This window comes from Phalacrocorax aristotelis, chromosome 10 (genome assembly GCF_949628215.1).
Source record: "Phalacrocorax aristotelis chromosome 10, bGulAri2.1, whole genome shotgun sequence".
Lineage (NCBI taxonomy): Eukaryota > Metazoa > Chordata > Aves > Suliformes > Phalacrocoracidae > Phalacrocorax > Phalacrocorax aristotelis.
Genome location: NC_134285.1, coordinates 25,543,482 through 25,686,547, shown reverse-complemented (window position 1 = coordinate 25,686,547; position 143,066 = coordinate 25,543,482). Strand labels below are relative to the sequence as shown.

The 143,066-nt window shown below is 45.1% G+C and overlaps 3 protein-coding genes across 4 annotated transcripts; 2 read left to right on the top strand and 1 right to left on the bottom strand.

Moving 5' to 3' along the window:
- The first annotated feature begins 15,729 nt into the window (after nt 1–15,729).
- LOC142062868 (glucagon receptor-like) lies at nt 15,730–20,745 on the top strand. Its single transcript, XM_075106003.1, has 13 exons — nt 15,730–15,977; nt 16,243–16,339; nt 16,675–16,782; nt 17,061–17,182; nt 17,287–17,393; nt 17,508–17,664; nt 18,134–18,293; nt 18,493–18,553; nt 18,743–18,812; nt 19,260–19,348; nt 19,564–19,702; nt 20,004–20,045; nt 20,193–20,745. Exons 1-13 carry the CDS (start codon nt 15,852–15,854, stop codon nt 20,262–20,264), a joined length of 1,350 nt encoding a protein of 449 aa, XP_074962104.1. The 5' UTR covers nt 15,730–15,851; the 3' UTR covers nt 20,265–20,745.
- Nucleotides 20,746–22,057: 1,312 nt separating this feature from the next.
- Nucleotides 22,058–41,173, bottom strand: ANKS3 (ankyrin repeat and sterile alpha motif domain containing 3). Of its 2 annotated transcripts, XM_075106002.1 has the most exons (18): nt 41,135–41,173; nt 37,592–37,690; nt 37,270–37,445; nt 36,725–36,923; nt 36,396–36,517; nt 35,597–35,678; nt 34,773–34,908; nt 34,305–34,463; nt 33,015–33,140; nt 31,916–32,031; nt 30,891–31,058; nt 30,234–30,358; nt 29,825–29,966; nt 29,089–29,261; nt 27,748–27,863; nt 26,793–26,876; nt 26,185–26,279; nt 22,058–25,945 (listed from the first exon to the last, which is right to left on the bottom strand). In XM_075106002.1, exons 3-17 carry the CDS (start codon nt 37,437–37,439, stop codon nt 26,197–26,199), a joined length of 2,001 nt encoding a protein of 666 aa, XP_074962103.1. In that variant the 5' UTR covers nt 37,440–37,445; nt 37,592–37,690; nt 41,135–41,173; the 3' UTR covers nt 22,058–25,945; nt 26,185–26,196. The 2 variants fall into 2 exon arrangements, 1 of the variants encoding a protein (XP_074962103.1); XR_012662573.1 differs by lacking the exons at nt 22,058–25,945; nt 26,185–26,279; nt 26,793–26,876 and adding an exon at nt 27,955–28,110 and having other exon boundaries at nt 27,754–27,863; nt 41,135–41,156.
- Nucleotides 41,174–41,423: 250 nt separating this feature from the next.
- DNAAF8 (dynein axonemal assembly factor 8) lies at nt 41,424–141,486 on the top strand. The gene is given in 37 exon segments (XM_075106210.1): nt 41,424–41,607; nt 43,275–43,434; nt 46,118–46,231; nt 47,057–47,551; nt 50,824–50,920; nt 51,336–51,477; nt 52,481–52,627; nt 53,425–53,490; nt 55,697–55,862; nt 55,865–56,067; nt 56,578–56,737; nt 73,084–73,133; nt 73,135–73,273; nt 75,886–75,998; nt 76,000–76,039; nt 80,663–80,857; nt 89,945–90,061; nt 92,312–92,456; nt 94,598–94,913; nt 97,691–97,797; nt 101,042–101,196; nt 102,571–102,718; nt 105,469–105,600; nt 107,009–107,203; nt 108,411–108,485; nt 108,488–108,744; nt 110,340–110,358; nt 112,623–112,685; nt 116,118–116,171; nt 118,292–118,461; nt 123,741–123,939; nt 127,554–127,648; nt 129,172–129,292; nt 131,852–132,069; nt 133,661–133,746; nt 137,746–137,827; nt 140,935–141,486. Coding segments are annotated over 36 exon segments (5,106 nt in total). The 5' UTR covers nt 41,424–41,607; nt 43,275–43,287; the 3' UTR covers nt 141,013–141,486.
- The last annotated feature ends 1,580 nt before the right edge of the window (nt 141,487–143,066 follow it).

The following is a 143,066-nucleotide window of genomic DNA, read 5'->3' as shown; positions in this document are numbered from 1 at the left end:
GTGCAAATAAACTGCTGTTCTTCCCCCTGTCCCACCACCTGGTTTCTTGTGTGTTAGGAGAACAGCTAAATTTTATTTTGCCCTTAAAGATGCAGAATCACCCAATTTTAACAAGACCACACAATGGGGCAGATAACCAGGCTTTTTGAGACTGGGCTTTGTCCTCAAGCCAGTGTCACAGGTACGATGCTGCCCATCTCTCCTGGGTCGGCTGCACACTGGTTCCTGTTGGGATACTTGAACAGCCCATACCCCATTTTACTCAAAATCGTACCCTGGTATCTGTCTAGAAATCCACATGTCTAAAACAAAAAGAGCTTTTTCTACCTAAAACAAGCTTCTGGCAGTCTGAGCGCAGGCCCCCCAGCAGCACTGCCCTGGGGGCCAGGGAAAGCTGTGCAGGAGGGAGGTCTGGACAGCAGACAGGAGCTCCCAGCATGGTCAAACCTCCCTCCAGCAGCACCTGAGTCCCCTAGACTGTAGCTTTTGGCAGGGCTGGGACATAATGTGCTATTGAAAACATGATCAAGTAAGAAAGCAAGTAATTTTTACTTTGATTTCCCTAATGTTTTTTAAATCAGGAATAAAAATATATGATCAGGCATTCTTCAGATTCCTCAAGCAGAAACAAAACACTCATCTGTGACCTCCCTGTTGGGAAAAAGAGGTAAAAAGGCCTCAAGCTGCTTCTGCATCCCAGGAGACCCTCACGTGAAGTCGCTGTACACTTCAATATACTCCAAGTCACTTTTCACACACTGTGGAAAAAAAAAAAAAAAAAGAATGAGTCTGTGGTTCTCTTGGTGGTGAAAGAAAATAAAACCTGTTTCTGCTGGGTTGTCTTCCAAGCTACCTGCTAGGTAAATGCTGCAGAAGGGTATTAGCTTTACAGAAAGACCCTTTACAGCTTGAGAGACTGGGAAGGGAATCTGCCAGAGTAATTTGCTCGGAGAGGGGCTGGTACAAAATAAAGGCAGGGTAGGAAATGATGGGGCTTTCATTTGGCTGGTATATGGGAGTGTCATACAGACACTTCATGAGTAGTTTTTTGCATCCACTTTCTGCTTTTACTTGCAAATTGGGCATCAATTTTCACTCCTCTAATCAGACCTTCCCCCTTTACCAAACTGGGGCAGATTAATTTTTACCTAAAGGATGTTTTCAACCCTGGGCTGCAACATTTTCTGCCCCTATCCACATGATCAGAGGTTTCTGTTTGCTGCTGAGGGCTGGCTCAGCTTGCAAACTCCTTGGTGTTAGCGTGGAAGAGTTTCATGTGCAGCCTTCTTCCTTCCCTCTTTATTTAGCATTGACCCTCAACTCAGCTCTTTGTGCAGAGGAATCCAGGTAAATCTAGAGCCTCTGTGTCTGGGGAAGGAAAATATCCAGGAATGTCATGTTCCCTGTAATTAAATTGCAGAGCAGCTCTCTCCCTGTTAATGTGCTGGCATTAGAGGAGACCTCTGAGAGCAGAGTGCAGTGCTCAGGATAAGCAGCAGCCCATGTATTGAGTAGAAGGGGTAATAAATCAACAGCCTCTGTTTGATCACTCAGCAGATAAGCAAGAGAAGCTACTTAGGATGAAAAAACATCCCCAAGCAAGTAGATTTCCAGATCTATCTCAGACTTTATCTGACAGGTCAGGAGAAGAGAGACTGGGTTCTCATTTATATGCAGTAAAAAACATGATTATATTTCCACTTCCCATTAGCTCCCCACAAAGCAGAGTGACATTTGGCCTGCACTAAGTGCTTGTTTCCCAGAATCTGACTAATTTCAGGATGTCCAATTTAAGATGGCATGGCACAGCTTGATTTATATACAACATGAAGCTTCCTATGTCCGTGGCAGGTGAAAGTCCACATCATCTTGGCTACAAGGCAAAGGGATAAAAAAAAAAAAAATCATAGTTTTCTCATGGAAAGTTTTGGTATGTTTTTTCTGTAACACCAACCTTTTGGCTCTTGACCTACATGGAGGAAAGGGTACAGAGAACAACCAGCCAAGGTGACAAGGAGAAAGAGTCAAAGTAGGCTTGGAAGGACACTATCACCCGTTACCCAATTTGCCCTTTTAGAGGAGCATCACCAAGATAAATGCTGCTTTCACAGCCGAGGAGTAGAAGCCCTGCACAGCACAAGGGTGAAGCAAGCCCCACCGGACAAGGCCCCCTTCTCCAGGCTCTGGTCTTGGGACAGCTGCATTATCTAACTAATTGCAGTCATCATTTGGGCACCACCATCAAAGCTAAGGACACAAGAGGAAATGAGAGCTCTTCCAGGATTATCCCAAGTACTTCTTACCTGTGGAGGTGCCACCTTTGCCCAGTTTTTGCCACAAACATGGCTTTCCATCCTCCCCTGTTGATATCAGGGGCAACAGCTGGTGGGATCATGGAGGTCTGTGCCCTCAGCACCCACCATGCAGCCTCGGGTGGCCTTGGGGACCACCGCAGCTGGGGAAGCCACATGATGGTGAGCCCAGTAGAAGCTCAACCAGCAAGAAGGCAGCAGGAGCCCTGCCGACAGCCACAGTGGGAGGGGCTGGAGTCCTGTCCTCTGAAAAAGAAAGAGCCCAAAGGGAAACACATAAACAATATTAGCATTTAAACAGCAAGTAGCTGCTTCAGCGCACAACTTTTTATGCTGCCAGGAGAAGAAAGAGCTTGCTTAAAAACCTTTTGGATTTATCAGACTGCAATGAAAGTCCTGAAGTGCTGGGAGTTGGGTTTGTCTTCTGTTCCTAGCTCTGCTTTGGTGTTAAACCAGTGTGAGCTGAAACAGCCTCTCCCAGCTCAAGTGTTATTTGACAGCAGGAGTTCGGGTCTTGGATATATGGACCTTGGGGCCAAGCCCAGTCTGGCAATTTTATATCCCTGTGCTGGCAGAAACCTGTGATCTCAGCAGCCGAATTAAGTGATGCTCTGTTAAACGGTGGGGGCAGCTGGTTTATGTTCAATACATCTAAAAATAGGTTTGTGACAAGGAAGCATTTGGAGTGGAAGTGATGGAGGGGCTTCAGGCAGGGGATGGGGTGCAGCTGGGATGGTGCAAGAGGAAGCAGGAGTTCACTGGGGTGGCAGACCTTGCAACACAAGTAACTTCATTACTGGCAAACAGGTGGGTGACAGTGCCCGGGGAGGGGCTGGCACTGCCGAGTCCTCCCATGGGACCCTGGCTCTCTGCTCTCAGCAAAGCCAAAGGGATCCCAGCACCCAGCCTCATCGCACAGCAGAAACCCCAGCCAGACCAAGCCAGGCACAATCACAAGATGAGCAACAGAAAGGACATGCCTCATCTGGAAATGACCCTTTTCTTGTAACTACCTTCTTCTATTGCAAAATACACTCAACTGTGAAATTGAGCCTAGAGGAAGCTATTCCTCCTAGATGAATTCAGCATTGCTCCCAGCAGCTGTCCACGCTGCAGCTGTGTCACCTGCCTCTGTCTGGAGAGTACAGAAGGTACAGGGAGACCTTATAACCTCTCTGCCATTGAAGCAGAAGCTATTGCACTACAGATATTATGGGATTTGGGAAATTATTATCCCCCCTCAGTTAGGTAACGAGGATCTCTGGCTCCCTAGGCAAGAGATAGATTGTTTTCTCTGCAGGCTGGGTGCTTTCATCAGCCGTTAAGCTGTTGGAAGATCTCTACTCACATCAGAAAAAACCTCAAGATAAGGGTGTCAGTGCCTCTTTATGAGCAGAGGTGATATGTACACCAAGAAATCTCTCTTTACTGGAGCTCCAGGAAATACATCACATTGCCAGTGAACTCAGGACTCAGCTTCAGGTTTCATTAACTGAAAGAGAAGTGAATACCCCTCAAAACCTAGTCCAAAGCCTATTGAATCACAAGAGGATGGCCTCCATGGGGGTGGGAAAGCTGCAGGGCAGGAGTCTGGGGTGATGCCTGCCTGCACCTCATCAGTAAATGGGTTTGCCAATACCCCATCACTACAAGTGGGTGCTCCGCTGCGTGCAGTGCCCTCCAAGCGAGTTGTGCAAGCCCCTGGTGCTGGTGATGCTGAGCAGAAAGGAGCCCAGCCAGTATCACAGAGCTAAAAAAATCTTCTCTCTTCTACTGTGGGGAAGTAAAGCATCTTAAAGACAGAAATTGCCATGGCAGAAGGTGTGGAATCCATACTACTGCTCTGGGAGAGCTTTCCTGCAACAGCAGAAATGGGAGTGAGTGGGGAAGGAGAAATAACAGGGGGACTCCACTTCTTATACTGATTATTTGGCCCTTCTATCATCAGAGGGAAAGTCACACACAGGCAGCCCTGGATAACACATGAAAATCCAAGCAGCTGTTTTCAGTCCAGTTTATGGCATCTCTTGATACCTTTAGATACACACATTTTTGTGAAGATTTTGTACGTACACAGAAATCCTATGTCAGAAAGAGCCCAGAACAACAGTGTGTACCAAGCTTCCCAAGTTTTTCACGTTCGAGCCTCAAAGGAGAGGTGCATTTGAGCAGAGGATCTGCCTCCCTGCAAACAGCAAGAGTAGAGAAGCACAGCAAACAGCAGCCACTCCACTAACCCCAGGGTGCAGCCCAGCCTCAGATCTGCCCACTCCACCAGCTAACTGGGAAGCTCATTCAGTAACACGTGCAAGGAACTGCTAAGATGACAGCAGGTCACTTTCTTACTTCATTTTGCCCAAAATGAGAAGGGGCTAGCTTTCCCAGCAAGCTCAAGTTAAACAGCCAAGCATGCTGCGATACAGCACTGTGCCTGGCAGGTTGCAGCCTCAGAAGCTTAGGGACTTTGGTCAGCGTGCTGGAGGAGATGCATCCTGACATCTCAACCAGTAGCTGGGATTCCAGGGTCCATCAGTTCCAGCCCAAGCAGCCTGTCCCCTGACACAACACAGCTTCTACAAGCTCAGTGCCTCTGTTTCCCCAGCTGTAAGCTATCTTACATATGACAAGTGGGGTTGGCAGCCTTGCCTTATGTTTTTAAAGCCCCTCCAGATCTGCTGGCAAGAATGAAATGCAGCACATGACTCACACCCTGCCAGTCCAAGTGACTTGAACCCTTGTCTGAGTGTAAGAGTCATGCAGATTACAGTCCAGACTAAAAATACATTTTCTTCCATCATGCTGTACCATTAGGTGGCAAAGACCCAATGCCTGGGACAGCTGGAAGGCTGGGAAGGACCCAGAACACGTTGCAAGACAAGGCAGCTTCTTAAGCCACTAGCTATTTGTCCCTGTTTTGCAAAATAGGATGTCAAAGCTACAGAAAACACCTCTGGCCTCAACACAGCTAAGGGCCCACACCACTTCTGGGGTATGCACAGGTTACCCTGCTGCAGCAGCCCACAAAGCATACCCACCTTTTCTCCTCTGCTTGCACAGGGGAGGTTCAGAGATGTCCCCAGGCTAGGGGGAGCCAAGCAGCAGCAGCCCACATGCCTTCACAGGCAGGACTGAGCAAGCCACTTACTCCTCAGGGCATCAACAAATGTGCATTCTGGCAAGCAACAAAGGAGATCTCCCAGGCTACCCAGCTTCCCCATGAACATTTTGGAGAACAACCTACCTCCGAACTCCTGCCCTGATTTGGCAAAGCATTACCTTACCCCAGCAAAGCACATAAGTAGTCAGGGGCAGGGTATGCTGAAGATGCCCTTAAGAGATTACACCTGGGGTTAGGCCAGACCCTACCCAGTTTAATGACATTTAGCATCGGTTTCACCTGGAGTTGGTCAGTAGGGATGGAGGTTGAAGACATAGGTCATTGCTGTGCCCGGGACCAGTGGTGGCTGTAGGGGACAGTCCCTGGTAGAACCACTGCTGCGAGGAGTACAGCTTTGTCCTCCTCCACATCCATAATCCCCAATCTGTCACAGGTACCAGGTAGCCACTGGTCTGCAAAACACATCACAGGCACTGGCTTGTCCATGGCTGAGGGGCTCCCGGGCAACACCTGGGAGGTGGGGTGGGATAGAGCCATGTCCACGTGTCCCCAGGTGTGCCTGGCTCTGATGTCTGATGGGGAAAGGTTTCTCACCAGGGCTGGCAGCTGCCCTGAATTAGTATCTCTCCCTGCTGGAAAATGCCAGAAATTGTCAGTTTTCAACCCAGCTGGGTGAAAAAGTGTAAAAACATCATTTGGGAGTATACAAAAATGTAAGTGCTAAGATGATTGGCAGAAAAACACACAGACACAGTATTTGTAGAGTGCTTTGCATGCACTTCTCCAAGTGGTCTGCCAGTAGATTACTGGTATGATCAGCTTACTCTACAGTAGAGGCAGGTATTCCTGCGGTGAGCACCGCTGCCCCGCAGTGCAGGTATCCAGCATTACCAGCTGCCTTTATAAGGGCTGGACCTGGTCTTTATAAACAGGAACTGGATAAGAAATCAGAAAAATCTGGATGATGATTTAAGCACAAGTCTGTGGAGAGACCTGAAAGCAATCCAAGCTGCCAGTCAGAGGAGATGATCTGGGAGACGTGGGATCAGAGGGAGGCTAGCCACCACTGTTTCTACTTCATCCACATGTCTCAGCTACTCTGAAACACATTTTCATGCACTGGCTGAAGAATTTGCATTTGATTTAAAATTGGATTTTTAAAATCGGGAGAAAACTTCTGGGCTTGCCTTCCCTGCATTTCAGCGGGACAAAAATGAAACCTGGGGAGAGCTGACCCAAAGCCAAGTTGTTTCTGATGTTTCAGAAACTTTGCTGGTGCTGCAGCTCTTTGCAATTTGTCTGTGAAGGCATGTGAAGACTCCTGAGAGGGGCATGGCATTGGGGAGCCTGCTGTTTTGCAGACCATGGAGACCCAGAAAATCCAGGTCTCCAGGGAAAGGTTTTCAGAGGTCAGGCCCAGCCATTGATGGAAGAAGCATCTTTGGTGCAGAACATCCGTACAGGAGCATCACTACCCCTGCTGCTCTCCCCCAGCCAGGCTGAGGCCATCCAGCCATAGCTCGCAGCCAAAGGGGAGGACAAGCGGTGGGGTGCAGGGATGCCTTGGCTCACGCCTAGCGTTAGAAGGTGAGCAAAAGAGGCGGACAGGATATGCTGGCAGGGGTGACAGTCCTGCTCCAAACCCACCTGTAGCTGCCCCGCTGGGGGCAGAGCAGGGTTTAGCTGGTGGCACACAGCCACAGCAGCCCCAGCAAACCCCACCTGCAGTGGCCACCATTTAATCTTTTATTCCTGGCACTGCCAGCCTGGAAACCTGTTTGTGTCCTCTCTTTTCTGGCAAGCAGCTGTTCTCTGTCCACAGGCCACATGGGGGGAGACCATACCTGTGCCCTGAGGATGGCAAAAATGCTGCCCTTTGCTCAAAGCAGGGGGCAAAGGGAATTTTTTTTTCCAAAGGGATATTTCCAAAGTCACCTTCAGGGCCATGTTTCAACTCTGGAAAGTCATCTGCATTTCTACCCCCAGGGCTGTGAATGCAGCTGAGCACAGAGCAAAGCACAGCTCCTTCCCCAGCCCCATCTCCTTGTACATCACACTCACGCGGAAGGTGTCAAACACCATTATCTCCATGCCTGTGGGTGAAAAGGGGATGCTGCTTCCCCTGGACGTGGTTACACCGCCAATCTGGCCAGAAAGAGAAGAGAGGCAAGTGAGATATCAGGAGTAATTTTGCTTAAATATGTGGTAATAGAAGAAGTTGCAACCAGGTTTCTACTAGTCAGGAAGGAAATAAAAAAGCCTCTTATCTGCTCCTTGAATTTCTGATGCTGGGGGTATAGCGACCCTGACATGGAATATGGATGCTGTACTGCCTGCCAAACCTTTACATATGGAGGAGGGCAAGCCATGCCCTTCAGCAGAGGACGGGTGCAAAAAGTCCAGCTCCAGGGCAGGATGTGAATATAGATGATTTTCAGAGAAGTTCTTGATCTTATCATTTAAGCTTTCCTGCTTCAATAAGGTGAGAAACACAGCGGAAACTAAAGGGACTTGGTCAGCTTTGAATACAGACCCAGCAACCTGCATGCCCAGGGGCTCTCTAGAAAGATGGCATCTGCTGAGGGTTTCTCTGGGTAAGTGCCAAATTCAACAGTGCCTTTGTGAGCTGGGAACAGTCATTTGTCATTAGCATGTGACATCACTGTGCTGAAACACTGGCTTGGAAGTGACCTTTGCTGTGAAACAGTGTGGATGGTGTGGGATCCCTGGCCAAGGGGGTAGAAATTGGATGGAAACATTGTGCAAAGCCCCGAGCTCAGAGCTCCAGGTCCCATATGACCCCTGCAAGGTGCTGGATTGGGGCACCTTCCAAGGCATCTCTTAGGATGTCACTTGCAAATTTCTTCCTTCTCTATTCAAAAGAGCATCTCTCCCTGTCCCTCCAAAGTCCTTTGTCCCCCAGTACCTCTTCAAACCAGCATTTATCAAGAATAAATGTCCAAGCAGCTGATTCTCTACAAAATCCCCTAACCAGTCATAAATGTGTGGGATGGCAGCGGTGGTTGAGTGATTTCTGCCTATGGACAGGTTGACATATTATCAATCTCTTTATAATCACATTGTAACAAAGACTGTAACCATCAGGCAAATGCTCAAGCATATAATATAGTATTAAGTATTATATTTCTCATGGTCTTTGCAGGAATAAGACCCAAAGCAGCAAACCTCCTGGAGGGGAGGTGTGATGGTCCAGCCCCACAGTGATGCCCTCACTGGCTGGTGCGACTCAATGTCTCCCAGAAGGTGATTAGGCTGTTGCTCTGTCAGAGAGGTCAGACCTACCACAAACCACTGCCCCGCAGAAAGATGAAGCACTCTGTGGCTGGGCAAAGCTCAGGGTCATTTCTCTCCTGCATCAGAGAGGTTCAAGCAAGAAACAGCTTTTGCTTGGGTGCAAGGAACAGCTTCTGAAAAGAGCAAACCCCAGGGCAAGTGGCTCCATGCTCACGTGGGTCTGCTTCTGCATCTCATCAGGCCGCACTTTTGCAGCTATCTTTAATAGCACCATTTGCTGATATTAAAAATACTTTGCTTTTTAGTATATACAAAAGCCTTTGGTGCTCCTGAACTTACAGCAGGCTCCCAAGTCCAGCAGCAAGAGGTGTGGAATTGATGAGCTGCAATGAGTAATGTCCCTCCTCACGTGGGTTCGTGGGCATTCACAGGCTGATGAATTTCTCTACCTGGTAACGGTCTGGCAGGCTTCTCTGAGAAGTTCACTGAATAATTGCAAGTCAGGATCTGTTGATTAGCATTTCTGTTCTGCGAATTACTTTGGTAGGGGAAGAAAAACAGCATGATTAGCAATGGCTACAATAATACACACGTATGAATTTCCCCATCAATAACAGCTAGGTAAAATGAAACCTGCTTTCAGGATGTGTTTCAGCTGGTAAGCCTGGTAATGGGCCTTGGAGAAAGGGACATAGCCCTGTGAGGGTGTCTGGTTCAGCATCTAGCCTGTGGTGACATTGATGGAGGATGCCAGAGGATGCATCTCTTCCTAAGCACCCCTGCAGCTCTCAGGTTCCCCAAGAGGCACCAACACCTTCAATGTATGAGACCATTCAGGGCAATTTTCCCATCTCTAACAGCAAACGCTACCTATAACATATATATTTGTCAACCGTGTCTCCTCAGTGACAGCCATGCAGCACAACCAGCATCCCAAAACCCGCCCCAGCAGGGCAGCAGCTGTTGGAGAGTGGGTTGTTGGTGGTCTCATAGGGTCTTACCCATTGCATAAAGAATCAGGAAGGTGTTTCAAGCAGCTGTGTCTCTCACAGAGCTGCTGGGGCCTAGCCGAGCGTGAGGTACTAGAATTGCCATCACGTGCTGATGGGCTGTCAGGATCACTGCCAAGAGGATGATGCTGATGCACGTGGTCTGACTGCAAAACTGTTGATGGGAAATGCCCACGAATCCTCCCCAGATGCAGGGCAGCAGTGAGGGCTTGTCCCTGCGCAGGGATGGGGGGGACACAGCTGTCCTGAGGGTGGGCAGCTCAGCCCTTGGAGATGGAGCATGAGGCTGCAGCACCACATCCATCCCAGCAATGCTTGGACCTAGATGCTGTCCCAGCCACCTTCCCCATGCCTATGATTGGCTCTGCAGCACCCCACAGTCAGGATCCAGCCCTGGCTGAGCCACAAGCGCTGCAGTCGCTATGGAGACCCTGCCTGAGATGCATCAATATGGAGAGGAACAGCTTGTTCCTCATGTCCCTATTCAAAGGACCAGCAAGCAAATCCGCTGCAGATGGTCCCTCTGCCCCAGCATGGTCCCTGCTGACCCTGCAGAGCCCGAAGGGACAGGTGGGACTGTGCCAGGAAGTTTGTGGCCCCCCTCTGGGGAGTTGCAGCTCTGGCTCACACACCTGCATGCTGGACCCCTGGCTGTCCCCCAGATTCTGCATTGCTGTGGGGTGAACCCAGCCCATGGTCCTGCTGGCATTAGATGGGTTGACGCAGGGACACAGGAAGGTCTACAGGGCAGCACGGCAAAGCCGTAGGGTGCCCAGGTCTGGGGAGGGGGTCATGGCTGGAAGCATCATCTGTAGGTGCTCCAGGATCACGTTATGGCTGGTGGGGCAGGTTGTGACCCTAGGAGAGCTGGCACCAGCTCTAGCCCTGTGGCAGGGTGACATATGGGAACAGCAGAGGAGCCCCTCACACAGTTTGCCCCCTAAGACAACAGCCCTTCAGGAGACCTTGTACAGGAGCTTTCTGACCCGCTAAGCATCCTCCTTGCTCCACATCCATTTGCAGCAGAGGACGAGGCCAGCGCACGGCAGCCGAGATGCTGCCTCCCCACTTTCCCCATCCACACTAAAGCTGCCACGTGGCAATGTCAGCCCATAGAGAGAGGGACAAAGCCAGGACACGGCGAGCCATAGCCCAGCGAGTGATGCCCAAACGATGCCTGATGCCTGCCTGGGGGGAGCAGGTAGGACAAGAGGTGGAGGAGAAAGAAGAGAATCTGTTCTTTACCTGGAGTGACAAGGAGCCGGAGGAAGAGGAGCCAGGCTGCAAGCAGCAGCAAGGTGGCAGCTACCTGAGGCAGTATGAGCTGGAGGAGACCATCTGGAGCTCAGTCTGCAAAATGACCCACCAAGCTCTGGTGAGTCATGCTTGGCTGCCTACTGTAATAGGGCACTGTAATCACAGTGAAAAAGCAAAGTTTAAGTGCCACCATCTGCAAGGGGCAGCCCCAGACAGCAGTACAGGTGGGATCTGGCAGGGCTTGGGTCTGCATCCCTCTTCATTTCCACAGGTGCTGTGGGAGATTCAAAACCTTCAGGCAAAGTCCTGAAGTGGCCATTTGGGAATTAAATGCTTATGCAGAAAGCTCTGTCACCCTGAAAAAAAGTTAACTGTCTACCAAGGAGGAAAGCCACAAAATCTCCAGAAAAACTGCTTCAGCAGCATGGCTGGGGTGACATCTCCTTGTCCCCATCCTCTGCTGCTCAGCCATCATAAAGGGTACTGTGTGTTGCCAACCATTCTCCGTGTTAATAGTTGTTACATCTTCTTCAAGCAAGGCTGTTACAGGGGTAGCACATCTCTGTCCACCTCAGCTAAAGCTGCCTGCAGGCACACATGCTTATTTTCATCACGCTTTATGGCTTACAGGTGTCCTTGGTGGCCAGCAAGGGCACTGGGCTGTGCCCCGTCCCATGCGCTTGGTGATGCTTGTGCAGAGAAACCCTATGGGAAACACTCTTCTTTCAGGTTATCTGCTGTCCAGAGGCTTTACAGATTTTGATCATGGTCCATCTTCCATCTCCATCCTTGATGGTTGTCAAGACCAGACTGTGTAAAGCCCTGAGACAGGTCTGACCTCAGAGCTGACCTGCTGTCACCAGGGCTGGACTAGAGACCTCCCAAGGTCCTTTCTACTGGGATTAAGCTACGATCCCATCGTCTCCACCTCCAGCAGTGTTGCTCTGTCCTAATCTCAGTGGCATCACTCTTGTGTGAGACCAGCTGCCTCCTGCTACTGTTTCCCCACCTTACACTGAGGCTTGGGCCAGCCAGGCCTTCCCACAGCCCCTGTCCTTCAGACAGACCTTGCCAACTGTCCATCTTCAGTGCCACACACACGCATCCTTCTGCAATCTCTGGCAGCATGTCCTCATCCCCAGTACCTGGCTTGGGCTCCTGTCCCCTCTGCCCACCAACCTGTGTTTCCTCAAGCCCCTGAGCAGGGACCCAGATGCATGGGTCCACCCAGAAACATCCTGCAAAGGGTTCATACAGGTGCCCAGGGCTTTTCATTAGGAGTTACCAGTTCTGGAGCATTAATCAGCCCAGCTCTCTCAGCAGGACCTGACGGCCGTGTCCGAGGACTGTGCTACCTTCTCCCCAGGTGTTTCCATAACCTGCCAGGGTCACACCAGCCTTGGGTCACACCACCCTCGTGCTGGGACTTGCCAGGTTGTGCCTCCCCTTATAGGAACCATATCAATAGGTACTGATGGAAACATTGCCACCCTTGGCATCTCTCTGGCACCCACCCCTGTCTCCAAAGCGCTCCCTCCCAGACTGATTTCGCACCCCCGTCACTGCTGTCCCAGGCTCCTGGTGAGTTTTGGTGGGAGGAGGTTGCCTCCTGCCTGGGTACGAATGGACAGAGCCCCCGGGAAGATGGTAGCTGGGGCAGATGGCCCTGACAGAGGGGGAACACGAGGGTCTGCACCTACACAGCCTGACAGTTCATCACTCACAGCTCCTTGACCTCCCCCAGCATGAGCCATGCTCACCCTTGGAGGACACTAGAGGGGTCCCCAGCACCCCAGGGGCTCCCCAGCACCCTGGGCCACTGGGGAGCCTGACTGGGGTCCAGTAAGCACAGCAGCATCCCCCACAGAACAGCTCTGCTAGCCTGGGCACAGGACAGGTGAGGGCTCGGCCAGGGCTGTCACCCTGGGGGTAGCAGGACAGGTTTGGGCTGTGTCACAGCTAAGCTGAGGCCATGGCCACTGCACAGCTGGGGACACCAGCAAGCTCCTGGAGGAGAGCTGCCTCCAGCACTGATGCATTACATGCTTCCTCATGCAGAGGCTGCTCAAATCCTGCCAGTAAAACCCATTTATTCTCCCAGTGCCTTTAGAAATGACGAAGAGGCTAATTCCCTGCCTGCACTTACCGGGCAGCTGCCTGGTGCCCATTCCTTGCCCTGCTGCCAGCAATGGGGTTACTCTGCTGTGCAGCGGCAGGTGGGTGGCTGAGCTGCAGCTCCCGACATGGCTGTGCTGGAGTGGGGCAGCTGGTGTTGAGCCTGACAGCAGGTTTGCAGGGGAGATGTGGCCTGTTGCAGTGTGGCATCGCCCCAGCACCTGCCCAGATGGGGTGCAGAAACCCACACTTCCCTGGTGCGCTCAGGAGAGCCCTCATGGGCTCAGGGCTGCTGCCCGGCTCAGCTTCCCAAGCGGAAAGAGCTGCAAGGGTGGAAGGACCCACTTCCCATGCACGGTCCTCAGACTGCTGTGATGCTCAGAGGGGTGCAAGGGGCCATCTCACCTGCAAACACCGTCCCCCAGCTTACCTCCCCTTCCCTAATGGGGCTTTGGGACCCTGCAGATGGACCCACGCCTTGCCCAGGGAGCCCCCAGCATCAGGGAGCGTCAGAGCCAGCACATCTGGCCAAATCCCACCCAGGCTCCACTCCTTAAATCTCAAGTGCATTAATTTCAGCTTTCCATCTATATGCTGTAGACTCACAAAAACGCTATAACTTGCTTATAAGCAAACGCACAGGATGGAGAAGCCCCAGAAAGAGCTTGGTGTCAGCTTGTGCTGAGAAAGGCACCCGAGGGCTCAGCGTCCCCTCCCCCAAAACAGTGAAACGTTACCATGGGCTGCTCTGCTAACGGGTTATTTTTCACTTGGAATAACCGGACACTGCTCGCTTTGCTAGAGCAACAGATGCAACTCCTCATCCATCTGACTCACTGTATGTGCTCTGAGCCCACTGGAACAGTGTTGGTGTAAACATCCCATTTTTGCACAATAAATGCATTTCCTGATGTGTCCGGCCAACAGCAGCTTTAGGGCATAAATAGGATGTCCTGCTGTGGGGCAGGCCCAGCACCGGCCTCCCAGCACGCGGACGCTCCGGGCACTTTTGGCAGCTGCAGTGGAGGGAAGCATGGCCAGGCTAGAGGGGAGGTGAGTCTGGAGGGGCTCCACTGCTGGTCTTTGGAGGGTCCCTAGGGGCTTTCAGGGAGGGCTCAGCTGTCCTTTAAATCTCCTCCACCTGCCCCATTGATAGGAAAACCACCTTCACCAGGCTGGACGTGAGCCCTGCCCTAGCTGGTGGTGGGGGGTCAGCACAGACCCACTCCCTCCCCAGTGCAAGGACATAGGGCCACCAGGCTTGTCCCATGGCTTGTCTGTGCCCTTGTGGTTTCCCCACTGTTGGGGCCAGATGATGGGACCTGTGCCACGGGCTGTGTCTCTCTGCTGGTCCAGCATCATCCCCAGGGGAGGACGGCCCCCAGCAGCCCACCCTGCCCATGCAGGGTTCTGCACAGCAAGGGGCTGCCACCATGCCAGCACCCCACAGCACCCAGCCCAGGGGACAGCCACTGGGATGCCAAACCTGGAAGGTGAAGGACTCCCATGGCTTTGCCTGGGGCTGTGTTGAGGCGGGGGCCTCTGGGGAAGAGCGAGGGGGTCTGGACCCATGTTCCCCTCCCGGTGACCCACAGTTTGAGGGCTGGACCCTCATTCCTGTCCCTGTGTGACCCAACCAGGGACCTCCAGCAGGGCTGGACCTGGACCCTCTTCTCCATCCTTGCATGATGCAACGGGGGGGTCTCCGCGGGGGCCGTGCCGGAGCTCCGTGGGGGCGGTGCCGCCCCCCCCAAATCCACCCCCCCCAAACCCTCCCCGTCGGGGCACGCCGCTGGCGGGAGGCGGCAGCGCTGCAGACGCCGTTTGTTCGCCGCCGCGTTCACGTTGTGGAGCCGGGGCTGCCGGTATCGCCGGGGCTGCCGGTATCGCCGGGGCTGCCGGTATCGCCGGGGCTGCGGAGCCGCCGCCGCGCAGGGTAAGCAGGCGGAGGGAGGCGGCAGCACAGCCCGGGCGGAGCGGGACCCCGCCGGGGACGCCGGAGCGGGGACAGGGACCGGGGAGCATCCGTGCTGGCCGGGAAGCACGGATGGGCACAGCCCGAGGGGGTCCGTTCTGGAAGGTGAGCCCCGGGAGGGGCCCGGGCTGCTTCTCCCTCCGGAGCCCCCCAGCTGGGGCTGTGCGGGGCGGGGGACCGCGGAGGTGGTCTCTGCGAGCAGGAGTGGGGCCGGGAGGTGATGGAGTGCAGCTGGTTTGGGGGGTCCCGTCCTGGCTGGCAGGCAGAGGGGCGGGGAGAGGCACGGCGGGTCCCAGGGCCCGCCCGGAGAGATCTCCTCGGCTTCCTCTGGTGTTGTCCCTGCAGCCCTGGCCCCTTCCCGGGGGTTAGTGGCAACAGGCCACCCGTGGGGTGCGGGCCACACACCGGGGTGAGCAGAGGTGACACGAGGGCTGTCACATCGCTTACCAGGATGGCTTTTGCTCCCTTCCAACTTCAGCATCACGGCCCCCTCGCTTGCCAGCTGTCCCGGGGGCTGGCAGCAGTGGAGTGGAAGCTGGCAAGGCTCAGCTAAGAGGTGTGATCCGATTATGCCCCTGCTCCCGGCTGCTCTGCCTGGTGCTCCCTGAGGCTTTGGCTCCAGTAGGGAAGTGACCTGGGGCTGTGGCAGCCCAGGACGTGCCTGAGGCTAGCACTCACACCCCAGTTCTCCTCTGCGGCCTCAGGGAGCACATCTCCTTGCCTGTACCAGAGTGGGCAGCTGGCAGAGCCGTACCCTCCTCACTTCTCCACCTTTCGCCCAGGATCCAGGTCCCCAGCACAGCCTGGAGATGTACCCTGGCACTGGGAGCACTGGCTGCAGGCCGGCAAGGACAGCTATGAGGGACGTGCTCGGGTCTGGGTACCAGCGGAGCCTCATCCATCTTGCCTGGATGTGCCTGTTTGCCATCATCCCGGTAAGAGGCAAGCTGGAGCCAGCTCATGGGGCAGAGGGGTTGGCACTATTGAGCTTTGGCCCATTGCCAATGGGCTCAGTTCTGGCTTCGTTGCATGTTCCTGCCTGTCTCGAGGAAGCTGGCACACAGCAGTTCATCAGGGGGATGCAGGCAGCCGGTGTGGGGAGACACCGGGTGCCGTGGTGGGGTGGGCAGGCCAGCACGGGCTCCATGCCCTGGTGTGCAGTGGTCAGCCGGAGGCTCTGACCCAGTTCTGGGCTTGCAGCATTGTGGGGCCAAGGTGCTGGAGAAGACCTTTGAGGAGTGGATGCGGTACCGTGATGAGTGCTTGAGGAAGATGGCAAGTGAGCCCTACCCGGCAGGTACCTGCCTATGCCCTGGCTTGGGGTCAGGCGTGGGGACACACAGAGCCAGGTGACAGCTAGGGCTGGGGCTGGTTCTATCCCTCCTCCAGCATCCTCTATGCTGGTCACTTCAGGAGGGATGAGCCGGGGGCTGAGGGGTGTCTCTGCATCTCAGGTGGGATGCCCAGGGCTGGGATGCCCTAGGGGCTGAGGCTGGCGTGGGGCAGGGCCCCGTTCAGGGTGATGCCAGCCCCCATGGAGGTGCTGGCAGCAGGCTGGGATGGCGGAGGTGGATGCGGCTGTGCTGTCAGCATCTGACCATTGGCTTTTCCCTGACTTGCTGCCGTTGGAAGGGCTTTTCTGCAACCGGACATTCGACATGTATGCCTGCTGGCCCGATGGGAGCCCCGGCACTGCCGTCAATGTCTCCTGCCCTTTCTACCTGCCCTGGTTTGAGAAAGGTGACAATGAGCCTCTGCCACCCCAGAGCTGGAAGCCAGGGCTAAGCATGCTGGGGCGGGGAGGGGGGGTAGAGGCTCTCAGGGTTTCCCACTGCTAGGGGGAGAGGGACCCATGAGCAGACCATGGGGTAAGGGGATACAGGAGCTGAGCTAGCCTGTGCCCTGCTCATGCCTGCCCTGGAAAAGGGTCTTTGGGGCTGAGCAGAATCTGACCCGTTGTCCCAGGAGGAGGGTTTGGGAGAGCCTGAGTGGAACATGACCATGCTTCATGTCCGCAGTGAAACATGGGCTGGTGAGCCGCAGGTGTGGCACTGACGGGCAGTGGGTGACGGTGAACGGCAGCCAGCCCTGGCGGGACTACTCGCAGTGCGAGGAGGAGATGGAGTCTGCCATCGAGGAGGTGGGAAGCCCTGGCCGGCTGCTGGGCAGGGACAGGCAGGGGCACCCTAGCTGTGCAGGCGGGTGCTGCTCGCCCAGGCTCACCGGCATGGTGCTTGCCTGCAGGAGGGTGCCCGCCAGCTGATGGTGAGCTTCAAAGTGCTCTACACTGTGGGGTACTCGCTGTCGCTCCTGACCCTTGTCTCTGCCCTGCTTGTCCTCACTGTCTTCAGGTAGGAGAGCCAGGGGGCCACAGTCCTGCCCCTTGTCCTTGCCAGGTGGTGATGGCTGAGCTGAGGGGTGCCCCTGCCACCTGCCTGGCCCCCTGACACACTCTCTCTTGTCAGGAAGCTCCGCTGCACCAGGAACTACATCCATGCCAACCTCTTTGCCTCCTTTGGGCTGCGGGCGACCTCAGTGATGGTGAAGGATGCGCTGCTGGAAAAGCGCTGGGGCATGGAGGTGGTGCAGGTGGCCGACTGGGAGGCTCTGCTGAGCCACGAGGCAAGTGCTGCTGTGCCCCCAGGGGAACCCTGTTCGATGTTGGGCTGGAATCGGGGTGGGGACCCTCACTTTGCGGAGGGGTGTGCAGCCGGGTGCTGGTGCCCACACAGGCCCAGGCACCCAGTGGGTGAGTTCTTGGGGTGTCCATGTGCCTGGTAGGCAAGCTCTTGGGGTGCTTGTGCTGCCCATACACACAGTGGGTGAGCTCTTATGGACCTGATGGATGAGGTCTCGGAGTGCCTATGCTGCCCGTGTACCCTCTGGGCAAGCCATGAGGGTGCCCGTGCCCCTGTGGGTGAGCTCTTAGGATGCCTGTGCAGCACTGTGCATCCAGTGGGTGAGCTCTTAGGGTGCTGGTGCATCCAGTGGACAAGCTATTGGGGTGCCTGTACAACGCCTGGGTGAGCTCTCAGGGTGCCTGTGCCCCTGTGTGCGCACTGCTGGCCCCAAAGCAGGTCTCCTCTCACAGGCGGCGCTGGGCTGCCGGGCTGCACAAGTGCTGATGCAGTACTGCATCCTGGCCAACCACTACTGGTTCCTGGTGGAAGCTGTCTACCTCTACAAGCTGCTGATCGGGGCCGTCTTCTCCGAGAAGAATTACTACAGGCTCTACCTCTACCTGGGCTGGGGTAGGGGCCACCCGGGCACGCGGTGGGGCCAGGATTGGTGCCTGGTGTCAGTGAGTGCCATGGCCCAAATCGGCCCCGGGAGGGTGTGGGCTGGGGGCTCTGCTGACCCTGGGCATCCCCACAGTGTCTCCTGCCCTGGAGCTGGTTTTTCAGCTCAGGCGGGTGCTTGGTTTTACAGGGTTTGCTGTGTGACTTGCAGGGACCCCCGTGGTGTTCGTCGTGCCCTGGATAGCCGCCAAGTACCTGAAGGAGAATGTGGAGTGAGTGGGGAAGGATGGGGGGTCCTGTTGGCATGCTCAGCCCAAGGCTGGGGTTTGGGCTCAGCTGGGGAGTGGGACAGAGACTGCTGTGGGTCAGTGACCCACCTCGCTGGGGCTGGCACACTTGTGGCCTCATTCTGCAGCCCTGGCATGGTGTGATAGTGCTGCTCTCCGTGTCTCCCTGGGCAGGTGCTGGGGACTGAATGAGAACATGGCTTACTGGTGGATCATCCGCATCCCCATCCTGCTCGCCTCCCTGGTAGGGGGGCACCTGCCAGCCCCACACCTCTTTGGGGAACAGCAGCTGGGACCCTGGCTCCTGGCCGTGGGGGAGGGGGGGGCAGTGGCAGAATGCAGGAGGGAGGGGTTGGCCTCCAAGACATCATGCTAAATGCACATGGGGTTTTGTTTTTGCACCAGCTTGCTAGTCCCCAGTCTCTGGGCGTCCATGTGGGGTGGGCTCTGCTGAGCCCCAGAGAAGGGGGCTGCAGGTGGCTCCTGCTGCTTCCTAGCTGGGATTTTGGGATGGCAGGAGGGGAGGAAGGGCAGCCCTGAGGACCCAGAGCTGCTGGGCTGCACCAGCCTTGGCAGTACACGGGGGTGTCATCTCCTGCAGCCTCTAAGGGTGTGTATCATGGCCACGGTGGGCTGCAAGGGGTGGGGGTGCTGGCCTATGTGTGCCCCTACACTATGTCCCTGCTGCCAGATAAACCTGCTGATCTTCATGAGGATCCTCAAGGTGATCCTGGCCAAGCTCCGTGCCAACCAGAAGGGCTACGCAGACTACAAGCTGCGGTGAGTCGGGAGGGAGCGGGGACTGGTTGTGGGTCCGCCCTGGTCCTGGGATTACATCACCTCCATCTCCCCATCCACCTCCACCATCCCACTCCTCCATCCTGCACATACTTAAATGATCGCCCTGAATTTAACTAAGAGCTCGTCCTTGCCTGCATCTGTGCTCCAGCCCTTCAGTACTCACTGCCGGAGGGGGTCCCCTTATACTCTTTCAGGCTGGCCAAAGCCACGCTTACCCTCATCCCCCTCTTTGGGATCCACGAGGTTGTCTTCATCTTTGCCACGGATGAGCAAACCACAGGCATCCTGCGCTACGTCAAGGTGTTCTTCACCCTCTTCCTCAACTCCTTCCAGGTGAGGTGGGAGTGTGACATGTCTTTGCTCTGCCTTGGGCACACCGTGGAGCAAGAATTAGGGGGGCCCTTTTCCAGCTTGCTCTCCCCATGGTGCCTCAGCCTGCGGCTGGGCTCAGAGAGGGGATGCTGGCTTTCCCACCCCCAGCCCTGTTGTTTAGTGGTGCCTCCTGTGTTCTCTGAGGCAGTGGTGGCAGGGGGACCTCGGCCCCAGAAGTGCCCAGAAATGGCCTGGGGGGGGCTAAACCCAGCCTCGGGAGAGGGGGTGCACACTGGGGCTCACTCCCCTGCTCTCCCTCTAGGGCTTCCTGGTGGCTGTGCTGTACTGCTTCGCCAATAAGGAGGTATGTACCTGCTGCAGCTTCTTCTGCCCTGTGCTGGGGCTCAACCCTGTCTTGGCTGGTGGCTTTGCCATCTTGCCCCTTGCCCGCTCAGTCTGTGAGGAGGGCATGGCCAGGGAAAAACCTCTACTCTCTGCCCTGCCATGGCAGGTGAAGTCAGAGATGAAGAAGAAGTGGCAGCTCTGGAAGCTCGACCATCCGGCGCTCTGCTGTGCCCAGTGATGCAGCAACCAGCGCCGCAGAGCCAGAGAGGCATTGCTGGCCATGACAGGCACGGGGGCCCGGCTGGAGGGCAGGGGGGCATGGGGAAGCTAAGCTGTGACAGCACCCACCCGGGACGGCCGGGCTGGGACCAGTGTCTCAGCTGTGCCGCACCTGAGAGCACTGGAGCTGCTGGAGGGGACGTGGCCCCGCTGCGCTCTGAGGGGGAGACATGCACCCTTGGCTCTTACCAGACATTGCTGCTCCCTCAGAAGAGCCTCACCTCGCTTGGGCTTGGTGAACTGCTTGGGGAGATGCACCTGCTGCTTTCTCTCGCTGCCTGAACACCATCAGCTACCTCGGTTGGCATCCACCAGATATGCTCCTGGGAAACCCCCTTCCCATCCACACCAGCCTGGGCATCTGCAGGAGGTGGTCATTGTGGCTGGAGAGGGAGCCTGGCCACCACCAGCAGCAGCGGGCAAGCAGCAGGGACTGGGAGATGCTGCTCAGCCGGGTGCTGCTGCACAGATCTGCTGCCCCGCTGCCCAGATGAACAAGCACCTCCTGCTGCAGCCTGGGCCATGCCAGCACCGCTCCGATCCAGGGCATCGCTTTCATGCTCTCCTTTCCCTAAGCAAGGACCATTTCACAAACACCCTGTGAGCTCTGAGCTATCCATCCCAGGGTCATCCTGAAAAGCAACTTTTCATAGTGAGGTGCTGCTTCTGCACCTTCTCACCACCCTCATCACTGATACAGAATATGGCATCAGCACCTGCCGCCCTCCTCGCTGCCCTCCAGCTGCACAAAACACCAGCTTTCCTCCTCGTTGAGCTCCTCCTGCCGCAGGTCCCCCCAAAGCCCTCCTTCGCAGTGAGCAGAGCCGAGGCAGCAGGCATGCATGTAGCTTCTCTTAGCGCTTGAGCACTTGACTGTTGTATTTACCCTATGCGCTAAGGGCAGTAATGCTTCTCCTTTGGTGGTGGGGTGGAAAAAAAGTCACAGGGGAGGGTGAAGGACTTCAGAGCACCAGCCAGCCTACAGCTGAGCTGGGAGCTGAGGCCAACCTCTCACAGCCCAGGCCCAGAGTACAGCCCAGCCACCTCCCCCTTCGCAGCACGGAGAGCTGTGAAACCCCAGGCAGGAAGCACCCTCAGCCCAGGAAGCATTTTGCTGACAAGAAGCTGGGCATTTCTGAGCTTCTATTGCACAGCTAGGGTTCAAGATGTTTGCTTTCCAGTAGGGCGCCAAAGCAGCAGCTGCCTACCCTGGCCAGGCAGCCTGGTGAACCCTGAGCCCAGGAGCATCTACACCTCTGCAAGAGAAGCATCTGCAGTATGTGGTTCAAGCAGTGCTGTTTATGCATGGCTGTGTGCGTCTGGCTTGCTGCTCCCACGCTGGGACTGGTCCTGGTGCTCTCCAGTAAGAGCAGAGAGCAACAGCAGGTGCCACCACCACATGGGCCCTCTTGCTCTTCCCTTCAGTAGGACAGACACACTGCTGAGTCTGTTGTTCCTACAGCACAATGCTTTATGTTGCAGAAAAGGCCACTCCAGGAGGGAGAAAGCCACTTTTACTCTCCCCTACATGCAAGTGGACACAGGTGGTTCTCCATTTCCAGCCCCCTTCACTTACAGGCTTGGGGAGAGCCTTTTGCAGATGCAGCGCCTCAAGGAGGGCTGCCTTGAGTACAGAAAGGAAAGAGGCTGCACCAGGCTCAGCAACAGTTGGGTTCAAGGCTGGAGAGTCATGCAGGAGTTTTCCTGAATCAATGTAAGCCCTGAGACACCATTTTGCACATTAACACTCTCTTCAGATGTAAATAAACATTTATTTTTCAGCAATGAGAGCATACTGTCTCTGTCTGCTCTGAGGGAGGGAAACGGCTTTCAGGCTGCATATGTGAGGGTACTAATTTGCACATGAGGACAGACACTGCTGCTTAGGGGGGGTATTAAACAGGTACCCAGAGGCCCTGGCTCAGATAGCACTGTGTTTTCCCTCCCTAGGATTACATTACAGGTTACACAAAGAAGAAAGCAGCAAAATAACACACTTATCACAATCATGCTAAAGAGAAACAGTGACCCAAATCACAGACCAGCCCTGGTACCAGCAGAGCAGTTGCACACAGGCACAGGGAGCAGGTAGCTGGTCCTGGACAGGAGTTGGATTGCTGTCTGCAGTCCCCTCTGCTCTTTGCTGGGTGCTGCGCGTTCCAGCAGCCTAGCACCCATGGGTACGCTTGGGGGACTGCTGTGGGAGCTGATACCAAAACTGGATGAGGCCACACTCCCTCCAGAGGGAAAAGCTGGCTCTATTCTCAAGGTCCAGGCTAGTCTCACCTGTGCTTCACAGCATGAAAGGGGAGCTCTTACCTGTTCTCTCCTGTCAGTTTCAAAACTGGGTGTAGAGACAGAAAGTCCTAGGCACACACTGGCCCACTGCTGCTGGAGGACACAGGACTGAGATGGCAGGGACCCAAGAGTGACTGCTCCACTCCCACCAGTGCAAACCCCAACTCAGCTTCATTTATGTTGAGATACAGAGACCTTTAGTTTTGACCAGAAAGATTTTTATGTTGCCCTATTTAACACATTTTGTGATGGCTGCTGAATGCAATCCTCTTGACTGCCTGTCTTTGGTGACAGGTGAGAGGTTGGCTGAAGGTTTAGAAGAGTGCAGTCATATCAACAGCTCAGTTTCAGTCCAGAGCTGGGCACAAGATCAGTACCTTGTCCTGAGAGGAAAATACCAGCACAACTCAGTAAAGCCTAATCTCATTTCTGAATTAGTGCAGAGACAGTTTTTGTTATGCAACAGGCACTCCCCAGCTGGGAAGGAGAGCGCTGAGGCCTCAGAGAATACACTTTGTTATCTATGCATGCTCTTCCTCTGCAGCTCCAGCACTGCCTGATCACCTGAATTCCCCCATCACGTACCCAGCTAGTGCTGCAAGGGTGTCACCTCCAACAGGAGCCTAGCAGGGCTGTGAAGCTGTGGATAAGGCAGGCCTAGGTCCCTCAGCATGCAACCACCTGGGAAAGGAAGCTGGAAAGCAGTCTATGTATTCCTGATTGTCCTGAAATAAATCAGTGAGGTTGTTCATGATTCTACAACTCCAGCTCCCTCCAGAGAAACCCACACACCAGAAGCAGGTTTTCAGTTTTTATTATTTTATCCAAGTCAGCAAATACTGTTTTACTGGGACAGCACCAGACTCCCTGCACAACCATACTTTCAGCAATGAATGCTGTTAAATGGAGGACTTTATAGAATAGTGTTTCCCTGAGGAGGCAATCCCTTTAACACCCCCCCCCCTTGGTGGCCTACTTGGGCTACTCTAGCACCCCTTCAAGCCTTTATATCTGGGCTCTTTCAGGGGGGCTCTCCTTTTCCTTCACATATACCCTGCTCCATCTCTCACCTACCCCTTTTCCCAGGACCCCAAGCATTACAACCTATTGTACATACCATCTTATCCCCCCCCAAACCCGCTTTGTTCCACCCTACAACCTAGCAAAGCCAGTCCCAACTCTGTGTAGTCTCTCCTTCCAGCCACCTGCTTTCCTGCACAGCCTACCCAGCTCTGAAGGCATTGCAGAGCCAGGGCTTCCCTTGCTCTCCAGATGCTCCCAGACCCTTTCACTTGGGTTTCAGGGGTTTTTGGGGTTGTATTTTCATGGCTTGTTTTGTTTTCTTCTATGAAAACTTTTCCCTTGTCCCCACAGACATCGTGCCTTAAACTGAAGTCTGGGCTTCTCAGGGACACAGCACTGACAACCCTGTGGCAGTGCAGCCAGACACCACCAAGGCTAGGGATAGGGCAATGCAACCTGCCTTGGTACTCCCCCACTGTCCTCCAGCAACAGGGAAATGAAGGACAAAGCCCAGAGTACTCTTCCTCAATACTCTGAGTTTTCAGGGATCCTACTTTAGAACTGTCTCCACCTCATCAAAATAACTCTTCAGGGTAAGATCCCCTGCCAACTTGTCCCACTGCCAGCTGCGCAGCTAGCACCAGATGCCCACATCCATGCACCCGTATCATTTGCTAAAGATGACAAAAATAGTGTACCATGTTAGGTTTAAGAGTTAAACATGAGTAGAAAGCAGTACCCCACAGCTGAGCATGCTGCCAAGCACAAACTGCCAGCAGGGTGGGCCATACCTGCCTCAGCACCCCAGGACTGTCCCCCAGCAGCACAGATACACCATTTCAGTGGGACAGTCAAGCTCGATGTTACCTTTGCCAAATGCAGACTAGCTTTCAAGCCTGCCTAAATGGTCCCAGGCAGCTGATCAGGAGTGACTAGCTCAAAGGACTAAGCCAGAATGGATTTTTGTATTTTTGGCATCTGTGACCAAGGTCCAAAAAAATTAAGAAACACGCAGTTTCTCTCCCTTCCGAGCAAAGAGAATAACACTTTTCCAGACTCATCAAGGCCATCACTCACAGACTTCAGGCTTTGTTTTTTGGGGTTTTGTTTTTTTTTTTCCACCCCACAGGTCTCAGCCATACACAGCAACAGAGTCACTGGAAACCATTCTACATCAACGTAACTGTCAGAGCCCTTGAGGCTGCTCACCCAGCTCCAAGAGATGGAGTGGTGTCCCTGGGGAGGCACCTTCTTCCTGCACCATTTGTCTGCCCTTTGAAAACACCCACACTGCCAGCACAAGAATGCCTTGGCAGAACTGTTTCCAAACACTAAAGCCTGGAAAACAGAGGCAGGCAGCGGTTGAGGACAAAAAAGCTCTGCACCACAGCTACGTCTAGGATGTGATTTAATTTACCCATCTTCCACATAGGACAGGTCTATCCCTCAGTTCTTGTTCTGCCTGCCTTGGCACTCTGCTCCTTGCCAGAGGCAGAAGAAACTGAACAGTCTCAAGCTCTTCCTCCTCTCTTCCAGGGGAAGATCTGCCTTGCAACCATTGTCAGTGTTGGGATCTTGGCACTGACAAACCAGAGACAGTCTCTGCCATAAAGCATTTACCACAAATACAAGTTCCTTGGGACTGAATAACATGATCACAAACAACCCAAGGGGGGCAAGGATCTGAACCGAACCAGGGTGGGCTGGTTGGAGAGAGAAGACTTGAAGCACAGATTTGGGATGGCAGTAGGGCAGACACTCCTCCTAGAGGTTAGGGCTGTATGAGTTTAGCTGCAGCTCAATAAGCCAAACATTACAAACTCTACCCACTTCACCCATCCACAACAAACCTGCCTTCCTTATCGGCTCAGAAAGGTTTTCTGGGTCAGCTCCTGAGCAGGCATAGAAGGGACCAGGGCAAGTATCAGAGGCCTTGGGGAGGACAGGATAATTGTTTGCTGTGGGTAACTGTCAACTTTCTAACACCACACCAGCCTGAATGACAAGGGCTGCAGGAAGCGTGAGGCACATAAGCCTTTTGGGCTGGGTGCTTCTCCTCTTAACCTAACCTTTTGGTATGAACAGCAATGATCCTGGAAACCCAGGCAACAGTCAGACCCAAAGAGCTGCTGGGTTATTGTCTTCTGCTGTCCCTCATTCTCCCAGGCACGTTCTCTGATGGCTGACACCTCCTTCCACGCATCCACCAGCTGCTGTGGCACTCTCAGCAGAGCTGCAGTGCTACTGGCATGGCCCTCGCGCTCATTCTCCCAGGCACACTCAGCTTCCGGGTGGAACAGTCACCCGACGTCAGTATTCCTACAGCCACCAAGAAAAAGAGGACAGTCACCCTCTCAGTGGGAGCGAGGGACAAGGGGACTAAGGATTTTCTAAAGTTAAAACCAACCAGAGAGCACATAAGGATTAGTTAGTGTAGAGCCTGAGAGCGCAGGCTGAGTGAGCACGGGGCACAGCAGCAGATGGCTGCTACTTGCTGTGAAGAATGATGCCTCCCCCAGTGCCGCAACCCTCCGTGACTGTCATTAGTTCCAACTCACCCTCCTGCTTTGTTATGGCTCTAGCCAGCTCTGCCCGCTCTGACCCGGGGCTTGGAGCCTTTGGAGGTTTTGAGTCACAGTCTGCAGAGCTTTTCCTGATGAAAAACCAAAAGTAAAAAAAAAAAAATCAGTGTTAGCAATAGACCAGCAAGCAGTAGAGACCAGGCTGAAGTCTGCATTCAGCCACTGTTTTCCTGCCTCTGTGCTGCCTTCTCCCCTGCAGCTTCCAGTGCCCTGAAGGCAGGGGAGTCTCTGCTCTCTGACTGCCTGTTGCTGAGATAAGCTCCTGTCATTCTGAGAATGGGACACAGGCTTTGGGAACCACTTCACAAGCAGCTCTGACTACTAAGCAGGATAGATGTGGGGGGGCCCATACCCCCTTCTCTCAGCCTGGACCTATCAGCAGAGGATGAGGCAGAGCCCAAGATCTGCAGTGATATTAAGTGCAAGAAAACGCCAGCACCAACTTCAGAGCCTGGAGACTTCCCCAAATGAGAGGGGCATTGCTAGGTCCCTCCGACCTACCACTGCCAAATCAAACTGCCCAGCCATACCTCCCCTCCAGCACAACAGTCACTTCATGTGGCCAGAGTCCTCCCCCACCGTACCCATTTCTCCCACGCACTCCTCTAGGACAGCTGACAGCTCAGGCAAGCTCAGAGACTTCAAGGAAGGTGGCCATCCTTCCAGTACTGCAAAGAAAGAGGAACCACATATTTAATCAATCTGCACGCTCTATGTGACACAGCAGAGACAAGGGTTTGGTGTTGCTGTGAAGCATCCACACCCAAAGCAGCTCCAGTTAGGGGTTCTGAGTCACATGAGAAGAGAACTGTGACAAACTGAGGTGTTCTCTGGCAATTCTACCACTTGGGATTTTTTTTAATACTGGCTGGGTCATATATTAAGAGAATCTCACAAACATTAAGTGTAGTTGATTTCTGTCCACAGGATGTCTACTTGTCTCACTTTTAAAACACAAGCAGCAAAGGGCACATCTCTGGAAGCATGTCACAGGCAGTAGGTTCACTTGTTAACTCCTCAGGATAAGGAGCTGGTGGGCCAAGCCTGCCCAGCCAAATACAGCAGTTTGCCCCACAGACCAAAATGGCACAATCCCCCAGACTGGGTTAGGGAACCAACCATGGCTTCTGATTCAGACCTTGCTCTGTGTATGGTGTGGTCATGGACCCAAGGTGTCCACATGCTGCAGCAGAAGGCGAAGCTACAGCCCACAAAGCGGTGCTGCCACTGGGTCCCTGCACTACAGCTTTGCATTTTTAGCTGCAAGCACCTGCCAGACCCCCAAAACTTTCCATTTGCTAAGAATCAAAAGTTGCTGAGAAACTCTGCTGCAGTCCAAACACCTCAAGCTTTGAATGCTTTCCCTGAGCAAGAATTTTTACATTAAATTTAAGGGTTTGGCTGTTGATCTGTTTCCAAATCACTTCTAACTTCATCTTTTCAGCAATGAAAGACAAGCACACGGCTTGCTCTGGGGTGTCCTGCTGTTTACCCACCCCTTCCAACCACATTTGTGTAGTTTGATAAGCTCTTCCTCACCTGGACGCTCACCAGGCCGCTGGCTCTCACTGGTTCCCAGCTGCACCTTTGTGTCCAGCACTCTGCTGACTGCCAACTGTTGGTTTAGCCGGGAGGACAGCTCTGCCTGACAGGATCTGCCAAACAAGGACAAAGCCTATCAGAAGTGCACAGGGACACTTATTGGAACAACATGCCGGTCTGTGCAGTCCTACATCCTGCAAGTACCTGCTTGGGGTGCCGAGGGACCGCATCTAACGCCCTGGGTTACAAACTGCTCCTTGTTCCTTCCCAGGAAGAGGAAGACGTGCCCCAGACAAAGCTCAGGGCGCTCTCCACTGTGCCCCATCTCCACAGCAATCTCTGCCCCTGTCCACAGAGGAGCTGCGGGGGGAGAAGAGAAGGAGGGGGCGGGGTGAGCAGGAGAAAGCCCAAGCTGGGGGCTGCGCCTAGTTTATGTGAGAATCAAGCCTGATTCAAGGTTTCTAATGGGCAAATGAAGCTACCTCAGGACAGGCATCATGTTAAAGGAAGAGGTACGCAAAGTTCTCTGGCTAACACCATCACACCATCAGTTCAAACAGTGTATACTCAGAGCATGGCAGTGTCCTTCTACCAGACAGCCTCCGCTCCTCAGTCAGGGGAAGAAGATGAGCTAGAAGTATTGCTCTGCCCTCCTTCTGGAAGCCAATCACAGTTCACCTAGGCTAGGAACTATAGCAGTAGGATTAATGCCACCTCCAAGGACATGTCTGCTCTCAGTGGACAGAACAGGGCCCACAGCAGGAGTCCAACTGGGGCAGGGAAAAAAGCGCCACAAAGGCAAAAGATGTATTAGGAGGTGGAGGAAGACAGAACTCAAAGGCAGTGGTGTGAATGAACAGGGCAGATTTTTCTGTTAGGTGTCAGAGTTGCAGGAAAAGTACTCTTCATTAGTCAGGGCAAGTCATTGCAAGTCCTTTGCTATGGTTTGCAAGTTAGAAACTCTTTCCTCCATTCACCTCATCACCAAGTTAACCCTGGTCATTGGGTCTCATATGAGCACAAGCAAAGCAAAGCACTTAGGCTTTTGGTTCCAAAGCACCTGAGTGCCTTCACCTTCTAGTTGAAACAGGAGCACTCAGCATCTCTGAAAAGTCAGGCCATTATAGCTCATGCATTTGATTAAGGCATCATATGTGCTCATGTGGCTGTGGCTTTGCACTGGAGAAAGTCAGGCAGGATCCAAAATGGGTTCAGATACCTGGTGAGCTCTCCTGCCCTGAGCATCACCAGTAAGACTGCCACTATGACCTCTGATCTCTGTATGGCCCAAATTCTGTTTCCCAGCAGCCTCAGTGCCATTTTCTGGGAGTAACTTACTTGATCTGATCCAGTAGGACTCCAGCATCCTTGGTGATGGCCTGCGCCTCTCTGAGCTGGCACTGGATAGCATTCCAGGTCTCATCCCGCTCCATTAAACAACTCTCAGCCACTGCACGCAGCTTCTGTTCCTGGCACACCTGGCCCTTCATCACCTCCACCTCTTCACACCTCTACAGCAGAGCAGAACAGAAGATTAGGCTGACAGTTCTATAGCTCACTCTCACTCCGACACATCCCTTGAGTCTCTGCTATTTTAATAGCTTAGGCAGCCAGAGGGTTCCTGCAAAAGCACAGTGGTAAAGGAAGCTGGATAAGGCTTGTACACTGAATACAGTTTCTCTCCCCACCAAGACAAGCCCCACAGCTGCAATTCCTCCATTTGCAAAGATACTCAGTAGGGCAAATTTCCCAAATCTACAGAAGTCTGTTCACCAACGGCTGCACATCACCACCATAAAAACACCACTACTGAAACAGTAGTTATTCAGTTCTTCCCGCTTGCCTTTTTAGTTCTCAGGTGGATGGGAAACAGACAAAAAGGCTTCATAAGCACAGCAGAGATGAGGAGTAGATAAATTGCACTTATAGTGTTACCCGATCTACTTGACATCAATTGTCCACTGGAAGTTATCTTTTCCTTCACCCCAGGCCGTTAGAGGTACAACAAAAATATGCTACTAATCACTTATTGCAATGTGGTAAAGCATTGAGCAGCTCATGGCAGACTTCTTACCTTGTGCAGCTGAATGGCCAGCTCCTGCATCTCAGCCTCCAGCCGATCTGCGTAAGCCAGCTCCAGGGCATCACTGGGCGGCCAAGCGTTGCTGTGCCACCGGGCAATGGCAGAAGTCATCTTCCTCTTGGGTCCGAACAGACTGGTGGGAGAATGGCAAACTGTCAGGGACCAAACACCGCACCATCTGTCCCTAGACCCAACAGGATGCCGTGAGGGCCTCTGCAGTCTCCTGGTTTCTCCAAGGCACCTCCAAAACCAGGAGCCTGTTGCAGCCAAGAACTAAGGGATATCAAAGTTGTGTGGGAGACAGCCAGATCAGAAAAGAACTCGCTAGCTAAACTTTCCTGACCAGCTTGTGTTCATGGTTTGTAATGGAAAAGACAAGAACTACATTACAGACACTCACGTGATGCCTATTTCCTTCAGATCACTCTCTGTGAGGGTCAGGAAGATCCGGAGGTCGACATCTTGCTCCTCAAACACTTGCAGATACTTCAGGCACCCAATCTGCTCAAGGAATGTTGCCAGGTCCTGCAGCCCACCCAAAAGAAGCTTATTTATAGCCTCACAAGCAAAAGCATTGCCATGCCTCTTCATCATAAACATCTGCTTGCTCATGTTGCTGTTATGCATCCCTGGGTTCGAGCAGCAATCATGACTTCGCCTGTTAACTGCCCTTCTCCATAGTCACAAAACACAATAGGACTGGCCCATCTGCTGCAGCAACTGCCTCTTGTAACAAATGCAGAGAAGACAGACACACCAACATCTACCCTAGCCCCCACCACAGACGTGTTTAGTAGCACACCCACAGCCCTGAGGGTCTAGAATACCCCTCCAACAACAGCAACACCTAAGCAGACAGTTCTTTGTACAAGAAACTGCTGTTTCACAAGCATAAAAGTTTGGGCAGAGGTTTGGAATTAAAGGTGTGTTGGTGACAGCTTCCCTTTCATCTGAGAAGGCCAAGAAAGTAGCTTAGGCAGCACTGGAAAAGCCTCCCAAGCTTGACACAGTGACATGATCTGCATTACTTCAGAGACAACTTTCTGTGCATAGTTACCTGGGGCCCTGTATAGACAGGGGGCTCAGGAAGGGTTAGGTGCTGACTAGAGCCCCCAGCTTTCCCTGGGCAGTGGGTCCACTGGCTATCACTGTTGCTGTAGCGATTCTTGATCTTAAAGCTCTTGGCTTGTTTCCGACTAGGGGGACTGTTTCCATGGTCAGAATCCTGAAGAAGAAAGAACCCACAAAATGTAAAGGTCAAGGATGAATATGCAAAGCTGCCAGGGGCACTACAGCTACCAAGTGCAGGCTCCAAGTCCCAAGCTCTAAATCCAGGTAGTGACTAACAGCCAAAGACTAACAAAGCTCTTACTAGGAAGGGCTGAGTCCAGTCACTCCCAAGACGGCATCTTGGTACCATGGAATGGTATCAGGTTCTTGCAACCCCAGCTTAGGGAGCAACATGCCAGAGCAAAGAGCTATGCTGAATCCTCCCTGAACCAATACAATGCACTGAGATTCCACCTGTGAGAAGCTCCTCAAGGTAGAGGACTTTGCTCATGTTCAGCTACATCCCCCTTCTGTACATAAGCCCCACAGCTATGTCTTGAACCATGCAAGCTGTGACTTGAACCATTGAGTAACCTCCAACCCCTTCCCCTTTATGTACTTCAGAAATGCCAATGCAGCGCTGCTGTACCTCTAAGTCTTACCATACTGGCTGCTATCTCACCAAGCTTGAGGACTGACCCAGCTCTAGCAATTCAGATGCTTTCTTGACCACCACCTAGCTAGAAGTCTGCAAAGAGTTCAGAAGCTGGAGAGAACTTAAAAATTACAGACTAGTCATGAACAACCTGTTCTAGAGTGAATGTGCTCTGACAGTTGGCTACTAGCTGGAGATCAAACAAGCCAATCCATAATCTTCAAATACGGAAATTGTTTTTCCTGTCCCTGTAATATTACATGTCTTCACCCAGCCTGGTACTACAGCCTCCTGTGGAGGTAGAGTCATAGCAGGCTGTGGAAGGGTGACAGTCTTGGCCAAGCTGAAGGCAAAGAAAGAAAAATTGAAAACATCACCTCATTGCTTTCCAAGGAACCTTCACTGCTGACCCCCAGGGCTTTGGTCAGGCATTCACTGCTGCTGCTGCTGCTCCTGACAGTTGCTAAGTTGTTGGTGAGGGAAATGTTATCCTCTGGAAAGGAATACGAAAAAAGTTTGCAGTTCAACTTCCTTACACTCACTGCTGTTTCTCCTACACAATTACCAGCAAAACCTGCTGGAGGTGTAAAGGAAGGCAAAAAACAGAACAAGGTTTCATATGCAGCACTCATGACACAAGACAATTCCAAGACAGAAATATCATATGTCTGATCCCAGGTATTAATCCTTCTCCAAGTCTGTTTAGTACCACAGAGAGCAGGAAGGCTGGGTGTGCATATTTCTGTGAGGGTCTGGCTTACAGGGTCAAAAAGCAGGTTATTACCACCAAGCCTGCACTCCCATTAGTAAAGTTCAGGAAAGGCCTTTCCTTGAGTCCAGAGCCAATGCAGAGCCACATTATCCTTTATTATTTTAGGAACTGCCCATAGATCCTTCCCTTGTGCTTCTTCACACAATGTTAAGGTTGGAAAGGACTTCAGGTGGTCATCTTGTCCAACCCCTGCTCAAGGAGGGTCACCTACAGCAAGTTGCCCAGGACCATGTCCAGAAGCATCTCCAAGGCTGGAGATTCTACAACCTCTGACACCCTACCCCATCGTGCAGTCACCCTCACAGATTAAAACACAAACAAAAAACCCACCACAACACACAAAACACCCCACAACAAAAACAATCCAAAACCAAATAAAAAAACCAAACCAACAAAACAAAACACATTTCTACATTCAGAGGGAACCTCCTGTCTTTCCTTTTGTGCCTATTGTCTCTGGACACCACTGAAAACGGCCTTACTCCATCTTTACACCCTCCCTTCACATTATTTGTACAAATTGATAAGGTCCCCACTGAGTTTTCTCTTCTGTAGGCTAACCATCCCAGCTCGCTCAGCCTTTCCCCATAAGTGATACTTCAATCCTCAACATCTTAGTGGGAAAGGAACATGCAAGCCAAGGGGTTGGTCTCACATCCAGGTGTGCACTGCAAGCGGGACTATTTTCTGAGACAGTGACTTACCCCTGCTGCTGCTGCTTTCCACATCCTGCTCATTAATTGGAGAAGTAACATCCCGGTTCCGGATATCATCTGTTTCACAGCTGCCATCATCATTGAAGGTAACATAGCCTTGAGGAGGGACCTGCTCTGTGTGCAAGAGGAAGAGAGAACCAATAAAGGTTAGGATGCAAGTTACCAGGGAGGCTTCAGCAGGAAAAGCAACCCCTCATGGATCTGAAAATAATCAAAAGAGTCTGTCATCTTAACTAGCAGGTTCCATTCTAAAAAAAACAAACACAGAAAAACCTGAGAAATGCCTATGTTTACAGCCTTCCCCACACAAACACACATCAGCTGTACTTGATTTAGGTGGTTGCATTGAAAAAAAGTCAGAGGAAACAGCCTCATAGCAGAGGTGCACCTTAAATAGCAGCTTTCAGCATTTCCTCTCCTCTTTATACTCAAATTATCACAGGGGAAAAACACATGGTTAAAAGAGCAAGGTGCCAGCTATGTCCCATCCCCAGCCAAGCACACACTGTGAAGCCAACCCCTGTGCATCTGTGTTAGAACACTAGTAGCTTCCGAAACAACAGTGGGATGCTATCATTTCAATACATCCACTGCCTGTGGGATAATATGTATCTGTATTAAGAGAATAAACCAAACTTTGAACACGCTTTTAAGTACATATTCTTGGCTATTCTAGACAGCTATGTAATCAGCCTGAGAATTACCTATGGCAACAAAACTGATACTACCACATACAGGGGTTGACATGTGAACTGGGATAATCTTTCTGTTGGCCTATTGCAAGGGTTTTATAGTCTCATTTTAGTCTGTATCTCATTTTAATAATAATTTCATAATAATCTCATTTTATCTGTATTTCAAGCACCAGGGAAGACAAAACTGACAGGTGAAGCAGTGAGTTCACTTTCATGATCAATAATTTCTTGGCCTGGGTGACCACTTCCTCTGTCATCAGCTTGATAAGGGTTCTCAAACTTTTGAGGCTACCTCAAAAAGGGAAGTTGAACTGTTCTCAAGAGTCAGGGGAACAGTAATTGAGGTGAGAACAGTGTTTGTTCCACAGAACTGTGCCACTCATCAACATCCGGCCCCGACAAGAGTTCAAGGGGTTTTCTTTTTAAACTATCGGGTAGATAGGTTTGTACGATGGTGTTTGCTCTGTTTCTGTACAAGCCACACATGAATCCCAAATCAAAAGAAAGAAGTTGGCTTAGAAATAGCTGCAAAGCATTTGAGAGACCTCAAAGGTCTCGCAATTAGGCTTCTAACTATTCTCACCATAGCGAGACTGCTTCTTTCCCCCGATTCCAACCGCTGTTATCTTCGCCAAAGCCTGAGGCCCATCATGAATGCTGGGACCCTTGGTCCTACGAACAGGTCGCTGTCTCTGAGGAGCAGAAGACGATTCATCCGAGGAACTCAGCTCTTCATATTTTCCTGTAGTTCAAACAAAGACTGTTAGCAGCATAGTAATTCACTTACCTACTATATTTGCTACTGGTCCTATAATTGCAATGGAAAATAAAAAGGAAATGTTTCACCCTCCCTCTTAAAAATTTAACTAGGTCAGAATAGGGCCAGAAGACAAAAAATTGTTGGATCCATGCCTCTTCCATCCTCAGAAGTGCTGGAATTTCCAGGACAGACCAGCTAGCACTACCCCATACACATAGTAACATACTTCCAAATATCAAGCACCTCTCTTCAGGTTCTGTCTTAAAATGAGCAAGCTAAGATGTCCGATACCTGGACCCCTGCAGAAGACCTTGGGCACTGGGGCTGCATGCAAATCTATCAGCCCCACAATCTTTGTATGTCCATACTTCATGGCCAGTGTCCGTGCTGTGGCTCCAGTGTTATCTCTGACATCCATCTTCACTCCCTATAGAAAAAAACACCGTGTTTAAAATGTACATAGCAGATGGCACTATATACAAAAATTCAAGGGAGCCAAAGGATTTCCTTAGCTCCTCCAAGCCCATCAGAAATACAGGCTCACCTCTGGCAGACAGTTCAATCTCCACAAATACCTTATTGCCTTTCTAGTTATCCACAGTCTCTTCAGTCCCTTAATGGCAAGTAGCCTAGGTATATGCCTCTTGTGCATTGCCACAGGGAACTAGTTTGTTTTATCTGAAAAATGTTTTGCATTGCTGCCTCCTTCTGGAAATGAGCTGGACCAGTTAAATAGGATATTAAGACCAGATTGTTTAACATCAAAAGACATGCATGCTCACAAGCTTTGGGAGGTAGAAGATGCCCACTTCCACAAGCACACAAGCCTGGAAACAATATGGAGATTACTGCATTCTCTCTTTTTGAATTCAGTCATTATTCATTTAAATCCAGGCAGTTAGACATCACTCTTATTTGTGCAAAGCCAGTGTAAAATCATAGTACTAGCCTTCAGAAAGCAGACATTTTGAGAACAGTCCTGGAAGTCTGGGACTTCAGACGTGATTGTCATCAAGAATCAAACATAACACTAAAATCTGGTGTCAAACCTGTGGTTATTCTAAGGGCTGGGACCACAGGTTCTCAGCTTTAGAGAGAACTGTCTAGACACTTACATGATTGAGAAGGTACTGAACGATTATCTCATGGCCAGAAGCAGCTGCTTCCATCAGAGGAGTATATCCATACACAGGCTCCCTAGAGAGAAAAAACATGCACACACAGACTAGAATAATCAAAGCTGAAATACACTGCAGTCTTTGTCATACCCTAATAGGGCATCTCTAGCCTCTACCTTCAGCTGATCACAAACTGTACCATGTATCAGCTGTTCTGCTGCACTCTGGTCTATCTCACTGAATCACCACTGGAGTTTCACTAAGTGTTACTCTCTTGGTTGCTCAGCACCAGATTACTCTTCCAGCTGCAGATCTGCCTTCAGTTGCAAAGTCAGTTTTACAGGAGCTAACAAAGTAAGAACCTCTTATTGACCTCAGCCAATTCAATATGCATAAATGTACAGGCAGTTCAAGGCACAGGAATGCACGGCACACTTCAAAAAACCAAACTGAACTCCAAGTACAAAGAAAATTCGATAAAAAGACTTGCAAAGTGCACCTGAGGTCAGAAGGCATCACATCTGGTTGCCTTTAGAGCTTATCTCATAATTAAGCAAGTAGCAAATCTAATTTCTCTTGATCTTAGTTAAACAAACAGTGACAACACGGGCAGACTTCGCTGTTCCGTGTCACTTGTCCTTGTATTAGCTGACAGAGTGTGCCATACTTCCTAAGGCACAGGAGGAAAGACAAAAGCAGGCATCTTTTCCCAGTCTGTGTTCACAAGCCAACTGCTGCTTCCATATCTGAAATAAGAGATACCTTTTGAGAAATGAAATGACAGATTCCTCCTTACTTGCAGTTGGCATTTGCCCCATTGTCCAGTAAGAACTTGACCATCTGCTGATGTCCAGCGCTGGTGCAGTGAAATAAGGCAGTCCAACCATGAATGTCCTTCATCTCCAGCTCTGCGCCTTGCTTCAAGAGAACAGAGAATGTTCTTTACTGCACCCCCTCTGGTGCATCTCTTAGCCACTGCCCCTCTGCGCTGTGATACCAAGAGAGTTTAAATCCCTGTCAGGAAGCTGAACTCACAACAGAATATAAATTGCACACTTTGGTTGCAACTAGTTGAGAATTTAAACCATGTAGTATGACATTACCTATTTATTAAGGGATACACACCTGTAGAAGAAAGTAAGCAACGCTTTCATTTCCACAGCTGGAGGCCAGCATGAGTGGTGTCTGCCCTTCTGGTGTTGGGATATTCACATTCACTCCTGCTTCCAGCAGCAGGTGCACAATGGTGTCATGACCAATGTAGGAGGCATACATCAGTGGAGTCCAGCCACCACAATTCCTCTTATTTAAATCCAGATCTCCACTAAATAACAGAGAAAAGAATTCAGCTGAACTACTGTCCTGGAGCTGTAGATCACAGTAGGTTCCTAAAGCCTCTTGCTGCCATCACTGTATTGAAAGAAGGCTAAAAAAAATCTTGCACTGAAGCCTGCTGGTAGGAATTCCCACGCTCAAGAACAGCTTCCACCAAATCACTAATGAGATATTTTTAATCATCACACTTTTCCCTTGAAACTTAAGAACACTTTGGGAGTTCCAGTGATGTGCCCCCCCATCACAATGTTAGGCTGACCTGTATAGCAGCCAGTGAAAAAACATAACTGGCAGCAAGTAACTGTGGACCTGTGCCCTCCCCAGCACCTCCTTACCGCTGAATACACTCCTGCACCACTTCATACTGGCCGACGGAGGAGGCCGTGTGCAAGTCCAGGGGAACATCCAGCTCTTCCCGACAGATCATCTGACCCACTCCATGCCACATGGAAAGACTGCGGCTCAGCAGCTCCGACTCACTGGCTTCATCACTCAGCTCCGACATCCCACTCTGAGTAACCAAAGCAAAGCAGAACTTCTAGCTGCTGATCTCCATTTTCTATAGAAAATGGCATCACCCATCGTTGCTACCACTCCAAGGTACCATGGGCTTGGAAGCCGAGGTCACCTCAGAGGTGTAGCATTTCAAATTCCTACCTCTGCTTTGACACCTCCTTAGCCTGAAGCAATATGACTTGCTGAGAAGTTTTTGCTGGAAGTTCTTTCCTGCTGCAGTGGACTCTGGGGTTGAATACACTGGAAAAATAAAAACCAATAATGCTAAAAAAACATATTTCAAAACTCATTTTAAGACTTCAGAAGCACTGGCTTTATTTCCTCCCCTTCCAATCAAAATATGCCTAAAGCAGCTTTGGCTACCCTCCTCAAAAGAAGACTAAACACCTATTTAAGTGCTGATGGCATGCCTAGTGTTATAAAAAAGGATGTACTTCTTGGTCTGCACAGTTTATAATTCAGGGAAAGAATTAAGAATTCATGTGTCAGATGTTCCTGGTCTTTCTCCATCTGTCTTATATTACAGGATGGCCCTGCTTAAATTAAGACACAGTCATTAATAATGGCAACTGGCCACTGCTCTCAAAAGTAGTTAATACCAGCTGAATGGGGTGCACACTTCATTATGTCATCAGGTTGTAAGTAGATTGTTTCTACTGTTTATTGTTTTAGCACTTCAGAAGCAGCCCAGTCCTCTCCCTGTGAATCTTGGAAATTGCTGAAACACCTTGAGCAGCAGTGCACCTGCCCATTCGTTATCTGAACATGTCCACCATCCTGCAGACAGTAACTTAATTACAAAGCTAGTACAGTTTCATGACCTTCTGCAAGGTTTATTTCCCCATCCCTAGCCTTGGGGAACAATTGCATATTAATAATTTTTAACCACTCACAGGAGAGTGTTCTTGTCTGGCACTTCATAAAAAGCTGTTCCACATAGCTGCATCTATCATCTGAAGGTCTTCAGCTGCAGTTTCAGGCTACATTCAAGTCAATACAATGAGAAGTTCTTTCCCCTCCCTGTAGTCTCATTGCCCACCACACAGCACTTCTGGTGTTTCCCTGGTCCCGCTACACATTATGTTGGGCAGCTAAGCCAACATAAGGTATTCTTTTTTTCCCCCTGATAATTTCTTGCCAGTTTAATTCCTCAGACCAATTCATTCTGGGTTCCTGAGGTCCCTTCCAACCTGTGATTCTGTGAAATGCCAAATTTGGCATTGGTGAAGAATAGAAGAGAGCAGGAACATGCTTCTCATCAGCAGTTGCTCTTTAGATCGACTCAGCTGTAACACTTCAAAACCATGCTTCTATTTTCTAAAAAACTGGGAGCCTTTGACCTGCAAGCACCAGCCCCTTTTCTTGTAACATAAGCAAGATGCCTTTAATTACTACCTCTTCCCTCCCCATCTGGATCCTTTCACCCACACCTCACTTTTTTCCACTACTCCTTCTTCAGTTTGCTAAGACTACAAAAGCACCATCCATTCTACCTAGTCAGCATGTGCTGGTAATAATTCCTTTAAGATATCTGTAAAAGCACCTGTTTTACCTAACAGCAGCAATTTGTATTACAGTGCCAACCCAGCGGCCTCAGGCAAGAGTATGCAGGGGAGAACATAAATGAAAGGCCTGAACCCCTCACAATCAAAATACAAGGAGATATAAGTGGATTTAAGCGGATCAGAACGGGGAAAAGCAGGAGTGTTTCTCACTACAACAGACTAAAGCTGCCCCTCGAAGGCAAAAAAGCCTCATTCCTACCAATGGCACTGTGCTCTAACTGCCTACATCTTTGCCTTTTTTTCCTTTAACTCTGAGATTTCACCGCAGCCTGAACTGGAGCATGATGTCAACAGTGCAAGCACCTGAGAAAATACAGAGGACAGCTGAACAGAATCTACAGGAGAACAATAAAAATAATCAAAACCCTAAGGACTGAAATGAAAAGACTGGGTGACATGAAACCCAGTCTAAAGAGGAGATGCCCGGAGGGAACATGCAATAACAGCCTTCAAATACATAAGTGGTTGCTGCAGAGAGGATGACAGAAATAATCTGTTCCTTGTGGCCATGGTGAATATGACAGGACGTAACAGGCTTAATTTGTAGCATGGAAGATTTTGATTAAAGACCACAAAAAAATCCTTGCAAAAGTGAAAACAAGAGTACTGCAATGGATTACCAGCAGATACACAGTTGCTAAGAGTAAGCTAGACAACGACATCCTGAATATTTACAGGCTGTTCTCTTGCTTTGGGGAAGAGCAATTAAGTTAACATTTATTAGAGACCTTCCTCGGCCCCATGAGGCTGTTATTAATTATATTTACTACATCAACACCTAGCCGTTTATCTGAATCAGAACTCTACAGTGCTGAGACTCAGAGGAGGTAGCAATCACCATGTTGTTCTGGATTCAGAGAGTTTGCTGTCTGAGCAGATAAGAAAACCAGAAGGGAGAAAAAAAATATACCATAAAAACTTAGTATGAAAACTACAGCAGAAAGCAGCTTAGCGTACCACTTTGGAGAATGAGCCTACAAACAAGTGACAGTAGATGAAAGAGTGGCGGAAGAGCCACACTAAAATAAATGGGAGGTGATTTGAGAAGCAACTGAAGCAACCGGTCCCTAACAAGAACAAATACAACACTATTCATGAATCACCACTCATCAGGCACCATTAAGCTGCACTGGCTCTGCAACATTCACTCTCTTACATCCTCTTCCACAAGCATCGGAATCATCCACATGGGTCTTTCTGTCCCAAAGGACACAAGACACCCAGGACAAAAAGTGTGGAGGTTATTGGAGTTTCCAACTGAGCCATCAAACCAATAACATGCCTCTCTTCTGGTCCTGACTTAAGTCTACCTCCACTAAATTCAGCAACAACCTACTGGAGGAAATAAGAAGCCTTGTTACATCTTTGTATAGGTACAAATAATTGTTACTAGCTCAGTCACAACAACAAGTGCTCCCAGTGCCAGAACATCTCATCTTTGCACTACTACTGCCTGCTGACTGAGCAGAGATGGGCACACATGTTACAGCTGTAGGAACTAATAGCACTGCATGGGAGGAAGTATTCCTGCAGCACGAGCTCCAGTTGAGGACCCACAATACCTAGGCTCAATCCTACATATGCCTGTTGAAAAGACACCGAGCTCTTCTCTGTAGTAAGAGGCTGATGCTCTCAGGCATGTTATAGCACCTATTACACTCCCCAAAAGGCAAAACATTAACAGAGCCAGATAAGAGACATAAAAGCATTTCAACAGCCACACTGGTGAGCACCTTTCCCAGGACAGGGCCTATGCGAGACAAGGTACAGCACTCAAAGGCCAGGCAACACTGCAACCGGGGCTCGGTGCCGGGCAGGCTCCGGTCACGCAACAATGCACCTGTATATAAGCGAGGCTGGTTGTAGCTGCTAACCCGGTAACTACAGGGCTGTGCGCAGGAGTCTCACAACCAAACGTGTTCCAGGCGCGTTATTCCAGCACCTCACCTCAGTTTGCCTGAGGGCATTCTAGGAACTCGGTCTCAAAAGCGCGGCGGGGCAGGCCGGGGCCTGCCCCGCCGCGGTGCTGGTAGAGCCCAGCCAACGGATTGGAACCGCTCCGACCGCGGAACCCACCAGGACCAACGACCAAGCCGCCATAAGCCCCGCCACCCCTCACCTGCACCGCCGGTGAACTCCGCTACCGGGAACCGCCCCGCCCGCGCAAGAGATGCCGGGAACCCTCCGGTCGAGTCTCCGGACTACAAGTCCCAAAAGGCTTCGCGGCAAAAGCCCGCCCCCCCCAGGGCGTCGGGCCAATATAAAGTGTCTCTGTGAGGAGGTTGGGGAGAAGGTAAGCCAATGGGATTCGGGTTCTGGCGGGAGGGCGGGCCGTGGCAGCAGGCGGGGCGGACCCGAGCCAGTGGCTGAGGTACGGGGTGGGGGTGGAAAATAAAGGCGCACCAGAAGTGATGAGGGCGGAGTGAAGATTGCGGGGGTTTTTGAGTTGCGTTGTTGCTGACTGGCTCCTCCTGGGTTTTTTTTCCTCACTTATGAGTCACGTCGGTCGCTTTACCCCGGTGTCAGGACCCCAGACCGGAGCTGATGCGTGGGAAGGAAGGGGGACATACACACACACTCGGAGGCGCCCGGGTGGGTGCCGTGAGTGACGGGAAGAGGGCACCGGGGCGGCGGGGGACGGCGGGCCGGGAGCGTGGGCCGCTGCTGGCCCCGTTGCCATGGCGACGGGAGGTGTTAGGGTACCTGCGCATGCGCCGCCCGGGCTACCATTTTGGTGTCTCTCAAGGGAGTTCCCTCGGCGGGTCCCGTCGGGGTGTTTCTCTCCACTGCGGGTCCCGAAGCCTGTCGGTGTGGTGTGACAAGTGCTGAGGGCAGGGGTTAGCTCATCCCCGGTCTGCGGCGGGCTCTGTGCCCCTGAACACCACCCCGAAATGAAGGTGTGTTTGTCTCCTTGGCTTCTCCATGCTCAGCGAGGCTCCCGCAATGGATGTGACGGGGCCTGTCAGTTCTAGTGACATGGAGAAGCTCAGGATTTTGCGTCTCAAGCTCTCCAGAAAGTGCCTGTTGTGTTACAACTGCCTAATGGGACTGCACTTTGTTTTAAACATAGATTACTGCTTGCACCCAGAGAGGATGCTGGATTAGACGACTGATAAGTCAGCTCCAGTAGAACATCCTTAACCTTGGGAAACTGACCTTCTCTCAAGTTTGCAGAGGGAGCCACAGTAGGCAGTTTGTTTCTATCTCCATGGGACTCCTCTTGTCCTTAGCAACCCCTACTTACTGGACTCCAGCCTTGGGATTTCCCTCCACTTTACGTGAATCAGATTCAGGGGTTGTCTCGCAGGAATAAAGCTGCCACTGTATGGATATGGCATATGAAGTATTTGCAAAGGTGCTTTGCAAGCTCTAAACTTCTCAGGGCATGAGATGTGTTTCGCTTTGCACCTAGAGGAGTGTTGTCAGTCCATGCCAATGCAAGCAATAGTGACCGTGTAATCATATAAACAGTTATTTCAGTCCTGGACAACATACAGTCATAAACCTCTTAACCTTTCTTGCCAAACAGAAATTATTTACTCGCATGGCTTCCTGTGGAATCAAACGTGAAATCGTAGCATCAAATTTAAAAGGCAAAGGTTTTCTGGGGGGTTAATTATCTAACTTGTCAGTAAGGCAGTAGTTCCTACTGTGTTGTCTCAACTCCTCATGCACATAAAGAAAAACATGAAGAAAGATTACGCTTTATAAACACTTTGAGAGGTCAAAATCCAAAAGCCTGCCTACTCTCAACTATTTTTACACAAATCTAGTGAAGAAAAAGGAAACATAAATAATTTTATCTATCGTTTGAGCAGTGAGGAGGGGAATGTGAGACAAATAAGAACAAGGAGAAAAGACCAGCTGAGAGCAGAGGTGTCAGCCTTGCCTTCACTGCATAGCTTCCCTCTCCCTGCAGGCAGTGAGAACATGTTTTTCTGAGAACACAGTTACAAGTCAGTCCAGCTAAGAATTCCAAAAATGCTTCATAAATGAGGGGCTAGAATGCCCCTCTTGTGGCCCCAATTATGGGTGTGTATGGTGAGTATGGCAGGAAGCTCTCAACCCTCTGAACTCAGGTGGGAAGGAATGACTCCAAAAATGCAGATTTTATTGTTCACTGCTGACAGTGAAAACCCTGGGAGTGCTGAGAATTATGCTGACCCTGAATGTGTAAGCTTTGTTCTTGCTTTGTACTGATGTTATCCTTTGTGTTCTTTCGTGAGGTGTACTTAAGCTTGCCTTTCCTTTGATTGAAGGGAAGCTGTTCAAATGGCCTCAGAAGGGCAAAGTGAGGATACAGAGCATCCATCTGAGCCTCCTGCAGCTCCTGTTCAGAGTAACAGAACATTTCAATGGGCAGCCATACTTGCTGCAGTGAAAGATCAGCTCCCATCTCTGGACTCTGACACCTCCACAGTAAGAATTGGAACCTGCCTTTCTTTCTCACTGTGTTTTAGAAAAATCTCTCAAAAGCAAAAGAAGGTCACCTTAGCCAGGCATTTCTGAGTAGTTAGGATGGTATCCTTGATGGGCTGCTTTTTCTGACTATGATAACACTGTGCATTAATCCACAGCCTTCTGGATTCTCTCAAATTGTCAGAGTGTAATTGCCATCTCCTCTCGCTGTATTCTTTGGAACCTGAAAATGGAACTGATTTTTCCAGATTATAAGTATGCCTAGGTTGGGAAGGGGAGGGTAGCAGGCACCTTGCAGAATAAGCCTTGGTTTGTTCAGTCAAAAATACAGTATGAATGAAGCATACTGCCAACTTAAAATGAAATTATAAGGTTTTATGCTTGAGAGTGTTATGCCAGATAGTAGGCTTGTTAGTCTGTTTTTCTGTGTATGAGGATCACAGGAAAGTCATATTCCTGAGGGCTTTGTTGTCCACTGGAAAAAAACATTTGGCAGATATTTAAATCCCTGCCTGTAATTCTCTGCAAGCCATGTTGCCTTTCTGTGCTCCAATTCTACCTGCAAAGAAGCATAATGCCACTAACCTTTTAATATGAAGCATAAGATTGATAGATACTGTGCAGCATTCTTCACCATTGCAGGTTTTTTACATGTTAGTATCTGGGACAGGCTGCCTCTTGGCTGCTGAAGATCTCTGTTCATGAGACAGCAACAATCTGGTGGAAATAATAAAAGCGCCCACCTCTCTAGTCTAAGATGCTACCTTTGGCATTAACTTTTCCAAGGTGATAATGTGTCTTAGGACTCAATTATTAGTGGCCTTTTGTCCAAATGAGAATATTTTGTTACTTTTCAAACATATATAAACTTGAAAAATGATTTTTGAACACTTGAAGGATATATTTTGTTCTAGCTTAGTGTGGGCCTTAATGATTCAAAGGGAGTCTTGTGAGTAGTGAAGGAGCCAGAGATGCCTCCGTGGGGTATTTATTACTTATTATTAATAAATCATCAGAAGCAGTGTGATCTAGTGTTGATACAGATTCCGTGACTTGTTTTCTGCACCTGGCTCTATCACTAACATTTTGTACAAGTTATAGTACCTTACTGTTTCTCAGTTCCCCTCTTATCTACATTCTGTTTCAGTTACTTAAAACAACCACTGCATTTTAAAATGTGTCCATATAATATAGATTAAGGCCCAACGCGTAGAAGTTATTTTTAGGCATTCTTGTATAAGTGTACAATAAGGTTAAGACAAGAGAGGTAGCTTTGTACTTTGGTGCCAAATACCATTCTATAACTCTAAATCATATTGAATTTTTTTTTACTTTATAAACAATCTCCAAATTCTCTGTTTCTATTACATGTGGAAAATATTTCCTGCTGAAGGAACTGAGGCAATCTATTTGGCACTTACATGCTACCCTTAATTTGCATTCAAAACATCTGATTGTATAATCCCTCTCCTGCTTAATGTGGAACCGTAGCCTGCTGAGCATGCAGTTTCAGTGCTGCACCTTTGTCCAAACAGTTTCCACTTGTGTGAAGATACATTTATGCATTTGAGACCTATAACCTCAGCGGGCTGTGCTCCTGCATTCGAAAAGGGCACTGGCAAATGTGGTTTTTTGCCCTGAAGTACTTTCATTACCCTCATATGCAAGTTATTAAGAGGAAAGAAGTTCTGTTGCAGTTTGCTTCATGTTAAGAAAAGTTAATTACACCAGACAGAGAGAATTCTCTGAAGTGTGAGTTACTGAAGAAGTACACTTACAAAACAAAGGGACAAGTAAGAAATCTGTGACCTGACTGCTGAGGAGGTGCTTAATCTCACTTTGGGGTCTATGCATAAGGATTCATCTCAAATGCGTATCTTATGTTCAGAAAAGAGATTTTCAAAAATATTTACATTCTGTCCAACCAAATCCAGCTACTGCTTTGCATTCTGTATAGTGAATGTCAGGGTCCTGATTGCAATAATAACCCTTCATGGCCCTGCCCAGCCCTAGCTGGAGCTCCCACCCACATGTCCAGCAGCTCTATTTAAGCTCAGCTCTGGGCCTTTGCTCATTGTCTGAGCTACGTTGGAGTACTGGTTGCTAGATATAGTCCTGCTTGTAAATTGACTTTCAGGCTTGGTGTCTGACCTTCCTCAACACCACAATATTGTCTTGCAATCTGGATTCTTGACTCAACCTGGTCACTACCTCTGGTCTATCCTGCTTACTCCTCTTAGGTACTGGGAACTGGGTTCTGGCTGGTGAGGCCCTGGCCTTCCCAGTTATGTGCTTCCCTTCCCCACTACCCTCCCCTTCAGAAGCAGCCCTGCTTTTGCTGTTCCGTGATGGTGAATGGGGTGGTACAACCCCTTGGGAGTTAGAGAACTTGCCCGCTCTTGTCATCGCCTTTCTCAGAGGGATATTTGTCATCAACCTCCAGGGTAATTCAGTGTTTCACATGGTTTTTACAATTGTAGCTTGCTCGAATGTTAGGCCACTGTAAGACAGCCGAGGCTGCTGAGCATTGGGCTGTCAGACTGTCTAGTGAAGATGTGACTGCAGAGAAAATTCTTGTCTCCCAACTTCAGGCAAGTGGTGACAACATAGGATCTGTCACTGCAAAACAGATATTTAGGTGAGTATTAGAGTCTTTAATTTAATTTCCTGTTTCTGTTTGCAGTCTGATTGTGAGAGTGATGGGGAACTTTTCATCTTCCAGCGGACACAGCCAAACTTAATTCCCGATCTGTCAGAAGAACTGATGGAGTTTTCCCTGGAAGACTTGAGCATGCAGGTGGTTGAGTGTTGTGCGCAGGCTGTGCTACTGTAACTCCACGCTTCTGGTTGTCTTCAGTGGGGGTAGCTGCTGGTATTGGACCTGTTTGACTGAATTGTGTGATAGAAGAGCATAGTCCCCAGTACTTTCTCTCACTAGAGACTAGATCTTTCTTTCTCTTTACACAGCGACCCTTTAAAGTTTTCTCTGTTCTTGAGATTTTAGATTTTAGATTTTTTTTTGGTCCTATCTCCTCAGAGTTTTTATTATTGTCCTGTTACTGTTATTTTTTTTTCACGTGCACTAACAGTAACACTGTGTAGTGACTCCTAGATTTTTCAGGTTTGAAATAGTTTCAGCCACCATTTGATATATCTAGAAAATGTAGAATTTATGAGGACAGTGGGTCCTAAGTAAGGAGGACAAGTATGAGGTTTATCCCTTGAACAGCTTTTCTGAGACAAAATGGTTACATTGTGTCTGCAGTGATGAAGACTAGCCATCATAGGAAGCTGGCAGAGAAGCCAGCTGACCCTATTGTTTCATCACGGGAAGACTAACTTACTGTGCTGCTTTTCCATTTGTTTATCTTGGTGTAAGAAATGTCATATGATGAGCAGATGTAAGAAAATTTCATTTGCAGGATGTTTAATACTTCCTGAAGTTAGACTTTGAAAAGTAAACAGTCTTACTGTTTTCCATGATGGATATGGTGTGTGCTGTTACCAGATGGTGTCTGAGTTGGAGCTGCGATCTGCCAATCACTTTGTTTTGCTTTACTGTCAGCTTCCAAAGCTTGGGGAGATGTGACTTTCTGCATGTCTGTATTTTTATTACCTGTAGCAAACCCAGGAAACTCAAAGATGCCCCTGGGAGATCTGGAATGAAGATCTGGAAAGTTTTGGTGTTCAGAAAAAACCAGATGGTGCCCAAGTCATTGCAAAAGAAGCTGTACAAATGATTAAAGATGATACTCCCAACCTTGCCAGCCATACTGAAGACATTCCAAGCCAAAAGGGAGCTGTTCTTGAAGAGTCCCTTGGAGATTCCACAGATCACCTTGAAGAGAAAGAACTGGGCAGGATGCAGGCCAGGGAAAGAGGGAACTCCTGGCTTCATACAGCATTTTATGTGGAAGAGCTGAACAGTCAAAAAGAGAGAAGCAAGCTGATAGAGACAAAGATACTCTCCAAAATAATTCTGGAGCTGCCACCAGGCCACCCAGAGCTACATATCAAGCCTCCCTCACATGGTGCTAGCAACAGTCTAGAAAAAATTTCTGGGGAAGAAACCTCCTCAGATTATAATCTTCAAGAACTAACCCATTTCTCATTGCAGGTAAGTGGCCCAAATGAATGGTTTTGGAGAGTGCTGCTTGTGGGGCAGAGGGCACAGTGCATTGCTTGCAGAATGCTACTAAAATAAAGAACTGAAATGCCAAATTCTGCACATGCCACAGCCGCCTTTGTTGCTTTCGTGTTGTCCTGAATTTGGGTTTTGTTGGGTCATGAGTTCTATGAGCTACCAACAAGCTGTCATTGTCCCACAGAGTTGTCATTAAAAGCCTGTAATAGCAGCAAAAGCCATGGGTCAGCAGCATGCGTCATGGTCTCATTCAGGAAAGCCAGCCACAACATCTGTCCCTGGGAAGACAGGGAACTCTCCTGGTCCCTGGCTGACTTTGCATTAAACCCATAAGCTTTCCAGCCTTCCAGCATCTTGTCTTTCCTGTAGCACTGTGGTGAGGAGAGAAGGTGGTTAGGGATTGTTCCTGAAATCTGGAATCTCTTCCAGCCAAGGCAGGTGCTTAGGTCTGTGGGATGACAAACTCATGTGCTTAGCTGGTATGTGGCCCCAGTGTGGCGAGGTGGTTCTCTTCAGTACGCAAGTTATAGATCTTTGTTTCCTGTATTGATTTTTAAGCCTATTAGGACTTAATCAGCACAGAACATGAGCCTGATATTTCTGTTCAAAGCCTTCTGTAGAGCACAGATGTTTCCTTTCCCCTTTCATCTACACTCACAAAAATAAACTTTTTCATGTTAGAGCAGTTCTAGTGTAGGCAAAGAAGGCAGGTGCTTGCCTGGGTTTTTTGTCTTCTTTTTTTTTGTTTGTTTGTGATTTTGTTTTGTTTTGTTTTTAAATTGCGCTGCATCATTTAATGGTACCATTATTGGAAGGGATCTTTTTCAAGTGGTTCTAGGTTTAATTCCCATCTCACCTCGTATAAGTCGTTGCCCTATTAATTCAGGAGGCACGGTTTTAATTTCAGAACATGCTTGATATCACTGACTTCAGTGAACTGAAGTCAGATGCTTTTGGGTGAGTACCGAGACAAGGCTCGGTGTATTCTCACTTTCATAAAGTGAGGGCCAAGTTGTATCCTATGTGTGCAGGGTGTACAGGCTGAGATTTGAGAGCTGATTGTTAGTTCCCAGCTCAGCAAAGGACCTCAGTTTATGTCAAGTAAAGTTATTAAAACTAATATACAGTTTCTTGACTCTAATCATATCAGTTAATTTGAATATTTTTTTTCTTAAAATATACTTAAGTCTCTTTCTGTGTTAGAAATGGAATTGTGCAAATCTTTGTTCCTCTTTCTTCTGGACCCTGAATGGAACCTTACAATAGTGCTGTTCCATTTAAGGGTTAGGAGGATAAAGCCTTAATATAGCAGGTTAGATGGTAGTTTGATCTTTTTATTATAATGGTTTGTATTCAAATGCTATTACTGGAAAAGAAGCTTAGACCCAACTGCATCATAATTAAAGCCAATGCATATGTTGTCTTTGCCTTCAGGATGTCTGATAAAACAGCACCTGCACTGATCTGTGACGTGGTTCTCACTGCAGTAAGCTCAGTTGTCAGTCATTCTTCAGTCTTCCAGGCCAATACATCTCAATGACCTTATTGAACAAATATTAGCTTTGTGTTGGTGTGAGAGACTTCAGCTTGTGACTCTCATCAGGCTTTTACCTTTCATCAACTGCAGCTTGTAATATTAGGATAGATCTAATCATGGTTCAGGTATGTGTGAAGATTTTTTGCTCTGGAAAGAGTGAGAATCTTCTCTGAAATGGGAGGGGCAGATGCCAGAGGTTTTTACAAGGTGAAACGGCATGTTTTGGCAGCTGCTTCTGCTTTTCTAAAGCTCTTGAGTGGCCATATGCAATGCATGTTAGTTGTAATTCTGACATAATTGTCATAATTGACGGTCACATTTTTAAAAAAAATCATGAGCACTTCTAAGTTCTGGTGATGATATTTCAGATGGATGTGGATATTTTTAATTAAAACTTTCAAATAATATTCAGAGGGGAAAACAATCAGTGTTTTAAATGCATGTGAACCCTTGTCATTGCAGACGGGTTCTTATATGTAAGTTAGCAGTGTGCAGTGCGAGCGTACCCTCAGCCAGTGTGTGTGATTCATAGCAACAAAATTGATGATCCTATCTTCAGTGTGGGATAAGTGGTTGAGCGATTGCAGCTGATGCTGACTATACCTAGAGGAATGGGAATATGCCCTAGTCAGAAGTTGGAGGTGGAAGGGTGGGAAGATGCTGCAGGCCTTATCTCAAAGAACTGAAAATCCAAAAGTCCTTCTCATTTTAATGACAGTAAGAAATTCCCAGCATTATTCAGGATCAGAATATTTATGCTTGGTCTTGTATCAGGCTGTCTTTTAATCTGTTTTACTGTCTCCAGTGGTTTTCTGTAGCCTATATCAAAAGGGTTCATGTTTCTCAGAAGAAGCCTCAGCAGAAGTAGATGAAGAGCTGGATACATGCACTGTCTGAAGATATAGTAAACGCATTCCTTTCATTACAGCACTTCCTTGTGGAACTGCTTAAAGCAAGCTGGCAGTGTAGTTAGGGGCATCATCTTTCGGAGGCGGTGAAAGGATGAGGAAAGGTACTTGGAGGGATGGACAGAGAGGAATAAAATGTGTGGAGGTCTCATACTGTTAGTGGGTGGGAGGGATGAAGGGGAATAGTTGCTGGTGGAAAGACTCCACTATGTGAATGCGTGTGGAAGACCAAGCGATGTGGAGGACATCACATGAGTTAGGTCCCAGCTTATGGAGAGAAGGGTCAGGTGGATATTTAAGATGGGCTTATGTTTCTCCTTTAAGGAGCTGTCCATTCAGTCCATTCTAGAACCATCTTCTAGACTTCGCATTTTTTTTTAAAGTGGGGAAGAAGAAGGTACTCTGCCTTTGTTATATGTGAATGAACATCAGTTAATCCTTTGCTGGTTTCTCTTGGTAATTATACTGCACTTGCCTATGCTAGATGTGCAAAGCCTTGGCAATGACATGAGGCAAACAGTGCTCAAACCATAAATACCCTTTTGTTAGTCATGCCAATTGCTGAGGCCCATGTTGAAGCAGCTGTGTCCAGAGTGACGTGCTGCTGGTTCATCTACTGGCAAGTGGCAGTGACATAGTACTGGAGATAAGTGAGGTGAACTTCCATGCCATTTGTGTATTTATATGTGCCAGAAGAATCGGATGGACTTGCTACCAAGAATGTGAGTCAAAGGGGCTTTTATTTTGTAGCAGTCTCCTGGGAGTGAATTTTCCATCACAGTTCAACTGTTTTCTTTCAGAATATTGAGAAATGTGATCTAGACGAGATTCTTGAGGAGCTGGAGCAGCAGAAAGATAACACTCATGCAGAAGTTGCTTTTTCCTCGGCAGATCATGGTAACACTGCTAAATTAATATCAACTTTGCTGAAAGTGTATAAAAATAAATAAAACTCAAGTTCCCATGTTTAAGGCATTCCCTGCAGCATCATCTTGAATGTTGAAATCATAGTGGGTTTTTTAATGCCTCTGCAAAACATATTTTTAATTAATTAGCTTCCCTCAAGATTTCATCTTGCTTTTGTAGCTTGAAGCCAGTGCTCTGTGGCCTGTCATGGCCTGAGAGTGAATCAGACATGATAGATGAAGGTTTGAAGTCAGTTTGTCAGAGCCAGATGACAATAGTATCTTTAACATTCCCCTTCTGACAGACTGTAGAGAAAGGGACAACGTGAAAATGGGGAGAGGGTATATTGGGGTGATCCCGTGGCAGTAGACGACAGCTGGTGATTCTTTTTGTTGCTCTTCCATAGAGACCTTCAGGGGTAGGTCTGAAAATCAGCTCATGGAAAAGCTAGAAGAGCTGTGTGCCAGGCAGTCCAGGACAGTATCTCCACACTGCAGATGGCCATCAGCCAAGCTCTTCTCCTTTCAAGAACAGCAAGAGAATAAGAAGTAGGTCCTTTTCTGTCATATACACTAGGTAATCATGACTGCCACTAGTGATACCTGGAAACTCGTGGTGTTCTATAGGTGCTTGTCTCTGTAGCCTCTGCAGAAAGCTGATAATGTAGTTGGAGTATGCTACAGAGATATTAAAGGGAAAAAACTAAGACTCTGTCATTCACATACATTTGATGATAGACAGTCAGTATCCTGCCACTCTAGCATTCTCCATCAACCACCACCTTTGTCTAGACCTTACCAAACACGTGGGACAAATGGGAAAGGCAGGAAAACAAGGCTAAGCAAATTATCATGGCCACATTTTTTTGTCATCTAGGGTACCAGTTTCTCTTACTGGTACCTCAATTTAGCTAAAGTATACAGGATTTTTTTTTTTTTTGTAGGTATCAGTGGTGTAGTGTAGGTGTCAGTGATGCTGTAGGCATCAGTGCATCTCGGAGGGTTCTGTGTGAAGGAAGTGGATTTCCAGACTGTTCAGAGGGAACAACAATGGTGGCAGCACAGAGGAAACAGTAATGAAACGAGCCTGTAAAGGGGAAGGTGCAATGAGGATGCATTTCCAGAGCAGGGAGAGTCATGAAGATGATTTACACTTTGTATGCTCTGAAGGATAAACTAGAATTGCCAAAGGAGGCAGAGAGGAAAAAGGGACCTGCTTTTACTAATTGACACAGGGGTCTTAAAACTTTTAAGATCTTTCTGTACCATAACTGCCTACCTTTGTTCTACAGAACAATTTGATGTGGTCAGTTTTGAAGAACTAAATATCCCTCATCATGCTGTCTGTGATTGATATTCCTCAGGGGAAAGCTGAATCTTTGAGTTCAGCTTTGTAAGGTGGTGGATAGTAGGCAGAAGCAGAGTTTGAATCTGTACAGTAGCCAAGCACAAAGCTCCTTTCACAATCCAATTTTGATCATAATCCACACCCTGCAGGCTTCTTGTCTGAATAAGGCGGAGGACACGCTGAAACAGTGTTTTCTATCCTTAGGGATGTTGCCATCCTATCATCTTCACGAAGTTCTCTAAGGATGGACGTGATGAGATTACAGTGCCTGCCAGAGCCTGTAACTGCGTACATAGACTTAAGAGATGCTAAACCACAGAAGTCAGTAACATCCCCTGATGAGAAACAAAGGTAACTTCTGGCTTTATTGTTAGTGAGAAGTAGGTAACGAAAAGTAGGAAACTGAAGCCTTCTCTTCACATACTTGTGAAATATAACTTTAAAAGCATTCTCTTTTTCCACACCTCTGTGACATTAGTAGGAAGACACAGCCCCTATCTGAGCACATATTCTCAGGAGAGAATAACTTTGTCTCAGAAAAAGTAAATGTGTAGGGATACAGCCAGCACTGAAAGGACATGCAAATCATCCAGGGAAATAACATTTAGAAAGTTTCCATCTATAAAGGAGTAGGCAGTGGCTGCAAAGCAATGCTTGCAGCTGTGTGAGTTGGGCTAGCATTCTGACAGCACTATGTACGAAATGGACATCCTTGACTACATTCCTGGCAAGAAACTGTAGGTGCCAATTTCTGGCTCCTGTGTGATAAAGAGGGCCTTATATAGTCAGTTATGGGAGGTCAAATTCTTAATGTGCAACAGATTCCAGCAAACGTGTCCTTTCCCTAAGAGCTAATCGTGTCTGAGGTAGCTGTTTGCTGCCTTCTCAGGATGTATATTTGCTGCAGCAAGGGGTTGAAGAAAACAGTCACCAGAAGAAACCTTGTAGTTAATAAACAGCTAACAGTTAATAAGCTGGTTTGGTTTGGGGATTTTTTTTTCTAGTGAAATAGTGTGAAGAACTATCCATAACACCTGGAAGTATCTCTCCCTTTTTCATAATGGTTCTAAATTTACATTCTAGAAAAGATGAAAAGCCAACACCCAGTTGCAACAGAGTTCACTAATATGCTCTAATTTCTGTCATAGTGCAAGTGACAGCTCCGATGAAGAAGAGGAGAAAATGACAACTAAGATCCAAGCAGAAGGGAGAATGTAAGAATCTTTACTAGGACCCTAGTTCAAATGATATGATGTTCATTTTTTCTGAAACTAAAATAATTTTCCTAACAGTGATTAGAGTGAGAGCTCAGATACTGAAATTTCTCCATTCCTGGTCTGCATAGCAAAAAAAGCCCGGTAATAAAAGTGCTTCAGTGTGGCCCCAGGAGATCACTCTTCTGCTGCATGATGAAGATACCAAAGCTAGAAAATAGTTGTTGATCCTTGAGGCAGTATAGCACCTTGCTCCTGTACAGCTGCATGGCAGGAAACCTGACTCTTTCTCCAGACATGTTTGAATGACATGAGAACTGTATTTTAAATGACTTAGAAGCAAATTTTGAAAATGTTGTAGGGAGTTGACTCAGACAAACCTTTATTTTTAGAGATAATTAAATAGGCTAGAAAAAATGTTGATTTAAAGAGAATATTGAATACATTTTGTGGGCAGGGATGCTCTCAATTCTCCGGGGGGGGGGGGGGGCGGGGCGGGGCCAGGGGAGGGGTAGGGAGAAAGAGGGGAAAGGGGAGAGAGTGCGATGGATGGAATCCTAACCTGTAAATTCTTTGTTATGCACAGATGCCAGCCTTTTCCTGTTGCTAAACTCAGGGCTTGATTCATACCCATAGGTTGTTAGACATTCATTTAATGTGAAGCAGATATATCAAGCTTTAAATGTCTTAGTGCATTTATGCTCTGGATTACATTTAGAAGTCTGATGCATGTAAATTAACATTACAGCAGTGCAGAGGACAAGCAGAACATTTGCACTGTTGTGCCAGCCAATTACTGGTTTTTTTTAATGGTTTGAAAGAATAAATGATTCAACAGGGAACGGGGCCTCAACACTCAATGTAATTTAGGCCATCTAATCCAAAGCCAGCTTAAACCAGGGACAAGATGATGCTTGGGGAACTGTCGCTGGCACTGATGCAAATGCAGAAGTTGCATCAGTGTAAATCTGGAGTGATGGAGAGCAAAGCTTAGCTAATTGGATTTTGATTTGTTTTAATGTTGCTAAAGAACGTACACAAATGAAATGCCTGGCAAACATTATTCAGTTCTGTTTCTAAATAAGAAAGTATCACAGTCTCAGCAGGGCAAGATTCTGGTCTCATTCACGAAGGGTCAATGCCACTCTTACCTGGATGAAATTATTAAACAGGGCTACATATTATATAGTACAATATACTTACATATTAGGGCCTTGAAGGGCTAGTTGTCTTGATCTCCAGGCACTTAACCTAGAAAATATGCTGTTGGTTTATCCCTGGAGTGCTCAGGTAGTTGGTGCCGTCTTTAGCACTATACCATAAGGCTGCTCTCCAATATGTGGTGCTCTCCTAAAATTACCAGTACTTAGGCATGCTCCTTAGTAGTCCAGCCATCAGTGTTAATTGTCGATGTGATGGTTCTGGATATGATGGCGGGAGATGTGAGATCCTTAAGAAGAAAGAATCCCAAAGTATAGGTTTAGTTCAGATAGGTACAGCAGTACAATGCTGTGTGCTCATACACACCACCTAACCACATCATTAATATCCAACTCAAACAGTCTTGTTACTCAGTCCATGTACTTTTCAGCTGCCACTAGAAAAAGGTACGTTATTTGCTCATAATCACCACATAAGCTGCAAATTGATGGTAGTCTTCCTGTAGCAGGTGACTTGGGAGACTCATAAATAAAGAGAACTGCAAGACAAAATAACCATGTCTGCCCATTATGTCATGGTAGGACATTTCACAACAGAATGCTATCATGATATTGTGGTTGCTGACAGTTTAGCAATCTTATTAACCTGCAGGAGACATGCCTGAGATTAAGCCAAACACTCTAAAAATCATTAGAACTTTTCTTCTGTATGTATTTGAATCCCAACCCCTGTAGACCAAAGGGGACAAAAATCTGTAGACTCTAATTTCCATACAACATTACACTTGTTCTGGGCTCTTCTAGTAGGTCCGTGTTGTGCCTGAAGTGCAGAAGAGTAAATTGCCAGTAAGACTGGTTTCATGTTCTGTCACTGTAGTGTTTTATGTGTTGCCTGTGTGCTGGTGCTGCTGTTACCAATAGATATTATTTGTGTAGATGCCCAGTCCTTGTTTTGAGCTGTTGTTCGTATGAAAAGTTCCTCAGAGTTTGAATTTATTGATATAATGCTCTATCTTGATTACATCAGGCTTTTATTTTCTTTGCAGGAGGAATTGCTCAGGGAAAAGCCTGCTACTGCAGCAACTCCATAGAGCCCGGAAAGAAGCCTCAGAGCTTCTTCATAAAACGTCTACCCCAGCTGAAAAACTTGAAGGCATAAAACAGGATCCAGAAAGTCTGGAAGAGATAGGCTCCTCTGAAATAAGTCAAACCCCCAAGATTTTAAAGTGAGGCAAGAGACAAATAAGGTGATTCCCAGGAAACTGATGAGATTGAAACCAGAGAAAAGAAATACCCCCTTGTCAAGCTGTGGGGGCAATGGGGCTGACATAGAAAAAGAAAACAGCATGGAAGTTGAGAAGGTTCAACATTCAGGAAATGCTCCAGAGCCTCCTCTAATTACTACTGAATTTCCAAGGTATCACACACACACACACACACACACACACACAATTGAACTTAATATTTGCCACGGAAATTGCAGATGAAGTCTTCTGCAGACATCAAAATATAGGAAGATGGAAGGCCTTGGTTCAGGGGGAAACTTGTCACTGTATTATAGTGGATAAGAAAGGAGATGGAGTTAGGATGAGAATTTCAGTGTGGAGATGGGAGTGAAGCATCACAAGCATGCCTCTGCTTAATGGGCTCTGGTCTCCAAATAGATTGTCACCACTTATCAGAGGTTTGAGGTATGCTCCTCCTCTTTGTCTTTTTTTGAGAGTGATGATTTCATCCAATGACAACTTCTTGTGTCCCCCCACAAACACCATAAGTGCTTTCTAAATCTATTTTAGCCTTCCATTTCATGATTCACCCTCAAGAGTGTGGTATAAATATAAGAAAAAAGAAATGCAAACAGATGAACAAGGGTGCTTTTTCTCCCAAGGGAAAAGCTTAAGCAAGGTAGAATCTGTATATTTTTCAGGACAGAAGAAAGTAAAAGAGAGCTATCCCAAAAGGAAGAACAGATGAAAGAGAGATGCAGGAGACACAGATTCCAGGAGCACCTGGAGAGATTGCAACCTCAGCAGTCAGGAACTGGAAAGCAGCCCATGGCAGAGAAAACCCCCGTTTTGTTCCACATGGTTAGTAGTTTAGTGTGGGACTGTCCCTTTCAGAATGGCTTCATTGTCAAATGAATATGTGATCCTAGAAGCAAAAAGTAATTTTCATTGCATTATTTAAAATCTGTTTGTTATGGACCACCATTTCCTGATGAGATGAGCAGTCCTACAGCTCTTGTCTCATGCTAGTAATAGTTGTCTCACCTTTCCTGTATGGGGAGTGCTCCCCTTACAGCTGCTCACCAGGCTTGATGTGTCAGGGTATGGCAGGAGATCTGGCTTGCTGAAGTCAGTGGGGTCAGTGTCATTTAATTCACAGGAGCCAGACTTTCACACATGAGTTTTCATAACTTTTTATAAGAAGTGAAATACTTTTACTGTCATACTTCTAAACCAAAGTCTATGCTGAGTCCTGTCTGGTTGTCTGCCCCTAGCAGCTTTATATTTCAGTTTTGTGGAGAGGTTTGAGACCTGTGGTTTTAGTAATAGGTTTTGCTTTTGGCTGATGTCCTGATTAAGGGAGTATGAAATTATCCTGATTTTTCCCAGAGCCTAAAATATGACTCAGAGGACAGGGCTATTTTTCCTCCTGAGATTTGTATGTGTAGTCTTAATTCATCCTTGTACTGATTTCACTGAACACAAGGCCAGTTGAGAAGGTAAGAGGAGGTGACAAACTCCTGAATTCGTCCATGGGTCCACCATCATGATTTATTTGTGCTAACAGCAATAACAAAGCTCTCCTGTCAGTACAAAAGTTGAAAGACTTTGCAGCCCTAACTTGGGGGATCACAGAATCACAGAATGGTAGGGGTTGGAAGGGACCTCTGGAGATCATCTTGTCCAACCCCCCTGCTTGAGCAGGCACACGTAGAGCAAGGGGGCACAGGACCACGTCCAGGTGGGTTTTGAATGTTTGCAGAGAAGGAGACTCCACAACGTCTCTGGGCAGCCTGTTCCACTGCTCTGTCACCCTCACAGTAAAGAAGTTTCCTTCCATGTTCAGATGGAACTTCCTGTGTTGCAGCTTGCACCTATTGCCCCTTGTCCTGTTGTTGGGCATTACTGAAAAGGGTCTGGTCCCATCACCTTGACACCTGCCCTTCAGATATTTATAAGCATTGACAACATCCCCCCTCAGTCTTTTCTTCTCCAGGCTGAACAAACCCAAGTTTTTCAGCCTTTCCTCATAAGAAGCTCCAGTCCCCTGATCATCTTTGCAGCTCTCTGCTGGACATGCTCCAGTAGTTCCCTGTCCTCTTGAACTGGGGAGCCCAGAACTGGATGCGGTACTCCAGATGTGGCCACACTAGGGCAGAGTAGAGGGGGATGATAACACCCCTTGACCTGCTGAGCACACTCCTATTTATGCACGCAGGATACCATTGGCCTTCTTGGCCACAAGGGCACAGTGCTGGCTCAGGGTCAACCTGCTGTCCACCAGCACTCCCAGATCCTTCTCAGCATGTGGATGGACTGTTAGGATTGGATGGACTATAGGATGGACTATTCCGATTTGTTTGTTCTGTAAGCAACTGACTAGTGTATTTCTGCAGATTGAAAGCTCATTTTTTAAAACACTGGATTAATCACTGATGAGAAGTAAAGGACAAACAAACTGTCAGCTGAGTTTCCCTCTGCCAGCCTGCTCTGGCAAGGGCAGTGCACTGCACAAAGCTCTGTTTTGAAGGCTGCAAAGATTGTGACTCCAGTCTTCAGACTTGCTCCTTTCTTGGTCTGCTGGGAGACCAAATTCCACCAAACCACCAAATTCCAGTTAGCCCTTTTTAAGATGCAGGCAGGCACTTGCTTGTCAGAAGTATACTTGAGCCTAGCTACACCAAGTGATTGCTGAATTATTCTGTATCTTGGCCATTTCCCATATTTGCTGTACTGAAGCCAATAAAATGAAGATAATGGCTTGGTAACATGGTTTCTCTCGAGTATGGTTCAGGGTATATGTAGACTGTAGTCTTGCTGTAACTGAATCACAGTGTAAATATGCCCATAATAGTTTTGATTATATTACGGCCAGCTAGTCGTGGCAGCATGGACACTGGCATAAGCTAAGCAGCCCAGGATTTACGCAGCTTCTGGTGCCCGTAGAAACAGCTAACTGGTACCTAAACTAACTGACAACCTGCCTGAGGGAAACCTGCCCGAACTTACAAGGCACTGTTGGTAGAAACAAAATCAGCACAACCTGTAATAACTGTGTTCTGTGGGCAGCTTTGCTTTTAGTTCTTCTTCAGAAATATTAATTATTAAAATAAAGAATGAAAAATATATCAGCATCATCTATCAAATACAACAGTCATTTATAAGATTACTTGAAATTCATCTTGACAACAGCATTTTTTCTTTGAATTAGAACAGGTTTTTCTTTTCTTTCTTTTTTCCTTTGCTGCACATAGGAAGACAGAAAAACTTGAATGTTTTGACATTTAAAACTAAAGAAGCTGTAATTTGGCAGCTGCATCTCTCAGTGAAAATATCTAATATCTATATATAAGCATGTATATTCAAAGAACAAGCCACAGTGTTTGACAGAGTAGCACACTTTCAAATTTATTTTTTTTAAGTCCTTTGTTTTGGCACTGATAGATGTTCAGATCTGGAACACTTGTCATAGTTTCCAGAATTCTTCTGACCGTTTGTAATGTACATAAATAATTGAATTGAATAATAATCAGATGGAAAGTTTAGAAACTCTGCAATTACTGTAACTGAGGTGCTGGGAAAGAAATGCAAAGGAAATTTAAAAAGCTGCATTAGGGTTACATTAGAGCTCTCGTCTAAAATTTAAAAGCAGTGAAATTCAGATTTAATGCTGTTGTCTGCTTTTTCTTAACCTAGTTCAGTCACACTCTGTACTCAGATTCACTCTGTGGGAAGCACTAATATAAATGAGAATCAGGTTTGGGAAGAACACTTTCAAAACAGGCAGGTAACTTAGGAGACTAAGTACTAACTTTCCAAGGTATTTCAGCATCTAAAGAAGGGGCTGATAGCCAGTGGTATTTTCAAGACATGCAAGTACCAAGTTTCCCTCGAAATCAATGGGTTCATTCTAAGAATTCTGCCCGTCAAATCTGTGTCTTTTGGTGTCTGAACACTTGCAATCTGGCCCACCTCTTATTTTTAAAAATGTATGGAAGAACCTGATTTTTTTTTTTTTTTTTTGCTGCTCCCCTCCACCACCCAAACTTTCAGTGAAACTTAAGACTGGCAGGAGTTGATTTCATCTGAAAATGGGCCCCTTAACCACATTTTAACCTTTGGATCTAATTCAGAACCAATTCAAGTTCTGCTGAAAGCCAGCGGATATGATCCATGCTATAAGGTCAGGTTGAATTAATAGTTTAACACGCTTAGGGTTTGTTTCAGTATTCAAGCAGAGTAAGTGTTACTGACAAGGGAGACAGAGAAGGAATGCTGTGCAGTATGTAAAACTGTTACGTGGAGGATGTAAAACAAAATGGGTTTGATCTTTCATTTCATTCATCTTGCATATTATGATAGAGGAACTTAGTACTAATGATGATTCCCGTATTGCCTTCCCATTAGGTGGGATCCAGAGAATAGTTGTTACTTTTACCAGGCTCATATCTGAGTTTTATGTGGGGGAGCAGCATAAGCAGCTTACTCTGTAAGTGAAGACAAGCCAGGAGCTGCAGGTGCCTGCAAGGCAGGCAGGGCCAGAGACATCACCAGCAAGGACTGCAGCCCCACATACCCAAACAAGAAAAGCAGAGCAGGTCTGTTGAGGGTAACCAGTTGGCAAGTCTGTGGTAATGAGGTAGGTCTAAGATCAAGGCCAGAAGGTCAAGCCAGGGACAGGACTGGGTTCAGTGTCAGTACACAGGGTCAGCCAGCACCCCAGGGATCATCCAGGAAGCCTGTAGTGATGAAACAGGTTGAGATCAAGCCACAAAGTCAAGTTGGTTAGTTAAGGACAGAGCTCAAACAAGTGAGGTATGTGGCCAGGCAGCGGTATAGCTGCAGTGTAGCTCAGTCAAGGATCAAGGGCAAGTGTCTCAGCTTAAATGCAACTCCCAAGCAAAGGGGGAAGGGCCTGGCAGAGGCTTCACACAGTTCTTTTCACAGCAGTCTCCTCTGAAATTACACACCTGAGCTTGTGTGAGAACTGGCCTTGAACACAGGCAGCTGAACCACTGCAGAGGGTGGTGCTCATGGCCCTGACACTTTACAACTAGCTACGGAATTAATTTAACAGACAGCAAATAACATTTAGCTTTTATTAAGCTCTTTTATTATTGGGACAAAATAGGTGTTTTCAACAGGTCTTCAGCTTGCTTCCCTCTTTATTGCTTTATTGTGATATGGCAGAACAAGATAATATAGTTTGAAAGCTATTAGGAACCACCTTGTTACCAGTACCTTATAAACACTGTTTTATCTACCTTGTACAGCCAACCTGTTTGGAAAATGAATGTGTTGACTCACACTGAGGCATCTAATTTTTCTTGGCTGCACAATCAGTTTGGCTAACCTTGCATTAGTAATTATATTACCATGATCATCATCTTATTGCAGCTTAGCCTTACAGCTGGCTTACAAAACAAAAACATTCAGGCATGCAACTGAGTCATTCTAGCTTAAATATATGACGCAGATACTTTCTTTTCTGGCTTGTAAACATTGACTCCATAACCTTTCTGTCAAAATTGGTAAGTTTTTTATAGTAGTGTACTGTTGACTCAGCTTACTGATGTCAGGTAAAATTCTTGACCAAAAGATTTTCTGTTTGCATTCCCTCAAAGCCAAATTTAACAATACACTGTGGTAAAAATCTTCCTTGCTGTTTTACTGCCTTATTCTCACTTTGATATCAATTCTACAGGAAAAATCCCTGACAAAATTCCTGGGTCATACTTACCATCAAGAGTAGTGCTGAAGCATTGTGTGTTCAGTTACTGTGACAGCTACCCTGGATTAGCACAGTATGGATGAAAGTAGAGACTGATTTCCAAAACTTGTAGAAATATTTTTAGTTCAATTACTGCTCCCTTATCATTTTTTATGTAGTAGGTGCTTTGATCTGTACGGCTGTCAGTGAAATGCCTTTAATTCTTTACCTCTCTTACTAAAATAGGTGTCTGTGATTTCCCTTATTGTTGTATGGGTATTTCGATCTTTTTAAGAAAGTAGTGCTGGCATCAGTGTTGGAAATTGCCTTTTTCTTACATCTTACCTGAGCACAAAGGGCTGTTCAAGGACATTGACTGTGGGTCCCAGGACCCCAACCTAACAGTTTACCAGCTGGATCGTACTACTTGGGCACCTCACCAACTCCACTGTAGAGCTGCTTACACAAATGCACTTAGGTGATGTCCTAAGCAGTATTTAAAAATTCTCAATTTTTATTGCTGTTTGGAAAATGCATAAAGGAAAAGAACTGTAAGAAAATTAAAATCCTGTCTCAGTAGAAAGAACATACAAGGGTCTGATCCCCAGTTTTGAAGGGAATCGCTTTTGTGCTAGTTCTGTACAGAAATGCCAATTTATCTCCAACAAAGTGATGCAATATACATATTTGGAGAAGTTGAGTAAAACTGTTAAATCTTCTTTCAGTTATAATGATCTTGTGCACAGTAACTGCATTTTTCTATATCCGTATTACTCTAAAACTGATAGTGTAAGTATAAGTCATGCTGTGACCAAACATTTTCATTTACACTGAACCAAAGGAACTGCTACATTTGCAGCTGTGTGAAAGTAACTGAACCCAGCATTTAGCCCTTACTATTATTTTACTATAGTTAAAAAATTAATTGTAAAAATGGCAAAATATTTCCTACCCTACATTTTTTTCTGGCATCAGAGCTGAATTTTCCTTGTGCTTTGCTCTAGGTCTTCTCATTCTCTTGGACTGACTGCAGGGTTGTGGCCAGCAGTGATGTGCCAAACAGCCAGCAGATGGCCCCTGAATTCCTCCGTTTTTTACAGGGAGGTATTTAATGAGTTCTTGAAACAAAATTAAAATCTTCTGTACTTAATGAACCTCCTGCCTCAACTCAAGAAAGGCTTAAAAATAAACTAAGGCAATTAGAGATGTAGTTAAATTTAGCATGCAAAAACAGAAGGCAAAGATTCCTGTTTGTACCACGAGTCCAGCACACAGGATTCAGAATAGCATGGAAGTTCCCAATAAACTGTTTTTCTAGCATAGGCAACTGTTAGCTAGCACAGAGCCTGTATTTCTGGCCTCCTCTTCATCTTCCCACTTGGTACCAGTGAAAGCAAATGGGAGGGGATTTGAGGGCACAGTACTTTATGCTTAGGGTAAATCTAGCTGGTTTACGGTCTCCTTGACTGTAGTCAAGGAGTTGAGGCTGCTACTGCCTCTGCCATGGCCCAGGATGGCACAGATCTATCCTAAGGATTTGCCTTAATAGGGAAAGCAGAGAATCTAAGCCTTAAACATCTCTGTTATAAACAACTTCCTTACACAGGCAGAGTCTGTTTGCTTGCTCTCTATGGTCTCTAAAAGATATTATGGAAGTGTGTGCTTTAGAACTCTCAGGGCACAGATTAGACCAAGTCAGGAACTTTAAAGACCAACAACTCTTCTCAGAGTGATAGAATTAACCAACCATGGATGTTGCTGTACTCCTGTACAGCCCTATCCAACTGGACATTAAGTCTGGGGACATAGAATACACCAATCAGTGTATTCTTTGATCTGCATTTTAGTCCCTAGGTAATCATTAATGTGAACGAAACAATAGACAATGTGGTTCTGTCAGAAAAGGATGACAAAATGTAGTTTCGTGTAGTGGACAGAGAAAACTGGCCAGGATTGCCAGGACTGAGAGCCAAAAGGGTAAAAGGTAATTCCGGCAGGGGGAGATCGCGACCACTGACTCACGGACCACCGACCCAAGTAATACCACCTACTCAAAAGAGAACAATAGAAGAAGACAACTGAGTTTGCGCAGTAATCTACATGTGGAACGAGCAAGTTTGTACCAATCAGTAGAAAGGACAATAATGAATATGTATGAATAAGTAAATTTTTGATCTATAAATTGTATGGGAAAGGTGTGTAAGGTATGCATGTTAGGAGGAGCGATCCCCTGTGCATCCGGCACCGTGAATAAAGAATGCCTGCTCTTTAATACTAAATTAGTGTTAAAGAGTTTTTTCTGATTTTACCACGTTTTTCAGTAACAGTTCTGCTCACACAACCACAGCAGTTAAAAAATGACGTACAGTAATCCTGCTGTGGTAACCTGTTGTCTGCTTCAGTAAGTTTCTCAGACAAATTGCTGTCTGTATGCTCAGAACCAGGAAATTCACCTTCTGTACTGAATGCAACAGGACTACCAAAAAGCTATAGAGAACCTTCCATTTAAGCTTCTGTGTGGAAACCCAGTATGATCGTTTTGCAGGGGCTCCCACCTTTGTCCGTTGCACTTTCCAGCTATGGAAAGAATTGAATGGTTGGGTCTTTACAAAGAAATGACTGCTTTCAGTGCTGTTTCTTTGACTGGAGTTTGAAATGGCCCCAGGAGAATGTGAAATATTTAATCCTTTATATTCCTTGACATATCTTGGAAGTGATTAAAATAAGTTTAGTCTTATCCTTGAATATACTTATGCATGATCTTGACAGATGAGAATGTTCATTGCTGTTGCTTATGGGAAAGGTTATTATAAGTAAAAAGAATATAGTTTCCAGAATTACATGCATGAACTTGCTGCCAGTAGAGGTCCTAAATACTCCTTCATTCGCATTAGCAGGATGGTTCAGATGAAAGTTGAAAAGAAGACAATAATGTAAAATGTCCTTGGGCTAAATTCTATTTCTCATTTAGAAGAGGGCAGGAGGACAAAAAAAACATTTCTGTACCTTTTGTCTCCTCAGGTCTTGTTCTTTGGCAGGTCCTGTGTTTGTTGGCAGAAGGAATAGCTACCATAAGTTTGCAATGTATATGAACAAGTGCCAGTCTCGTTTAATTACACACAGAAATACTTTCTGCCATGCATCTTTTTCTTAGAATCAGAATAGAATTCACAACTCCTGGCCTTACCTCAGGGCCGTGATCAGTCATGCTATTTGTAGATGAAAGGAGGCTGAATCTGACCCTCTGTTTTTCAAAGGGGCTGTGCAGGCTTACCTGACATAGCCATTCTACTGCTAAAAAAGCTGTGTAATTTAAACTGTATTCCTCGTTTTTCTCATGCTTTCTTGTTTAGCATTGACTAAGGTTGGACTATAGTTCCAAATCTTAACACACTGGGGGATAAGCTTGGTCACAACTTGTAAACACATTATTACACAAACAATAATTATGGAAGCATTATTCCTAGTGGCAGGGAATGGAATTCAAGGCTTTATCTGAAATTACAGAGTAGAAGTACCGTGCAGTTATTTTTATTTTAAAAACATAGATATCTGTCCAGCTACATGCCAAGCACCTGGAGTTCTCACAAGCTTCAGCAGACATTGTAAGCACTTAGCAGTTCTCCAAATAACAAAACCCCCATATTTACTGCCTTGGAGAATTCACAGGTTTGAAGGGCTATCTGCATAGTATTTTGCAGCTGGATGCAAGATCACGGATTCTCTATGACAAACTGGACACAATCTGTTCCTAAACTGGAAGCTGAAAGTTTGAAAAGCAAGCCACTTGAGCTCTGGTAAAACTTCCTGATAAAGCAGCTGACACCCCCCCACCCCACCCTTTTTTTGTTTTCTTGGGGGATTTCCATGGAGTATCAGGGGAAATACAAGAAAAGATAAATAGATTAAAGACTAGAAAAAATAAGGCTTTACCCAAGTTGTTAAGTATATGGTGAATCTCCTGGAGTATCAAACTGGAGCCATTCCAACAGTTGTAAAGCCAGCTAGGAGCATATACCAAATATCAGCCAAGTTTTCATACGGCCAAGGGCCAATTCCAGACTCTATCGCAGCATTGCAAAGTGACCATGTACAGTTTCCTTCCCTGCTATGGGTCTGGAAATCATGGCACATTTTATACGTGAGGCAGTTTGAAATAATTTGAAGAACAATGCTACAGAAGATACAAACCCTACTCTTTGGGTTTTGGAGGAAATTACAGAATCACAGGTTGGAAGGGACCTCAGGGATCATCTAGTCCAACCTTTCTGGGAAGAGCAGAGTCTAAACAAGATGGCCCAGCACCCTGTCCAGACGACTCTTGAAGGTGTCCAACGTGGCCGAGTCAACCCCTTCCCTGGGGAGATTATTCCAACGGTGACTGTCCTCACTGTGAAAAATTTCCATCTGGTGTCTGATCAGAATCTCCCCAAGAACAACTTGTGTCCATTCCCCCTTGTCCTCTCCAAGTGACTCTGTGTAAAAAGGGAGTCTCCGTCTTCTTTGTAGCTACCCCTTAAGTACTGGTACATGGTGATGAGATCCCCTCTGAGCCTCCTTTTCTCAAGGCTGAACAAACCCAGCTCTCCCAACCTACCCTCGTATGGCAGCTTCCCAGGCCTTTGATCATCTTGGTGGCCCTTCTCTGGACCCCTTCCAGCCTGTCCACATCTTTTTTTTTATAGCAGGGACCAGAACTGTACACAGCACTCCAGGTGTGGCCTGACAAGTGCTGAGTAGAACAGGATGATGACTTCTTTATCTCTGCTGGTGATGCCCTTTTTGATGCAACCCAGCACCCTGTTGACCTTCTTGGCCGCAGCAGCCACTGTTCGCTCCTGTTGAGCTTCTTGTCCACCAGGACACCCAGGTCCCTTTCCACAGAGCTGCTCTCCAGCCAGGTGGACCCAGTCTGTAATTATACTTTTTCAGGAATGTCAAGAAAGGGAACAGAGGTTAATAACAAAAGTTGCTTGATAATCTTACACTGTTCCTCTTCAGAGTATTTTACAGGCTTTTCATAATGTATCCAGCTAGGCAGGGCCTAGGATAAGGAAATATTATCATCACTTTACAGTTTCACAGAGAAATGCTCCATTCCACAGCCAGGACTGAGGCACAAGCTCCTGACTCACAGTCTTGTGTTCACATGAAATGTGTAAGTAATTAAGCTTCTTTTACTTATTCCAGCTGCTTCTTGTTAACCAGGAGTATAAACTCATTAGAGGAGGACCTTTTTGTTATGTGTGCTGAGAACACCAGCACAATGAGGCTGTCAATCCTTCTAAGCCTCTTTAAGTGTTACTCTAGTGTAAACACCAATCATGGAAAAGCCACTTCTCATTTTTAATTATTATGTCTCAGAAAGTAAACAAAATCAAATAGGATTCAGTGTTACTTTGATTGAAATTTTAGTGCTATTTTCAGAGCACTTCTGTGTTTACCTGAGGAGTTAGGTCTTTGTCAGAAAATTTTCCCACTTCTAATAAAGAAGAAATTGTTCCCACTTCTAACAAATAAAGAAGCTGCTTGTTTCCAGTTATTCATGCCAGTTATTTGAATGTTTTTTAGCTGTTCTCAGACATGTTGGTAAATGGCCTCAATTTACACAATTTTTCTTGAACATATTTGTGTGCAAATACCCATTTTCAAACATTTTTGGTTTGTTAACATACTTCACAACCACGCAAATGTTTTGTGTTCTAATGAACATTAGAATCCTGTTAGAATTGGTCCTTCGTCATCTTAAAGGTAGGCTGATATTTGACACATGCTCCTAGCTGGCTTTAAATACGAATTAGAACATTCTATGTCCTAGACAAGTAATTCCAGAGTGGTTCTATCAAGGAAGTCATCATTGCTTTAAATGTACTTGCCTATCAGTGCTGACTGATAGACATTCTTATTTCATTCATAGTATTCTAGTCTAGTGAACTCAGACTGACTAGAAAGATATTGTCCAAAAAAGAATGTTAGCTGGTTGTGTAGGATTCTCTAGTAGTAATAATGCTCCAAGATGGGACAAAGCAAGAGATCCCAGTAAGACGCCCAAGCATATACAAGAGGGAGGGCATGGCAGGGGCAGTGCTGTGTACTTGCATCAAGAGTACTGTCAGGACAAGCAAAAGTGAGCAGGTTAGGACAGGGAGCACACTCTAGGGTACAAGATTCGTCTTATTCAGGAGAAAATGTTTGATGTTCCTGAGTTGTCTTTTTCGCCGCAGGTAGCAGAATAAACATATGTTGAGTTTTAGGCCGAAACTACTTTCTGCCTGTGTGATCCTGAGTGATCACACAGTGTCTCTCTGCTAACATATTGTATGTGCCAGATCCTTGACTCTTGCCAGAGGGGTTATGCATACCTTTGATAGGACAGATGAGCCATTAGCTCTAGTGAAGCAGCTGAGAATTCCCTTAATACAGGCTAAAGCAGAAGTGGCATAGAACACTGTAATTCACACTACATCACATCTCTTTGTTGTCTTCATTTCTGTTGAGAAAGATTATGGATAGGATGAAGAGGGATTTTTGTAGAACACTGACTGTCCTGGGCCAGGAATGTAAGAGATCCTAGCTCTCATTAACTTTCTACCAGCATTGTGGTGGCTGTAAAGCTACTTTAAATTGCACTTGGGGTTGACCATGCTCAGGTGGAGCAACGTGAAAAGGTATACAAAGTGATTTTTGCTATCCTTGGTTCCTGTGCCGAGCAGAGCTCAGTTCTTCTCTGTGCATCACATCTGAACCGCGTTCCTGCATTCAGTAATTTCTGGTGATGAGCTGACGTTTCTCTTTGACACTTGCCCTCTTTATGCTCCAGCAGAGACACTGTCTAGCTTCAGCACGCTCATGCTGCCAGAGATGGAAAAGTGGTTTCATCTGAATCAGGAGAGGTTTTATTCTTCATGCCCAAGACTAACTGTCCAGAACAAGATCATCACTTCCAGCAAAGAAATTTTCTGTTTTTTTAGAATTTAAACTCACATGATCGGTAACGCCCTGACTGAACTGGAGAATTATGGAGTTCATAGCAAATAATGCTTCCATTATGCAGTCTTTCTTTGGCAGAGTTATCTGCTCTGGAGGATCATAGCCCCTCCATTTTAGCAGTCTGAATCTCGGTTCAAATCAGAAAATTTCGTAACATCTTGCCACCATCATATTTTTCAGATCTATAATGTCAGCATATTTGATACTCAGCCATTGGTGCTATAGAGAGTGAATCTAGTACAAAAATGTATTAACAGAAGGACCCTTCAGAGCATTAACATCAATCGTACTCTCCTTTTTGTTGCTAAATGTTGCCTTCCTAATTACAGAATGTTCTGCCAGTAACATGCAGGAAATGCAGACACTTTCCTCATTCCCCATTGCTCTCACTTTGTAATGATAAAGCAGTTCTTTGAATGGTTTCAGGGTTTCTACCACAATTTAATATAGAATTTCAAATAATCTAACAGATGGCATTGTCATCATTTTTTCTTCCCCACAGAATGAAAATGAACAAACACTCAACATTTCCAATATGTCTTCATCTAATGCAAGAATTTTTAGAAGCAATGAGAGTGTTATCTGCTTTGCCTTAGATGGACAGAATTGTTAATTGTGTCCTAACTATTTCCTCTCCTACATTAGCAACATGACTGTGTAGAAAATAGATGTATAACCACATAATCAACATGCTTGCATATTGTACCGTAAGCTCTGTCTACAATGAAGCATGAACATGCAATGCTAGAGCTATTTCAGCATAAGAGTGTAGAATTTTCATTAGAGAAATTAGCTAGAGCTGCTAAAACACCTAGAAATCAGCTCACATTCAAAAACATACAGCAGATGTATCTTTTAGCAAAAGATTTCTGCAGTCAATAACTTGCCATTCATCAGAGATTATCTCTTAAATCTGTGATCCAAGCTAGGGGGCAGATGACATAGAAGGATAAATTTAGATATGGCTGAAAACAATTATTTTGATTAAGCCTCCAGCCAATGGAGTGATATTCTTCCTATTCCTCCCCTTTCCCCCCACCCCCTCTAGTAAAGGAGGGGACTGTGCGAGTATAACTTAGCTTCATTTTATGGGTAGTAAATGTTTTAATTTAGCTCTTGCTGTTGTAGAATCTGCTTAATGTAGTAGAGAGTGGGTTTCAATTGAATGTGACACCTTGCTTCAGTGTCAGTATTAGTTTAGTTAATATTGGAAAAGGTGCTAGGAGGGAAATATCAAAGCTTTGCTTACCTGTGAAAGAGAGACTGTATCTATATAAAGAAAAGAAATTTAAAAACTGGCTTCTCCCTGACCTGTCTTTCCAGTGGAAGAAACCTCCAGACTGGGTGAGCTGATTCTGCTGGGAAATACTAACTCCTTTCTTGGGTCAATGTGGTGAAGTGAACTTCCCAAGCCCATAATGTAGTGTGGCTCCCAAACAGCAGTCTATAGCAACTGCTCTTGCTTGCTCTCAGCTTTGTACCTAGGTGGAAGCCAGCAGCAAAGTTGTCACCTGGCCCTCTTGGCTCCTGAGCTGCTACTCGGTCATTCTAGTCTCTAACAGTTTTGATGATGTTGCCCAGTTTTAGGGCAACAGAGCTGTTTTCTTCTACTACACCTGCACACTAGATTGGACAATGCCAACTAGTCTTCTAAAAAACCATCAACAAAACATCATTTAACCAATTAGAACTATTTTATTAGAAACAAAATCATGTTGGTCTTGGCTGACAAACTTGTATTTGCTAAGCTATGGCTTGCTGTGATCATAAACAGCTCTGCTTTAAAAAATAAGTTAATATGGAGGTAAAATGCCACTTTTTAAAATGATTGTACAGTTGCCTTCCCGTTATGGTTTTTTTTCTTATGAGTAGTAGTTTCCTCTGGGACTATGCTTCTGTGTGTAACTTCAATGCCACTGTAGCTGAAGGCTAGAATATATAGGTATCTTTAAGTTGTCTTGCAAGCCTTTGTTCTTCATTTCTTTTTTTGGTGTGGATTTGGGGGGAGGTCATCCCTTGGCTGTTTCATATGGTTACTGCTTCTACTTGCCCTGTCATTATGTTAGAGTGGAGAAAGATAGCCAGAACTGTGCATGGAGGGGTGGTTGGAAAATTGAGCAGAAGGGCTATGAGTTGCAATATTGTGAACTATAATTACAAAATAAAATAGTAAATGCTTTGGAAATATGAAATTCTATCTTATTTACTCCATGGTAATTGCTGGCACTTGTCTACAATCAGTTGCAAGCCTGTCTGTGACTGACAGCACAATTCTATCCACAGCAACCAAAAATAGCCCAGCATTTGAGTAATTTTAGTCTTTTTCTAAACTAATGCCATCACAGATAAAAGCCAGTGTAACATGTAGGCAAATTGAACTCTCTTCATAGGTAGGCATGGGTAAATCGGGCAAGGCTGTACGAAGGTGTACTAAGCATTGAGTGTATTTTACTTCAGGAATTCTTATCCAGATTTAAATAGGGTTAGCCCTTTTTTGGTTCATCACCCTTAATATTTCTGAAATTAGTTACGTTCTTCTATGCCTAGATTCTTGTTGGGGTAAGGAGGTTGGCAGAGGGAGGAGAGAGAAGGACGAAGGACCAATGTTTATCAAAACCTCATGCATTCTCAGAAGGAACTTTAATAAGTAAAATTCTTAGCTGATCTTGGTCAGAAAGTCTATTGAGCCCTCTTCTGCTGCAGGGCCACGCAAATTTGGAATAGCTGGAAATTTCCTGTTGAAGCATTAGTAGATATTGGTTTAATCTTTAGTTCTTAAGTTACCTCCTGTCTTTGATCCCCACACCCTTGTTGAAAGAGGAAGAAAGAATAATTTCTCCAATATAGGTTATAGAAGAAGGTAATCTTTCCCGAGAAGTCTACAAGTTTAAGGCCTCTTCCTTGGAGAATTGGAGTGGTAGGGTCAAAGCCCTGGTCAATTCTGTGAGCTCCCCAGGACTACAGTAACATCAGTGATGCAGGTCTGCAGCATCAGAAACTTTTGCATGACTATTCTTCCTTTATTACTAACTGTAATTTTTATTTGGTACTTGTAGACAGTGCTGTGTCTGTGGCAGATATTTTGGCATCAAAACACTGGATGATGCAATAGATCTGCTTGGGGCTTTTTATTGGTGTATCTGTTTGAAAACCATTTTTTTTTTTAAGCCATTTTCAGGAATTGTCGGTTTTGAGGACAGGCATGAAAGCCAAGCTATGTTAACTTGTCAAGTGGATTAGTCATTGAACACCTTTGTGGACATTTTAATTCAGAATTAAAGTGGCTTTAATTGGATTTAGCTTTCTGTACTTCCAAAGTAATTTCAGGTGAATCAAATTAAGGTTAATTCAGTGTAAAGGCATAGGCAGCAATCCTCATTAAGGGGTACCTGGAGCAACTGAAAACATAACTGCTTAGCCGCTCCTCAACACCTTCCTGCTCCCATTGTATTCCTATGGTGTTCCACAGCTCAGCTCACAGAAGAGGGTGCTTGCTGGTCTTGTGCTATGGTAGGTTATTTCAGATTAATTCTGCTCACATTAATTAGCAGTTTAGTCCGGCTGCTTGCATTGACATGTACAGGAAATGGAGTATGTTGCACTTAGACCCTGCAATGGGGTGTATAGCCCTCAGCTGATGCTGTATCAAACAGCTTGCAAAAGTTATTGCCATGAATATCTCCTGCTAATTGCAAAATGAATGTGCATCCATGCCTATAGAATATATACATTCTGGATGCCTTGGGGGGGACCCTGTGGGTCCTTATTAAAGGATCATAACTGTTGAGGAGTAATTCTCTTTATATATACTGCAGAATCTTTGCTATTTTAGGGACTAGCTTCCTAATTTACAAAAGAAATGTCAGGGGCAGCAAACTGAATATTGGTAGGAATAGCAAGCCAGCTAATAATTACAGCTGTTGCTACCACATCTTTGGAGAAACAGAAGAGATGCCATAAAATATAACTCCACAGTTCAAGCTTGGAGTTGTTTCCTAAAGAAAAGGTCTTTTAAAGGAAAGGGAATTTGCATCCTAAATAATCAAACTTCAATACAAAAGTGAAGAAAGGATATGAGTTCACTTAAATGTAACATCATCTGTGAATGATGTATGTTAGATGAAGCAGAAAATAATGAAAGTTTTGACACTTCTGTCAGGCTTGTTTTGAAGACAGTTCAATAATTTTAAAAAATAACAACACTGAATCTTAATACAGAATAAATTCAATCATACTGTTTCCAGCTGTGACCATGTAATCTTCCATTCACCAAGCAGAGTTTGATTAAATGAAGACCCAGGTGACAGCTTTCCAAGAAAAAAAAGTGGTCCAGAAGGTGTCACTGATACAATGACCTAGCTTTTATGGCTCATGCTTCCTGTTTAATAAATGCTTGCTAGATATTAATTGCCCCTCCTGTGATGGCAATGAATATAATTCATTCACGATGATGAATCTAGTTTCAGTAATCCACATGACTTCCATTTTAATACTTTTTTTTTGACAGGAAGCCTCTTATTTGTCAGATATTGACACATTGCCTAGACCACATGATATGCAATGAGGTGCTGCTTGTGACCATTGAGCTGTCAAGTTGTGGCCAAGTAGCTATAGTTCCGTGTGATGGTCAGGTACCTAACACGGTGCCGAGAGCAGCCAACATCTACCAGCCCCTCATGATGTGGCTTCTCTCTCTGGTGAGTACCTGTGGTGACAGTGTGCAAAAGAAGGTTCTGTGTAATTAAGGCTGTGTTTTGCCCTCCAGTGAATATATAATCATTCTTGAAATCTGCTGCTTCCAACATCTATAAAACAGTGGCTGAACAAAGGGGAAATTATGTTCTAACTCACCTTAAAGTCAGTAAATAAAAGTCTTGCTGAAGTCAGTGGAAGCTGGATTGTGCCCGTAGCTTACAAAGAACATGGCACAGAAAGTAAAAAATCATTGAGCCAGACTCGCAGCAGTCAAAAGTGACTGCTGGAAGAAGAGGGCTGTCCAAGTATTATACTTTGTCCTTGGCAAAAGAGGCGAATGGACATGGGTGCCTATTTCTTACCACTTGGATATCAGAAAGGATCTGCTCTTAATTAGAACAAGAGGACTATGAACAAGTGGTGGTCTGTTTCATCTTAATTGCCCTTTGGATCACATATTTTTCTCTTCTAAAGAAACCCCCTTTTCCTCACTCTTCCTATTCACCCCATATTAGCCTTTTCCTCTAGGCAAAACAGGCAATATGTGTTTTTCCTCCCATCCCTGCATGTTGGACTCTTTCTTTTCCATAGTTAAAGACATTGGCATACCAATACCAAACCATGCACTCAAGTTAGATTTCACCCTGAGTGGACAGCCTGCTCAAAGCTTTTAAATCACCTAAAGTCCACTTAAACAGTATCCATTGTTAATTATGTTCACACTTCCATTAAAACATTGCTAACATTCATTAACGTTGCTTCAATGCTAATGAAGATTGCCACTTGAACAGCCCCAGAGTCTGAATCTTCCATTCAGAAACTAGTTCATGAGCAGATGCTGTGTGAGCTTTCTTCCTTTGTGGTATTCCCATTTTAAAACAAAACAAAACAAAAGCCTCTGACTTACAGCAGGTCTCTCAAAGCCTGAAATGGTGGCTCAGCTTCCAGGACTCTGTGTCACTCTACTGAGACTGTAGGGTCAAACGTTGTGATGGACTTTGTACCCAGTAGAAACTGGGGCAAAATTCACCAGTTTATTTCACGCAGGTTTTCAAACAGCTGTTACATGTCAATTAGAGAAATGAAGAATTCTTAATTGCTTTTTTGGACCAAATTCTCATCTGGTCATAATCTATGTAATTCCACTGACTTGCTGGCTTCCTGGCTTGTGTAAATCAGATCTTTATTGATTTCTGTGGAGATATGCTGATTTCTACCAGTTGAGAATGTGATCCTCCAGATGCAAGCATTCCCCTGTGGTAGAGCTGCTACAGAATGTCCCATGTGACACCAATGCTCAAAGCAGTCAGGGACTTGGTAGTGCTATTTTGAATGATACAGCTGACCTACACAACTGTTTGAAAAGCCACTCAGGCCCTCTCTTGAGAGCATATTTCTAAAGGAGGTTATCTCACTGTAAATAGTTTTGGTTTATATATGCAGTAAATAGAGCTGTTAATCCATGCAGAGATTGTGGTGATGGTACAAACCATGAGAAAAAGACTTAGTGGTTTCTGTATTCACCAGGTTCATGGGAAGGAATTATAGTCCTGTAATTTGAATTTGCCTGTCTCTTCATCTAGTGTGTGATCTTGCTCTGGCATCTCTGCCTCACATGGCTGCTGTTCCTTTCTCTTGGCTTTGCTGGTTGCCTGTGTCTGACTTCCCCGTAGCCTTCTGCCCTCTTTCACCAGCTACACAGGTTTCAGGACACTTTGCAGCACTACAGTGCCATCCCAGTCTTTTTCAGTTTTCTTTCCTGTCTCTTCTACCTTGTAATAAGGTTTCTCGTATATTCTCTATGCTAAAATGCATCATGTTTCAGCATACTTTGAACAGCCTTACGAACCAATGAGTGGTCTATCCCAGAGGAACCCTATCTCTGGAACTAAACTGATATTCATGATAAAAGACGTCCAGTGTTCATCCTGGAGTTGGCAGAAGTCATTTTTTACCCTTATTCTTTTTGATCACTTATGTATGTTGGCAAATACAATGTTTGCTTCCCACATGTGTGTGAGCACAAAAAAAAAATCCATCAAAAAGAAATCACCTCAGTCTAACTGAAAGGTGGGTTCACTGGATAGGGATTGATGGGGTTTTGGCCATTAGTGATCACTAATAGAGAAGTCAAAGGCTTATTGAAGAAGCCTGCACTAGCTCCCCAGAACAGCATAATTACTTAGCATTGATTTTTGAACTTAGATTGGATTGATCTTGTTATCATTAATAAAGGCAGCACACAGTGCCACTGTGACGAGAGCATGCAGTGCAGTGTTGACAGGGACTGTTCTCATGTCTTGCTAGACTAGGAAACTAATGCAAGTTCTTGCGTTCACATAGTGAAACTGGTGGAAGTCAGAGCTTGCAAGTCTTCATTGCGAAAATAAATCCTATGACTTATCAAAACCTACATGTTATTCCTATTTAATTTGAGTTTTATTGATTTTTCTACTGGCTAAACCACAGCTAATCCACTAATCAAGCAGGAGTGCTCCCTGGACTATTGTACATTATGGGGATCTACTCAAAAGCAACAGAGCAAGATAAAGGGTTACCTTCAGTCTCTAAATACAGCCATCTAAAATGAAATTATGTTCAAATGGATTTACAGGTGCCCCCTGTGAAAATGAAAGATGGACCCAAAGCTCTGTTTCAGGTGGTAGGGCTGTAGCAGGCCTGGTGAGAGGATGGCTTGGCCCTATATTCTTGTCTAATTCCAGCTGATGTCTTCAGCCCAGAACATGCCTGAAATCCAGAAGATAAAAGTGAGTAGCAGTATTTACACTTGCTAGTCATGCACAATTGCCATAGGCAGTTACCACTGTTTTCAACTAAGGGCCAGGCTTGGGTATGCCAATTCAAGCTCAAATTTCAGTGAGCCAGGATAGAGTAGCATAAGTGCTGCTCTAAATTAGAATGGGGGAACCGTCCAGTACTGTGGGAACTGGAAGATTGCTCACAGCTAATTGCCAACTCAAGCTGTCCTCAGTTATGCTGAATTTAGATTACATGCAGATGAGAAACCAGCTCTCTCTGGTGTAGTCTTTTTGTCTCTGCTGCTCATTAGCTGTTAATATATTTTTGGTGACTGTAACCCCACAGCACAGAAATTTGACTGGATTCAGAGGGGATATATTTGGTATGTATTATGGTTTTTGCTCTTATATTTTATCAATGTGAAGGGCATGGCCTATGAGAGGGAATATTGTCTTGCTATTTGGCTCCCAGGAGTTGGGGCCCAGAGGCAGGACCTGAGACTTCATTCCCTCAACTCTGGTAGACTACAGACACCGTGCTGTGCTATGAAACACCAAGCTGAAAGGTCTAGCACACAAGCTGAAAATCTAGCATGTGTAGGTGATACAGTGTAATTTAGGGCATGATATGAGCTCGTATCCTGAAAACAGCAGATTTACGAAGTAGCAGATCTGGGCCCTTGTTTGTTTGCGCAGTCTCTTCACAGAGCTAATACGGTACAGACTGGTACTCTGAGCATCTTGTTCTGTTTTCATTTTTGGAGAGTATTGTGTATTATTGCTACTCTTGCCTGGTATAAATACCTATCCTACCTATGCAGTATAGCTGACTTGTGCTGGAAAATGTGCCAGGGTGTATCTGGGGAACACTGATCCTTGTGTACCCCAGATCTCCTGCAGGCTGCTTGCTTGAATAACTCTCCTGTTATGGAATAACCTGTGTTCTGTTGAGGCTGTTGAGTTTCTCAGGTGGCACAAAGCAACATTTGTGGCTTTAACAAGCTGGTAGTGGATTTTCTACTCTTTTTGCCTGCCTCACCCCTGGTAACATTAACAGGAATGTGATGATAGATGTGCTCGTTGTTGATGCTTCCTCTATGCTGAAGAGACCCCACAGGACCCAATAGCAGGAGGTCGTAGGGTGCCCTGGGTATGAGTCACACCTGCTGGACACATCATGTGAAGTTTAAATGGAAGAGGAGGTGTAAATGTGTTTTAAAAACATGCTTAAGCTTCCCCTACTCAGCTGCAGCAAGAATTTTTCACTTGCAGCCACCTGCCTATGAGCAGTAAAGATTAAATCTCTCATGATAAAGCCTGGAATATGTCAGCTGTGGCTCCAGTGCTCCTGCAAGTAAATGATTGATGCTGGCAACAAATGTCATGATTAAAATACTATCAAAAACCACTTGACCCCAAAACAATAAGCAACTTTTCTGTTAGCATTTGAGCACCTGCTGGCAGAAGCAGCAGGGCTAATGAGACTAAGCAGTCTCCTAGACTGGACAAGGGCTTAATGTTGATTTCTGTCTAAGGCAACTGAATTCAAGATTGTTTGGAGGAGGACAGAAATTTTAAAAAAACAAACCAGCCCCCCCCCCCCCCCCCCAACTGACAAAAATGCTCTATGGAGCAAAGAAAGTTGAAGAACAGAGACTGACCTGCCTTTTGACTACTTGCCTTGTTGCTTTCTGCTGATTTCACCTGATGAGGTGGCCAAAGCAACAAAATCATTGAGCACTGACTATGCTCAAGGTATGTATCTGGTGTCATGTAATTGAATGAACATGTGAAGCTTCTCTGAACATTTGCTTGGAGTTGGGAAGGGTTGTGTCACAGGTTGGCGAAACAAGCCATACAGAGTTTCCAGTCTGCATATAAAGTGTAAATGCTACTCTGCTGCCCCTTTTACAGTTTCTGACACTGCTGTTTTGTCCAGCTAGTATGCACAGCAGCTAACATACCAGGCATTTGGATGTATTCCTCAAAGCCAGTCTATGTGTAACTGAGGTTTCCCCTCATTAGAGGCTCTATCGTATGTCTTGGTGGTAACGATGACTTTTGTCAGTTTTGATTTCCTGAGGCATTTGTAAAGCTGCTGCTCTTTCCCCAACAGAGACTTAAGCTGATAGGAACAACAAAAGTCTTTCAGAAATGTCAGCTGTAGCAGAGACAAAGAAAACAGCAACTAGTCCTATTGCCCCATTCCTCCCTTTGAGCAGCTTCAGCTATGGCTGGAGAGAAATGTGGTAGATTTTACCCTTCACACTTAAGCCTTAGTTTCTCACTGTAGTGCTAATGACCAGTATTTTAATGGTTGAATTAGCTAAGGGAATTCTCTTGTGGCACTTGTTGGTTCTTATTCCAGTTGTCTCCTGTGGGCACAGAGAGAACCATTTATCAAGGCTTACCTTCAAAACATGACTGGGTTTCCAGGCATTTTTGTTGCATCTATTTGCTATAAGAATGTAGGGAAATCTCAGTTACTTTTTTTTTGGGTTATGTAAAAAAGACATACCAAGTAGTGTAAATGTTAACCAGAAGCATTAGGACAAATTGCTATTTTAATGTTCTTGATGTGTAGAGTACGGAGCCCATTTTCAGTGCCAAAGATGGGTATGTACAAGATTACGCAACATGGTAGGTACAGATTTGTGCCTGCTTGGTGCTAGGAGAGAAATGCCCATCTTTGTGTATCTGTACTTGTATCTCATAACAGCAGCAAAATGACAGTTGTCCATGGATTTTCCTCAGACTGTAATATGAATGTGATTTTTACAGCAGACATTGGATTGCTGGTCTAAGGGTCTAAGAGCCTAAGAGCTGACCTGTATCAACAAGGCAAGGTTTCACTTTCCCCAGCTTGCCCCCTGTTAATTCCCAACCCTGGTGTGGCTGAACATGCTGAGTGCATTTATCAGTCTCATTGGCTTTGATGTTCTTTGATCCTGTGGCTTGTTGCCTCCTGTAGGGTCGCAGCTCTAATATTGGGTACAGTTCATCACTGAGAACTGGACCAAGGCAGCCTGCTAGTTTCATCTTGCTATAGGTTGTTGCTGTGTTTTCTGTTGGTTTTAGTTTGGGCTTCCCCCCCTCCCCGCCCCAGTTATTATTAACTGGAGCTGAGCTATATTCCAGATCTCTAAGCCATCAACTATTTATTTACTGGCAGCTTCACTGTCATCTGTGTGTCTTTCATTGTTTGTCACGTTTTAGTTCTCAATCCCAAGATCAAATGGTTATGAATACAAATAAAATAGTAGTTTCTCAAGGCAAGAGCTGTTCTTGGCAGATCAATAAACCTTTTGGCTTATTCAACTAGGATGGTTTTGGTTTCTTGACTTGTCAGAGCAAATGCTTATACGCTCACCTCCTGTAATCCTTGCCTGCTGACAGACAAGCTGCAGTTACAAGCATGTCTGATGGGAATTAGATTTGCACAGTGTGTGCTTTCTAAGAATCTACTAAGCATTCCCAATTAGGCACACTGGCACTGCACAGAGCAACATGGTTCTTGTCTGTGCACTTCCACCACTTAACAATTCTGTGGTGGCTCAGAAGAGTTTGCAACCTCTGTTATTAGGTTTGGGGCTTTTTTGCAGACCTTTCCTGCTTGAGCTATGATTTCTAGGTGCAATAATAGCTGGGGTAGATAAGATGTTTTGCATAATTGTCGATTCTGTTAATTTCTAATTGGGTCTTATTGAGATCACCGATTTTGTTCTCTGGAAGTCCTGCTAATTAAGAACCAACCTTGAAGAACAAAGGGGCTTAGAGGGGAGGTTAAATAATGGGAAACTGTAATTCAGCAGTGCAGTATTCAATATTAATGTATCAATATTAATATTAGTATCAATATTTTAAAAATCTTGACATTAATCTTTTCACTTATCCCTATGAAACCCTTTGCAAATTAATGTTTCATTGTATTGGGCTGTATTATGGTCCTGTTTATGGCCTTTTTACACTCTTTAAGTGTGGTATGTAATCTGCTTCAGAGTAATATTTGTAGGCTGATGGATGTCATGAGCCAGTTATCTTATTCCAGTGTCTTGTAGCCAACTGAATATTGCTGTCAACTCGCCAGTCATATTCATGGTGGAGTTTTCTAACTGAGCAGTCTGAGTGTGTCAAGAGCTCTCCTCTCCAGCGCCTTCACCAAGGGGCACTTTGAGTCAAGTCTATGTGGAAGCATATCCCCAAGTCATGGTGTGATCCCTTCCACACAGCTGATGAGCATCACTGACTGCTGCAGGACAGCGTCTGCTCTTGAGTCACATCTCCTGGATCAGGAGCCCTGACAGTGTCAGGGCCTTTGGTTCTGCCTTTGGACATGGGAGTAGAGACTTTTTGGGGTGATACCAGCATTGTGGGAAGATTGTGCTTTCTGTGGGTGAGGGGACAATGTTAGAGCTCTGGTTGCAGGGATGCAGGGTGTGATGGTTTGGGAGGCTGAGAGGTATTACAGTAGGGATTTGGTTTGGAGAATCTGAAGTGCAGCTGTGTGGCAGAGGTGTGAAACTTGAGACTGGGAAGGTGGCAGACAGAGAAAGAGCTGCTACAGGTGCACGGTACGGAACAGAAAGTACCTGAGGCCATCATCAATGTTCTTTAACCATTAACTCTTTGCAGACTGAAAAAGTTCTACAAGGAACAGCCATCTTTTACCAGAAGATTTCTGCATTTCTAGCCTATACACGGCTTCCAGAAGTTATCTGGTGGAAGGCAGAACTGGTCAATCACTTCCAAAACCAGCTGTGTTCACTTCTTCCTGAAATTCCCTCTGTCCTGCTCAGCTACATCACTGCTGTTAATCCTGATCCTCATGTACTGTACAGAAATGCTTGGACTGCTGGTAATTTTCTTTTTCTCATTAGATCCTGTAAAAGTTGGTGTTCTTCCAGTGTTAACAGGTATTCTCCTTTGCTTTAGCTAAATATTTAAACATAGTTTGAAAACAAATGCTTCTAAGCAGAGTAGATTTCCACTGAAGTGTATGAGGTTACAAGGACATAGCACCTCTTAAAGTCAAGTGTTTAAAATAATTTGCCTGCCTACAGACATCTGCAAGAACATTCACCTCATGCTGTCTATAAGTAGAATGATAATTAACTTTTTCACTTGTCAGGTTAGCAAATGCTCCATAACACGCATTCAAGTGAATGAAATGTTACAAGAATTCATTATACTTACTGGGGAATTTTATTGCTTGAGGTCATCCAATGTTGCCATTAGGCCTTTAACAGCCTATCCTACCTCAGTGTCAATATTTAGACCAGGTTTTCAAAGAAGCACCGAATATGACCTGATTTCCATACCATTTGAGGGAATGTTCTACTTATTTCTTTCCTATGACATCACCAGCTTTGGACAATCATGCTCTTTTCCCAGTATTTCTAAATCAACAAAAACCTCGAGGCACAATTCTGGGGAATGATGAAGACTGCAGTTCTGGTTCACAATGAAATTTAAAATTTAGCTCTGAAATAATGTAGCATGAGAAGTTTTTCAGCAATTTCAACCAGATTTGGGGATTACTACTCTGTGAAAATCAATGCCATGAAAGCTTAAGGGCTTAGCAGTGCACTAAAGGTTTATCCCACTTCCGTGGAGGCAAAGGATGCTTAATGCCGTTGATTTGCAGTCACTGTAGCTTTCAAGTAAAAGCAAGTGCTACAAAGCAGCCTGATGTACTTGTGAAAGATAAATCCACTGTATGCTTTTAAGGCATAAAATAAGGCATCATTTAAAACAGCCAGGGCTTTTATGCAAATCCCTTATTAGGGGAATTATAAATCATTAGAAATTGAACAGCAAGATAGCAGGCACTTTCTGGGGGTGGATCTTTGCCTTGACGCCATAAAAAAACTGGAGTAAATTTAAAGACCACATTCTCTTCCTAAATTCAAATGCTCTGTGCCACCCAGGTTACCAGGCCTGGCTTTCTGATAGGTGTTTCTTGCAGTTAAACAGAAGGGCTGGTTTTGCAAAGAAAGGCTCAGGCAGCAGCTGACCCCTTTGTCTGCCCTGAAGCTTTACAAAGTGGTACCAAGTGTCATTAAAATACAACCAAAAAGTGCTGCACAGGAAATTCAATATAATACTTCTAACTTCATTGGCTTGAAGATTTTGTACAAGGACGGTGATCCATGCTTGCTTCTTATATATTTATATTTATTTTGAGGTGTTGTATACAAAACTAAGTAGACCAAGGAACCTGCTGCTGTGTGATGGAAAAGCATGCAGTGAATACCTCTTTTTGCTCCAGGCAGCTTATGGTATGAGACAAAAATCCTGACAGGTTGATGAAACAAAGGGTAGGAGTGGAGGGAGAAGGAACATCAGGTAAAATTGCTGTATGCTTGTGTACTGACTAGCTCTGCATATGATTTTATGAGCAATTGTTAGCAGTAATTGTAATAACCTTTAAGCACATTGTTTGTTAGTGCATGATCCAATGCCTTGTTTTCAGTCAACTGGTGTAGGGTTTTTTCAGTCCGCTCTGGACCCCAAACACATTGCTTTTCTCTTGCAGTTTTTCTTTGAGGCTTTCTTATTAATGCTAAGCATACAGCCTATTAACCTGCAGTAATTCACTTTTGATATGAAGAGTAAACTGACAATGCAGTCATTAAAACCCCAGGTTAGGTTAGAAGTGACATAATCCCTGTGGAAGTTATTAAATGCAATGTGCCTTGTCATCAAAAAGAGGATTTCTTCATTTTAACATAAAGTAAAAGTACTTTCTCCTGTTAAGGCTTAGAATGCAAGCATTAACCTTAGGGATGCAGACAACATAATGTAGCCAGTGTTGATGCTGCTTTTCTTCTGCCTGTTTGTTCCATTAAGGCACACTGGATTTTTCTTGCTCTCAGTTGTTCTGGACACGGGGACATTTGCCCAAAGGGTGCAACCCCTAATGCTCACCATCTTTTTGGTCACCTTCCGGAGCATCTCCTTGAGCTTACAAAATACACAGGTGCCTGCCGTGACAGAGGAGTCAGGGTGTAGCAGTATTGCAGGGGTGATAATGTCAATGAGGTTTCAGGGAAGAAAGGGAGCACCCACTAAGCCAAGGTGAATGAGATTTTATTTGTTTGTTTTAGTTCCAGAAAACTGATTTTTGTTGCACCTTCTGGTGATCGGTTCCTACTTGCTGCTCCTTTAGTTAGTTTCCCTGCTGACTTCCAGTGCAAGGGCTGTGTTTAATTTTTTGAGACAATAGTACTGTTTAAGGGCACATCTACACAAAGTTCCCTCCTTGCTTTTTACTTAAAGCTCCACAGTTTGTTGTTTGTTTTGTTTTTTTTTTTTAATGCAGTTTTGCCTAGACATAGTTAAGAATTCCAGAACTGGGTTGACGGACCTAAATTTGCCATGATGGTGCAACTCAATGCAGCCAAAAACTTCAGACAACACAGACTGAACTAACAGGAATTTTGATGTATGGGAGTGGACTTGTAGAAAGTAGAGCAGTTCTTTAATGTGGTATTTCAGCCTTTTGGGATTTCTCTGCGAGAGAGTTGATGGTAACTGTATTACCAGAGGAGGACTATGTGTACACACATACATACAAGGTTTGAAAATTGCAAACTTTTTTCAAAGACTGAAATAATTGTGTAGCAGAAGAACTATGCATTGCTGATGAAATTAGACATCACAGTTTCATGCTGTGGAAAAGCAGCCTGGATGCATCACTTGTTACTTTGTGCACTTAAGGCCCCTAATTTAGATATGTGATTGCCCTAACTCTGGGTGACGTCTCTGAGGAGGGATTGAGAGGCATTTCCAGAGGATCTTTCAGACTTGTGAATCTGTGTTTTAGTGTGGGCTCAACAAGAAGACTGTAGCTTCTGAGTTTGAATGCTGTGATGTTTTCATTTACAAGCATCATGGCCTTAGCCCTGCTGAGTGGCTTCAGCATCTTCTGCTGTCTTTTACTATAACTTCTTTTAACCTCATTGCTAATGAGAGGCTTCTCAGAGAACTGCTGCTTAGTACCACATCAGCTTTTCACCCAACTCTCTTCAGGCCCTTGGCTGTGTGGGCATCACCTCTCATGTATCTCAGACTGTAATAACTGGTGGTACACTGTGGTTCAGTGTCTTGTGGTGCTAGCAATTATGCTGTTTTGATTTTAGGTTATTGCCCCATGTGTTCCCTCTTTCTTCTTTCATGCTGTGCGCAAAGAAGCAAACTAGCAGCTTTAAGCAGTACCTAAGCTAGGCCATGTAATGTTTTGTGGGTGGAGGGCACAGACTGAGCTACCTGGAGTGAAACACAATTTGGGCAAATGTTAGACCTGATCCACACATTGCTGTGAGCTCTCAGATTTAGTGTGTGGCTCAAGGCTGTGCTTTCTTCCTCTGAAGCTTCTGCTGAGCCTGATGCCAAAGGTTGAAAGACTTGTTTGTTGAGCAGCTGAAATGGGCATTAGGGGGGATGAAACACCTGGTACAGCACCTCTACATCTGCTTCCCCAAGCCAGAGCCGGCAAGATATTGAGACTTATAGCATGGCAGGTGCCAGCCCCAAAGACCAGCAGCTTGATGGTTTGAAATCCAGGCTAAAGTTGTGAAACAGGAGGTTCAGAAGGACAGGTTCATTCTACCCTTTGCTTTCCAAATCTTGCTCGTGTCTTGTCTTTGCCTGAGTTGGTGCTAAGGACTGGGTCTCCTGTCTAGCACCCTGAGTCTGGTGTGTGGCCTGATAAAGCTGTATCAACAGCTTTGGCAAGAGCACATCATCTGACTGATGATTTCACATGGATACGTCTCATCTGCGGATGAGACATTTGTCTGGGGCCCCATCTATATGAATTTGTAGAAATTAACCATAGCTGCAGACATGAAAGAGCTGTGTGGCTGTATTTTCATGAGGCAGAAGGGAGAAGATGACATCCTGGCCCTAGCTGAGCCCCCTTGGACTTTGTAATGGATTTTAGTGGAGCCAGGAGTTCAGGCTGTCATTGATATTTGTAACTAAAACACCCTAACCTTTAAAAGGAGAAAGGACTACAATGATGTCTACCAGAGTTGGTGCAAAGATTGGCATAGCTTGGGGGGAATAAGCCGTTATGGTTTTTCATTCTTCCTAAAATTTGATAGCTCACGTTTAAATTGTGGCCTTGGCTAATTACACCAGAAAAGAGCAGCTTAAAAGAACTGTCGTGCTAATGTGCTTAGCCATTAGTATTGTGCATGATGGGCAGAAAGGGTGAAAGTCATTGTCTCATCCTTTCTCTTCTGTGTTTTAAGATATCCCTTTTCCTATCCAGAAAGGGGGCAAGGGAAAGTGAGATACATCTTCAAAGTGCCTGAAATAAGTCACCAGAATTGTACATCTTCAGTAGCAAAGCTCTTAATTGGCCCCCTCTATCCCCAACCCTTCTATTGCCTGGGATCTTCCTGCTGTGCTTCCACATTTCTTATACTAAATTCAGTAGTCATCTGAAGTGAGCATGCACACCGGGGAGGGAAGAAGTGCAGGAAACAAATTCAAATTTGTGTTAATCTGGATTCCACAAGGAATACTGCACTAATGCATTGGGATTCGTGACAGCGGGGCTAAGAGAGAGTTTGAGGATAATGCTGCTTAATTCAGGGGCATGATTCAGTGAATCACATCAGACATGTGCCTTGCCTATGCGTTAGCATCAAGGCCTTTGCTAGAGTGAGAATAGTGCTTCCTCTGCTGCCACAGGTGAGGTCAGCGGTGTTGAGGGGGTGAAGTTACATACATGCAGAATTTACAATCTGTCTCTAGAGGTAGTGGAGGGTGCAGTATCTTTCTCAAAGGGATTTGCATGTTGTCTCATAGTGATTATGGCTGAACAGATCTTTGCATTGGAAAGTACCTTGCATGTGAGGAGATGAGATTATGGAATACACAGAAATTATTCCTGCAGTTTCTGTTTTCCTGCTGTGGCTGGGAAGCAGTCTAGAAGACTCACTGCAACTTGAAAGACTCTCTTAGGTAATCTGACAGCAAAAGCTATTTCTTTGTTGTTAGAAATGAGAACAGAAGATGCTGTAAGCAAGAAGAGATACTGGATTTGGTCATATTTCTATATGACAGTTGAAGATTCATGGTTTCACTGCATGCAGCTCCAGTCTTCTCCAAAATGTGCTTATTCTTGTTTCAGCTCAGTATTTTACAACACATTTTTGTTCTGTTGTGGATTTCCTTCCCATAACTGTCTGACTTCATCTTGGTAATACTGTCTGAAACAAAGCAGTCGCTCTGGGTTTCTTTTTACCACTTTTTGAAAAAATGGTGCACGTTCAATCCTAGCTATGGTACAAATTGGTCTTTTCCAGTGTCTTAAGGTAGCAGAGATCATAATTTGTCTCCAAACAAAGAAGAAAAAGAATAACTACAAATGGGAGGTTAATGACATGCCCTCCCTTCCTGCTCTTTCTGTTCATGGCAGTATGGTTGAAGAGGATATCAGTGCTGTAAGAAACCCTGCTTTCTTACAGCTGGGGCTGGGGGAGACAGAGTCATGAAAAAGGTTATGGTTAAATGATTCTGGGTTTTGAAGCCTGTCAGAGCATAAGTTAAAGTATCCCTGGGGCTGCTGTAGCTGCTGTTGGCTAACTATAGGGTACGTCTCCTCCCTGGTATAATGCCTTTACCGTGACATTATTGCACTGCTCTGAGTCTGCATAGCCTTGGAGGAGAAGAATTTTCAGCTAGGTATCAAAGGCTGGACTGCCTCTTCACCGTTCTGCGCAGTGCATGGGGAGGGGGTCTTCTCTCTTCCCCACCACGAGGCAGGTCAGCATTCAGAGATGATTTATCAGCTGTCCTGGGATAGACTTTCTGAACTGCTGTGTTTGCACATAAGCTTTGCAGCTACTGTAATGTTGTTGGAGGTGTAAAAGAGGAACCAGCCCTGAGGTGAAACCAATAAAATTCTCATGCCTACCCTCTCTTTCACTGTGGAATATTAAAAGCAGCACCAAAGTAGCATGAAGATAATTTTGATGATTCTGATGCTATTTATTTAAATAAGAGTGGGGTCGTGCAACTGCCTGCAGAGGGTCACTCTGCATTATATGTCAAATAGGGCTCATCTCAATATTATAGCAACTGACTCAATGCAATTCTCTCCTACATACATGGGAAAGTCGTTTTCTTCCTATTTTTCCAGTGCATTGCTTAGGAAGGCAGTGTCAGTAGTTTTCCTCCACTGGCATGTTTTAGCTAGACTGGAAAAAGAAGGGACTGTTGTAGTGCAGCCATCTATGTGTAATTTTTACCCATGAGGAAAAGGATTTCTAGGAGACTTCTCAAGCTTCATTTTCTGTTGTTCTGTGAAACCATATTCAGGTTGGCTGCTAGAAAACAGAATCTGACAGATCACAGTAAAAGTTTTCCACAGGCCTTTGTTCCCTGATAGGTGTGGCCAGATCCCTGCTGTGGTGGGGAGGGAGGCCAATGGTGCAGCAGCATGCCTGGGGTCGCAGCTGCTCCATAGTTTACACCATGGTACTTCATAAAGGTTGGCTTTTACCTTGGATTTCCCAGCTTGCATCCTCTGTGTCCTAACTGGGGCTAGGTGATTATAATGAAGGTTTCTATGGAAGTGTAGGCTGGTGTTGGTTTGACCATATTTGCCCCTTCTCTCTTCCTTCTTGAAAGTTCATAGACTTCAGGATTGTTCAAGGAGCAGCCTGAACTCCGGAAAACTGGGGTCTTGCTGCATTCCCATTATATAGTACTCGTCTGCGCTCACTGCATTGTGCCAGTGTTGCATGCAGCAGCTGGCAGCAAACATTGGAAATCTGTTTCCTTAGATCAATGTCCTGGTTTCAGCTGGCATAGAGTTAAATTTCTTTGTAGTAGCTAGTATGGGGCTGTGTTTTGGAGTTTTGCTGGAAACAGTGGTGATAATGTGGAGATGTTTTAGTTGTTGCTAAGTAGCACTTACACTGGTCAAGGACTTTTTCAGCTCCCTGTGCTCTGCCACATGCACAAGAAGTTGGGAGGGGGCACAGCCGGGACAGCTGACCCAAACTGACCAGTGGGATATTCCATACCACATGGTGTCATGCTCAGTATATAAAGCTGGGGGAAGAAGGAGGAAGTGGGGACCTTGGGAGTGATGGCGGTTGTCTTCCCAAGTAACCACTATGCGTGACGGAGCCCTGCTTTCGTGGAGATGGCTGAACACCTGCCTGCCCATGGGAAATGGTGAATGAATTCCTTGTTTTGCTTTGCCTCCATGTGTGGCTTTTGCTTTACCTATTAAACTGTCTTTATCTCAAACCATGAGTTGCCTCACTTTTACTCTTCCAATTCTCTCCCCCGTCCCACCAAGGGGGAGTGAGTGAGTGGCTGGGTGGTGCTTGGTTGCTGACTGGGGCTAAACCATGACAATCAATTATTTCTTGCTATTCCTGTGACAGTATTTTCCACAGCAGCCAGGTATAATATCACAAGTGGAGGCTCGTGAATGATTAACTGCAGGGCAAAAATCGACAAATCCATTGAGAGATGTCAAAGCTTTTGGTTTGGTGTCATTGTGTTGACTGAAACCGGGTGAAAAGTGAAATCCCCAGTTCTGCTTTGAGGCAAATATCTCATGAAGCACGGGAAATAGAGGAAGGAGAAAACACAAAAGGTTGCTGAAGCAGAAAGGCAGATGTCAGAAGGTTTTTAATATTATTCAAATTAATTTAATTTTCTGGTTGTTGGTTTTAAACATTTGTAGAATGATATGAAGTGCCTATCATATGCCAAGCAGCAGCAAAAAACCAGGTGATTGCACAATTAAACAGCGTTATATGTACCTCGAATGGATGCTTCTTCATGCAGTGTTAGTCCTTTTTCTACCCATAATAGAAATACTGATGAAATCATGTTGGAATTTAATTCCTTTTTTAAATGTCTGTCCATGTGAGATGAGGGACAGATCAATGACTGCTGTGAATCAAAGTCGTGTCTTTAAAAATAGTGAAGCTACTCTGATTTATACCACCTGAGCCTATGTCTTGAAAGTGACATTTGGGTATTTATTTTTTTTTTCTGATCTTGAAATGAATCCTGCCCAGTGTGAACTCTGATTAAATGCATCTGTACTTCTGGAATGCTCAACTGTGGCATAGCTATGAACATCACTTCTTCACAAACCAGAACTTGACAAACATAACTTAAGCTGCATTTGTTCCCAGACTATGGCCTTGCTTACTGAGCATGTAGTCACAGCAAATTCTTATGAGTGACACATCTTTAAACTTGCACTTGTGCAGGTTGCTTGCCTGGCTGCCCAGAAAATGTATGAGAAACAAAATAACGTGCTGAGATTGAGAAATGCTACGCTTCTGTAAGGCTGTGACCTAAATGCCAGAGCCTCTTTGCCTATCCATGAGTATGCGGCACAATGAGACTTACAGATATGTGTCACTTGTGGTGACATGAGCACAGGAGCAATGTCCTGTTTTGGTTACAAGCATGTAGAAGTTAATGTAATTCTTTCCCTACCCTTCAGTTTGATTAGTTAATTAGAGCATTCCCTCAACAAGGCCCTTTTCTGCTGAATGCTCAGCACAGTCATGGAGAATCAAGGTCTTGAGCTGCTCAGCCTGATCCTGCAGTGCCTTTTGCATGCAACTCCTGTTCATGTCAGTGGGTTCTCTGCATGATGGAGGGTACTGGGTTGGACCCTGAGAATGTTCAGTCTTTCAGAAAGCACTTGCCGATTCATATTATTGGGATATCACTTAATTGGAGCTAGTGATATTGTTGTAAGAGAGCAAACAATAGATTAATGACACTGGAATAATTAGTTTAATCCATTGACGTGCATCCTTATGGGCTTTCTAGCCATAAAATACTGTTTTTTCCTAGCCCTTTATTTTGAGGGGTCAGGATAACACACAGGTAAGATACGTCCTTTGTGCATTTCAGGCAGTAGAGAAGGTGTTTGCGGTGCCAAATGGATTTTACTGGCAGACAGCTGAAACTGATTAAAAATACTTCCCTACTAGCAGCAACATTGAGGCTTGCAGTGATACAGACACTGAGGTAAAAAAGACCCACCAAACCACTCCTTTCTGTCTTGTAGGATGATGTGGGTAGTTGAGAGACTATTAAGTGACCTGGAATATTTCAGTCCTAAGGTTTGGTACAAATACTGATCTTGAAGTATTTCTCACTTGGACCTAAATATATCAGATGAGTATTTTGTCATCAGTATTGATGTGCTGATTGCCCTGAGCCATGGAAGATTAAACTATGAAACGTGTGGGTTGAAGAAATTGCTACCAACCAGGTGTGAATCGGTAACAGTAGACAAAATTTTGATAAGCCAAACCCACTTGACTGCAAGGCAACACATACTTTTTTTTTCTAAACTTGCACTCGAGACATTAAAAAAAACTTCTGAAGTTTCTGGTACTATCTACCTGACCTACAGTAACTGTGTGTGTTGTATGGACAAGTAGGAAGTAATTCTACTTAGTTTACCCCAAATGAAAAGAAGGTTAAAGTAACTCAAATAGGCTGATATTTACCTCTATTTAGGAGTACAAATGTACTGGACCTCCACCCATGTACAAGAACTTGTTAACTATGGTAACTCACCTTTCTTAGCTCTTGTGCAACATAAAACAGCACGTTTGATCTGACAGAGTTCAGTTCCCTGTTAGCATTGATTGAGGGAGATGCAGATATATTAAGCTCTTCCTGAGCATGCAGCAAGCCTGAGCAGTTGCTGAGAGTGTACCAAGTTGCTCCTGGAAGATGCTTGAAGTCCACAATTAGGAGCTGAAGTTACCTTGTACTTGGTGCAGTCAGGAAATGCTTCATGTCTTAGTTACAGTTCCTCGACTTGCCTCAGTGCTGTTAGTGGGTCCATACAGACCTTCTCACAGCAAGGGCAGGATGCTCTGTCAGGGAACGCAAGCCAGGAGCCAAGACTGACAGCAAGGTGGGCAATGGCCCAGACCTCGTGGGCAGGGCACAGTCCCATGTTACCCAAGCAAGAAGAGCAGAGCAGGCCTAGCAGCAGTAACCAGGGTCAAGCAAGATGTCACAGTGATAAGACCAAGCCAGAAAGTCAAATCAGCGGGTTCGGGTAATGGCCAGAATCAGTGATATATGAGGCTGGGCCAAGGCATACCTGTAACAAAGCTGAGAGGGAGACCAAAGCCAAGTGCTTGTCTCCCAAGCAAAGGGGAGACATGCAATTACTGAGGTTTCTCAGTGCTGGACAGCTGCATTATCAAAGTTGGCCCTGAGCCCAGGCAGTCAAGCCTCAAGGACTCTCATAGCAGCTAGAGAAAAATACTTCTTTACTGGCTGCTTTGAATATTGGGTTAATATGAGGAGAGCTTGAGCTAGATGAACATAAAGAAATATAGCTTTTATTCCTGATTAGATGACTTTTTTATGATTTGAGTAAATCTGTGTCTTCATTTATCATGATGGTATAAACCTCATAATGTGTTTATGGGGGAGTAGCATTTCATTTAAAGTGCCCAATAGTGATGAATTCATTTGGTGTTCACTGCAGCCATAAAGCTTGCTGCTGGGGATAGCATTGTGTTGCTTTACATCCAGAAGAACCATGTACGAATTTGAGGCCAGTACATTCGTGCTTTTCTGATCTACAGCTAGGCAATTTTTTATGCACAGCACCATACAACTTCCTGTTGTAAAGCACCTACTTTTCAAAACAATATATTTCTTCTGATGGGAAGGTAACAATAATTTGCTTCCCTTTTGGGTACAGACATTCTGTGTGTGTTGGTGTATGTCTTCCTATGTCCTAGTATGGGCTGAATTGCATTAACTGGGTAAAGAAGATTTCAAAATGTGAAATTGGGACAGTACCAGTGATGTGTCTGCCTTTTGGTTTTGTGTTTTTATGTTGATTTTGGCATTTTGTAGGTATAAAGGAACAATCAGTTGGTTTATTATTACTGAACCATCTTTTGGTAGTGCGTGAAGTTAAGCAGCAGGAGCGATATGCTTCAGTCTCTGCCCCGGAGAACTTGCAGTTTTTTATTAGTAGGCTTATGTGACAAAAGGCACAACTATTTCAGCAGAAATAGATTAAATCATAATTATCATAGGTAGTTATGATTCAGTCTGAAGGTAAGAGCCTACTGTGCTGAACTGCACGTAAACATAAAATAAAAGAAAGCCTCTTTGTATCTATTACAATGTAGATAAAGTATGGGAACTAAAGGTGAGCAGAGGAGATACAGCTGTGTGATTGCTGAGGGCTTGGAAGCATCTGGCTCATTTTTCCAATGTGTTCTTGCTGTTCAGGTTGCCATGGTATTGCTGTTTGAAACTCTCTTCCAAAGTCCCCTAGCTACCCATCACATGTTGCAGCTGGTACTCAGTTCTGGTCTGGATATCTCTGGACTCCGCCTGCGCTATCCTCAGCAGGATGTGCTGTGCTCTAGCTCAGGTGAGGTCTAGTTGTCCTTCACAGATTCCATCGTGTGGTGATACTGAGGTGAAGGCAAAGATCTGTAAATATACTAAGGTGAAGAGTGGAGTGGTTCTGTGGGCATGGGGGAGAGGGTATAAGATTTACATGAGCATTGCTTTACCAGTTCCTGTCTCTTTCCCAAAAGAAATGATAAAAGATCTTGGTCTGTTTCTCTCCCTCTATTCCCAGTGTTCAATATCCATTAGTTGAATTTTTCACCTGTGATACATTTTTGTGTCTCAGACCACTTTAGTTATTATTCATTTGCAGCGATCTTTCCCAGACATAAGCCCCAGGGTCAGACTTGTGTGAGTTAAATATACTTAGTTCCCACTGATTTTCTTGAAGGTTTTAGCTGCAGAAAATCCAGCCTCCTTCTTCCTCAGTTGCCCCATTCCATTGCCTGTGGGACTTCAGAACCATGGGCAAAAGGGAAGTACTGACCTAGCCATCCTGTAATTGCATTGCCTGAGAAGCCATCACCAAAATGTCATACTTGCCTATAGAAGATGGTCTGAGGTGAGAGACCAAGAAGATAAGGCAAACAAAAATTATATGGGTCTCTGAACTCAAATCCCTCTAACATTAGACACAATGTTTTCAAATATTGGCCTGTACTGCTCAAATCTTTTTTTTTCCATTTGTGAAATAGAGACAATGAAGCCTGCCTTAAAGTGTGTATGAAATATTTAGTTGCTAATGCAATATAACCACAGAGGACCAGGCGTTACATTAGCCACAAAGTATAGCAATTGCCTCTGGAGTAAAGTATGGCTTGTACTTTCTTTTAAGCCAAGGAGTTCTCCTGGAAGGTTTGTATGTGACACCATCATGAATGCAGGCAATCCATTTCTCTTGGAGAAAGGTATAGGCAGGCTGAGAGGGAGAGAAATGGGTTTCCTTTTCCTCAGGCAGAAGGGGAGCGAAGACAAGCTTAATCGGAGCAAAATTTTCCAGTCTCCCTGCCCCCTTTTTACATTTGAAAACAATAGGAGCAGACTGCCTTAGAAATGGGACTGCAGTTGTGTCAGCGCTGTGCACATAATACATTCATACTGACAGCTGGAGAAATGAAGGAGGACTCCAGAAACGAATAAGAAAACCGTAAAATCACCAGTCATTAGGAGATGACAGGCAGTAGATCTGCTTCAATGCTCTGTACCATGCACCATTATTTAGGAACACTTTGTATGAAGAGTCAATTCATGTGAGCCGAAAACTGATATGCAAGTTTGTAAATTAGATTTTTACCCTTAGATTGAAACTTTAAAATTACTATTTTAAATATATACAGGCAGTTTCTCCATTATCTACCTGCTCTGGAGACTTATGTTCTGGCTTCTGATTCTTATGCAATAAATGATGTAATTGAATATGGTTTTAAACCTCAGGGAAGAAAATTATACACATTGCTGCTTTTTCTAACAGCTGCAGTAAAAACTGCAGAGGAGCCAAACTTGCTCTTTTTCTGGGGTTATTTATCGGACCCCAACCATGCTGACAGCAGGCATGGAGAAAAGTTTGCCAAAGACATAGGGAAAAGTTGTTGCAGGAAATAAGGGAAGCCACACTTCAAGTCCTGGAGGGAAATAAGGGCAGCTGGTCAAATATTTGCCTGGAAATGTCATAACATAGTACAAAGTCTGTATTTGATGCAGAAGGAAATAATCTAGAAAAGAAGAAAATAACAGATTTCCAGCTTGTGATCCCCTTCCCAGTTTTCCTATATCTGATGAAAATTACAGAAAACATCCCTCTCCTCAGGCCCATGTTCTTGTCCTGTCTCCCCTTCAATCCCCCAGCCTTCCTTGTGGGCATGAACAACATACTGCACAAGAAGTTAAAGTCCTGACCATAGTAATGCTGTGCACACTCTTTCCACAGCAAATATGAGGCAAGCAGCTCCTCTTTCTTTAACAGACTACCTTGAATAATCTCAGATTTACTATTGGTAAAAACATGCAGCTGGTTGCCAGCATATCACCCACAGGACTGGTAACCTGGAGGCTACTTTGAAGTCTGGCTATGAGAGATTTGAAAAGAGCACTTGAGTGGAATGAATGACCTTGAGGTGGGTTGTTCCATGCTTTAGTCACACATGTGTTTGTCTTTCACAGAAAAACTGCCTTCTTCCTATACTTCAAAGACTGGCAAGGTTCCACCAGTGCTGGCATTGGGCCTGAGGGGGCCTAAAGCATGTAGCACCTTGCAGTGTTACATTGGGCTATCTGATCTGCAGCTGGTGAGCATGACAGACTGCAGTTCCATCAATGCCATCTACCACAGGAGCCAAGTGGAACCTCTCATCTACCTGCCTCACCTGGACAACCGCGTGCACAGGGAGCTGTGTCTCTAGTTTGGAGGGAGGGCTGCTGACACAGCCCTGAGTTCTAGTGTCCTGGATCCAGCTTTCCTATGCAACAACAGAGCAAGGTGATGGCCCTGGATGTTTTTGAACTACGGTTGTTTTCACAGGCAGTGTGACATGGAGGCCAGGTAGGCACGCAGCTAGCGTGCTTTGTCTTTATGTATCAGCCTTCTGCTAAAGGTCTCAGTGAGCAAGAGTGCAGGGTGGGAGCCATCTGTCTACTTTTGTATTTTCAAACCAGTTACTAGAGTCTGCAAAAGTCCCTCTTGCACAGGACTGTCTCCTCTGCAGCACATACTAATGTGTTGAGGTGTCAGGTGTGGGACTCTTGCAGTTGCTGCCCATCTCTTGTTCCCTCATAGATAAGCCTGTAATTCATACACTTGCAGCACCTTCTACAGAGCCTGCTGTGCCTGAAACATCTGGTCAGACTGATTTTAGACCTCTTCCAGCTGTGCCTGGTGCTGGAAAAGGGCTGCAAGTATGTGCCACTGAGTAGCCCTTTGCTAGAAAGCTTCATCTAGCTTTGCCCTATGTCCCTTTCATATCAACTGATTAGAGATAAGGGGCTTCAGGTGGAAAAGGTTCTTTGAAGGATTATGACAGAAGTGTGTGAAAATGAAGGGTAGCTTATAAACTTTTAACTCTAGCAAACAGCATGAGAAATGCAATTTAGGACCTGATGGCATAGCAATAAGGCATCAAAAAGTGCTGAGAACAAGTGACATTCAGGAGCCTAGAATCTCTCTCAGATGGATCTGGATCTGGTTGCAGAGGGAACTGGGCTCTTAAGCATTTATTAATCCATCATGCAACCTAGACTCTGTGCTCTGCTGTGTAATGCTACAGGGAGGGTGACTACAGCTCCCAAAGACTCACTTAGACTGTCTTGAATAGAAACAAATTTACTTAATGTTTTTTAATCTTAAAGTTGCTCAGTTTATAACATTGATGTTAGGCTCCCAGAATGCCTGCTATTGGCCTTACTTAGCAGAGCAGAGGTGTGTGAGGGGAAAGGGGTGGGAGACAGGGAGCAAAGCTTCAGCAGCTCTGTGGAAGTCCACGCTGAGCAGCTCTTGCACACCATCTGCACCTGCCAAGAGGCAGAGGGAAGGCTGGATCAGTAGCCTGGACTCTTTTGCACTCCTTCCCAGCACTCTGTTCCCAAACCTCTCTGCAGCTTTTCCTTAATAAAGGCAAGTACTTAGTACATCACAAATCACTTCCCTTCCTGACAATTTTGCAGCTTCCTGGACAGAGACTCAAACCTAAGGATGCAGGAAGCATGTTTAATTCTGTGTGTGTAAGTGAAGGGCTCTGCTGCACTCAGAGGGTCCCTTTCCTTTGGAGGATCAGAGTAGACTGGCCTGCAGAGGGAATAAAATACACACTTGTCTTTTTTTGGCTGATGAAAGACACCCCTGTGGTTGTTCCAAGCATAGGTAGATCTGTGGCTTGAAGCATTTGTTCTACAGTACTTTATCAAAAGCTTTGGCTTAGGGCTTCAAGGAATTCCCACCAACCAGGAGAATATCAAATTACAGATCTCCTCTCCCTGGCTGTCATGCTTGTCACACAGGCCAGCCTCTACACCGGGGTTTTCAGGCCATGGGCATCCCCTTTTAATATTGCTGAACTTGAATAAATGACGCTGTGGTGAAACTCCTCTGCAGAAAGCTCAGACAAGGTCCTGCAACTGAAAGTTCTGGGCAGGTTTTTAAAGATATCCTCCAGATCCTGGATGCTGGGTGCAGTGTGGCACACTGTGTCAGTGGTAGCAGGCTAGAGGTGAGGTGGTCTGCAGTCCCGTTGGCACCTTCTGCAGAGTGGTAAGTGCACCCATGTAGGATTAGTCTGATGCTTGTGGAGGGACTGTGTGTCAGAGTTCAGTTCTGCTTGGCTATTAACAGTGACTGTCACCATTTTTACTTTTAAGATTTGACAAAAATCAATCTGGCAAAGTTTCCTTCTCTTTATTTATTTGTTTATTTTTCCCAGGGATGCTTTTTTCTTCTTACAAAAATGATGAATTCTGCTCTTCTGGTATAAATTAGCCAGTCCAGAGTGGCTCTGCTTCCTAAATAATGCACTTGTCTTTCTCCTAATGCTGGTAATTTGGTCTATTGGGAGACAAGAACACAAACTGCAACTCAGATTGCAGTTTTCAGATTATACTTGCAAATGCTGTGGTCTCCTGGGAGTGAACAAGCAGATGTACTCCAGGCAACTCAGTGGTGGCAGGCGTTGAGGCAGGCAGGTTTGCGTGAGCAGCCTGCACTTCACAGACCTAGCCAGACTCTCACACACAGTTTTCACAGGCTGCAGTTTGTGTTGTGCTCTAACTCTAGCTTAGTGGAGCTTCCTGGCTTTCAGAACCTTATGTTCACTCTGCTGTGATTTGGTCCTTTGGGGTGTGCAGGAATGTTGTAGAGGTTTCACTGCCATGAACATCTCTGCCAGACTTGATTGTGCTTGTTGCCCAACATGAATCTTAAAAACTGGTTAAACTCCGGCTAAAGAACCAAAACTGAACAGCAACCATGATGTATCTGTGGGTAGGAAAAGCTCTGGTAATACAGCCTGACGTATTTCCTGATTCCCAGATTTCCTATCGAAGCTGGCTACTTTGCATTAGCTACTTTTAATTTAACACAGAGAGCCTCAGGGGGAGTAATATAAAAGGATCTTCAGAGAGACCATGATGCAGCTCATGTTACAGACAAGGGATTGAAATGGCTTTTCCAGTAAAGCAGTTTTGCCAGAGAAGCTTCTGTTGTTGCAGAAAGTAGGTTTGATTCAGAACCTGACATAACAGCTTTTAATATTTATCATTTTTCTTCAGCTCCCAGAGTCCTTCATCAAGTAGGGCAGAAGCAGATGAAGAAAAGGTTGATCTCCAGGGCATGGTGCTGTCTTGACCTCTGGAGATGCTTGTCTCAACTACCAAAGGTTGGTGTTAGGGAATGAATCTTGATGTTTTATTGTTCTCCTTCACTGACAAAATGACTTCTGTCCAGCCCACCTATTTTGCGAAATTCTGCCTCCCTGGACTGCTCAGTGCTGTGACCTGGCCAGCTTTAGAGCCAGGAATTAATTTCTACTGAAACACTGATGCCTAAAATGAAGTGACAGAGGAATGTTACCGCCTCATCCTCCTCATGGGAGTAGCTGCTAGAGTCCTGTAGACTGCTTAGATTTCACTGAAGGGTAAAAAAATAAAAAAAACAAACAAAAACCCCACGACCTCACGGGGAATCTCTGCACATAGGGGCCTATTCGTAAAGAAACAGTCATGTCAAGACCTAACTGTTCTTAAACTACATGTTTATCTGATTAGAGATAATCTATCTCTACTGGTGAAAAGTTGAATAAAATCATCGCGGGTATAAAATGGTTAAGACTTCATTCAGGGCAGGACTGACCACACAATCAGAAGAGAAAGCACTTCATGGGGCTAGTATTAACTGGCTATCCCCTGGCTCGGCCCAAATCCCCTTTTTCCCTTTGTAGGAGTAGTCTTCCAGATCCTGAATTTGCACTTAGCTAGCAGCAAGCTTACTGTGTTCAAGGGAAACCTGCTAAGGCGTGCAGGCCTTACAGCTGGCTAAGAAGGATCTGTGTGGTATATGGGTGCCTGCCATAGCAGGCCAACATGCTGCCAGTCTTTTGTAGTGGGGTGTGGCACAGCATATCTCAGACACGAGTGATTTTTAGACAATGCTATTAGACAATTGCTATCCGGTTTCTACTCCCGCAATTAAAGGTAGTTTCACGGGGGGGGGGGGGGGGGAAAAAAAAAAAAACAAAACTGAGGGGTGTGGAAGCCTAGCAGCTGTCAGGGAGAAGACGGCAGAAGGAAAGAAGGGTTGTACTGACATAGAAAGAAGGCATGGAAAATTATCTTGCCAAAGGAAAGAACATATAAGAAAAGAATGAGAGCATAAGCCAAAATAATTACAGTGACAGAGGGGGTGACAGTAAGAAAATGGGGAAGGGAGAATGAAAAAAAAGTCTCACCTTTGAGATACTCTTTCGTATAACTGGGCATGTTAACTCAAGTAGCTTGGCAGACAGCCATTGGCTCTGTGTTATTTGGGATTGGTATTGATGGCAGCTGGTTGCTGCTGATGGAATGAGTCACATTTTCTGCCTCTCCTTCCTTTTATGGCCATTAATGATTCACATTTGATGTGGGCTGCTGAGTTACACCACACCATGTTCCATCTGTATTTGGGCTCAGGAAGTCACTTTCAAGCTTTTCTCCTCAGATAGGTGACTGTATCATGACTCTTAGAAGAGAAGCTGAAAATCTCGTCTGAGAGCAGACACCTATGTGGTTTTAAGGAAAGGAAGCATTCGCTGGATCCTTCCCTTAGGTTTCCAGCAGCTTCTCATGGAGACAGGAAGATATACCCATGCAGATCAAGCAGAACAAATATACTGCTGCTCCCACCAGGTATATTTGCCCCTTCTCAGTAATCAAAGTTTTACTGACTCCAGCAGGTATTCTTGTTGATTTGGGATATGCATATATAGGGAAAAAAAACATCAAAGTGTTATCAACTATAGAGGAACCAAAATCTTACTACCTGCAAACCTAAATTGTGGCAGTTCACATATAATGAATGTGGCACTAATGTCAGTCTGGCCCAAAGCCTACAAAAAGTCTGGCCCATAAAGCCAAACAGAAATTTTAGGCAAAGAGACACTGCCTGTGCCATGCTTTGTAATAAACACAGCTTTCTCTTGTTGCCATTGCTTTGAACTACCAGGCGGAGCCTTGGTCAGATTCTTGAGGGGGACAGATATCCATATCACAAGGTCTAGAACCAAAAGAAACATTCAGTGCTGATAGTTCTACCCCCCAAACAAGTGTAATTGGGACACAGAGACTAAAATACTTCCAGCCCCATTATATCATTTGGTTAGAGCTCAGAGAAATTAATGGGGCAGTGTAGAGCAAACCAATGTAGAAGTGATACTGAGGATTTATCTTCAGAGCTTGCTCTTGGCAGATTATGGAGATCTAAATGTACATTGCGTGCAGAGAAAAAAAGAAAGCTATCTTAGGACTAGGACACTGTAATAATGAAGATGGTGGTAAAAGCAGAGACCAAAGATAAGATTCGAACATAGCAAAGACTTTAGGTAGATGAAAGGCTTCAGGGAGAAGTCTTGAGCTTGTCCTGTAGGACCCAAAATGGGGCTTAGACAGTGCCTGGGAGGTCCTGTAGGCTCTTTCTGTAAGCTTGCCCATACCACGTGTTGCTACCCTGTTGACAGTGAGCTTGGCGTTCAACTTAGAAAACAGGAGTCTAAAAACCCAAGGTTCTAACCCAACATAAATTCAGTTGCTTCTACAACCCTAGCTACTGGGTTGAGGGATACAAGGAGAGCATGAGGAGCCAGGCCCAGTGGATGTGTCAGGTAGGAGAGAGCAGGCTGATACCATTATCATGATAGCCAAGGACAGGAATGTGTGAAGCCACAGATGGTACCAAACCAAAGAGTGAGGTGAAGGTCAAGATCACAGGCTGGTGCAGAGATTTGGGAGCCCATGCTGCAAGGCAAGCTCTGGGTTGAAGGTTAAAGATGGGACTGAAGAAGAGACAAGAGGAAGCAGAAGGTAGTACTGAACAAGATTGTAGAAGCTAGCTACAGGCTAGGACCACTAATAATAGCAGAGAGGAATGGCTGGAGTTGCTTCATGTACTTTGTAGTGGACAAATCACTAATTGCTCTTGTTGACCTTATTTAGTTACTCATCAGTGTGGGGAGGCTTATCAGGCCCTTAGTCCTTGAGGGAACTGACTGCTGTCGGATTGCCAGCTGTAAGGGTAACAGCTGAAACACAGCCTGGTGGGGGCTGATGCACAGCTAGCATGTGAACTGAGAGCATAGATACCTTAAAGATAGATTTAATAGTTCATAGTCTGTCTCATCAGGTATATCTGGCTATCTGGGGTAGATGATTCATAAAGATATTACCGATTATGCCATAAGCTTTTCCATTTAGCTTGGCCTCTGATAGCAGTCACTATGAGCTGGGTAGAGCAAATAAACCTTAAAATACAGTGCCACCATTTGGGATGTGCTTAAATGTGGAACTAACCACTGTGAGAGTTGCCTTGCATTGATACTGCAGCTTCAGTGGAGATAATACGCTGCTTTTCTTATCTTCTTTTTGGTCTAGGGGACATCATTTTGGTGGTGTCACCTGTGGTATCTCCTCACGCGTATGGTAAAGTGATTTCAGTCTGTACTCATTGGGGTTTCAGTCTGCAATGAATCAGACAGCTGCAGCTTTCACCCAAGCAAACCGTTGTGCTGAACAGGCCAACAAGTCAGGTACCGGACAGAGTGCACAGCTCATTGCATACCTTGGGTTACCAGTTAATCTGAAACTAATTATGCTGTGGTCTTATGGATGTGTGAGCTGACACTCCCCTAGTAAGTGTTCTCAAGGACGCTCATTTCCTCTTTACTAGCTAGTCAGCACTTATGTTCTCTGTATTCCTATGAGTAGTACTCTGGTTGCTTTCAGTGATTTTTTTATTTTTTTTTAAGTAGGAAAATCTCACAAGGCCTCAGTCTCTCACTGACAACAGAAGTGTAGATTCATAATCAGGCCCCTTCCTACTAAAACATAGTACAAACATAAATTTTACCCTTGATCTCAAAATAAGCAAGAGCAGGCAGAAGCCACATAAACCAAAACAATTGCCGATCTGCAAATATGTATTCAGGAGGATGGTCTTCATCTAACAGACTGATGTTTGATTATGTACTTCACAGTCCCTTTGGGACTGCTTACGGCCTTTCAGCATGAAGTCCCCTAGTTTAATGCATTCCAGATGAGTTGCAAAATGAGTTTTCCTATTGTCAAAAATATGAATTTTTTTCTCTGAAGCTCTATCTAACATGATGATAGATTTGAGTTACAGTGCAGTTGGTGTTTTGACAAGTCAGCCTAAGGAAACAGCAATAATCGTAAATGTAGGATTTCAGACAAACTTACATATGCAAGAAGTCCAGTTCTGCACTTCTTACATAATAAATCACCCAGGAATCATAGGATACTTTCTCTTACAAAGAAGTGGACCCCTTACTTTGAATTGTCATGCTTAGGATTGTTTGCTATGTCAATCATGAAATGCATAATTTTGCAAATTAAACCATGTACAAAGTCTCTCTTTTCTGCTTGTTCTGTGATCCAGCCTGAGAAATAACACCTTCCCTGCCCATAATATCTTGTAGAATAAACATAACTTATTTATGGAATACTGCAGCCCAAATAGCCAAATATTTGGAGCATGCTCCTAAAAGGCCATTTAAGAAGTTAAGAAGTTAACAGCAGCAACTATTGCTTCAATGTGCTGCTTGGAGCTAAACGTTTCTAAAAAATCATCCTTTGGGACTCAAGATTGTTTTTGCTTGAGTGACTTAGGATGGTACTGCATATCAGCTGAGTTTTAACAGTTGTGGTTTTAGTCCAGCCCAGTTGCAGGGCAGAACGTTTTTATGTTAGGCCTCTTCCCTGAGGTTTAAATTAACTTCCTCCGTCTCATGAATAGATGATGCATGAACACCCATTTACTGGAAGTTACTATGGCTCAGCTGGTGAGCTGTATCTTCTTGCGGCATCATAACTTAACTATTTGCCTGAACCCTACAGTGATTATGTGTTGACTTAGTGGTCTAACCTGGCCCTCGTTATTTCAGATTGCTGTATTTTGCCCTAGCAAGATTTCAAGTTTACCTGATACCAGTTCTACAAGAGGAGAGCTCTCTGCTGAACCACACATGCACTGTCTCATTTTGTTGCTGAGAAAGGAGAATTCTAGACATCGTATTCCTGCATTGGTAAAAGGTAATGCTTTCACTGCTCAACAACCTCAGAAAAGAAGGTTTGCACTTCAGTGCGTGTAAGCTAAACGTTAGCAGTCTAACTGCAGCTGTTACATTGCAGGAAAGATTTATTGAGAATATCAGGGCCTGATAGTTTTGCTGTATGTATCTCCAGCCCATGTGTAAATCAGTCACTACTACATATCCAACAGAGCAGGTTGATCTTTGTCAGTTGTTTGATCTTTAGCACTGGAGTCCTCTTGAACTTAGAATCATAGATTAATTCATGTTGAAATGGACCTGGGAAGGTGTCTCATCCAACATTCTGCTCAGCACAGCACCAGCAATGAATTCAGATCAGGATGCTCAGGTCTTGAAAATCTGCAAGGACAGAGATTCCTCTGCTTCTCTGGGACTTTGTTCCAGGCTTGATAGTCCTTAAGGAGAACTGTTTTTCCTTTATGTCAAGTCGGAACCTCCATTGTTTGAATTTGTGAGCCTTGTCTCTTTGCTTCCCACTGCACACCTTCATGATGGGCCTGGCTTCATCATCTCAATTAACATCCTTTTAGGTATTCTTGCTGCACAGAGAGGTAGGGTAGCAAAAATATGTATGTACCACTGAGCCTGAGGATAGCATCTGATCCTAGCACCCTCAGCCCTGAGTTCTGCATATTTGTGACTTCCAAGCGTCTGAACTGTAACTCATTTTATATGTTGGAACTGCTGAAAACCAGGGAAGTTGCTGCCTGAAATCATCTTACTTGAGTTAGAGTCTGTTCTGATGCTCTGGTTCAGGAAAAATGTCAGCTCATCCTTAAAAAAAACAGGTAACATTAGTCTCAAGTGGGCAAGATCACAGGTGACAACAGTGATCAGTAGGGAGCAAAGAACCTGCCCTACCTGTTTCTTCCTGCTCTGACAGGGGGGTTGTTGCCTGCAGCAGGAGAGTTCATTCCTGCATCTGTTTTTCTGCAAACTCCCCTTCAGATTCCACCACTGAGAGATGATTTGTTGCTGACCCCTCCATTAACACCACCACAAATAGCTCACGTAGAGACATTCACTCACTGCCCAATTGCTTCCTTTAATCCATCCACAATAGAAAAGAACATTTAGAGTTTTGGGGAAAAAAAAAGTGACAATGCAAAAAGTCCCCTGCTTTTTCTCCTGAGACTGTCACAGAATGTTCTGAAAACATGTACAGACACAGTGGATTAATCATGGCAGACTAATTACAGCACCGTGTCACCTGCTGCCTGTAGACCCAAGGAAAGTTGCTGATTAAGGAAGTACAGTTTCTGCTGCTTTTCTCACAGTGCGCCACAAATGATGTTTACAGTGTTCATGTTTTGCATAGGGAAATTTCCACTAGAAATATATAAGTGGGTACTGGAACAAAGGATATTCCAGAGAGGTAAAATGTTTTCCCTCATTTTAGTTAACTCATTTTTTTAACTTTGTTTGTAGACTGATTTTGTGAATGCCTCTTTCCATGTGTTCTCTGATCACTTCAGAACTGATCCAGAGAGATACCTTATTCCTTATCCTGGACCCCAGGAAAGGGGAAGCTGATGTTCTTGCCACATAAGCTTTGGTTTGGCCTCTGGGAGGTGTAGAGTAGCACTAGGACTCGAATAGGCTAAATACCATACTGAGAAGTTCTGCATTTGTAATTGATACCCCTGAAAAGCCTTCAAGGTCCTGAACACTGTTCAATTTTCAAAGCAAGAAAAAGTTCAACAATCATTCCTGAATTAAAGCAGATAGATGGGTGTCTGTGGTTAATGGATCTCTGCCTTGAGGATCAAACACCGTAAACTTTTGTCCAAGCTTTACTTTTTGCCAGGTATTGAGTTTGAATAAACAGCAGTTAATGCTACTCTGGCAGAGATGGCACATTTTTTGATTTCTCATGCCACTTGAATTTTGAAAAGGAGATAGGTGATTGTCAGTGGTACAAGCTCAAATCTCTTGTCAGTGCCACGTTTTGACATCTGAGGTTTGCCATCAGCCTTGAGCGCTAGTAATCCTTTTCCCATGCTACACTACAGTAGATTTTTGACAGGCTTTTATGGTAGAAAGCAATCAAATGTATACGAAGTAATTTTAAAAATAACAAGTCTTTAAAACTGTAGTCTGAAATACTGTTACAGAAGGCTGAAGCAATTGTGAAAGTGTACTGTATGCCAATACCTTAATGTGCTGCCTGCACATAGCCCAGCCTTTTGGAAGAAGAATGGAAACTTGGAGATTGCTGGTTTCAAGCATTCAGAGTCTGTAAAAGTGGGATGGAATCGGATCATTTTCAGAATGGGAGTTAAGTGAGCAGAACACGCTGTTTCTGTTCAGGTCTGTCATCTAGCGACACCTCTGTGGCCATACCAACTTATTTAAGACATTTATTGTAATTCAGGAGCTGTGTAGCATCAGCTATGCAGGTGTTCCACATTTCAGTTAACAGCAGGAGTTAGAAGGTGATAGAAACAACTGGGGTGCTCGTCACAAAGCATAGGTGTCTCCAGAGAAAGCTGTAGCCAAGCCTCAATTTTTCAACAGCTATTTGCCCCACCATAAATGAATATGATTTGGGGGAGGAGGGATGATTAAGTTGCATTTCATGTCTTTAAGGTAACCTTAGACTGGTCCACATTAATGTGTATGTGATAGGACTGTGGTCAGCTGAATCAGAACATTAAATAGTAGTGTTTTCACATCAGACTGCATCACGGAGTTCTGTATTCCTCACCTTTTATTTTGTTCTTTGCATAGGACTGATGAATGAACTGGCAAAGCAGGGCTTTCTTGCAAACAGGCAGAGCAACCTGCCTGCCACTGCTGGGCTGGACCCCTCCATGTGTTTTCAGGTGGTTCCTTACACCAAGACCTTGCTGCAGGCACTGGGTAGGTCAAAGCTATGGGAAATGTTGTTCTGGCTTTTATAAGGTCTGACAACCTTATTAGGAGATTCCTAATGTTCTGAATAACATTTAGTGTTCTGCTGTCAATCATAGTAACTCTCATTGGATTTCTTCTTCTGCTGCGTAATAAATGGAAGAATTAAAATGAAAGCAAAATGGAAATAATTTTTTTAAAGTAAATAAAAAAATATATGGAAAAGTAAGTTATTTAAATGTACATGATGAAAACTAATTAAGCCATAGACCTACCATAATTAAAAGATTAATATTAATACATATTTATTGACATAGTTTCAAGAGGAGTCAAAATAGTAAAATGAAAGTAATTGGTGGTTAAGCATGTAAAACTAGAATTTACTGAAGTGATAAATGTTGGCAGCTGTAGCTTCTTATGTAGGTGCAGAGAAGGTACTTTTTCATTTCACTTAGATGTTCTTATTTTCAGTTTATACAGTTGAATTCACTTCAGTAACTCATTCATTCAAAGCTGGGAAATTGATAGGTCTTGAAAAAGCAAGTAAATGTGTTATCACATTCACAATGACTTAAATGAGCAGGAGAGGCTTAAACCTACTAGCTCTACACACTTGGAGGTCATGGTAATCAGATGTTTATTTCAGTAATCACAGGTAGTGTTTTCTTATGTATTCAGGAGGTTAATATAGTTTTATTTAACTAATTAAATTATTTTAAATGTTGGATATCAGGTTTCTTAATTGACGTTGTATTGCTCTCCAAAAACCAAATTCACACTACATCATGAAGAAAAATAATAATCAGATACATGTCATACACCATTTTCTAGCATTATGAAATGTTAAGATGTGGGAATAACTAATCAAGTAAATGTTAAGCTGTACAATTACTTAAATAATAATGTAGTGAAACAGCAGGGAATCACACACAGATTTCTGATGGGCCAGGGATTCTGCAGGCTATGCTCTTCCAGACAGGACTGTGGATATAGGCGTGGTATTATAATAGTCCTCCATTTAGCCCTCAACTGTATGTTGTGTAATCTCCTAGATTGCAAAATGAAGTATCAATTGAATGTGAAGTCAGTCATTAGTTATCAATCTGAAATTGATGCCTTAAATCATTTTGGTATAGATCTACCAACTCTGCTTAATTGTGTGAATAAGGATATCAGAATTAGGACTGAATATGTTTGCTTTACATGGCAAAAAGGAATTCCAGTTAAGGAGTGTGACTAATTAGTGAGGGTTTGCTGTGATACTGCTCCTCATGCACGATTCTTTTTCTGTCCGTGCTGAGCTGCAGCGTGAGGAGAGTATCACAGCCTTTGCTCAATCAAGAATTAGTCTATTCCTTCACACTAAAAAAGACGTGAGAATTGTAACTAGTTTTATTCTGATGATCTCCCTGGCTAGGAGGAAACCTTAGTGCAGTGCCAGACCCCTGTAACATTCCTCTGGATTTTTTCTGCAATCGAACATATGCTTCTGATCCTGAAATGGGGTAGGTTGTCATGCTGACACTGGTCAGAGTGGATACTATGAAGAGTGCTGGAGAGCTCCTTCACCAGATTCTTCTTCCTCGGCACAATAATCAGTCTCAGAGCGCAGGTGATCCCAGCCCTTGGGGAGGGCAGAAGCAGCTGGTCAGGAAAGTTTATACTCTCTAGCTATTTTTATCACAGCAGGAACATCATGAAAAATGGGGTGAAAGGAAGGAGGACATGTTTCTTTGCTTACCCACCTAAAGAACTGAAGAATTTATCATAGCTAGTTAGTCATGGGCAAGGCGGCTTTTCACACTGCAAACAGCTCAGGTGGGCATAATTTTCTTCAGAGAGTGTCAAATTAGTTCAAAGATGTGCTTAGACTTACTAAGCCTTTTATGTAATCCAGAGCATTGTTCTTTCTCTAAGTACTGGGAGATAAAGCAGGTCTGTAACTGGGGTACATCAACAGGAATTCGGAAATCACAAACTCTATTTTATCCACTGACACCATTTGTGATCAGAAGCACAGGAGGAATAATGACACTATCCCCCACAGTAAATGCTTACAGATGCATGAAGACTGCTAAGCAAGATGATGATTTTGTATAATTTCATGATACAGATTGCATTGAAGTTTAATAATGCAGGAAGTGTACTAACAAAGGGCAGAAGTCTGGCACCCTGTCTTATACTATGTTGTTTCTTACTCTCTTGAAACAATACTACAGAGTAAGTTCTGTATTACGATAGGCGAAGAGGAGACTCTAGCTGTCAAACTTCCAGGAACATGCACTCGTGCATTGAGCCCCTAAATATTGGAAGTAAGACCACTTTACAAACACAACATTTAAGCTACTTTAGAGACAAGTCAGCATTAACTTGTAGTTTATTACTATAATGAATATAGCTTAAAATGGAATGTTATGAGAGGTGGTAAAGGATCTATAATTATGGATTATACTGTGTCAAACCACACTGTTATCAGGGTATTCTCAGTATTTCCCTTTCAACTCCTATCCATTAGCTGTGTTCTCTAATAAAATCATGGTACTTATTCTCTCTGGCTCCCTGTTGGCTTCCCAGGTAGCCCATTTTTTGTTTTCACTGTAATGTAATATCCTAGTATTTGTATCTTGTGGGTTTTTCCCAGTATATTTCTATATCTGCATTACAGACCATTTTGGATGCAACAGGGGGTGAAGTCAAAGCAGCTTTGGAACTTGTTGTCTTGTAGAAAACCCAATGTGAATTTGTCTCCAGAATTAAACACAGCTTCTATGAAACACATGCTGTCAACCAATGCTAAATGGATTTCTCTTGACTTGCAGAAGAACCCGATTTGGGATTTGAACTTCTAGGTCTCAAGTGGTTGCCCCATCTCACTCAGTGCCAGGCCAGAGAAATAACCCTTTTTGGGCTGGAGATACTTCCTGGCAAAGAAGCCTTGATACACTAATGTCAAACCCAGTCCTTGTGTGTGCATTACAGCGAATCAATGCCTTCAGAGTTCTTGCAGATGCATTGAAGAGATTAACCCAATGCAGGGAGAAGCTAAGCAAAAGTGGCAGTCTTCTACAGGCAGTAACGGCCTTGACCCCAGAGGTGACAATCAGACAAGCCATCCTCTTCACAGAGACTGGTAAGACGTGTTTTTACTGTTTATAACGTACTCAGGTATAAGGTGCTTGTGAATTTATTGAACTTGGGCAAAGGAGTCACAGAATCACAGAATGGTAGGGGTTGGAAGGGACCTCTGGAGATCATCTTGTCCAACCCCCCTGCTTGAGCAGGGACACCTAGAGCAGGGGGCACAGGAAAACGTCCAGGTGGGTTTTGAACACCTCCAGGGAAGGAGACTCCACAACCTCTCTGGGCAGCCTGTTCCACTGCTCTGTCACCCTCACAGTAAAGACGTTTTTTCTCATATTGAGTGAAACTTCCTGTGTTCCAACTTGTGCCTGTTGCCCCTTGTCCTGTCATTGGGCACAAATGAAAAAGGCCTAGTCCCATTGTCCTGACACCCACCCCTTATATATTTATAGGTATTTATGAAATCCCCCCTCAGTCGTCTCTTCTCCAGGCTAAACAAACCCAAGTCTCTCAGCCTTTCCTCATATGGGAGATGCTCCAGTCCCCTGGTCATCTTGGTAGCTCTCCGCTGGACTTGCTCAAGCAGTTCCCTGTCCTTCTTAAACTGGGGGGCCCAAAACTGGACACAGTACCCCAAATGTGGTCTCACTAGGGCTGAGTAGAGGGGGAGGATAACCTCCCTTGACCTGCTGGGCACACTCATTATGCACCCCAGGATATTGTTGGCCTTCTCGGCCACAAGGGCACAGTGCTGGCTCATGGTCAGCTTGCTGCCCACCAGCACTCCCAGGCCCTTCTCAACAGAGCTGCTTTCCAGTAGTTCAGCCCCCAGCCTGTGCTGGTGTGTGGGGTTGCTCCTCCCCAGGTGCAGGACCTTGCACTTGCTCTTGTTGAATTTCATGAGTTCCCCTGGGCCCAGCTCTCCAGCCTGTCCAGGTCTCTCTGGATGGCAGCACAGCCTTCTGGTGTATCAGCCACTCCTCCCAGCCTGGTATCATCAGTGAACTTGCTGAGGTTGCACTCTAGGCCTTCGTCCAGGTCATTGATGAATATATTGAAAGGACTGGACCCAGCACAGACCCCTGGGGAACATCACTAGTGACAGGCCTCCATCCAGACTCTGATCCATTGATCACGACCATCTGAGTTCTGTTGTTGAGCCAGTTCGCTATCCACCTCACTGTCCACTCATCCAACCCGCATTTGCCTGTGAGGATGCTATGGGAGACAGTGTTGAATGCCTTACTGAAGTCAAGGTAAGCAACATCCACTGCTCTGCCTTCATCAACCCAGCCAGTCATGCCATCATAGAAGGCTATCAGGTTGGTCAAGCATGATCTTCCCTTGGTGAATCCATGTTGACTGTTTCTGATAACCTTCTTGTCCTCTACATGCCTGGAGATGACTGCTCCATCACCTCTCCAGGGATGGAGCTGAGGCTGACCGGCCTGTAGTTCTCCAGGTCCTCCTTCTTGGCCTTTTTGAAGACTGGAGTGACATTTGCTTTCCTCCTGTCCTCAGGCACCTCTCCTGTCCTCCATGACCTTTCAAAGATGATGGAGAGTGGCTCAGCAAGAACATCCGCCAGATCCCTCAGCACTCGTGGGTGCATCCCATCGGGGCCCAAGGATTTGCGAGGATCCAGTTTGCATAGGTGATCTCTGACCCAATCCTTCTCAACTGATGGTAAGTCTTCCTTTCTCCAGATTTGTCCTCTCTTCTCCGGAGGCTGAGATGCCTGAGGGCCTCCCTTAGCAGTAAAGACTGAGGCAAATAAGGCATTCAGTAACTGCCTTCTCTGCATCCTGCGTCACCAGGGCCCCTTCCTTGTTCAGCAGGGGGCCCACTGTATCCCCGGTCTTCCTTTTACTGCTGATGTATTTAAAGAAGCCCTTCTTGTTAACTTTGACATTCCTTGCCAGATTTAATTCCAAGTGGGCCTTGGCCTTCCTCATCACATCTCTGCATACTCTGGCAATGTTCCTATATTCCTCCCAAGTGGCCAGTCCCTTTTTCTACATACTGTGAACCTCCATCTTCCATTTGAGTTTCTCTAGAAGCTCTTTGCTCATTCATGCATGTCTCCTGGCTCCTCTGCCTGACTTCTTCCTCCTGGGGATGCACCAATCTTGAGCTCGGAGGAAGTGGTCCTTGAATACTGTCCAGCTGTCTTGGACCTGCCTGCCTTCCAGAGCCCTAGCTCATGGAATTCCTCCTAGCAGGTCTTTGAAGAGACCAGAGTTGGCCCTCTTGAAGTCCAAGGTTATAACCCGACTCATAGCCCTGCTTCTACTTCGCAGTATCCTAAACTCAACCATCTCATGGTCACTGCAGCCAAGGCTATCCTCAACCAGCCCTTCCTTGTTTGTTAGGATAAGGTTGAGCAACACATCTCACCTCGAGTCCAGTGCCATGGGTTTTTTTCAGGCACAGAAAAACAATAATTTGGGGTTAAATTCTGTTCTTGGCTGAATAACAATGAGGAATATGAAATCAGCAGGAGCCGGTTGAGGTCATCTACAAGTTGGCCTATTAATTTCACGTGGCTATGCATGGCCTGATGCCCTTTCTGAAGACCCCAGGGTACTCCATAAATACTAAATAGATATTATAGCAGTTGGCAGGACCAGTAAATAATACGGTGCATTTTGCCTCCGTATATAAGAGCACCTGAAAACAGGCCAGGATCTATCCCACCTTAATCTGGGCACCTAATTGCGATGCCTAACTTCTTGAGGCTAGATGCCCAGGCCTTGCCCTGTACTCAGGGAGATGAAGGTATGACACACCTGCAAGAGCTGAAGAAACCAGATTACTTGAGAATTTCTTTTTGTCCTGGAATGAACAGTTCCTGAGGAACAGAGACCTTTGTTGCCAAAATCTTTTCAGACTCCAGTGATATATGCTAGCATTGATCTTTCAGCTTAGTAAACATGCTAGTTTCCTCCTGTAGCAATAAATGTATAGCTGTGCCTCTTTTAAACTAAATCACTGTGCAGACTGTGGTGTTCTGATGCTTTGTAGCAGCAGAGTGTAAGCTCCCACTGTTTTCTTCTAATGTGAAATATATTGGCATATCACCTCTGTTCTTGGGGATGCCTGACTCTCCAGACCTAAAGATAAACAGTTCTGAGCCTGACAATTTCTGGTTATTCAGAAACAGAGAGAAATTGAGATTGTGGTAACACCATGTATCAACTGAGGAGGAGTAATGCAGTTCCATAAGTGCATTCGTGCTTTGTAATTTATAGCTCTTCCCTTAACTCTTTGCATCAGGAAGAAAGGCCCTTTGTTGTCAACATAAACTTAGATGTTTGTGTCAAGCACACAGTGCTTATGTAGCATAGAGTAACAAAGTGGCTTTTCTGAATGGAAAGAAGAAAATGTGATGGTGTCTGGAAAAAGATACTCATTTTGGTCTCACAAAAACTTAGACTTGACAGTGAGCTATGTGGGTGTTTTATGTGAGATTGGAGAGCAAGAAGAGGAGGGCTTCAAAAAAGAAGTCATCAGACATCCCAAATTAGTGTATACAACTGTAAGAATTCATGCATTGCTACCCTTCATTAAAGTTATCTTGAGACCAAAAGGCAGGATAAAAGGAAAGCAGAACTGTGAGGTCAGTTTACTGAGGAGGTTGTAATCACAGTGCCAGCCTTTCCCACCAAAGCCGTTGTCAAGAGCAAAGGACTGTAGCTGAAGCATGACTTCAGCATCCTGCACTAGGTGTTTTAGAAAGTCATTACTTTTTTTCCTTCTGGTTTTGTTTTGTGGGAGGAATGGAGAGGTTTTTGTACTAAAGAACAGCTCTTCAATATTTTGCAGCTGGTGAAATGTCTGCCATTTCCCCTTTCTAAATAAAAGTATCTTCATCACCCCTGCCCCCTCCCCCAAACAGTGAAAGTCCCCCATCTGTGAACCCATAAAAATATATCTCCTGCCTTTTACAGATGCAGAACACTGCCCTGCTCTGAAATTCCTGCCACCACCTGGCAAGAGGTCCAGGGCTGAAGGTAAGACCAGAAGTATGCACCAGTTGCCTCTTGGATAAAAACCAAATAATTTTATACTCTTAAAATAGATTGAAGAAAACTATAGCTCTGTGTCCTCTGTCAGAGTCATTAAATTGGGATTAGTAAACCTTTGGTCAGTCATCATAATCCCAGGCAATTAGGAAGAAAAGGCTGGATGGGTCCACTTGGTACTAGGGGAAAGTGGTAGTACTGCCAGATCTCTTTTCTTCTACACAGTTTCCTCTGTGCATGCCTGGATGACCTATCTAGGGCTGGTGCAGAATGTAGGCTAGAAGAGTAATTAATGCCAGCTCTTTTCTAGTCCTTTTCAGCTGTAGATCTCAGAAGAGAGAGTTTCATGTGAAAACAAGGTTCATTGTGTTTTACAGAGGGGGTAATTGAAGCCTAGAGAGGTGAAATGTATTGATCACCATTGCCCTGCAAGTAGGTGACAGAAATCAGAGCAGAATGTGCATTTCCTAAGTCTCAGACCGGGCTCTGTCATTTACATTACAGTGCCACCCGAGTCACCATGGAATTCACAGATCTTTCAAATAACCCCCATACTAAAGAAAAAAACAAATGGTACTCTGAGGATGTGAGCTAAAAAGTTATGAGGCAAGGACCTTGGAGCTCATTCTATCTTTTATGTGTACTCTTATTATTCCAGCAAAATAAGAGACATGTGGAAAGATGGAAAGGTCTCATTAAAAGAACACTTTGCCTAAATACCTTCTAGATACATTGCCCTGGGAAATAGAAATGTATGGATTTCAGACAGTAATAAATCCAAAAATGGTAACGATTTTGTTTTGACAGTTTTTAGTTTTCTGTTCTCTACCTTGCACGTCACACTGGCTAAACTTGCCAATCACTGGAGAATGAAGTCCTTTACTGATCTGATGCAAGCTTCTCCTCATTGTGCCCCAGTCCTAGATAACTTCTCAATTCACATGAGCCATTGTCACCGAAATCAGGAATAAACCTTGTAACACCAATGTAGTGTTAAACGGCAGGAATTCTTTATTTACAGCGCCGGATGCACTCCTAACGTGCATACTGTGCATACCGTCAGATCTCATTGTGCCAGTTAAGTGCATGCTTCATATACATATTCATTAACTTTCTGATAAAAGATATACATATTCATTATATGCAGACTTCACTTGCGTATGCCTATTGGTGTCTCTGGGTGGTCATCAGGGGTCTCTGGATGAAGGACATACTCTTCCTCCCTGTGTCCGCTAGTTAACCCTTGTTTTCGTGCAAACTCAGTTCTGAGATTACGTATGTACTGTCCTTGAGGGATGGTCTGTTCTTGGTTTAGTGTTTGCTCTGCAGTTCCTTATCTTTATGACTCTGTACATCTGCTTTTCTTAAGGCCAAATGTCATCGTGACTTTGTTTAGGTACTTTGAATCTTGAGGCCTCTCTGATGCCCCTAAAGCAACAAGGTTTAGTCATCATGCAGGCTGTTCTTGTTTCAGCTGTCTCCTTATCTTGGCTAAGTTTCGGCTCTGGGTCCCAGCATTAGTTGAGCTACACTAGATGGTATTAGTAACTCCCAACCATTTATACCCTGAATCATTGCCACCTAAAAGTGAGGCTTTAATTTAATCCTTAAAACAGAGGTTTGGGCCCTAAGCACTAGGAGTGAGGGTTTGGGATCTAAAAATTAGGCTCTGAGTCTGAAAGCAGAGGGGTTCTGACAGAAACATGTTATGTATTGCATTAATGATTAACTAATGACTAAAATACAGATTAAAGAATACGCTGAGTGTCCCCAGACTTAATGTTCCGTTGGATGGTATAGCAGCATCCATGTTTGGATAACTTCAACACTCTGGTTACACCATGAAGTGCCTTAAATTTTCCTCACCTCCCCAGTTCACTGCAGGTTTTACCTGAGACTGAAGAAAACACTTATAGTCTTTTGTCATAACTTCTGACTCACCAGACGCCTTTTATACTGCTCTGCTTTTTTGAAGAACCACCAAAGCAACCATTTCTAGCTGCTTGGAGAACATCAGGGAGGCTTTATCAGCAGAGCTGAGGAAAGGACTGAGCAACAAATCTGGGCTCAGTAGCTGTTTAGTCAGAATACACAGCCCTTCTTTGCTTCCAAGGGCACACAAGAGGACATTGGACAAAACACCTGAGCTTCTGGGACATACACTGGAAACAAAGCAGCTTCTATCTTGATTGTGAAATATTGGGAGCACAAAGGTAGCTTAAAACCACCATTAGCCACTCCATGAAATACACAGAAAAGGTAACCAAGAATCAACACAATTTCATACTTGCAGTCCTTTCCAGGATGTGCTGGATGGCACATCCAGAATAGGCTCAAGTTGTGCCAGGGGAGGTTTAGCTTGGAGATCAGGAAAAATGTCTTTGCTGAAAGAGTGGTCAGGCACTGGAACACGCTGCCCTGAGAGGTGGTGGAGTCACCATCCCTGGAGGTGTTCAAAAAACGTGTAGACGTAGCTCTTGGGGACATGGTTTAGGAGGCATGGGGGTGTTGGGTTGACAGTTGGACTTGATGATCCTAGAGGTCTTTTCCAATCTTAATGATTCCATGATTCTATTGGGCTTACTGGAGAAGTGGTAAGTATAACATTTCCCAGGGTGGCCCATCTGAATGTCTGAAATCAAGCTGTTATCCCAAAAAGTGGGTTCGTTCGCCTGGTATGCAAGATGCTAAACTACACACAGAGCAGAGTTTATTTTATTTAATTCATTTTTGTGCAAAAGTTGGTCCTAGGTGGTAACTCCACAAAGCTAGCACCCTGCACTGAGAAACTACAAGGCATTTATACAGTTAAATGTGTTAGTCACAACGAATGTTCACACACCTCAGCTAATAATTGGTTAATTTCTTTCTTGCTTCGATGTAACAGTATGGCTTACTTTTAATTTACCACACATGCTCTGGGAGTAAGGGACTTACTAGAGGGGGGGCAGTTCCTGCCCTATGGGCCTGATTTTTAGTATTATAATGACGATAGTTCCCCTACTGGGCACTTTGTTTATGTTCTTATCAACATCCCAATTAGTTGTTCTCCTTGTGATACACTTTATCACCCCGTTCTCAGTGTCTTCTGAGGCAGGATGTTTGCTTTGATCAGTCTCTCAGTTCTCTTCAAGGATATAGTTGTAAAACAAGTGCTTCCCTATCTCTCAGTTCCCATCTCTGGCCCTCAACTTCTGTTTTGCTGGGCTCGCACAGTTTATTATTATGGCTTAGCAGAAAATTCCAAAAATTCCATTTTCTTCAGCATATCAAAACCATGCATGTCCCAGTATAACTCTTTAAAGTAAGGGTGCTGTAGCAACGTTGGCTGCATTATGTAGAGATGATGGTAATGTTGTCAAATTCTTGCCCCAGAAAATGCATACCACTTACTCAAATCTATCTGCTTTTCCTATTTAGTGGGAGAGAGCCAGAGATGCCATGCGGAATTGCTGTTCACCTCCTTGCAAACAGGTAAAAGAAGAGCAAATGGAGAACTGTGGTTAGATAGGGACTTTGTGGAACTAACTCGTCTAGATGTACCAGCCAAAAATAAGCAAAAAGATTATACCAACTTTTTCCTTAGGTTTGAATACAGGCAGTGATATAGACTCTTTTTTCTAAGCATGCCAGGAAATCTGGTATTTGCTTCTCTTGAGTTTACACTTATTTTAAGCGACACACCTATCTAAAGTACTGTATATGAACAGTATATAAAATAAACAGTATTTTTCACAGTTTCACTGTGAAATGAAAACCTGTGTAATAATTATTTTGGAGGGAAAAAAATCATTGGCTGTGAGGAAGAGATCTAAAAATATTATAAAGCAGAAAAACATAACAAAGGCCAGGCAACTTGGGCAAGACTGGAAAGGCTGCTGAACAGCCAGAACTGGAGATGGAAATCAGGTATGTCTGAGGGCTGCCAAACAGGTGCCTCTGGTAATTCATGATCAACAGAGACTGTTCCATCAATAGAGTGCAGTATTTTCTCTAACTGTTGCCACTTATAATTACCGAGGAAAGAAAACCAACTCTAGGTGGCAAGGTGTCCTACCTGCTTTCAACACTTGCCTTTGACCAAACCAAGTGGCAAAGTGATGCAAGATGAATCCCTCCTGAAGTGTCTAAAGTACATAAATACGCAGCATGTGGTGATTCACATACCACAAGAATGAGAATGTTTGCCCAGAAACATAGCAGATGGTGAGGAAAACATCTGGAGGACAATGAATGCTTATGTAGAAGTACAGAGTCGAGACTGCCATTCTGTATGCAAGCAGCTGAGTGGATCCAAGCAGCTTGCTTCTGCACTTGCAGGCTGTTGCTATGGCATTTAAACCATTCTGTTCAAGAATGATGTGAAGAAAATAGCAGGTGTTTAATAGGAGGGCTCCCTGCACAATAAGGGTTAAGTTTCCATACCATTTAGGGGGGGCGGTAATCTTCCTTTTTATTTTTGATCCCATATTTCTCTGTCATGAATCAGCAACATGCTTCTTGCCATTTGAAAATAACAGTATGCATTAAATTATATGTAGCATTGTTGATGCTTCATTGCATCAACGTCTGTATAATTCATAGTGGGGTGTACAGGAAATGTAAAATGACATTTTATGTACACAAACAGATAATCATGGAACAGTTTTAGCAGCCTGCCATACTGTTACATCATGCTTCATGCTAACTGGCATGGTTAGGCACCAGCAGTTAATGGGTCTTAGCTGACTGGTTCTGACACTACAGTTGCCAATAAATCTTCAAAGGATGTTATTAGGAAAAAATCTTAATTATGTTCCTAGTAATAAGGTACTTTAGGTGAGCGAAACTAATAATTTGAAAATGCTGTCATTTAAAAATGAAATGTATGTATTTTCTGCCTTTTTAATACATTTTGTGTCATCAGACAGCTAAAATCTCTTGGGCTGTTTTGTTTTCTGTTTCTTGTAGCACACCAAGTGCTGCACCTAGCTGGCAGCTCTGCTGGGAGAGCTTTGTCAGAAGCAAAAAGTTTTTGCTGAAAATTCAATCTTTAGTAAACACAATTCTATTTGTAATAGGTTTATAACATTAATTGGGACCTGTCATACTTGTTAGTGCCTCTCTGAAACAGCTCTAGCAGAGAGATACAGAACACTGAGAGATAAACTGTGTGGAGTAAGAATTTAATAGCTGCCTTAAGGATTATATCACATAATCACTACAGTTCATGTAAAAATGTGAAAGGGAATATTTTATCCCTCTTAAAACGTTCATATATAATATAAAGGATTGAGTCTCATCCTACAGACCTGCCACATGAACTTTTTCGACTCAACAGATTTCTGGGGGAAAAAAGTTAAAAGCTACAAGCCTAGACTCTTAAATATATTTTTAGACTAAAAATCAACCAAAACAAACAAACAAAACCCCAAAATCCTATATGTGCGGGGGTTTTATGGACTTGTTTTGTTCAAATATTTATGAACTTCATGCCAGCTTTTAGATAACCCTCTTCTACAGATGTCTGTCCAGGCTAGTACACAAATACTGGTGTACATTTTACCTCCATTTTTAGGAGTGGCTTTGGGTTTCATTAGTGTGCTTTGTTACAGGAGCACAGATTCTTTGCACAGTGCTGGTGATCAAACCTGGTGCCTGGAGGCATAGTCTTGCAAGGATCCTTTGAAAACTAGACCTGGAAAAATTCATTGTGGTTGGAATGAAACAGATAAACCTGGAGCCAGACATTGCCTTAGGACTCCTTTCTTCTGAAGTGAAACAGGTTTGTTAAGAAACTCGCAGATCTGTGGCTATGCTTAGGTTTAGAGTGGGGAAAGGTGTTAGCTAGTGAATAATCCATTCCTGAATAAAACAAAAATTCCCATCCAGGATTTCTGAGTTGTCGTTAGAAGTGAGCTATACAGAACAATCAGATCTGTACTGGTATCAGACACAAAGAAAGCTGGCAGGCTGACGGTTTCTTTTATTGCATGCCATAAAGAAGCAGACCTGGTTTCTCCAAAACAAAAGGTTTGGAGGATATGTGCAATACACACATCCCAGGAATCTGTTTAGTCGCTAATTTACAATGCTGACTCTTTAACTGCAAAACAGGTGTCCTCTCTTTCTTCCCCAAGGTCATTCATTCCAGGTAGGGCGCATCAAAGGAGCATACCACACCCCCTGCACCCCCTGCCTGGCTTTTCTTCCATGTGTTTAAACCTGGGAGCTGGGAAACAATTATACATACGTTGCGCCACCAGAGAACATATACCTCTGGAGCCCTGTTACCTTATATTACATTCTATATACAGCTTCTGAATCTCTGTTCCAGGAGCATGTGTTCAAGAGTCTCTAAAAATGACCTGCAAAGAGATCGAATAGAGTTACTGTCATTTCTAATGTCTAATAGACAATGAAGAAGGTTCTTAAATCTTGGGGAGTTACAGGTTTTTGTAGGCTAAAAATAGATTTATGTTTCTGCTCTTTTATAGCATTAGAAATTTTTTTTTTCCCAACCTGAGATATCCTGAGATGAGTGTAAAGATACTGTGAAAGCGAGGAAACTGAAAGCTGAGCATTTTAGACAAGTTAGTTTTCTTATTTTCCTTGGGGAAAAAATAATCTTTGTTGTTTGATTTCTTTCATGAAGACCACTAAGCAATTAAATTTTACAGAAAACAAGCCTTTAAAATCAATATTGCTCTTGGGTTAAGTTGGGAGAGTTTATAGCACTCCCTCATAGAAATTCTTAATAGAGTCTTCCAGAAGAAGACAGGAACATGCCAGGACAGTGCTCCAACATAACTACCAATCAGGAACAATTAGTACCCTCTGCATGATAGCAAAGCAATGGAGCAGAAGCACTTGCTTTCTAAATATTTACAGACCACTGGTAAGAGGGATATAGTGGCTATTAGAGTTGATGGGGAAGTGCTTTCCAATACAGTTTTTAGTCATACAGCTAAGTACAAAACTGCTTAGCTGATCATCTGAAACAGAAAACGTTTTAAAAAACCCCAAATATCTACCTGGGGAAGTAATGTAGCTATGTGTGGGGTACATGTGAAGAGGGGTTGTTTCAGGAAAATTTTCTCTTGTTTTTGGATTCTCCAACACACTAGAGCAGCTGCTGAGCACTGATTTAGTTCCCTTGAAAAGCTGGTGAGTAATGAGTTTAAAAATTACAGACTATTGGGTTTTTGTTCTTGGAAAAAAAAGCAGGTTTTGAAAGTGAGAAAGCAGAGATAATAGAGTGCCTTTGGCAAGGGGGAATGGACAGTAGGAAATTATTTCTGCTGTACAGGGGCTCCTTCTCATTTTTAGAACACATCTGAAAGTCTTTCACCCATGAGAGCTGAAAAAGGCTGAGATCCCAAGTGGGTAGATTTTCAAAAAGCCTCAGCACGCTTCAGGGACAAGGGTATTTTGAAAATCTGGCTTGTAAGTGTTACAATGGCAGCTGGCGGGGGCAGAACTATTTTTCACAGCTGAATTCCATATAAAGCATTTCAACTGGAGAAATGTTAATTTTCGATCTGTTTCTCAGTTTAGGGGACAATGGGGTACAATGCTGTTTTTAAAATGAGGCTCCTAATATGGGGGCAAATTGCTGAAATTTAGCATCTCCTGTTGAAGAACATGGAGCCAGTGTGTCTGGCCCTTATAGAAATTCTGCTCAGGGCATTTTATCTCCTCCTCACCTGGAGCCTGATCCAAAATCCATCTCCAGAAATCTCTAGAAAGCTCCCATGTGCTCCACAATGTGTCAGTTTGTTTTGCGTACATAGTGCTTGATAGCAGATTTGGATTTTATTCACTCGTAGCAAGACTACCTAGCATCGCCTTCCTCTTTCAAATGTATTATTTACATGCATGTTGACAGATATCCTCAGCAGCATGATTTCAGACATGATTGCTTTTTCAAATTAAATACTAACATTCAGCTTCTAAGTAGCTTTTGGCCTTTGGCATACAATAAATAATGGATTGGTCTGCTGTTTGCTGAGGTTATCTAATCACAGGAGCCATGATAATACTTTTTATCTGAAGTTTAATAATACTTAAAAAAAAATAAAGGTCAGGTAAACAGAGCTGACATTGTCTTCTTGGCTCCTAGCATGAGCTGATCATGTTCAGACTGTGAGAAGTGACTGCTCCCAGAGGGAGTTCTGCCTCTGGAGGCCGTATCTCCTCTCTGCATTTATCCAGCAGACCCAGTCCTGTGGAGATTCATGGGTTTGGCTGCTAGCTGGAAAACTTGATTTTACGGTGGGACCCGATAATTCTGTTGGGCATTGCCTGATATAATTGCCTGCAGTAGCAGGTCACTAGACTCAATAACTTGACGGGCTCCCTCCAGTCCTATCTTGTGATTCTAATGGTAGAGGCAGAAGGAGAATTTTGCTGCTCTTTAATCCCGTTAGTCCTCCAGAGCCAGCACACAGCTGGAACTTCCTCTCTGTTTGCATCAACAAAATTGCTCACCGAATTCAAGTCAGCTGCACCCGTGCAACCTCACCACAGCTGCTTGGGTATCAGCAAGGACACGGTGTGGAGGCAGGATATAAATAAAGGCATTGTTTGGCTGGCAGAGTCTAGAGTGGGTGCGAGGATCTGTTAGAAGGAGAGAAGTCACCTTGACTCACTGACACTGTTTTTAATCCAGTCTGCACTTTTGCTGGGGAACAACTGAAAGACAGGAAACAGAGGCAAAAGAGTGCTGTTATGTAGATCTAAAAGCACTGTTTAGAAGCTCTTGAACAAAATAATTTAATTTGTTATGGTCTGTTTAACAGAAACTGTTAAACATCTTTTGCAGATGTTTGACATGTATGAATGTTGGCATGTTGTATCCAGTCCTTTTGAAATTTTTCATGAAGTCAGCATCAGTTCTTCATCTCCCAAAGAGAAAGCCCTTAGAAAAGTGGATTATATACATATTTTTAAACTAAGAAAAATTTTCAGGCAAAAAGGGTTTATTCTGTATTATACAGAGCTGTATATTGCAGTATACTATGCCATCCTTATCTAAATAGAGCTCCATTTTCACAGGAATGCCTGTGAAACTCTCCTGTGCATTTCACATGTGCAGTCATGCGATGTGGCTGCCATCCCAGGGTTTCCTTTGCCCTGTATTTCCAAGGGGTGGGAGGATAGACAAATATCACAACTTGTGTCAAATCCCTTACATAACTAAACAATTTAAGAATAGGAGAGCTTTCTTGTGGATCATTTTCCATTTTCAAATGTAGGGGAGAATATCAGGATTCAGCCCATGATTTTCAATTTATAGCCTACTTCTTAGAAATGCAGTTTAGGAGGAATGTGAGTGAGAGAAGATTTGGGTCAAAGAGAATGGTTTCATATGGTAGAAAAGCAAAAGAGGCCTTGAAGTGTTTTATCTCCATATTTTTAAATGAAATGATGGGATTTTCTTTTGGAAATGTTTTATCTAGAGAATTGCCATGCTCTTGTGCTTTTAGAAGATTAAAAAACAGGAATTAAAAAACCTTTGAGAGCTGAATAATATGATTCAGCTGAATCAAACTATGTTTTTCCACCTTGTTTTCATTTCCTCAAAAATTGGAAAAAAGTAAATAACCATGGGTTGTTCAGCCAGCGAGCTGAAAATGCTGCTGTTTAAGCTGTACAGAACATAGAGCGCTGCCATGGAGCATCTCTGTGGCAGGGGTCTTGCCACACTGTGGTTTGCAGATCTGGGTGCTCCTGCCACTTTATTAAGATGGAGGGGGCAGGAGCAGGCAGTGTGCAGCTGCTGTGGGCACCCTGACCCTCAAGCTCAGTGCAGACATCTGCAACGAGCCTGGCTTGCCAAAGTTTTGCTTAATTAAAAGTCAGCAAGGCTGTGAGTGCTCTGTTGCCCCTTGGTAGCCTTCTGCCCCAGGCACTTGCTACCTTTCCCCGTGTTTCTCAATCATTATGTCTGTCTCCAGCCTAAAAATCAGACTCTTCTCACTGGTGCAGTGGTTGCTAGTTATCAATACCGATCATCCTTAGTTGAAATAAAGATCCCAGGGTGTTGTGACCTGCACAGCTGCAAGAGAAACATCTCTGCTCAAGAGCAGTCACAGGCTCAACTGACAACACTTGGAAAAGAAGCAAAGGTAGAGAAACTTGTCATGGAGCACAGTGCATCAGTGGCAAAGCCAGGAGGGTGAACTCTCTTCTTTCAGCCCCTGTCTAGTGTCCTGTCCTGATCCTCCTTGTTTTAAGCTTGCTATTTCTGTAGTTCTTATGCTACCTGTGTATGAAATTCTACCATCCTCTGGGAGAAGCTGGGTTGTAGCAGCAGGGTGGATGTAGGGATCCTTTCTTTTGTGAATTCAAAAAGAAAAGTTCTGGTATCTGTAATCTATCATTTTATATCAGCAGAAGAATTAAATATGGCTCCTTATCCCAGAGCATTTATGGCCCTGTTGATATCACTAATGTCCATTGGTTCTACCCTATCCATGTGTCACACTGAAGGTACCGTGAAAAGGGTATTGCATAAATCCAAAGTTCAGCAGTAGACGAGTAAACTGCAGAGTAGCAATTTCTTTCTGTCCTTACCCCCTGAAAATGAACTCCACCTCCGGTACCTAGCTTGTTACAGATATGCGAACAAGTCACAGTACAAGGCTTTTCTGTCTTTTAGTAATAGGATTTTGTTTCCTTTAGTAAGAAAAGATTTCAGGAAATTACTGCTAAAGCTGTTCGTATGGCTAAAAACTACCCATGGCCATAGGGACTAAAACCTCTAGCTGCTATGTTTAACTTTTTCTTTAGCTCTGTATGGAGTCAAGGTGGGAACTAGACCTCCTGTTACCTGGTGGATGTCACAACAAATACTGGCTTGGTGGCCATGGTATATACTCTGGAAGCTCTACCTGTAGAGACCACTAGCATGTATATTACAAAGAGAAGAAAAATCAAGGGTAATGGCAGATCTGTTTGCTTCAAACAGGGATAGGTCTAATCAAAGGCAAGCTGGGATGTATCCAGCGCTTGCCAACACTATTCAGTATAATCTGTTCCCTCCCTGTTATTTCTTTTCAGAATCCTGCTGTTTTAGAAGCTCATTGTACCTGCCTTACCTCAGGCACTGCTCTCGTGCTGTGTCTTCAGAGGCCAAATGCCATAAAGAAGCTGATAGATTTACTGGGGCCAGAGGATCCTAAACTACCCCAAGCACTAGATCCGTTCCTCTGGAGGGCTCAGTATGGCATCAGCACAGTCCAAATGGATTTTATGGTAGGTAAAAGTATGAAGGCTCAGATACGCCAATGGAAAAAGTATATTATGGATTGTTACCTCCTGTATCATCAACACAGATCTAGCCTTGGCAGGCAGTAGAGACCATTATTCCCTTGAAAGCTTTCATTGTTTTCTTGGTGGCTGAGCTGAGTATGTCTCAAGCTATGAAATATTCTTCCAGAAGATAGATTAAAAAAATGTTTCGTCCCAGAACAGTCCTAGATCTGTCTTCCAACACAACAGATTTCCTTTTATTTCTTCACTGCTTGGTCATTTTGTACTTTTAGCTTGGTTATTTTGTAATGATCCCCTAGAACCCATCTGCCTTCTATCTGCTTGTGAGTCCCGTCCTGATAACTTCATAACCCATTGGCCAACTGCAACGACATTTCAGAGAGGGATAAAAGACTCCAAGATACTGAGTCCCCTGTAACATCTCAAAACGTAAATTACTGGCTTAGAGGCAGGTGATCAAAACTTGCTCTCACTGAGGAATGCAGGTAAACTCAGCTGTTTTCCATTCGGGGAGGCTCTTGCCAGTTGGCGTATCAGCAGAGGCACACCAGCAAGTTGGCATCCTCAGTGTGCTGAACCAGTCACAGTTCACCTGCCAGCAGGGAGGGAACTAGGAGGTTGCAGTGTGTATGTTGCGTGGTGGGATGGGAGATGGATAAGGGTAAGGGAAAATGGCAAGTATTGATGTAGAGGGTGGCCTATGGAGAACCAAGGTATTGCTGGAGGGGGCCTGGGCTATTGCCACAGGAAGGGGAGGATGTAATTAAAAAATTCATGAGGAAATTAAACGTCATTAGTTCACTGCCCATGAACAATTTTTCCTTAGTGTGGTACTGATTGTGCTGTATGTAGTTAAGGGAATCTAAAAATAATAAAAGCAATAGTTTCTATAAACACAGCTAAGCTAGCAGGTACTGTATGACTTCAGGTTCCAGAAGAACTTTCCTGTTAAGATCTGTTGGATTATTTTGCTCTTTCTGTTGTACTCTGTGCTGTCAAATCACTCCCTCTTTTCATCCATATCAAGTGGTCTTTTGTGGAGAACTAGTAGGGAAATGAAGTAGCCATCCTGTACAGCTTGGACAAGAGAATCAACCCCTTGATGTAGAATGTTTTTTGTTTGTTTTTAATCAGATATGATCATAATCCTTAGGACCAAGAATAAACTGAGAGAGAGATCTCACCATGATGACTCTCAGGATCTCATTTGTGGAGTGACTGAAGAGCAGGATCTAGCTACACAAAAGAAATGGTATGGGCTCTTCAGCCAATACTTTTCCACTCTCAGCCTCTGCTTCTTTTGCTCTTAAGATTAATGGATTGTGTATCCAGGTTGCCTTAAGAATGAGAACTCATCAGTCATGGCTAAGAATGGGTAATATATACCCAAAGCTTAAGATACCCATGCTACAGTTAGAGCATCCCTAGCATAACTTGGTTAAAGATTAGTTTATATTAGCAAGAGAGGCTGAGTCTTATCCTGGCTTTTGCTGGGAGTCATAGAGAACTCACTGTGTTAGAGTAAACCCTCAGATGTTTGCTTAGGGATCCCCTTCAGATCCCTGCTTCCTTCAGAGACTGGACTGAGTACAGAGCTGAACTAGTTGGCTACCACCACCTGCCCCCTGAGACCAGCTTGTGCATTATGTTGGAGCCAGCTTTATAGTTGGCTCACAGAGCCATCCTTGCAGACATTCAAGGAAAATGGATGCAGCTGTAGCTAATGTAATCAGTAATTCTGACTCAAGAATCTGATCCAGCTGCTATGCCAGGGAGGTGCCTGTCCATAAGGAAAGGAGTGTTCATAACCCCTTGCACCTCCAAGAGCTTGTCCTCCAACAAGGGTGAAACCTTTACCTACAAGTTAAGCAGTCACGCTTAATCATTGTGTGAGCAATAATTTGGGGGACTGTGGAAGACTATCTTCCTTTCCTAGGAGGGAATACCAACTTTCCTCAGTTTTGTTCCAGCTGAGGAAGATTTCTAGTTAACACTATCTTGCTGAAGTAGAGCAAATTCTAGCTGTGTGTTTCTTTCCAAAGCGACTGGGGAAATTCAGGTAAGATGAAGACCAGGTCCCAGTGATACAGTTAAACCAAATAATGCAGTTTTAATACTCTGAGGCTCAGCTACAGGGGTAAACCTGCACTCCTCTCATTTCTTCTGGCTCTTATGAAGTCATTGTATACTGCTTTTTTCTTGAACCCAAAAGCTCTTGCAAATGCATCTTATACAGTCTTGAGCAAAGTGAGAGTAAAATGTTGCTAGCTTTGGGAGCATTTGTATCCTCTGTAACAGCCTCAATGATTTAAATGAGGAAGATTTGTCATAGAGGTACATAAAGGATACAGCACAACTTGTACACTGGTGACTCATGCAGTCTTAGGATTATAAACTACTGCATTAAGGACCCTGGTTAGTTCAAACAGGGCTGAGTACTCGAAGAGCAGTAAGAATGGGTAGCCTGCAAAGGTGGTAATATTTCAGAGGATATCTGAGTTTTGTGTGTTTGTATCCCAGGAGTATGGCTCTGTGCCAGCACATTGACAATATATCTGATCTCCAGTTATATAGAAATAGCTTTTCCTTCTCTAACATTTTCCACCCACAAATCTCAAAACATTTAGAGTAGTGCTTTATAACGCTGTTGCTTTATAGGGAAATATTTAGATGCTAAGCCTGAAGGGATCTCTCAAGTCACTGAGTTCAGTTAATTCTCTCTGTCAACCACATCAAGTATTCCCTTTCATAAGCACCCACCCCAATTGGATGGTAATTAACAGAACTTCACTGCTGTGATAGCTAGAAATCTTCTCACAATTTCAAACTTAAATATCATCATATACAGTTTGCATCCATTTGTTCCTGTGCCAATACCTGTACTTTAATTTTAAGTAGTTCTTTTTTCTTCTCTGACGTTTTGCACCCTGATGTGTTTACCAGAAACCAGATTCCTTCTCAGCTTTGTGTCATATTGGGTCAAAGAAGCCAAGGTCTTTCAGTTTTAACTCTTCAGATGATTCTCCATGGTTTCCATGATCCTCGCATTCTTCCTTTGTACCTGTTCCAGTCTCAATTTACCTTTTGTGACTACAGGTGAACAGAAAAATATACTGCTATGTCTCATACTGATTTTTATTTCTGTTGTAAACCAAAGCCCCCAGCATATTTGAGACTTACGTTATTGTAATTAAGCACAGGTTTATTTACTAATGAGCAGCTCCTTCCCATTCCATAAGATCAGGCCGAAGTGATCCAGAAGCAAGGAAGCAACAGCAGGATATTGGAGCTGGTATTGAAGAGTTTCACACGCTCCTTAACACAATTTCCTTGACTACACTGTTAGGGAATACAAGGAGTCTTGTTTACATGAAGAACAAGCTGAGTGATAATAAGACAGAATCAAAATATAAAGAAGGAATGGATCTATTCTAAATATAATGGTTTTAAATGTTTGCTATTACTGTACAGAACAGCTGGCCTTTAAAGCAATTACTTCAGTAAGTTGCACATCATCAATCTCTCAGAAAGATGAGTGTGAGTCTAGAGAATGTTTAATTCATGGCCTGAGAGAATCTTCTCATTGTATTTACTTCTCAGGCTCCAAATCCTATCAAATAGCTGTCCGCGATATGAAGCTGTTTTTCCCAGAAGGGCTGTGCTGCACTCAGTGTCAGACATTAGAGGAGGAAGAGGTAGGATTCTGCCCTTTCCTGAGAAGTATCCTGCTGTTTCAGAGCAATGGCTTTGTCCCTGTTATCCCGTGACTTCTTTCCTATTGTGCTTTAGATAATGCTTTTTATTTTTTTGCTGTGTTTCACCAGCTGCCAAGTTTTCCTTCTTCCGTGGGTGTTCCTACCACAATGCGCTAACTTTGTATTGACCCAGGCAGTGTCAGTGGAAAAGTGCTTTTTCAGATATGTTTATTCAGTAACCTGTGCTGTTAATTCAGGAGGGCTCAGGGGCTTATACTTTAAAAGCAAAGTTCCCAGATAGAGTCAACATCGCTTTGGAAGCAGGTCATGGGGAGGGCCACCGACATCACTGATGATTGCTGAGGCACAGTTGGCCCAGAGGCTGGTTTTTTAACCAGCTTTTCTCATGTAGTGTTCAGGGATGGAGATGAAGTGGGACCGCAGATAATGTAACTTGCTGGTTGCTGAATGTCTCCCACAAAGTCTGTATGCATCCATGCACGAACAGTGTGGAGCACTGCCCTATTTGTGTGACAAGGGTGTTGTACTTTGTGACCTGCTAGCAGAGGTACCAGTCCTCAGCAATGAAAACGGTTGGGTTGTCTTTTGTAAGACATCTTATGCTATAAAGTACAGTCAGTTTACAGAGCTGCTGGGTGCCTGCATCCTTCCCTGCCCGCAGACAGAGGCAGAAAGACTCAGACGCTTGCCTCTTGGCTTGCCTTGTAGGCAGTGCTGAGAAGCCTACCAGTACTGGTGCGGTCTGGTCCTGCTCGTCTGGACCTTCACACTATGTAGCTGCTGGTCTCTGATTCAAACCACTGTAATTTTCTAATGGCTAAAATGAAACAAGAAGCCTTTCTGATTCAACTAGTTTTGTATGTCATTTCTAATCTGACCATTTTCCTCTCAAAACTGGAATCTGAAATGATTGGGTTATGCTCAATGAAGGAATGGAAATTTTCTGAGTATTGCTATGTCCACATGGCACAGGGGTGACCCAGCTGAGTTAGTCCAATGAGATTAGCTCTGGGACTGGAAGCAGCTAGCCACATCTGTAATATTCTTCACTAATGTGGATGCCCTCCCTCTGCAACTCAGTCTTGGAGCATCATGACTGCATTGTGCTGGGACATGTGGATGTGCCAGTCCATTCAGAGACAGAAGGGAGCTGCTACACACCAGTGTGGCACTGGATAAAGTCGTCAGACATTCACAGTCCTTGAATTTCTGGCCTTGAAAAGCTGTGAGCAGAAAACTTAGAAAGATGTCTGGGTGTAGGACCTTTAAAAGGATGACAAGATGCTGTACTGAATTAAGCCTCAGTAATAAGAAAAAATGCATGCAAAGTGTTCTTGTATCTCCAGGCAAACAGGTGTTTTCTAGGCCAGCAATTACAGAAGTACACAACACCATCAACAGCTTCACAGCTTGCCTGAATCAATTCTTAAGAAGTGTTATCCTTTCTGATTAGGTAACAGTGTTCACATGACTTGCCTCTCTCCCTCCCTTCCCTCCTGCAGATCTATAACCTAAAATGTGACCCCATAGACAGTTTGGAAATCAACAAGCAGCGCAAGAGCATAAAACGTGAAACGGGAGGGCAACGGAATTTTCTGGGCTCTGAGCAACCATGCCACCTCAGTAAGGAAATGCATAACTCTTGTTATAGATTGGGACCGTTATTGATTAATTGGACAGCAAGGCAAACCATCTGGTGGCAGCAAGATTTGGTATTGATGTCCTTTCAGAAGAGACAGACAACTCTAATCTGCAAAGAGCAGTTCCAGTGGAGTCCAGCCATTTAACTGTTTACCTGCCAGACATTTCCAATGCCAGTGCTTTCATGGGTTTAAATACAGGGCTGCTCAGAAGTGCTGACCTTAGCAGCAGCAGAAGAACAAACACTGTCAATATAGCTAGTGTAAGCAATAGTGCATGTTTCTCTGCTGAACTTGTCCAATGTGTTTCAACACCAACTTGGCCACGGTGGTTTGCGTGTGCATTCAAAGCCTGTCACAGGAGAGGCCCAGGCACCGTAGTGTTGGGTGATCATGAGACGTTTTGTTCTGTGAGTAGATAAATAACAGTTTATGCAGGGAGTGCTTTTGGCAGTGTGGACGTCTAACTCTTCGGAACTGGACTTGAGATCTCATTCAATTCCCACTAGCTGCTGAACAGCTGCCAGATGAAAAAGACTTCCAGTTATCACTGGTCTGACTTTGATTTGAAGCTGAAGCTTTAGCAAGCCTGTCAGTTCCCTCAGATGCCTACAGTTTCTCTGGGCCTTTTCTGTTGATTTTACTTGATAGGCATGTATATGATACAGGCTGTGATGCAGCACCATATATATCAGGAGGTGTAACTAACACGTGGGGACGCTTCCATGTTGGGATATTGTGGGCTGATCTGATCCCAAGCCTTTATAAACAAACAGTGACCAGGTAAAGCATCCATGTGGTGTTCACCGGGGAGCAGATGTGTTTGGAACCGGGTCATTCTCATTCCTGTAGCTTGAGTTCTAATGTGACTGGCAAGTAGGAGGGTGGGCAGCTGAGAAAATGTTCCTGTGCTACACCTGATTGCTGCTATTGTTAATTGTAGTAGTAAAACCACAAGATTCTTGTGGACTCTCAGAAGAATTCTACAGAATTACAGACTGTCACCTCCCACCTTAAACCCTTACTGATATGGGACTTTTGGGCATTGACCTCATACCAACAGGTGCAAGGAGGATGGTGGTAAGTCGAGGCCTTTGCCTTAATGACAGCATAGCTGCTTGGTAGGCACCAGGTCACTTCTGTGTAGGGGGAGTCTTTGAAGGAGGATTTTTCCTAAGGCAGTTATCAATGAATTCTTTCCACTGTCTTGTGTTAGCTACACGTGCTTCATGATCATTACAAAAATCACAAATCCACAGGCACGCACCTTTTCTTACATTGTACGTTAATACATCAGAGATTGCATGATGGTTTAAGACTTAACTGATGCCTGTGGTGAGGAATGAGGCCTGTCTCAATATATAGCTGACATTCCCAAGCTGTTGTATGAGTCCTGAAACAAGAGACTGGCAATTGTGCATATGTAACAGCAGCTTTTTGAGACGACTGGGCTGTTCTGCATGTAGCTGTCTGACCTTCTCATTTGGGTAGCTGCAGAGATGTGATCACATCGTTGTGTTTCTTGCGGGGTATGTCAGCTCAAGCTGTGTTCAGAGTACAAAGCTGCAGTGAGAGAAGACTTGCAGGTGTTCCCAGTCCAAAGTATCCTGTGTTGCTATTGCTGACAGACAGGGTATTTGCCCCAACAACCTACTGCAGGATGGGAAAGGACCAGGCCTGTAGCACTGTAGCACAGGTCTGCTGTGACTGAAGTGCTTCTTGATTTTTAGAAGAGATTGCAGAAAATAAAATAAAATGAGTGTTGTGGAGAGAGCACAAGTATTCTGCAAGCTTTGTACAGCGCAGTGCTGGGAGCAAATTTCAAAATATGTGTCCCTGATTTCCTGCTGCATGAGGACTTTTTTTGCTTTGAAGATGTCTAAGCAGAGTAAAAAGGAAACCAGTGCACAGCCCTGATGTTTGTGTCTCAGAAAATGTATTTCAAAGAGTTACTGTTCTGGAAAAGCAAGTACATGTGATCCCTGAACTGTCAGGCACAATAGAGTAAGTGCCTTCAGCAAGCCAGACACATCATTCACTTTATGGTCTCATCTGAACGCTAGAGGTAGCTCTTGCACACAGATAAACCTCTTAGCAAATAATTATCACAAAGCTGCTGCCTAATGGACAGACAGATTTATCATGAGGAAAATATGAGATACATTAAGTCTTATGTATGCTGATCAGAATTACATTTTGGATTATAAAAGCAGCTGCATTAACAAATTTCTTTGCTTGGAAGAAATGAAATGGAACAGTATCTCCTGTAGCAGACCAGCAGCTGTCCTCGTCTGACTCCTGAAATGAGGTCACTACTGCTGTCTTGTGATCTCCAGATACATACATGCAGGCATACGGCAGTTTTGACAGTTCAGGATGAGCAGTTGCATCTGTGAACATCCCAAACAATATGACAATGCCTGAGTTCTTCTGATCTTCCAGTTACTTGTCTGTGGAAAAGAAGAATTACTTAGAGGACTAGCAGTTGAGGGGGGGTGGATATAAAATAAACATCTGTTTTGTTTTGATCTTTTCCCATCAGATCGGCCATTGCTTGATAACTTCTGCCAAACCACTTGCTTGATATTGCCTGGGATAATTCTTCAGGGTTCAGAGTACCTACCTTATGTCAAACTGCTTGATCAGCTTATTGGCAAAGATTTCACAGTGACTGGAGTACGCCTCACTGTCCTGGATGCACCACAAGCTCACTGCATCTCTGAGGTGCTAAGCAGGGCAAAGTGCAGTGTTGCAGCAAAGGTATGAAATCGCTGGAGTTGTGCTTTGCTGCTTTTGCACAAAGGAAGAGCCTTTTAATGCCGTGCTGTGATAAGATATCCAGGCTAGCTCTGAGCAAACTTGCTTTGGTAGCAGTATTAGCACAGCACTGCATCTGTGCTGTAATATCACTGCTAAGTAATGTGGGCGACGTGCCTTGCCTCGCTAGTCCCTACCTTGTGTTCCTGTATCTCCGCTAGCTCACTGACACCTAACCTTGACATCAGTATGTATGAACAGATCCTTAATGTGAATGGCACATCCCTGTGAAACGTTTTATTCCACTCACCTATCAGTGCGCAGCTGCTGCTATTAGGTATGTTCTGCTGCTGCAGCCTGTCTTGTTTTTCCAGATAAATAGAGTTTGTTTCCTTTTCTCTAATCACACCCCATTAATCCTCTTCTACAATGTTAAATAACCCTTCCACTTTTTGGACTGTGTCCTGGAGTCCTGGACAGAGATTTAATTTAGCTTCTCACTTAGTTGGTGCTGACAGCTCGAGTCACAGTCCAGCATGGGGTTTCAGCAAGTGCTCAGGGGGCTTAATCAAGACATGCACTTCTGGGGATAGTGGATGCATTGCTTTACACCAGCAAAGTATCTGCCCAAACTGTTTTTCCCTTTGCACTTGGTGTAAGAGAAGCCCACCATTCCAGGAACCTTATTAGGGTAAAGCAGTAAGGTAGAATATGCAAGAAAGTGCTGTCGGGGCTCAGAGTAAACAAGAGGGGTAACTACTTATACTGGAAGTATCAATCAACAAAAAGCTGTCAGAGACACACAGCAGTCCCTCTGAAAAAATACAGACAAACATTTATGCTCCCAGCCTTTCAGTTGCAAGAGTCTTGAGTGTTATCTGTAATAAGAACAGGTAAGATCTTTTCAGGTTGTGATTTTTTAAACTGACAGCATCCCTTTGAAGTACATCTGTACAGAACAGCAATTACGTCTAGCATCCAATTAGTCTAAGCACTACTTTCTTCTCCTGCAGTTCCCCTGAGGATGCCATCCCTCCACACACGGGAACATGCACAGCTCTCTAGGAAGCACAAAGTGAATCAGCATGTAGGAGGGAGAGCTGTGGCAGCGGTACTGCTCTCCTGGCCATGGAAACACTTCCTCCTGTCAAAGATGAATTACTCTGGGCAGAGCTGGCATGTTTCCAGAAGGGTCTGGCACTGCTGAGCCAAAGGTGAATACTACAGCATTTGCTTTCCCTTGCCAGAAAGGAGTTGGGTTCCTTCAAGTAATAACTGTTTCTGCTACAATACCTAAACCTTTACTGTTATCTCTGTATTCCTGCTTCCAGCAGACTTAGTGACTAACACACCTAAGTAATCTGCTTATTTTCACTCTGAGAGAAGGGGACAGGAATAATAGTATGCCATAGGAGCGGGATAACTAACAGTTCCTACATGATACTCTTTCAATTTGAAAGGGTGTGTTGCTTTATGATTTTCATCCCCTCACACATCACACAAGCAGTTACCTGTGCTGTCAGCAGTTCATCAGTGAGGCCTACAGATTTAAGAGGATAGCAACACCAAAGCTCTGTTCTTCCCTCTCTTGTAGTGTACCCTCTTAATGCATGGTTTGTGTCTGGTGCTAGCAGCACAGCGAGGCAATGCGGTCATTTGTTTCAACTCCCTGCTAGACAGGTAAGTGAGGACAATATCGCTTTAACAGCACTGTCTCAACCCCCTGCTGGAGAGCTTGTGATCTGAAGAAGGGCAGCTGACTTTTCTCTCTGCAATTCACTTCCAGTTCAGACTCCCATGAGGTCAGGTGCCACTCAAAGGCAACCTATTCTTCCTAAGTTATGTTGTTAACAGGTCAATACCTCAGAGTGTTCCCCAGCTTCAAAGTCATGTGTTCTATACTCAGGACCTTAAGTACTGAGTTGTGTTGTTTGTTAAGGACTTGGAGTGCCTGTGAGACTTGGCGGCATGGTTCCGCGAATACAGGGAATTCTCTGAAATAAGGGCTCACATTGGGAATAGACCTGCTGAGTCAGTAAAATTCCTAGGAGAAATATCTTAGCAGATTCTATGTTTGCTATAAAAAAAAAAAACACTTAAAATGATCACCAGAGAGCAAAATCAAGAATTAGCCTCTTAAATAAGTCGCCAGAAATGCTGGGTAGAGGATGTATAAGCCTGGTAAAACAAACAAAATCCCTCTACAGGGACTGATTAGTGAAACAGGATGATTATCACTCCAATTAACCCACTGTTTCCTAGAGGGAAAGTTTCCTTGCACCGGGACTGGTATTTGGCAATGTGATGTCTAATTCATGCACATGGTTTCCTCTGTGAAAGGAAGCCAGGAGAGTCTTTTTTTCTGACACATTGGGCAGAGAGCAGTCCAGCAGCCACACTGGTTTTGACTTAGGCTGTTCCATCTGGAGGACTTCCAGATAACACTGTCAATGGAAAAGGCATAAGGAACTCAAGGATGCTGGAGTTTACAAGCATCAAGGGGATCAAACCTGAACACCCAAGCTGATAGACACCTTGGAGTTCTCGTACTTTGATGAAACATTGCGGTGCTTGGTCACAAGGCCGCACCAGGGAAGAACGGTTGGAACAAATTTCATCAGTAACTTTTCAAAAATGCTTTTAAGCTAATAAGAAAATTTAGACATTACTCCCATTAATTTTAAAATCACAACCTTGAGAGCCACATCCCAAACTTTTCACCCTGCAAGGTACAACACTAAGAGGAAGCAAAGAGCAAGTTATCCAAGACCTTTTTAAGGAGTTTTCTCCCCCTCTTTCCCTGGTTTACAGAGAAAAAGTGAGCTGTAGGGAACCACAGAGATCACTGCTGAAGGGTGTTCTGGTAGAGTGGCTCTCAGCAGAGCTGTCAGCCAATACAGGATCCCCACATCTCTATTTTCCCCAGGGTTTTGCTCATCAGAGTCATGGGTGCTGCATAACAAGATCAGCTGCAACCCAGTGCTTCCCTCTTTTGTAGGCTTAACTTGGTAAGTTTTAAGTTTGCCAGTCTCAAGGCAGCACCCCCAGAGCAAACCTTGCAGTGGATTCTCATTGCTGCTCACAGTGAGCCAAGGGGCTGAGAATGAAGCGGAGAGGATGAGGTGCCAGTCTCAGCTGCGTCTTTCACTCCTCATCCTGGTCTGTCCCAGTGTGGCTGTCTGTACCAAGGATAAACTTCCTTGCTGATCTGCAGAATACATGTGCATGAATTATGGCTGTTAGGAGGCACTCCCAAATGGCAGGATTCACTCTGCCTCTTACTCCAGTGACAGAACTAGTGTTTAAATGGCTGCATGATCCAGCTCTAACAAAAAAAATAAATTTGCCTTCGTGATCGATGATGCCTGTGGAAGGGAGGGGCAACAAGGTGGGCCCAAGGGCAGTGATCCCAGGTAGATCAACATTAGCCAACAGTAAAATCATACCCTTATTGTACCATAAGCTATCATACTGTTTAAAATCAGCTTTGCAAATATCTTTGAAAACCCAGCCTGACTTAACTACTGTCTTATAAGGACACTTCATGCTAAGATATATTCATTGCCTAGTTTATAAACATTTCAAATTAATATCTGAGGTGAATTACACCACATGACCTTTCTTGTACTGAGTAAATCACTGTACATTTATTTCACTCTTACCGGCACAGCCCAGGATTCCGATACCTGCACAGGTTTTGGCCTGCTTTTCAGCTGCATTGCTGAAGCACCACAGTGTAAGAGATTATTTTACAGCCCTGGGATTTGATTCACAGCTGAGCCACGTTACTTAGGCTTTGTGCCAGAGGCAGAAACATTGCCATCTGTATGGAAGCCTAGGATATGATGTCAGAGATGGGCTGTGATACGTAGGAATCAGGTGTTGAGAGGAGCGATGCGGGCTTTGCTAGTATAACTGCTCGTAGCTCAGAGCCTATTAAAGCTTTCCTAAGCCAGCTCTAGCAGTGGCACACAAAGGAGACACATTCAATCATTGGAGGATGTGCTGTGCCGAGCAGTTGCCTTAAAGACAGACACAGCCCCACGTAAATGTGTAGTGATCATCGTTCAGCAGCTGTGGTGCCCGCTCTGATCATTGTTCAGCAGCAGCAGTGCCCACTCTGTTCTCTGGACATCTATGAAGGCATTATTTCTGTACCAAAGGGCAGGAAGAACAGAGAAAGGGACAAAATTTATGCAGGTGGGGGCACAAAAGCGGCCTGTGAGTTTGACTGACTGCCAAGAGTGGAGCCAAAGTAGGAACTGGGGAAGGTGCCAAGGGCAACTCATAGGGCAGAGTGAAGTAAGTGTTTGGAAGAGGTGGGGAAGCTGAAGCACAGCCTAAGAGCAGTGGGGACCAGGGAGAGAATCCAGAGGAGGAGGTGACACAATCCTATCTGCAGACAAGGAAAAACTATGTGAGACCTGCCTCTCTTGTTCTGTCAGCATCCGGCTGCCTGGATCTCCAGTATAAAGCATTTGAATTTTCCCTGTCATAACTTGTTTTTACAGCCAGATTTCCTAGCTGCAGGGGGAAGAATTTACAAGCAGGTTCAAAGCAACAACTGGAAGAAAGGCATGCTCTGCTTTTTATGCATGACAAACTAGATTTAGCTACCTTAATAGGTGATACTGATTTAATAGTGATTACTCCTCTATGGTTATTTGAGCTTTTAAAATGTACTTTCAGATGCCCGTGAGGTTGTTACGACCTAACTATGTTGTGCACGGTCTTTAGTAACTCACCTAGTTGACATTGTACTGAATTCAGTAAGCAGTGTTTGACTAAAGCACACCAAAAACCTAGCTGCATCAGAAGAAAATCAGGGTGTAGGCTACACCTTACACCTTCCCGGTTTTAGACAACTCAGTGCAATCAGAACAAAAGTCAAGTGTTAAGGAACTTAGCTGGATGTTATTCTCTCTGATGAAACATTCTTACCAAGTGTTAATTGCTGTTAGCAGGGAGTGATGTTATCCCTACAGGAAGCTCATCTCTGGGAGCTTTGGAGGGAAAGGAGGTGTAGAAATCAAAAAATGAACACATGAGATGTAAAATCTTGGCACTGTTGAAAACCACTGAGAGGAAAACTGTTGCGAAGCTCAATACCTGGATATGGGGGCAGGGAGCAAGGAGTGGTTTCCAAAGCCTCTTGAGAGTTTTCAAGCCTAAGACTCTTGAGTATTGAGTTAGTTTAAAAGGCACTTTTGAAATTTTTATCTTGTCTTTGAATTTCTCTAGAATATGTCTTGTGGTCAACTTGTGTGTGGCTTGAGGTGGACCAGAGTAAAACAAGGTCTAAGGAAGCAGACCCTACTGCTGAAGGCAGCTTAGAAAGTCCTGGGTTTGGGAAAAACAGGCACATTACCTTTGCTGAGGAAAAAAAAACCTGCACAGAGGTATGTATCTACATTTATGCATATTTCCCACTGCCCCAGAGACCCCATTATGCAATGGGTCATTACTGTTTGTTTGAAGGCTTATGTTTTAAGGATCCAAATCCATTTATACAAAGCTTTGTAAACCCCAGGGTTTATCTGTGTAAAGAAGTTCAGTAACAGATGCACATGGCCAGAGCTGCTGGCACAGAGCATAGTGCTCCTCAAAGCCAGGTCATCTGCAGTCTCTGACAGCTTAGATGACAAAGTAACACTAGTTTCCATTTTCCTTTACCCCCAGTGTCTGTTGGCAGAAGCAGTCAGTCCTGGACACTGCATGGCATCTCCTTTATCCCCCAAATGAGAAACAGACAAGTAGAGAAGTTTATGGTACAGATATGTGTCCGTTGTGCCTCTGTGATGATTGAAACTTGTCAAAATTGTTTGAATTTTAGAAAAAAATTCAATTCCTATGCGACAGAGGTGGTGTCTCATGGCAGCCCCAAGCCTTGGCTTATACTAAGAGCCCAGCACATGGTAGAAGGTGGGACCAAAACCCTGTCAAACTGTCTTCCATATTACACCAGTGGCACTACTTTGAATCAAAATATTTTGAGACTTTGATAAAGATTTAATATTTTCTGTAGACGTCAGTTACTTTTTATGAAGAACCAACACTTCATAAGATATCTGTAAAACTTGTCAATGTTCATTCAGCCCTACTGCCAAGCTGGCACTTGTCCTATGTTTGGGAAGTCGTGTTTCAGAACCCGAAGACCAAATGGAAGATGAGAAATTAAGCTATTAGCGATTCCAGTGATGGGCTAGCTGAATATTTTCTCAGTAGCTTATTGCAAGAAAGGAAACACTAAGCTCCAGGTTTTTATAGACATGTGGGCACCTAATGGGAATAAACTGCACACCTTTAAAACTCTGGCTGTAATCATCAAAATTTAGTACAAAACAAGCAAGAGATTTGGATATGGGAGGGTGTGCCTGAAGAGTTAGAGCTAGGAGATGTAAAAGAATTGGGGAGAATGAGAAACAGCAGGAAATGGACAAGCATCTCCTGTGGATCCCTTTTGCTTCCCAAGAAAACCAGCAGGAAAGTGAGATGTGTTTGTAACCTCATATAATGTATCAGAGCTGCTGCCTTCAGTACCAGTGCTCTAAGGATTGAGCCTTAAAAGACACAGAGCCCTCTTTGAAGTCTGTGTTCCTGCTTTTAACACAGGCAAACCTACTCCAAACTTCCCAAAAGTCATACAGCTGCTGTTCTCAGCAGCTTTCCCTAAGGCGCAGTAAAATCCTCCCCAGGCGTAGCTGGGATTGTACGTGCTGCAGTGCCTGGGAAGGTCTGCCTGCACAGCTCTGCAATAGCTGCAAGGCTGTCATAGTACAGTGCTTACTGCTTCCAGGGTGCCAGGCTGTTGCCAAGAAATGTGACAGGGCAGCAAGTCTGGGCTGGCTTCTGATTTGCTTTGAAAAGGACATTACACATCTCTGGCTGACATAAAATCCCTTCTGCTTCATGGCTATGGGGAATCAACCTATCAGAAAGAGGCTTGTAGTACTTTCTGTGATAAATAAGAGTAAAAAGCAAATATGCTCAGCCCTTCTCTCTGCTTCTGGAAGCCTGGGACACTGAATCAAATCCCTCTGTCACTGATGGAAGCAGGGGCTACTCACAGCAGTTCAGAGTTTAGACCATGAGGCTAGTCCTGGGACAGTGGTGGGTGCAGCATTCCTCATTGTGGGTTACAAGAAGCACAGCAGCAAGTAATGTTTATTTTCAAATGGGCCTTTTGCTCTGAAATTCAGGGTAGGTTTAGAAATCTCAGAGCAAGATCTGAAGAGCAAGCTCACCAGGGAATAACTGTACATCAAAAGATGTCCCTAGAAGCAATGTTTGATCCTCTGATCTCTTGCTAATGAGTTTATGAAATGTCAGCCAGGCTTTTCAGGTCAAAGCTAACGAGCAACACGATATTAGGCAAAGTTCAGGAGGGTTAAATGAACATGGATTTCAAATCCTCATGGTCTGAGCAGAGCTGTAGTGTCTACTGGTGGAGTCGAGCCATGGAAGTGAAAAGGAATTTCAAACTTGCTCCCTGGGTGATCGGGGACTAGGCAATAGGATGAAAAATCAGCTTTCCAAATTCAGACTCTTTCAGTGCTGGCATCTGTGTCAGGGATAGTTGTCTTGCCTCCCACTGCAGTCACTGAGAGAAGCAAGCATTTCTAAAGCACTTTTCACCTGCCCTATTTGAAACACCTGCCTTAGGAGCAGTTGAATTCACACTGAAAGTTCCTTATTCTCAGACAGTGATTCTGCAGATGCCAGCTACCCATGCGGGCTTTGCTCGGGCACACACAGCAGCTCACATCTGGAAGCGATAGAGCCACATTTTGTTGGTGCCACTGTTAAGGGCCTGTTGAACTTCCCGAGGGTCCGTGTGAGGCAGTTGCAGATGTCCCTGCACCTGGGCCATACCCAGGCTGGAATCTCCCAGCAATGTGGGAGCTGTCAGGGAGTGCTGTGCTCAGCCTCACAACTGGGATGTCCTGTGACTGAACAGTTTCTCCTTGCATGCTGGGATGAGATCGTGAGGCTGGAGTGGCTGTCCCTCAGCGATGGTGCAGTATGTCATTGACCTGCCACCGTTAGCGGGTCAGAGCAGGGAGCTGCCATGGTCTCTGCACAGCCATTCCTCAGTAAAATCCCACAGATGTGCACTTGAACCTCCACTGGCAGGCAGAGCTAATCCCTCCACTCTGCCTGGAGCCCTGAGCTGTTGCCAGCAGCCACAATGCCTGCTCCAGCATCTCCCTCCCTGCAGAGGCAGCTGAAACCTGGGACTGGAGCAGAGCAACTCAGGGAAACCACATCCCAGCCGCCCTTGGCATGATCCTTAGCCCCTCAGCAGCACGCAGAAGGGCTGGAGTCCTATAAAAGAGAACTAAAAGCCTACGAGGAGAAGCAGAGTGCTGGCAGGAGGAGGGCCCCAAGGGCTGTGTGGAGCAGACTGACACCACAGCGTGTATAATGCTTTACAGGAACATGGTGTTCACTAGCATAATCAGAGTTACAAACTGGTCCTGAAGCCCTTGGTGCTAAGCTGGGCTCCCCATCTCTGAAGCAGCCACGCCAATAGAGCTGCACAGGAGTGAGTTTTGGGAAGGAGAGGCAGAAGAGCTGGGGGAGGGAGTTAGATTTCCCACCTGGCATGTTGCATGTTGTTGGTTTTCTTCAGTTCCATGAAAATGTGAATCTTGGGAATGGCCAAACAACGGTTACAAGTAGCAGACATTTCCCTGCTGTGGGACACTCATAGCCACCTCTGTGCTGGGATTAATTCAACCTGGTAAACACCCTCACTATGCTGCCTGCTGGCAGCACACACGAGAAACCTACCTCTGAAAAGAAGTTTCTTTGCGATGCAGAGAAATCACAGTTCTCCCCCCAACCCCTTCTTTCTTTTCTTCCCAGGCTGAAGAGCTGCTCTGTTGCCTTTTTGACTCCCTGACATCTGAGAGCATCCACTGAATTGAATCCCAGGACTGCTAACCAAGATGGTCAAGGCCCCCAAGCAACCCATGCATGGATGCCACTGCGGGTATCTGTGCAGATGGACGCACAGGGGACTCCCAGCCTCTACAAGCACTGATATTTGTCATTAAAACATAAAGTCTGAAGGTATGGTATTAGCCTCAGTAAGATAAATGAGTGGTGGGAGGAAGGGTCAGTGCCCAAGAACAAATCTGAACTGTAGATGTGATTTCTAGTGGAGTACATTCAGAGACAATCTGCTTGCATTCATGGAGCAAGGTTTGGCTGGGAAAAACTCAGGATGTAAAGTAAATAGGGGCCAGGGTTCACTGCTGTCTTTCTCTCAGGTGCCTGGGGACTCCACCTTCCCCAGGCCCCAAAGACATTATGGAGAGACTCCATTTTCTGCTGCTACTGTGTTTTTTCAACCAAAGGCAAAACCACAGTAAGTCTGAGAGAAGGTTGGATCTCTGGAGAGTTCAGTACACCCAACAGAGCCATTGAATAAGATTAAAAGCTGGACGGCTTAATGCTCACTTGCCTCTGCTCCAGCAGCCCTGTTAGCACTCTCTCTGCCTAGCTCACTGCCCTCCCATGGGCACACAGCCCTGCTTCTTGTTCTTCCTTCTATAACAGCTGCTAGTGCTGGTGCAATTCCTCCTTGGCTGAGCCCTTTCTGTGAGCTCTCTGGCAAGTAAGCTGGCTTTAATACGAAGGTTCTCAGTCTTCCTGGGACCCACTGGGCAAATTCAGCTCCTTTGGGGAAGACTTCTCAGCCCAGGAGGCCTCATGTTCCTGCTAGCCCTGCTAAGGCAAAGATTTAGATAGGCACATGCATCCGGATCCAGACATCGCAGACACAGCAAGAACAGACTCTGTGCATTCTCAAGTGGTATTAAGGCAGAGCAGTGTGCAGCCCACCCCTGGGTGCTGCTGGCAGGGTGAATCCCTTCTGTGCCCTGCCTTTCCCTCTGTGAGGGCCTGATGCAAGTCCTCCTCCTCCCCAGCCATCAGCTTGCACAAGCTGTGAGAACTCAACACTTCTCAGATCTCTGTCCCCTTTCAGACTAGGAGGGCTTTATGGTGGGTCCGAACATCTCCCAAAAAGAGCCTCCAGAAACACACACCCATGAGAGAAGCAGGCAGCTGTCCTGGTCCCCCGGAGGGATGGGGTCCTGGGAGTCAGCAGTGGTGGAAAAGCCTGCTCTGCTCCTGCAGCTAAGTAGGCCATTTCCTGCACTCCAGGGTGCATTTCTGTCATGCTTCTAACCCATGTATGGCTTTGAAACAAATGAAAATTAAAAGGATCCACCCCCAGCACTTGGGGAATTTGATCTGAAAAAGGAGCGTGTTGGAATAAAATGCAGCCAGATAGCAGCTGAAACACAAGGCCTGCAGAGCTATGTGCAAGAAGGGGGCACGCGGGGCCAGCAGCAGCCCTGCACCCAGCCAGCATAGCACACGTGGGCCATCAGCACTGCAGCCAATTTGCCTGGGCCCTTGGATCTGTGAAAAATGGGATCATGGGGAGCTAAACATCAGGAGGTGATGCTCTGGTGACTGACAACAGTCAGCCTGGGGAGGTGACATCCCGTTCGGGCACCCCTGGCCCAGTCGGTGCTTGCCAGCAGGTGGGAACTCTCCAAGCTTTGCAGCAGATGTTGAGACTACGACCCTTAATTCACCACATAATAAACCAGGGCCTGGCCCAAAAGCCACACTGTACCACATCTCCTGCCCAACAGCCCCACTGCTGAGGCCTCTTCTTTGTGAGCCTCCATCCACTGACATGCAAAGACCTATGCCTCAGTTTCCCATTCATGAAATAGAGGTAATGGCTCTGCCACATCCCCCAGACACACCAGCAGCATCATAAAAATGGGGCAGCACCCAGATATTTTTGAGCAAAAGGCTGCTGCAGTGGCTTTGATTCCTATTTTAAAGCCCAGCTAATTAGTCTCAGTGTAACAAACTAGCACGCCCTGCACAGAGCAGGGGAAAGAATGATCCTCTGATATTTCCAAAATGCCAGGATTCCATAAATAACTTCGCCAGCCTTTCCTCCCAGAGCA

Coding starts and splice junctions, on each gene's coding strand:
- ANKS3 (XM_075106002.1), bottom strand. CDS start 37,439: ATGTCGGAGCTGAGTGATGAAGCCAGTGAGTCGGAGCTGCTGAGCCGC. Junction 33,141..34,304: donor AAAGAAGCAGTCTCGCTATG/GTGAGAATAGTT, acceptor TCTTGCACACAG/AGCAGGTCCCTCCTCAAGGC. Junction 29,967..30,233: donor CTGAAGGAAATAGGCATCAC/GTGAGTGTCTGT, acceptor TTCTCCCACCAG/TCTGTTCGGACCCAAGAGGA.
- LOC142062868 (XM_075106003.1), top strand. CDS start 15,852: ATGTACCCTGGCACTGGGAGCACTGGCTGCAGGCCGGCAAGGACAGCT. Junction 17,394..17,507: donor CTTGTCCTCACTGTCTTCAG/GTAGGAGAGCCA, acceptor CTCTCTTGTCAG/GAAGCTCCGCTGCACCAGGA. Junction 17,665..18,133: donor AGGCTCTGCTGAGCCACGAG/GCAAGTGCTGCT, acceptor CTCCTCTCACAG/GCGGCGCTGGGCTGCCGGGC.